This window comes from Passer montanus, unplaced genomic scaffold, assembly GCF_014805655.1.
Source record: "Passer montanus isolate IOZ18808 unplaced genomic scaffold, ASM1480565v1 scaffold29, whole genome shotgun sequence".
Taxonomy (NCBI): Eukaryota; Metazoa; Chordata; class Aves; order Passeriformes; family Passeridae; genus Passer; species Passer montanus.
The window spans coordinates 1581368-1690288 of record NW_024367596.1 but is presented as its reverse complement, the minus strand read 5'-3'; the positions used below and the strand labels follow the sequence as shown (position 1 = coordinate 1690288).

At 43.4% G+C, this 108921-nt stretch overlaps 3 protein-coding genes, 1 long non-coding RNA gene and 1 other non-coding gene across 10 annotated transcripts; 4 read left to right on the top strand and 1 right to left on the bottom strand.

Moving 5' to 3' along the window:
• The first annotated feature begins 10113 nt into the window (after positions 1-10113).
• On the top strand, positions 10114-31080 carry KPNA4 (karyopherin subunit alpha 4). Its single transcript, XM_039713885.1, has 17 exons — positions 10114-10231; positions 16977-17021; positions 17903-17992; positions 18338-18367; positions 18447-18499; positions 19216-19311; positions 19413-19498; positions 21172-21258; positions 22573-22742; positions 22828-22872; positions 23747-23878; positions 24056-24184; positions 25527-25631; positions 26200-26271; positions 27279-27441; positions 28146-28240; positions 29201-31080. Exons 1-17 carry the CDS (start codon positions 10163-10165, stop codon positions 29297-29299), a joined length of 1566 nt encoding a protein of 521 aa, XP_039569819.1. The 5' UTR covers positions 10114-10162; the 3' UTR covers positions 29300-31080.
• LOC120504447 lies at positions 24519-24800 on the top strand. Its single transcript, XR_005628022.1, has one exon.
• A 3808-nt stretch (positions 31081-34888) lies between the features above and the next one.
• On the top strand, positions 34889-37778 carry LOC120504412. The gene is made up of 3 exons (XR_005628010.1): positions 34889-35621; positions 35946-35996; positions 36105-37778. It is a non-coding gene; the product is annotated as an uncharacterized LOC120504412 (long non-coding RNA).
• Positions 37779-38204: 426 nt separating this feature from the next.
• Positions 38205-67132, bottom strand: SMC4 (structural maintenance of chromosomes 4). Of its 4 annotated transcripts, none has more exons than XM_039713883.1 (24): positions 66788-67126; positions 64407-64602; positions 63150-63325; positions 62407-62598; positions 60692-60868; positions 51826-51990; positions 50221-50348; positions 49865-50005; positions 49007-49157; positions 48551-48715; positions 47590-47823; positions 46854-47039; positions 46184-46345; positions 45810-46035; positions 45633-45712; positions 44848-45000; positions 44623-44749; positions 43599-43788; positions 42951-43095; positions 42169-42342; positions 41552-41734; positions 40794-41026; positions 40231-40414; positions 38205-39689 (listed from the first exon to the last, which is right to left on the bottom strand). In XM_039713883.1, the coding sequence occupies exons 2-24, from the start codon at positions 64561-64563 to the stop codon at positions 39501-39503; spliced, it is 3918 nt and encodes a 1305-aa protein (XP_039569817.1). In that variant the 5' UTR covers positions 64564-64602; positions 66788-67126; the 3' UTR covers positions 38205-39500. The 4 variants fall into 4 exon arrangements, with proteins under 4 accessions (XP_039569817.1, XP_039569815.1, XP_039569816.1 ...); XM_039713881.1 differs by having other exon boundaries at positions 38206-39689; positions 63150-63328; positions 66788-67125; XM_039713882.1 differs by lacking the exon at positions 66788-67126 and adding an exon at positions 65203-65592 and having other exon boundaries at positions 38206-39689; positions 63150-63328.
• Positions 67133-67397: 265 nt separating this feature from the next.
• Positions 67398-97316, top strand: IFT80 (intraflagellar transport 80). 3 transcript variants are annotated; one of them, XM_039713792.1, is made up of 21 exons: positions 67398-67598; positions 68427-68511; positions 68666-68742; positions 69286-69507; positions 72042-72152; positions 73931-73999; positions 77256-77365; positions 77664-77753; positions 79564-79701; positions 85397-85576; positions 86989-87107; positions 87777-87851; positions 88284-88447; positions 89031-89095; positions 89511-89646; positions 90022-90169; positions 90574-90745; positions 92486-92575; positions 92672-92844; positions 93872-93995; positions 96249-97316. In XM_039713792.1, the coding sequence occupies exons 3-21, from the start codon at positions 68706-68708 to the stop codon at positions 96360-96362; spliced, it is 2337 nt and encodes a 778-aa protein (XP_039569726.1). In that variant the 5' UTR covers positions 67398-67598; positions 68427-68511; positions 68666-68705; the 3' UTR covers positions 96363-97316. The 3 variants fall into 3 exon arrangements, with proteins under 3 accessions (XP_039569726.1, XP_039569724.1, XP_039569727.1); XM_039713790.1 differs by lacking the exon at positions 68427-68511; XM_039713793.1 differs by lacking the exons at positions 68427-68511; positions 93872-93995; positions 96249-97316 and having other exon boundaries at positions 90574-90735; positions 92672-92813.
• Positions 97317-108921: the final 11605 nt, after the last annotated feature.

Below are 108921 nucleotides of genomic sequence, written 5' to 3'. Positions count from 1 at the left end.
CTTCTTGGGGAGGTGTTGGGAAGGGGAACTGGGGCTCAGCTCTGAGCACAGGCTCACCCCAGCACGCTGTGTGCTCCCGAGGGAAGCCCAGGAACTGTTGGATATCTGATCCCATCACGTGTTCCGTGGTGACTCTTGCCCAGGGACTTCCAAAGGTTCCAAAGTTTCCAGCTCCATCCCTCTTGGGGAGTTTGAACTGCCTGGCTGAACACAATGAGCAATGGTGAAATCAATGCCCAGGGACTTCCAAAGGTTCCAAGTTTCCAGCTCCATCCCTCTTGGGGAGTTTGAACTGCCTGGCTGAACACAATGAGCAGAATTGTCTTGGTGTTTCAGGAATTCTGCTGGTGCTGAAATCCAACCGGCAGCACCAGGATAATTTATTCCTGCATAAGGCTTATTTTATTATTTAGAATTTTTACAGATCACTCACTACAAAAATTTTAAGATTTTTGAAGGGTTTGGGATACTTTGAGCTGGTAAGAGATCAGAATCTGTAGAGCCGTGAGGGAGTGGAGCTGAAGTCTGGGAGCTGAAAGATGGGATGAAAGTCCTTGAAGAGTTGGGGTCAGATGTTTATTGGGGTCAGCTGTTTATTTTGCTTCAAATATGGGAATTTTTTCATCCATTCACCCTGCTGTTTTGCATTTTTAATTGCTGCCTTCTGGCAGTCTCATGCAGGTGTTCTGTAACTGAGGGGCTCAATTCCTTCAGCGTCTGCTCCTATTCCTTGAAGAGTTTACTGTCCCTGTTCCTTTGTGCTGACAGAAAAGTCCATGTGACAAAATGAGTGGGACACAAAGAGAAGGATCTGAACCCCAGGGCCTGCAGGACCCTGTGCCCTCAGGGAGATGTGTTTGGATGGCACCATTTAAAGCTGACAGACCCAGAGGATGTCATTCCTTGAGAAGATCCCTGTGGTTTGAAGTCACGCTGAGATTTCTGAGTTTAGGAATAACTCATGGAGCTCATTGAGCATGGGTCCAGTGGGGTGAAATGGGGATGAAATGCCATTTTAAGGGAAGGTCTGGAGGAGCAGAATAATTTGGATATCAGCACTCCCTCCTGCTTTGGCTGGGAGACAACAGTCCAATAATTTAGAACCCAGGAGAAGTGTGGTGTCTAAGGAATGCAGGACAAGGCCTCTCCAGATAACTGCTGTTACTCAAAATGCCTCTGTGCCATCCCATTTCGGACAATAACTGAACCAAAGGAAAGACAAACAAGTGTCAAACAAGTTCTGAGTGCTGCAAAGGAGACAGCAGCACTTTGAAGTGCTGTGTGCACATTAAACAGGTTTTTTCCCCAAGCCATGCTGACTTCTGTTCTGCTCCAATTAGGCTTCCTCCACTTCAATTAGCTCAGGTATCCTGTTTGGATCCTGGACATCCATCTCCTCAGATCCCACAGCCCGGATTGGCCAGCTGGCTGGAATTTGGGATGTAAATTCTGGAGGGTGGGGGCCCTCAGCACACCCCACACTGCAGGGACCATTTGCAAATGGAAATTCGTGGACAGTAAGGAGCCCAGACACATTCTGAAGGCAGGGGATTTTAGCAAACTGAGCATTCCTTGTGCTTCAGCTTCTCCAACGTTCCGTTCCACAGCTGTGCTCGGTGTTCCTGCTCATCCCCGATGTGTTTGTGGCACTTGGACTGACACATGTCCCCTCAGCCCTGTCACCCCAGTGTCCCCTCCCTGTCTGTCCCCAGCAGAGCTTTCTCCCTGTCCTCGTCCTTCCCCAGGAGTCCCAAGGGCAGTGCAGCTCCCATGGTCTCCTTAGCAGATTTCTCCTGGGTTTTTGGGTTTGCTCTCAGCCACTCCTGGGCTTGGAGTGACCTACAGACATTTATAGACATTTACAGACATCCACAGACATTTACAGACATTTACAGCCCCATTTCTTTGTTTTCTGCCAGGTCCTTCCTCAAAGCTCTCCCTTCCCACGAGGTATGCAAACCTCCTGACAATGCTTTATGAGCCGTGGCTTTTGATGAATATTTTTTATTATTTCCTTGTTCTCCCCATACTGATTCATCTGCCCCCTTTTAGTCTTACAGGGTGCTTTCATTGGTGCAAAGATCATCTTTTTGTTCTGGGTTTTTACTTTTGTTTTAACCTTCTGTTGACTTGTTTTTACTTCGTTTTACCCTTTTTATTTGCCTGGCCAATTAGAAGTTTCTAGGCCTTGTATTACCCTGATTCTGGCAAAATACCTGGAAAAAAATAAGTAATTTTGTGAATTTAATAGCCCACCTGCCTCTGAAACCTGAGCCGTACATATTGTTTGTTTTCAGCAATTATAGCTGGGAACAGCAGCAAGGATTTTATCGATCCAGACAAAGGCCAATCTCCTCTGAAATTCTGCTTGGCTGTTAAAGGGTAACTGTGCCTTAATCAATAGTTTTCAGTTACTTTATCTAAAGTACACACATTTATCACAGAAGAATGTGAGTCTCTCAGCCCTCCCTTAAGAACTCAGAGAAATTTTATTTCTTATAGGGCCATCCCAGACTGCTGTGAAAATCTCTCGTGTCATTTGGATGTAGCACAAAACATAAAGGCATTCTGCAAACAGCTTCATTAATAGATGATAAATTAATGTCTGGCTCCTCATGGGGTGGCTCAGGGCTGGATGCCTTTCCAAGCACAAGGGAATAATTTTTGGATTGGTTTGAATTCACGTGGATTTTCCTTTGCTGAGGATTAACAATAAAGGGAATAATTTTGGGTTGAATTCACGTGGATTTTCCTTTGTTGAGGATTAATAATAAAGGTTTAATTTACCTAAAATGTCTATAGCTGGTCACGCAATTCTTACGTGCCCACTTGAATTCTCTGGAAAGGTGAAAAACAGTAAGAAAGAATTGCAGAAGAAGAATTGAAGGAGTTAATCTGGAGGGGTGGTGGGGGAAGACGAACGACAGCAATACCATGAAAAAGGGAAGCGAAAAGAAAAGTGAGAAAATTCTCAGGCCAAAGTACTGAGTGCTGTAGAAACACAAAGCAATAAAAAGCAAAAATAAAACTCCTTCCCAGCCATTAACTTTGCACTCTGGTGCAAAAGCTGAGGCTGCTCTTCTTTAAAAATCACCATTTCATGTGTGCAGTCCCTCCTGTGCTCACAGGGAACTCGCCTGTGCTCTCCCTGAACGCTCACTGCTGAAGGCAGCAGTTCCACAGATAAAACAGCAGCAGGCCATGAAGATAATGGAACTTGGAGAAAATACTCTGCAAAGAACCGTCCCCTCACAGCAGCTCCAAACAGCCTTGATCCTGAGCGTGAAGAGTTAAAAATATTTAACATATTAAAGTCAAACTTTGTGGAAATGAATTATAGTTTCAAATAACTCCTCCATTTAACCTACACAGGAAAATTTAAAATTTCTTAGCTGTCACCTACATTGAGCCTTTTCTTTTTGACGCTTAAGGTTTTCCACTGAGTCATTTGGATCATTGATTATTTAAAATACCCAATTATTGCCCACGCTAACGGGTAAATTTGTACAGGCTTGGCTTCCTCGTGTGCTGCTGAAAAGCCCCTGTCAAGCACTAAAGAAAACCCGAGGAAAACACCAGAAATTTGAGTAATATTAAAAAATACTTGTATGAAATGTGTTTCCTCGCTGAGACATCTTGTGGCGTGTGAGGCTTCCTGCAGCTCGTCAAAACGAAACTATCGGGTTGCAAATTCAAACGGAGGGAGACCAGAGGAGCCCGAGAACTCTCTGAGAGCCTTAAAACACACAGCTAAAAATCGCTTTTTTTAAAAAAAAAACTGTCTCATTGCAGCACAGATGGGCTTATTTTCAGAGATTATTTTCAATTTGTTAAACATAAATAAAGTATAAAATTTAATATAAAATTTAATAAATAAAGATATATAAATTTAAATATATATAATTAAATATTACTGTTATTAGGAATATAAGTATTAACATAAACATAAATATAAATAATGCTGCTCTTTAGGTAAAGCCCCCATTTGTTCATATAAATAAATATAAATGTAAGTATAAAATTTAATATAAAATTTAGTATAAAATTTAATATATAACTAAATATAGATACAAATTTAAATATATATAATTAAATATTACTGTTATTAGGAATATAAGTATTAACATAAACATAAATATAAATAATGCTGCTCTTTAGGTAAAGCCCCCATTTGTTTCCATCATGCATTAGGATGAAGTTTCACTTTGCGGCACCGGAAATTCCTAACAAAGAGTGATGTGCAAACTGCCCAAAGAAGCAGATTCCTAAACGGGAATTCCCATTTTTTCCAAGCTGGGTGTGATTTGGAAGAGCCCTGGTTACCAGTTCATAACTGAAGTGAGATTTGAATAGAAAGAGGAATAATGAGCATTCAAAGAAAGGGTTGATCTCGGCGATCTGAAGATTCCTGAAGCTGCTGAAGTGCTGTGTAATTCAGGAAAATTATGTGCCCATTCTTCCCCCTCAAAAGGAAAGCTGAACAGAAATATTACCATTTATCAGCCATCAGAAAATCAAGGGAACCTCAGCCCTGAGCCTTGGGAGAATGGGCCTCGTTAGTGCTCTGCTCAGAGCACTCATTTTCTCCATTACAGCGGAACAAAGAGAGATGCAAACTTGGAATATTTTCATTTCTCTGCTCAATACCAAGCTCTGAGCCTTTCAAAATTCCTTATTCAGCCTTGTATTCGAGTTTCCTTTCAAAAGGAGCCTCAGACACAGCACTGACAATAGCAATCTGCATCTGGACATTTACATTTTTGTTGCATCTTGGGTTTGGTGCTGTTTTATGAGCTAAACTCTGCTCCCTGGAAGTGTTAACAGCCAGAAATAAAGAGTTTAAACTTGAGATGCTCCCCAAAATGTCTCTGTTTTCATGATCCTGTCTGTGTTTCTGTGTACAACATGAACCACATCACCTAACACCTCCCACCATTTCATTATCTGAGCATTTGTGTAGATTGATTTTTCAAATACAGCTGCAGTGATCAGCCTTCCTTTTGGAAACCTGAGGAATTAAGGATGGAAAAGCAAATTCTCTTCCTGCAGTCAAGTGGAACAGGATCCAGAATACTGGAGCTCCCAGACCTGCCAGCAGATCAGAAGTTTTCCTTTCCTTTCAGAAATATTATTGAACTCACCCCAAACCAGACACAGAAGCATTTTTGTCCCTGTCCCACCATCAGCAGTGCTACAAGGATCTGTTTTAACACGGAAAAACCGCATCCCTGGATCTTCCAGGGCACCCTGACACGGCTCATCTCAGTAACCATTTCTTCACTTTTTATCTCAAATGAGTTTTTTCCCTTTCCTTTACTAGGGAATTGTGCTGGAAAGGCAAAGCAGCTGGACACCAGCAGGGAAGCGCAGCTCCACAATCTGCTGGTTGAGGATTGATTCCTCTTCCTCTTGCGCTATCTGCAGCTGATGGATTTTTGGGATCTACTCCAGCTCTGGTACCAAGGAACATTTTTGCCAGTGGTCACGTCATGACCTACAAATTTGTCTGCAAAAGCTCTGATCTAGCACAGGAAAAACTGAACATTTACAGGCTGAATTGTAGCAAACGCAGCGATGCAAATTAAAGGCAACCCCCCAATGGAACGTTGTAGGAAATAAAAAGTGATTTAAAGCAGAGTGGCGGAGATCAGAGCAGGCTGTGAGGTGCTCTGGAGCTCTGCTGATGCTTTTGGAGCTGCCTGGTTCCTGCTCGGTGTCGTGTGGGAGCCCCGGGCTGAGCTCTGGTGGCAGGAGCAGATTTGGGCTGATGTGGAGCCAGAGGAACTCCCTGCAGCCTGCACCCTCTGGCAGCTGGGCTCTCAACTCCTGTGGAGGACACAGTGCTGGGAGTTATCCCAGAACTCACCCCAGGGCAGCTTCCAGAAAGAAGGCAGCCTGCACCCTCTGGCAGCTGGGCTGCAGCCTCTCCTGGAGGACACAGTGCTGGGAGTTATCCCAGAACTCACCCCAGGGCAGCTTCCAGAAAGAAGAAAAATGAGAAATTTTATTTTATTTTATGAGAATAAAAATATCTAGAGGGCTTTAACTAGGAAAAAAAGTGCTTAGGGGTGTTAGACATTTGGAGAGGCCTCGTGGGAGGAGATCCCTGAGCCAGCTGTGAGCAGAGCCCAGGGCAGGTGGGGATGAGGGAGAGATCCCAAATAAATCAGTGCCATAGCAGGCCCTTGGCTGCCCTAACGCCTGAGAGGGGCCAGAGCAGCTCCAGGATTCCAGTGCTACACACAGCCAAAGGGTTAGAAAGGGAAAGGCACTGAATCCTGTCATACTGGCAACACTTGAAGCTGGTTTTCCTTTTCAAGCCTCTGCAGTCCATCACTTTAAGAAGCTGATTTTAAAACATGAGGTTTTAAGTACCACCCTGACTGAAGAGTACTTTAAGTGCAAATGCTTCATTTTTTTCTAAATAGAAAAAAATACAGTGTAACCAGTGGTTCTAAATTAACAAACCCAAGGGGAACCACGCACAGGAGCTCTGCAGCTTTGGAATAAAAATGTTCCTGCACAAGGGAGCAAGCCCTGAGTGAGTGTGAGCCCAGCCTGGAGGCAGCAGAGCTGTCCAGGTGTCCGTGGGCCAAACCTCTGATTCCTCCTCTCATCCAAGGCACTTCGGCCAACTCCCATCAAAAATCCCCTTCAAACCTTCCAAAGTCTGGGTCTGCACACCAGCTGAAAGGTTATTATTATAAAATATCCTGCCAGCAGTGGGCTGCTTCTTTGTTAATACCAGCTATTCCATTTGGATAAACCCCGGGATTAATGGGCGTTTTTCTGTGTGCAACACAAATCTTTGCAGCTTTACATAACATTTTGTTCCTTATAGCAGGGAGATAGGGCCATGAAAAGCCATTTGCAGGAGCTCCTTTCACCTAAGTGTACATTTAGTAAATAAATTTTACCTATTTTACATATTTTTTTTACTAATAGATTAGTAAAAGCATTCAGATCAATTCACATTATTGCTCAAATTAAGTGTTTAAGATAAGCTGAGAATTAAACATTTTCTAATTGCATAGTGAGGTGTAAAATTCACAAATTGTAAATTATAAACAAAATGTAAACTCTTTGTAAAACAAATCTATCTGTTGCTTGAAGGACAGGAAGGTGAACAGAGCCTAATTCCCACCTTTATATTTGCATTCTTATTTTCCAAGCTAAAAAATATGCAAAAAATATCAAAGAAGCAGAGCTGTGCTCTGTAGCATCACATGAAGTCTGAACAGCACTGTACCACAAGAATTTGTATTTTCTGCATAATTTATTATGTTGTAGGTACCTACAGTAAAAAAACTGCAAAAAAACCCCTGATTTAGTAAAAAAAACCCTAATTTAGTAAAAAAACCTGATTTAGTAAAATAAACTGATGTAGTAAAAAACCTCATTCAGAATCAGAATATCCAATTGTTTGGGTTTTTCTTTTAAAGACAGCCCAGTGGCCCAGGATTGAGGATTCAGAGGGGAACTGGTCTATCCTTCAAAATTGCCCTTCTAAGTGTTTTTGCACTGTGGACCTGAGTAAAATCAAACAAAAATAATTGTTCCCCTGAGAGCCAAGCAGCTTAATTAGATTACAGCTACACAAAATGCACTTGGTTCATCTCTGATTATGTCTACAATGAAATCACAATATAAATGATGCTTTGGGTGATACCAGCTCAAAAGACCACTGAAGGATTGTCTTCCTTCATAACTCAGCAAGATCGGATATTATTATGTGGACTTAGAAAGAAAATGGGGTGTTAATAAATAAATTTTATAATTTTTATATTTTTACTAATAAATATTAGTAAATACTAATAGAAGTAAATAAGTTTTTTATATTTTACATATTTTGTAGTAATGAATAATAGTAAATACTAATAGAAGTAAATAAATTTCCGATATTTTACATTTTTTTAGCAATATATGTATAGTAAAAGCAGCGAGGTGGTGCAGCAAGGTGATTTTTGGGCAGGGCTGGATTCGGAGGAAGATTCTCCAGGGTGATTCTGTTATTTTCAGGTGGTTACTCATGCAGGAACGGGGCTGCTGCTCAGCCCCTTGACTCGGCGAGGCTTTTTCCAGCAGCACGGAGGGAAGGGCAGCAGAGGGATGGATGATTTCCCTGCGAGGTCACTGGCACTGCTTTGGGCACTGAGTCAGGATGTGCTGCCTTTCCCCTTCCATGCTTCCCAGACCACACCAGGTGCTGGGGTGAGCATGTCTGGGGCAACAAAGACCTGGGAAAGGTGCTGCTGAAAAGGGCACTGAAAAATAAAAGGGTTTTCTTTCCTTTCATAAAATTCCAGGCTGGGTCTTACACAGAGGGTATTTTTACCATCATATTCTGACTAGTTCTGAGCACTGGGCAGGAATGGAACACGCAGTACCAGAGTCCAATTTCATTATTCATCAGAGAATTTCTGCCTAATATCTAATCTAAACCCACGCCCTTTCAGTTCAAAGCCATTCCCTGAGTCCTGGCCCTCCATCCCTCGTTCAAAGTCCCTCTCCAGCTCTCCTGGAGCCCCTTTAGGCTCTGGAAGGGGCTCTAAATTCTCCCCAGAGCCTTCTCCTCTCTAGGCTGAATAACACTCACTCAGTCTGTAAATGAAACAGACAACTAAAGAAAGATACTATTAAAAAAAAAAAAAATTATCTCTATGTAGTCTTCTACAACACTACTACATGAAGAATCTGCATTACATTTTAAAAAGTAAATAGCTGTATCAAGAAAATGTCATTTTTGTCCATCCAGACTGGGGTGTGAAAGGGCTGCTGTCCTAGACCAGGTCTGGAAAAAATGCTTTACATATTGTGAGACAAGCGTGCCTGTATGGAATACCACCAGCACTAATTAGCCCTGACTAATTTACCTTCCTCATATTGCTGTGACATCGCTGCTACGTTTATGCAACAGATGGGGCTGCGGTGACTCAGCCCCTGTCACTTTTGGGGTTTTTTTGGAGAACTATCTAGAGCCAAGCGTCATTCTCTGGGAAAGGTCCAGAGATAAAACACACATAGTCTGAAAAATCATCGTGTTTTCCCCAGGAGCTAACCCAAGTTCTCTTTCCTCAGTCTCTGAGGAACTCCGTGACTTCATATTCACGCTTCGGAAAAGCATCTCCTGTCATAACTTCAACTTTTCTCAGCAAGTATCATGGAAAATTATAACGAGCTCTATCAACATGGAAGATGTCAGAGTTCATTTCCAATCACTAAAAATTAGTACAGGCTACATGTAGGATCAGGGCAGAATTTATTTATTTATTTATTTATATACGTACCCTAGAGAATTCTTCTAGTAATGGCACAAAGGCATTATTTTCTGGGATAAAATTTCAGACGTAGGAACAAAATTACCATCCCCTCTGCTCTGCAAGTGTATCTCTCTATTGCTTTCAATACTGTTTATCTTATTTAATTAATTAAAATTAATTAAAAAGCTGTAGCAGCTTTTTTATTTTTTTTTACTAAAATTCTGGAAGACTGGGAGGAAGGGGGATTACTCTTGGCAAATGCAGAGTGTACTGAGGGGAAAGATTGAAGTGTAATTTTTGGTTCCATGATGCAAATAAATGCAAAGTGTAATGAGGGGAACGATTAAACAGAATTTTTGACTCCATGATGGGGACAAATGCGAACTTTAGCGAGGGGAAGGATTAAACTCTTAACTTTGGGTTGTATGAGGGGACTCAATGTATAGCGGGGAGAGCGATTCAGGGGTCGACTTTGGTCTCCATGAGGGGAGTGAGTGCCAAGCGTAGCAAGAGGAAGGATTAAACAGTTAACTGCCGGCTCCACGAGGGGAGCGAAGGGAAATCCAACTGGGGGAAGAATTAAAATATTAACTCTGCCGGCAGCAGCGCAGGCGCGGGCAGCGCCCGTCCCGCCGCCCCTCCCCTCAGCCCTCAGCGCCCAAGATGGCGGCGGCGCTGAGGCGGCCCCTCCCTCCCTGCCCGCGCCCGCGCTGCGTCACCGCTCCCGCCCTCTCCCTCCCCGCCGCCATTGGCCGCGGGGCGCGCGCGGCGCGGCCAATGGGCGGCGGCGCCCAGAGCGAGGCTGGCCCCGCTCCCCCCCCCGCGTCTCTCGGCCCGTCCCTTCCCCCGCTCGGCGGCACCCGGAGGCGGAGGGGCCGCGCTCCTCCCCGGCCGCCCCCGCCATGGCCGACAACGAGAAGCTGGACAACCAGCGGCTCAAGAACTTCAAGAACAAAGGCCGCGACCTGGAGGTGAGCGCGGCGGGGCCCTGAGCCGCGGGAGGCGGGAGCGGCGCGGCCGGGCGGGGAGCGAGGGAGGGAGCGAGGGAGGGAGCGAGGGAGGAAGGAGCCCCCTGCCCCGGCGGCCCCGGCCCGGCGTGGGCTCGCTGCCGGAGCGATCTCCGCGAGCAGCCCCTAAAAGCCTGAGTCAGGATTAGGGCCCGCTTGGGTGTTTCTGCTGCGTGTCTCCAGGATACCTAAGGAAATAAATAACGCCCTAACTTTCATAGCAAGATTATTTTTCTTTAAAAAAAACCCCCACATTCCCTCTCTCTCCCTCTCTCTCTCTCCCTTTTTTTTTCTTTTCTTTTTTTTTTTTTTTTTATATTTTTTTTTTCGACTCAGCTAGTTGAGAAGCAATTCCGGCTCCTAGCGCAGAGGCCCTGAACTTTTTGGTGGCTCAATTATCCGAGCTGTGAAGGTGCTTCCTAAGCACAGCAGGATACATAATTAACTCGGGGTTTCCTTAGGAAATGGTCAGATTTTAGAACTAAGTATCAATCCTCACCTTTAAGCACTCGGCCTGGAATGCAGTTGGATTTTAAAGCAGTCTGTACAGGGATCTGGATAAGGATTTTGGTGTTCTCATGGCTGCTTTTTACTGGCCTCAAATTTTCCTTTCTGTTTTCCATGATATTCCAGTCTTATATAGGAGACATTACAATGTTTCAAAAGTAAAAACTCCTTTATGTTCCCTGTATTAATTTCAACATCAGCCGAGTTTCCCAGAAGCCTGTAACACCTGGCTTTTTAACCTGTCCAATTAAATTGACAAAACAGTTTATTGCTCAGTTACGTCCAAACTTTTGGCAAAAATATTGGGAGTGGTAGTAATTAATTGCCCTGTTTGCTGGCAGGGTTGTGAGGTAACCCCTTGCCTTAGATACTAATTTATTTTTATATAAATTTGTTACCACTGAATAGGCAGTTCTAGGAGGGCATCTTTAGGACTGCACACAGAATGTGCCATTACAGTGAAAAATGGGATTCTTGAGCAGACACAGGCTGGAGTTCGGGTGCTTTGGTGCAGCATTTTAAGGGAGAAGAGCTGAAGTAGGGAAGGTTCAAGATGGACACGCAGGTACCACCACGTGGGAGTGTGTCAGAAGGCAGGCAAGCTCTTCAGTCTTTTTTTTTTTATTATTATTTGCTGCAGCATTGAAATGCCTTTTTCCCCAGCCCAAACCCACTGCTGGGCCGTGTTAAATTGTAGAGAGTGACATTTATCCAGCAAATCCTGGAGCACATGCCTGCTCCCTAAAATAACCACGGTGCAGGGCTATTTTTCATACAATAGCTCAGGCTTCTGGCTGTCCCTGCTGCTCAGTAACTGCTTACACATCACACTGGGCATCAGGCTGGGGGAATTACTGGTGCCCACCCCAGCCAAGCTCCAAAACCCAGCTTGCAGGGCTGCTTGGGCACAAAGTTGTGTATTTATGTGGCAGAGGAAGCCAACATTTGATCTTTATCTCCTTCACTCCTCCCCCTTTTTATCTGCACTGAAATTCTCGTTGGCCCTGGGTTGTTTTTACAAAACCATCTTTTTTTTAAAAATTTTCCATGACAGTTTACCCCTAGAGAAATGAGAAATCACCCTAATTTTGGTGAATTCCAAATGGAGAGATTTCTGGAGGTTGTGAAAGGTTGCCATGTTGTGAATTGCAAACTTCCTAAAAATGTTATCTCTTAATTCCATGTGCTCACATCAGTCCATTGACAGTTGCAGTTCCTGTCACATTGTCCTTGCCTTCCAGGTTTTACATATTCACAGGAAGTTCTTGTATTTCTGACCAAAATCAGGGAATTTCCTACATTTCATCCCTTAAAGTACCAAACATTTATTCACCTTTTTGGATACTCCAGTTATTTGATTCCTTTCCCTCAATATGCTTCTAAAAACACAAATTCTGGCCTGGCAAAAAGAGGAGAAAAAAGAAAACAAGCCCCAACACAAGCACCTGTTTTACATAAGATGTTTGACAAAATTCCTTCATATGCTGAAGTCTTGGGTAAACATTTCCTGCACGGGCACGTTGTAAATAATTGCTGCCATGTGTTTGGAAATGACAGATTGCTGGTGACACTGGGAATTGAGGGATTCACTGGGACCAGAAATCTCCAAGAATTCCTTGTCCTGTCCCTGGTTTCTGCTCCTGCCCAAAGGAATACACGATGTAATAAAGTTTTTGATAGTGGGGGGGCAGTAATTTGGAGCTGGGACAGCATCTCTGGGGGGAATTGAAGATTTCTGGTCAGTTTTTGCAGCATTTTTTTAGGGTCTTCAAGATTTTAGAGCTGTGGGGAATAATAGAATTGGTTCAGCACAAAGAGGAGCCTTAAAAACTGCAGAAGTGGCCCAGTTTTTAACCTCCAACCCCAAAGTCTGACTTGAAGAAGGGCTTATCTGGACTCTGATATTAAATTATGCAAATACTGATCCATTAGGGAGCGGGGTAAGGTGACTTTTTTCATCTTGTCTTCAGTGAGGAACAGGTTTGACTTGGGCTTTTTTTTCCCCTTGGATGAGAAAGGTTGAGCTGGTTTTTACTGGTTGTTGTGGGGATGGCTGTGCTGACACCCAGCCAGCCTTGGTTTTTCATGGTAATACCACAGTTTTGGAATTAAATACCAGATCTTCGCCATACAGAGGCCAGATAAGTGCAAACTGATCACAGTGGCTGTGCTAGAGTTTTTGGGCAAATTGAGTTTAAATATTGCCTTTTTAGCCCTGCATTTAGGGGTCTTGATTTGGGTGGGTTTGCGGAGTTTTGGGGTGTTTTATTTGCTTCATTTTCTTTCACCTGGTGATTGAACATTTCATTTTCTCTTGGTGATTGTTGCCTGCTGCAGCATTGCAATCTGACTGACATTTAGAGGGTTTTTTTGAAATGAAATAAAAAATATTTCCTGCATTTTATTTCTGTGGAAATCCTGGAGCAACCTGCTGAATCTTTTCTCCCTGCCTCACCTGTGTTGCTGGGCAGGAGATGAAGAATTGCTTGAAGAGTGCCAGCACAGGAGAGGTGTTAAATAGAGATTTCTGCTCTGCAATTGAGAGATGCATGAAGGGAAATGATAATAATTCCGTGATGCAGAGCACTTCAAAACTAATTTTGGAGCAGCCATTGCATCAAGATGCTTGAAGATCAGTAATGTCAGGATTTTGAGAGTTGCCAGCATCATTTACTGGACTTTTAAAATCACAGTATTTTTTGAGAACACCAAGGAAGCTCCAGAGGAGTGAGGGAAGGGTGGTGGTGTGAGATATATTGAATATTGCAGGTACTTCGAAGCTTTTCAACCCTTTCTGTATCCCACACAAAATAGTCTGCTTGGGATTAAATATGGAAGAACTGAAGGGAGAGCAGGAATTTCACTCACTGAGATAAAAATAGGATTCTTTAAGCTGACTTGGAGTTCTGTGGTGAAGCTCATCCATCTTGTCACTTTGAAATGATACTGAGATATTTGTTTAAGGCATTTTCTCTGCCATGCACAGCTTCTCCAGGAAAAATGGGCCTGGTGGCACATGTAATGTCATATTGATTTTTATTTTTTTATCTAGAACTGAGTCCCATTTTCATTCTGAAGTTGCTGAGATGTGACTTCTGGGGTATCTTGGGTTGGCTTTATGATCCCAAAGTGTTTTTGTCAGTGGTCTTGAGAGCAGATTTCATTGCTCCACTTTGGAATTGAGATAGGATTTGTATAGGAGGGGATAATGGATGGAGGAGGGCCTGAATCACTGACTCTATCTGAGGAAAAATAGTCTGTTTTCAGGTGTCTGTTCCCTATGGGGTGTGATTTGTTTTTATTTGGAATCCCAGACCACACTGGTGCTGGTAGCAACTTCCTGGGCAGGAAGGAAGGAAGGATGGCACAAGCAGCTCATTTTTTATTTACAATAACTGTTGACTTTGCAGTTCCCCAGCAGAAACAATGTGCCCTTGGAAACCATTCCCTGGGATGAGAGCAGCAGCCAAAGTTCTACAGTTACTCCTGTGCTCTCAGACCTCCCTGCTGGAGGTGTAGAAATGGAGTGGAACATTTTATAACAGCAAAAAAAACCCACCCCAGCCAGGAGTGAGCACAGGCCGAGTTCAGGGAAGGGATCCCATTCCAGGATCCCATTCCAGGATCCCATTCCGGGATCCCATTCCGGGATCCCATTCCAGGGTCCCATTCCAGGGTCCCATTCCAGGGTCCCATTCCAGGATCCCATTCCAGGTGTGTTTAGGAAGGGCTGGTGCATCCCAGCTGCTCGAAAACCCCTCAGAATGTCCCAGGATCCTGCAGGCATCACTGCCACGAGATTTTAATGATAAGCTGAAGGGCTCAGTCATGACTAATGGTCAGAAATAGCCCTTATGATAAATCTGAAGCTAAATATAATTGAAAAAAGGAGGATGGAGGGGTGGCCATCGCAGGCCGACAGAAATAGATCGGATCATTTGATTTTTGATGTGGCAAGTGATAAACAGGACCCAGTGCCTGAGAGAGCCACGTGAATTCCTGACAGAGTGGGCCATGTTTTCAACTGGAGCCCTTGCCTGGCCTCTCTGAGCTCAGCTGTGAAGCCCTTTCTGGTCAGAGTGGTTTCCTGTGGTGCTGGGAGCTGATTCACACAGCTCAGATCTCCCCCAGAGCAGCAGGATCCTTGCCCAGTGCCAGGACACCACCATCCCTCATCTCTCTTTGAGCTGCTCTCCAAAAGGCTGCACAAGTCACTCTTGCCTCTGCCTGGCATTTTACTTTCTCCAGACTCTTCCATCTCTAGCTGGGGTGGTGGCACTGGGAAATCCTGTGGCAGAGCTGACTTCAGCTCTCATTTGCTGTGCTCTTCCTCCTCGGAGGAGGATGAGCAGTGCCAGGTTGACCTGTAACTATTCTGTCAACACACTCTGTTTACACAGAGAGTGATTTTAGTGGAGCCAGGCTGTGGTAAATCGTGCTTCAGAGTGACTTCACTGGTGGCTTGTCTCTCATGTGAAGGCTTTTGTGAATTCAGGAATTCAGGCAAGGCCTGCCAGGAGGGAGAACGTTCTTCTTGTCCCAGCAGAGATCCTTTAAAGTCTGATCACCTGCAGATAGGATTTTTTTAAGTTAAGAATTTTCTAAATGACACATCTGAGGCTTTTTTGTTGTAATATTTTTTTTGGTCCCACTCGGTTCTCTGTGTCAGCAGCAGCTTTGCTGTCACCCCTGGGTCTGGGGAGAGCCACCCCTCTCCCAGGCAGCTTTTGGGTGGGAATGTTGATTTTGCTGCCTGTGCTTTGGGAAGGTGTTAAAAGTCCTGTGAGATCATCAGGGGCGTGGTACAGCTCTGCAATCTGATCATCAGAGGCTTTCCTCACATTATTTTAGCTGGGATATGCCAGATCAGTGGAGTTTGGAGAAACTCCCCTGGGAATTTGAGAGCAGCAGCCTGGAGTACCCAAAGCATCTGCAAAGCCTGGAAGTGCTGGGAGGGATCCAGCAGTGGATCACCTTCTCCTGGAGCTCAGAGAAACATCCCTGGAGTGATTCCTGCCTTCCCTCTGCTCTTCAGAGCTGCAGCCATTGTCCTGGGGGATCCCAGACTGGGATATTTGTGAGATCCCTGAGGATCTCACAAAGCACAAGGCAGCAAAATCAGCATTCCCACCCAAAAGCTGCCCTGGGAGAGGGATGGCTCTTCCCAGACCCCAGGGTGACACTGCTGCTCACAGCAAAGCTGCTGCTGACACACAGACAATTGAGTGGGACCAAAACAAATATTCCAAAAAGAAAAAAAGCCTCAGCTCCTCTGTTCTGGCTCTCCCAGGTTGCTGCAGTGCTCCTGGCACTTTGCCTTCTCCAGAGCAGGAATCTGTCCCTGGGGGAGGTTGGATTTTCCCCTCAGCCCTGCAAAGTTCTGCCCCCAGAGCAGCAGGGCACCATCCCTGCTTTGCCACTTTTTGCTGTCCTTAACCTTTTTCTCTGGGGAGCTGCAGTGTTGTGCTCCACTGAAATCTGATCTGATGAACTGCACCTTCTTTTTGATAAGAATAATGAAGAAAAATGCTTTGAAAGTGAGGTTTGAATGCTTATCTTCAGATCTCCTCACTGTTCAGGAGGTTCCTTTGCCTTCTGTCCTGTGCTCGGGGACTTCCAGCTTTCCCTGGGCTTGGCACAATAGAAATGGAATTGTTTGGAATTTTGCTGCAAAGTTCAAAGTGTTCAAATAAAATCACTCCAGACTGATTTATTTCTGTTTTCACTGCAGTAGCACAAGCAGCAATAAACCATTTTATGTATATTTACAATGGATGTTTTTCCCTGAGAACTGTCAATGGCAGCTGTAGAGAAAATGACCAAAAAAAATTGCTTTTAGAATGTCAAAGGTTCTAATTTATAAATAACGGCTCTGGAACTCAGCTTTGCTTGCAGGGTCTCTTAATTTGAGCTTCTTTATAAAGTTATTTTGCTGTTAGATTTTTCATTTTTCCCTTTGAAAAATATGGTTTTATTCCTAATTCCTTTTTCCTCAACTTGAAGACTTAGGAGAATGTTTTAGTATGAAATAACAAATATTGCAGTTATTTCCATTTCCTGTAGGATCTCTACTTTTATAATGAAAATTAAACCCTGTGTGTAAAAGTCCTGTTTAAAGTGCATGAACTGAAATAGTTGTACAAGAACTTTTTAAATTGATCTAAATTCAGGTTCTAATTTTTTTTATCTTTATTCTTTCCAGACTATGAGAAGACAAAGAAATGAAGTTGTCGTGGAGTTGAGAAAGGTGAGATGACCCAGAGTTTTTATTTTATTTTATAAAATTATTGTCACCAAGTAGGATTTGACTTTGTTAGTCTGATAAAATATGAGTTTTCATTAAAGACTCAAAAGTTCTGAAGTTATGGGAATTCCACAACTTTTGTCCTGAAAACCAGGAGTGTATTTGTAAACTAATTTAAGAGACTCCTTGCACTTCCAGAGGTTTTTAAAGATTTGGTTTTCCTTTGAAAATCAGCTCTTCCTGCTCATCTGCAGGCAGAAAATTATTTCCTTACAATTAAGTGGGGAAGAGTGTGAAGGTAAAACTGGAATTGTTGGAAAAAAGGAATCACAACTGGAATTATTTTCCTTCTGAGCTGAACAGAGAACCAGTGGGAATTGGTGTGTCCTGTTGGGAATGATAACAAATAAACTGGAATTTTGATGGATTTGTGCACATCAAGCTTCCAGCACGAGCTGGATGCAGGATTTTTTAGGAAGAATTCCCAAAGAGTGCTTCTCTGGGCAGTCCTTTCCAAGTTTTTTTTTTTTTTTTTTTAATTTAAGTGTCAGTGATGGTGTATTTATGATTGTTTGAAACAAAAGCTTCCCTTCTTAACACCCTCACCCAACTAAATCCAAGTTTTAAAGTTATTCCATCATTTTTCTCTTTAAGAACAAAGACAAACTGGAATTTTGATGGATTTGTGCACATCAAGCTTCCAGCACAAGTTGGATGCAGGATTTTTTAGGAAGAATTCCCAAAATATGCTTCTCTGGGAAGTCCTTTCCAAGTTATTTTTTGGAAAATTTAAGTGTTTGAAATGAAAGCTTCTCTTTCCTTCTTAACACCCTCACCCAACTAAATCCAAGTTTTAAAGTTATTCCATCATTTTTCTCTTTAAGAACAAAAGAGACGAGCATCTCCTAAAGAGAAGGAACGTTCCCCATGAAGATATCTGTGAGGATTCTGATATAGATGGGGACTTCAGAGTGGTAAGAATTAACTTGCATTAATTTCTTCCTTTCTTTTGCATTCTTAATTTTAATTTAAGTGTCAGTGATGGTGTATTTATGATTGTTTGAAACAAAAGCTTCCCTTCTTAACACCCTCACCCAACTAAATCCAAGTTTTAAAGTTATTCCATCATTTTTCTCTTTAAGAACAAAAGAGACGAGCATCTCCTAAAGAGAAGGAACGTTCCCCATGAAGATATCTGTGAGGATTCTGATATAGATGGGGACTTCAGAGTGGTAAGAATTAACTTGCATTAATTTCTTCCTTTCTTTTGCATTCTTAAGAGTTCAAATTTCTAACTGCTTCTTGTCTCTGTTTTCCAGCAAAACACTTCTTTGGAGGCAATAGTACAGGTAAAAACTATTACATTGTTTGAATATTCTTCATGGTATGATGACAGATGTGTGAAAAATCTAATTTCTCTTATTTTAGAATGCTTCGAGTGACAACCAGGGTATTCAGCTAAGTGCTGTGCAGGCAGCAAGGTAAGATCACACTTTGCTCAAATATCCTGATTTTATTGTTATTTTATCATGTTTTTAGTGTCAGAAAATGCGCTCTAGCTTAACTGAAATTGTAATAATGAAGAGATTTTTAAAAGGAAAATAGAACTTTAAAGAAATCAAAATACACAGACCTTTTAAGTAGTGTGGATTTCCTTTACATGTAAATACCTGGATTTATCTTGGTGCAAGCTTGATGCTCCTCACAGGGTAAAACACACACTTCAAGACAAAGATTTTACAGTCCTTTAAAGTGCAGAAAGAGCTGGTGTCTCCTTTTGCAGGAGCTGGAGCTGAATAACTCATCTTTTATTTTCCTGGCTGGTGAAAAACTTCCAGAGGGGAGAGAGCATGGAGTGAAATGGCCAGTGGATATAATGGCTTTGTTTTTCCAGTGACTCAGTAATTTCACTTTGGGGGATTATTTTTACTTAAAGAGGAGGAAGCAAATCCTGTGGGAGGAGGAGAGGAACCCTTGGGAAGGAATTCCCAGGCCAGCAGGAGCAGTTTGGTTATTGGGGCTCCATTGGAGATTCCCAAACTCAGCCAGAGGAATGAGGCCCTTTACAGACCCTTTACTGACCTGCCCAGTGGCAGCACTGACCCCTTTTTGTGGGGAAAGTTGGATTAAACAGCTCCCTGCTCCTTTCCAGGCAGGATTTGTCTGTAATTTGGTTTTTTGTCCATTTTTCCTGCAGGAAGCTGCTGTCCAGTGACCGCAATCCACCCATTGACGACCTAATAAAATCAGGAATATTACCTATCTTAGTGCACTGTCTTGAAAGAGATGACAAGTGAGTACTGCCAGAACTCCAAATATTGCACCAGTTCTTGCTGTTCAGCTGCTGTGCCACTGATGTGAGTGATAACAACTGTGGTTTTTCTTTGCCTGCAGTCCTTCCTTACAGTTTGAAGCTGCGTGGGCTCTGACAAACATTGCCTCTGGAACCTCGGAGCAAACCCAGGCTGTAGTTCAATCCAGTGAGTCCTCAGGGGCATCTGCTCCATCCCCACCTGGCATTTGGGTGGGATCAGGTTGGGATCAGCCCTGAAGGAGCTGCTGCCAGGTTTACCTCACACACCTGGTTTTGGCTTCATTTCCTCAGGGTTTAAACCCACTTGGGTTTCCTAATGGTGAGCTGGAAACTCAAAATGTCTTAGAGTTGATATCTGCTGGCTTCCAGTTTTCAAACTTGAAAAAAAAAAACACCAAAAAACTTGGAATAAAACCAAACAACCCCTCTGAAAATCTTCCTGTTGTGAAGAGGGGAGAATATTCATAGACCAGAGGGTGCCTGACACTGAACTCTTCCAAAATTAAGTTGAAGTACAAAACCTGTCCTTCCTATTTTGGGGCATCTGAAACGTGGGAAGGAATTGTTGTTGGAATCCGAGCTACCAGGCAAAGCAAACTTTGTTCTGGGCTCCAGGCATGTCCTGAAGCAGAGCTTCTGTTGCTAAATCAGAACTAAGTGGGCAGGGTTTTTAGTTGAGTGAACAAACCAGAGCTTTTTGAAGAATCAAAGATACAGTGAAATGAGTTTTTCCTAAAATTTTGAAAGGAGTTTTTCCTAAAATTTAAGGAAAAAATACACAAAAATTATGTTGGCTGCGAGATCAGTTGCTTCTGTTTTTGCAAACTTGGTGTTAAGAGCCTGTGAACTTTGATATAATTTGATTTTCACTCTCACAGGATGTACTTTGATAATACTTTTATCTTTTTCTCCATCCTCTTCCTTTCCCAGTTGCAACCTGAGTTTTCTTTGGGAAATGTAATTAATAGATAATCTATCCCACCCCTGTTCTAGAGCACTTTAAATCTAATTTATCAGTGGATGAAGCACTTTTTCAGTGATTTCTCTAGGTCTGTACTGCACTGTTAGTCAATTTAATAGCTGTGACATACAAAACTATGATTTATTTCAATTTCAATGATGCTTTTTTGTAATTTTTCCATGAGAAATTGTTAATCTGCTTGCTGGAGATGGGTTTTCTCCTTGCATACAGACACTGTAAATACCTTCATTTAGCAGGAAATAAGAATCCTGCTGATCAGTTGTTTCTCTAGCAAACACATGGTTTACATTAAGAAAAAAATCTAATTAAAAAATTCAAATTTCTCTTGAAATTTATGAAATAAATGAGTTCCTTACAAACTGGGATATTATGTAAGCAAGACCTCAGTGCTGAGGGAGAATAAAACAGGATCAATTATGTAAATGTGCATTTCTTTCCTGCCCTCTGCCTACATTCCCACTCCTTAATTCCCACTCCATTCCTGCTCATTCTCCAGTTGCTTCCTTGGGGTGCCTGAGTTTGGTCTCTGGTGTTCCTTTGCACTTGGGGCTGCTGCATAACTTAGCAGAGAATTTCTGAATTCAATAACTGGAACTAAATTTGGATCCTGACAAGCTTCAGTAAACTTGAGACTTGCAAACAAATTAAATGTCAGGGGTTTAATATTCTCTGTAAGAATATGCAGCAAAGGAAGAATCATTGCAGTGTTTTATTTTACTATCACCTGGGAAATTAGTGAAGCTTTGGCCAGTTCTTAACAGGAGAAAAATGTCTCCTGTGAGAGTTAATCCTGTGCATTATTTGCTCTTTAGAGATGCATTTTTAACCATTTCTCTGGTTCTTTTTGTACCTTTCAGATGCTGTGCCGCTTTTCCTGAGACTGCTGCATTCACCTCATCAAAATGTCTGTGAGCAAGCAGTGTGGGCTTTAGGAAATATCATAGGTGGGTCTTCGTCCTGCCACCACCACCCTCTGGGGATGGTTTTTATTATTATTATTATTATTGTTGTTATTATTATTATTATTGTTGTTGTTGTTGTTGTTGTTACCTCTGCCACCACCAGCTTCTGGGGATGTTTTATTAATTATTGTTACTCCTGCCACCACCAATCTCTGGAGATGTTTTATTATTAATATTATTATTATATTACCTCTGCCACCACCAACTTCTGGGGATGTTTTATTAATTATTATTGCTCCTGCCACCACCAATCTCTGGAGATGTTTTATTATTATTATTATTATTATTATTATTATTACTCCTGCCACCACCACCCTCTGGGGATGTTTCATTATTGTTTGGAAATTTTGTCAAGGAATCTTCAGGAATATATTGGGCTTTGTTACTCCTGCCACCACCAATCTCTGGAGATGTTTTATTATTAATATTATTATTATTACTCCTACCACCACCACCTTCTGGGGATGTTTCATTATTGTTTGGAAATTTTGTCAAGGAATCCTCAGGAATATATTGGGCTCTCACTGTTCTTGGTGGTCTGGTGTTGCCACCCATTTACCTTTCCCTTACCCAACACCATAAATCTCTAAATCATGGGATGTGTTCTGGCAAAATCTCTAAATCATGGGATGTGTTCAGGTAAAATCTCTAAATCTGGGATGTGTTCTGGCAAAATCTCTAAATCATGGGATGAATGTTTTCTGGTAAAATCTCTAAATTACGGAATCATGGGATGTGTTCAGGTAAAATCTCTAAGTCATGGGATGTGTTCTGGCAAAATCTCTAAATCTGGGATGTGTTCTGGTAAAACCTCTAAATGCTGGGATGAATGTTTTCTGGTAAAATCTCTAAATGATGGGATGGATGTTTTTTGTTAAAATTTCTAAATGATGGGATGTTTTCTATTAAAATCTCTAAATGGTGGGATGTTTTCTGGTAAAATCTGTAAATGCTGGGCTGCTTTCTGTTCAAATCTGTCACCAATGGGCTGTTTTCTGTTCAACCCCCTGCCTGTCCCACAGGTGATTACGGGATGGGTGTTTTTTGTTAAAATTTCTAAATGATAGGATGTTTTCTATTAAAATCTGTAAATGATGGGATGGATGTTTTCTGACAAAATCTGTAAATGCTGGGCTGTTTTCTGGTAAAATCTGTAAATGATGGGATGGATGTTTTCTGGTAAAATCTCTAAATGGTGGGATGTTTTCTGGTAAAATCTGTAAATGCTGGGCTGTTTTCTGTTCAAATCTGTCACCAATGGGCTGTTTTCTGTTCAACCCCCTGCCTGTCCCACAGGTGATGGACCCCAGTGTAGAGATTATGTCATTAGCCTTGGCGTGGTGAAGCCCCTGCTGTCCTTCATCAGCCCCTCCATCCCCATCACCTTCCTCAGGAACGTCACCTGGGTCATGGTCAACCTGTGCCGCCACAAGGACCCCCCTCCGCCCATGGAGACCATCCAGGAGGTGATGGTTTGGCTCTGCAGGGCTGGGCTGCAGCTGGGGTGTGCCTGCTGCCAAAATAACCCTCGGGTGTTTCTTTCCCCCCCAGATCCTGCCAGCGCTCTGCGTTTTAATTCACCACACGGATGTAAATGTGAGTGACCCCTCCTAAAGGCACTTCCAGCTTGTGCTGTCCTTTTTCCACTGAAATATAAAACAAAATGAAAATCTGTGATGTTCCCTGTGATTAGGACAGGATTCTTTGGTATCTATTAGCTGCTTAGTTTAAAATAATGATGCTATTTTTAAATAGTGATGGTTTTTTCCCTGATGTTTCTGTCTTTGCAAGTGTTTATTTGCATGTACTTTCCCTGCACTTAGAACTGAAACTGCTTTCTATTTTTATTTCTGTGAGCATTCATTCACAGAGAACTACAGGAATTTTTTGTGCCTAGCAATTTAATTTGTAATGAAAATCAGTGTGAATGAAAGAAGAATCGGTGTCTGCTGCACATGTCAAATGTCAGGGTTAGCTGTAACTTCTGAAGTGTTAAATATGAAATAGTTACTTAAAAGTGAAGTAAATGAGCAAAATTTCATTGAAATTTTGGAATGAGTCAGCTTTTTGTCTGAACATAAATCAGAATTTGAGATTGATTCTTCTTGATTGAAATTCTTTGCTTCCTAAAGAAGTTGTAGCTGGGTTGATGGCAACATTGCTCTGCAAAAAAATGTCTGTATTAACTTTGCCATTCCTGTAGTAATTATGTGATTCAATTTTTTGCCACTAAGGAGGTGAAATTAAGTTTATTTGAATTTTGGAAATCCCTGTATTGGTGAGCCAGTCAAGAGCTGTCAGCTGAAACAACATTCACTCAATATTCTTGCAGCTGTCAGTTTAAATGCTCACATTTCCTGACTTTTCTGCACGTGAATGCACAGGGACATTAATTGAAATGAGCTGTCAATGTATCCATAAATGTGCATCGTTTTGGAGCTGTGCCTCTGCTGCTGTTTTCTCCTGTCAGATATTGGTAGATACAGTCTGGGCACTCTCCTATCTCACGGATGCTGGCAATGAGCAGATCCAGATGGTGATAGACTCTGGAATTGTCCCTCACCTGGTCCCTCTCCTCAGCCACCAGGAAGTCAAAGTCCAGGTGAGTTTGGATCGCACCGAGCAAGCGACCCCAAAATCTGCTACTGCACAAAATGCTTCCTTTTTATAGCTGAAACGTAATAAATAAATAAATGTCACTTTCCTGTGTGCTGCAGCATTTGCATGACACCTTTTGCTGGCTGGGAAGGTGTTTTGAAAGGAAATGTTTTGTTTGCAGACGGCGGCGCTGAGAGCCGTGGGGAACATCGTCACCGGCACCGACGAGCAGACCCAGGTGGTTCTCAACTGTGAGGCTCTCTCACACTTCCCAGCACTTCTCACACATCCCAAAGAAAAAATTAATAAGGTGAGCAGCACCAGGGATTTTACCTGATGGGGAACTTTTATGTTTGGCCGAGCTGGGGTTCCACATTGTGCAGTGCCACAAAGATGTGAGTAATGGGCTCCTTCCACCACTTTGTGGCAAATTTCAGCAAACACTGATTTTTTTCCTGGAAATTAATATTAATGGATTAATTAATTAATCCATAGGGAAGTCTCTTAGGAGCTGCAGACTTGTGCTTGACAGGAATATCAATGTTTGTAGGAAATCAAAGCTTTCTCATATAAGTCTGCTTGTTGGTTTGTGTAGGAGTTCTCAGCACGTGAAATGTCACCTTAATGAATGAACCTGACTCTCTCAGAAGTGATGACACGGAGATAATTGGGTGTGTTTGGATGGAGTGTGTGTGAGGAGGGGAGCTGGGGCAGGGCCTGGGTGGGGGCTGTGTGTGGGGTGTGTGGGGGCTCTCGTGGGGGCACTGATGGCAGTGCTGAGCCAGGAGTGCATCTGAGGCGTGTTGGGCACCTCGGGGCCCCTCTGCAACACTGCCTGTGATTAAAGCCCCAAAAAAGCCCACCAGGAGAGCCCCAGGCAGCCCAAACGTCTCCAGGGTCACCTGTGATCCTGTGATCTGATCTCAGAGAGTCAGGCATGAACACTGCTGAAGCTTCCTTTGAAATTCTCAGCTAAAATGTTCTCACTCAGGGAGGCTGAGAAGGGAATTGAATGGTGGAGGATTTCTAGGAAGGGAGAAATCTATCAGCTGTAGGGTTTAAAAGGTTGGTACTCTGAATGTACCTAAAATTGCATTGAAAACTGTTACTTCTTGATGAAAGTTTAGATTCCCACTCTAAAAGGGAGGTGAGGGCTGAGTTTAACTCGGGGAGGGGCTGCTGGGGAAGAGATCTGCTCTTGCTTGCCTGGGAGGACAGTCCTGGGCTTGTGGACAGAATGGGCATAAAGAGCCAAACTTCAGAGTATTGTTAAAAATCAAGTGTTAATTCAAAGTGCTGCATTTTCCTGAAGCTAAGAAGAGTCCTTAGGAAGGAGGTAAAGAACTGTCCTGTCTGGAATACAGGATTCTGCCAGGCCATCAGCTGAGACCTGCCAATTGGCAGTGCTGGGAGTGATCAGAAGTGCTCATTTTTGTCTCCAAATCATTTCTCCTTTTAATTTGAAGTATTTGGTTGAAGCTGGTAACAGTGAGAGGCTGAGGAGTCTTGTGGAGTCTCCTGAGGTGAGATTGTCCCTTTGGTTTGTCTCAGCAAGAACTCAGCTCTGCTTGTGTTCCAGGTTGCCCAGTTGCAGTGGACATAAATGGTGTAGAATCCTTCTGTGAATTAATTCCTGACGTTTTATTTTGCAGGAAGCAGTGTGGTTCCTATCTAACATCACTGCAGGAAACCAGCAGCAAGTTCAGGCAGTAATAGATGCAAACCTTGTTCCAATGATAATCCATCTTCTAGATAAGGTCAGATCCCAAGGATTGGTGGTGGGCTTCAAATCCTGTTGGTGTCTTTTAAAAGTGACTTCCCAAACCACTCTGTGCAGAAAGAACAGCTGAAAGCATGTGGGAATTATTTAAGGGAAAAGACAAATAAGCCAGAGCTGGTCACAGATAGCTCTGTTAATTACCAATTTATTGATCTGGGAGGAAAGATTGGAGAGTTTTCCCTGTGATCCCAGCCCTGAGCTGCTGCAGCAGCCCAGCAGCAGTGTGTGCAGGGCTTTATCACAGCTTTATCAGCCTGGGCTCAGCTGGCCTGCAGGATGTGACAGCTGCAGATAAGGGCTGGCACCGTGCAGGGCTGCAGCTCTTGCTTGCCTTGGTGTAAACAAAGTTCCTTCCCTGGCAGATCAATTGCAGAGGTGGCTGTAGGGAAGGGATGAACACAGACTCAAACAGGATTTATTTGTTACCTCACACTAAACTGCTACAGTGGCACCTTGCACAGGGGACTGTAACAAATGCAGCTTTGTGGGAATCCTGCTGGCACTGAGCCTGGAATGACTCTTCCTGTCTCTGGTTGTGCTTCCAGGGGGATTTTGGGACTCAGAAAGAAGCTGCTTGGGCAATAAGCAACTTAACAATCAGTGGGAGAAAAGACCAGGTGAGTCCAGCTTTGGGAAAACTTCCATTTCCCTCTTGGGAGGTGCTGGGGCTCTGGGTGTCTGTGTCCCTTCTCTGTTCACTAACTTTCCCTTCTCCTCATGGGATTTAAGTGACCTGCCCTTGTTTTGGGGTGCCCTGAGGCCAGGAGCATCCCTGGGGTTTGGTGCAAGCTCTGTTGGGATGAGTGACTTCAGTCAGGCTCTGATGGGATTCTCAAGCATTCCACGTTTCTTTTTGCCTTTTTTCCCACACCATGAGGATGTGATCATTAAAAGGACAAATGAGTAGGAGACACAAGTCCCTTGTAAGCCCAGAGTAGATTTGTGGCAGGGTTGGGGTGGTGCTGTCACTCTTCAGAGGTGAGGGTGAAACTCCTTATCTGACACTGAAAAATTGACAGTATTTGCTCCTGAGGTGTTGGAAACCTCAAATCTATTTGTAGTTTATACCCAAATGTTTCCTTTGAATGTGCCAAAAGGGGTTCCTGAGGTGGCCACTGCCGAGTGCTCAGGGCTGGGGGGTGGCAGTGACTGTCTGGGCTTGCTGGGATGTGTTTGCTGTGCTGCTGCCATGTTCCTGCTGTAACTCTTACCTTTTCCCCCTCAGGTGGCTTACTTAATTCAACAAAATGTAATTCCTCCCTTTTGCAACTTGCTGACAGTAAAAGATGCACAAGTTGTGCAAGTGGTTCTGGATGGACTAAGTAATATATTAAAAATGGCTGAAGAGGAAGCAGAAACCATAGCCAATCTTATAGAAGAGTGTGGACACTCCTTATCTGGCACTGAAAAATTGACAGTATTTGCTCCTGGGGTGTTGTAAACCTCAAATCTATTTGTAGTTTATATCCAAATGTTTCCTTTGAATGTGCCAAAAGGGGTTCCTGAGGTGGCCACTGCCGAGTGCTCAGGGCTGGGGGGTGGCAGTGACTGTCTGGGCTTGCTGGGATGTGTTTGCTGTGCTGCTGCCACGTTCCTGCTGTAACTCTTGCCTTTTCCCCCTCAGGTGGCTTACTTAATTCAACAAAATGTAATTCCTCCCTTTTGCAACTTGCTGACAGTAAAAGATGCACAAGTTGTGCAAGTGGTTCTGGATGGACTAAGTAATATATTAAAAATGGCTGAAGAGGAAGCAGAAACCATAGCCAATCTTATAGAAGAGTGTGGAGGTAGGAGGAGCAAGATTTTAATAACTTTTCCAGGGATTGCTGCTTTGGCATCCTGCTTGTGTTGGGTTTATTGATATTTTATATTGATATTTTAAGTAAACTTGTTTTAAAGCAGCCTTTTCATGCCTATCAGGTGAATATCCACAGCTTTTCCTAAAATGTGGAGGAGCAGGATAATGGCAGTAAAGTTCATTAGGTTCTAATTTTGTAACAGTCTGCATATTAGACAAATTAGTCTAATTAACAGAAACTAAATTAGTCAGTGTGGGGGTGATGTGCTTACCTTAATCGTGCACAAGTCATGTCCAGGTGAACTTGGAAAAAATAATTCTACATAGAGTGGTTGTAAACATGTAATAACTTTAATTTCCTCGTGGTTTTAAGACTTTCTCCACATTCTTTGTGGTTTAAGTTGGCTGAAACTTTTCAGGGATGAAAAAAAAGTGATAGTAAATTTGGGCACAGGTAAAAAACTTTGGGATTTGTTAACATGGAGTAGAATAATCCTTAAAATACCAAATCTATGTACTGAACTTCTGTGTTTATATGTATAAAATAGATATAAATATGCCAGGTGGGTTTAACAGCATTTTATTCATAACCAGATCATTCATAACTCTCTTCCCAATGTATTTTTAATTTCTTTGTTGGAAGTGGTTTGGGCTGAATTTGGTGTTCTGAGATCTCTTGTGTGTTGGTTGCAGGCCTGGAGAAAATTGAACAGCTACAAAACCATGAAAATGAAGACATCTACAAACTGGCTTATGAGATCATTGACCAGTTCTTCTCCTCAGATGATGTGAGTGTGCACTTCCTGCAGCGGGCTCGTGGTTTTCATTTACAAACCTGCAGGAGAAAGGCAGGGCTGGGCTCAGGGAAGGGTTGGAGCCCTTGTGTGACCCTCCTCTCCTCCTGCCATTGCTGTGATGAAGCATCTAAAGAAGATCTGATGCCTAATTTAAGCCTCATCTCTAGGGATTAAATCCCAGGCTGTGAATAGTTCCCTTAACTCCCAGCTTGACATTTCCCATTTGATAAGCTCCCTGCTGGCTCCAGGGCTGAGCTGCTGCTTAAGAGACAAAGTAGTTGGAATATGTGAAGAATTCCAGGGTGGAATGTGCTGAGCAGGAGCGTTGTTCCCAGTTCAGGCATGGGTCATAAATCAAAGGCAGGGTTGGTGTGTGTGCACTTCCAGTCAGGAAGTTCACTGCAGAGAGGGCCAGGGCAGCCCTGGCAGCCTGTGCCCTGCAGGGAGGGTTTCCTGCTGCCTGGAGCACTGCAGGAATGCTGGGTGCAGCTGCAGTCATGGCCTGTTGGCACTTGGAAGGTTATTTTCTGCTGGATTTCACTTGGATGTGAGCAGTAAGATCCAAGTCTTGTTTAGCAACTCAACTTTGGCATTTACAGCTGGACTTGGAATTTAATCCAGTGTCAGTTTGGGCTCAGTCCTTCCTTGGCTTAGTGGTGCTGGTGCTCTCCTGAGGACTGGGACAGTTTCTGAGACTGCCAGAAGGTTTTCCAGGAGAGAAAGTTGTGTCACCAAGAGGGTTTGGGGTGCCATGTAGCACTCCCTGAGAAATACAAACTAAAACATTTGGCTTTAAATCACTTCATTTTAGTGCTCTCACTGAACTAGGGGAGGGGTGGGTGGCAGGACTGGCTGCAAGGAGGTGGACAGAGAGCTGCTTTTGGGATTGTCCAGCTGCTGTGGAGGGAGGTTTGGTTGTGTCCCTGCTGACATGTCCCCGTTGCATTCCAGATTGATGAAGATCCAAGCCTTGTTCCAGAAGCAATCCAAGGCGGAACATTTGGTTTCAATTCATCTGCCAACGTACCAGCAGAAGGGTTCCAGTTTTAGAGTGGTATTTTGGAAGTTTAGGTACAATGCAGCACTGAATAAAAAAAAAAAAGGTTTGATCCATCAATCTTGGCTCATGGGATCCGCTGCTGCATTAAATCGGGAAAGTAAATGTGAAGATTTCATTTGGAATCACAGAAAAGCCCAAATGAAGTCAAGATGGCGAGTGGGTGCGAGTGAGAATGAGTGGCAAAATGTAACGACAAACTTCACACTGAATGCTTCTTTAGATTGTTCAAAGAAAAAGGGCTACAGGTCACAGATCTTCAGTGCCTGAGAAGGAACACCGACCTCCCGGAGCGGCGGGGGGACGATGGCAGTACTCTCATCATCAGCCTCGTCAGCATCGAGAGCAGGATGCCCAGAGCAGGGGCAGGAGGCCAGGCCTTGCTCTGCAGCCCCGTGTGAATGGCCAGCGTGCAGTGAGTGTCTGCCCCGGGCAGCCCGGGCAGCCCCGGGGAGCGTGCCTGTGAGTGTCTGTGAGTGCGAGCCGAGCGCCTGCGGGGGCTGGCAACCCAATCACCCAATGAGTTCACAAGTGTTGACTTACACTGGACACACCAAGACCGGTTTAGCAGCAGACTCTGGTTTACTCCTGCAGCCTGTGTTTTTCTCCTTTTCTTTTTATTTTATTTTTTTTTCCCCTCTTCTTTTTTCTTTCAGTTCTTTTTCATTTCTTTTTTCCTGTTACGGCTTCTTAGTTGTTTGTAAAGTCAGAATTTCAGGAAGGCTTCCCTGTGCATTTGCACCAGATGAATGTTTGATGTTATGAAAAGCTTTTCCATATCATCAAAACTAATTTGTAGATTTTTGCATGGAAAAACAAACAAACAAGAAAAAAAAATCATCCATTTCCCTTCAAACTAGGCTGTGTTGCAGTACACAAGTTGCCATAATAGTAGAAAGCAGTAAAAATGTGGTAATAAAATCTCATCCTTTTCATTTTCAAAGATAACATGAAGACCTTTGCATGTGGTAATCTCCAGCATAGTTCATTTTTAGATTTCGTTGAGTCCTGTAACCAAAATGTTTCTGTTGTGGTAGGATACCGTGCTGTGTTTCAATGTTACTTGTTTTCAAACTTTGTTTTCTATGAAAATGATATGGAAACGTCTAAAAATGAAATTTGGTGCATATGTACTGCTGAATAAAGAGCGAAAAAAAGAGGTGTGAATAGATGTACAAATCAAGTCATGGTTTGAACACCTTTAATATGCCTAATCCAATTGTTTTAGACTCTTTTTATCTTAGATGTAGGCAGCCATGAACAATCTATTTTGAGCCACTTTAGAGAGAAAAAAAAATAAAAAACTTTGTATTTTTAAAACTTGCACAAAAAGGATGCAAGTGTTTTTATAATTGGAGGAGTGCCTCAGTTTTGAGGTCGTGCACACTAAATTCAAGGTGATGTTACAAATTTGTACAAACTGAACTCTTGATAAGGTGGCTCATTGTAGGAAATGCTGTGCCTTCCCCTTTGAGCACAAGTGTTGCATGAACAACAGTTTGCTATAATAAAACATCCCAGGTTAGCCACCATTAGCATCTATATCTACCTTGTGTTTTCAAATCAGCTGGTAATTCTGAAACACTGTAGAATGGATAAAGATTATTTTGTGATCATAACTCTTTGTTGGACTAGAGTATTTTTGCAGCATTCCTTGTCATCAGAAACATGGTTAAAAGTTTAAAACTAGAAGCAGCGGAAAACTAGCTTGTGAATTTATCCAAGTAGAGTGCAGGCTAGGCTGTCTTGGGGAAATAAACATTAAAACTTGCAACTCTGCTGCTCTGCCTGTTTCTTTATGGAATACTCACTTTTATTTTCCAGTGTGAAACAAAGATTATTTGAAGAAAGTGACTTTTAAAGGCTCTGGGCTGAGGTTTTTACTTGTTAAATGTGTGTTGCAGGCTGGAAGCGTGGAGTTATTTTGCTGTAAATGTTAAAAAATAACAATTTTATTTCAGTTTTACTGAATTACCTCTGTGTATTCACTAAATGAATCAGGGCTGTTTTCATGGGAAATGTAGGGAATCCATGGAGGAGGGAAATGAAATCCTTGTTATGGACATTGCAATGTTCTGAGGAAAATTCTAACCTGTAAATGATAATTTTCACCCTCAGACACCTTTGTGGGGGATGTTCCGTGGAAAATTGCTGTTTTACAAACCTTTCTTGTTGGGTAAGAGGAGAACAGGTATTTGTGACAACTTCTGTTTTCCTAAAAACAAAATATCCCAAAACCTCTCTATTTAATGCCAAAAAATGCTTTTTTGGGGGCCCTTCCTGGGTGTAACACAACTGCAGAAAATTCCCTCGAGCTGCTGCTGTTCCAGCTTTTTCCCTTTTTTGGTGGATTTGGGGTGAGTTTTTACCAGGGAAATTCTCTTCCCCTGTTCCACAGCAGATCCTGTCAGTATTTCCCCAAAATCCGGGAATGTGAAATATTCCAGGATCTCCACAGGGTGGCACCCGCCGAACCTGGAGCCGCTTTGTGCCATGACTTTTCTCCCAAAATTTGCATTTTGAGGTGGTGCCGTTGATTGCATTGTGGGGGAAAAGGGGGATTTGTTGGGGAATCTCGGGCTACAAACAAGAAATAATTTGGGAATTGCCTCTGGGAATACTGATCAATGAGTTTGGGTGTTGTATCTATATTTATATGTTATATGTATTTTAAATTATCCTATATTTTGAAGTAGAAAATTGCCTTTTAATCTGATTTTAGGATAGCAAATAGAAAAATATTTACAATATTAAAAGCACAAAAATGAATCCACAAATCAGCTGTGCCGGGTGGGAATTTTTATTTTAATGGGGAAAAAAAAATCAATTAGCTGCTCTGGAATTTTAGGATCTGGGAAGAAGAATAAGCTGGGAGGAAAGGGGTTTCTTAGAGGAGTTGATCCTTTCTCTGCTGGAAGTGGAATTATCCCTGGTTCTTTTCAGCTTTCCCTGGACAGAGCTCATCCCATCTTCCTGCCCTGTAAGTTGTGAATTTCTGCTTTGGGACAGGCTGGTCAAAATCCTCATTTCTGCACAGAGAATGAACAAATTAAAAGGATTTTGATGCAAATGAATCCCTGGCAGAGTCACTCCATAACTTTGGGATGGCTGCAGATTAAAAGTCAGACTTTTTGCCACTTTTAACTATAAATGTTTCCTCAGCTCTGCGTGTCACCAGAGCCTGGCAGGAGAGCAGCTCCTGAGGCTGGAAGCAATTAGAGGAATTCTGCATCTGGATCAAATATTGGCAGAGGAAACTTAGTAGCTGCAAACGTGTCAAGTTTACAAACTCGCTGGGGTAAGTTGTAGCTACTGCTCCAGTGAAACACAGGGCACAGAAATCCTTGGGGAATTCATGTTGCTGCATTATCCACAGAAAGTGCTGGCAGCTTCATTTCCAGCAAATAATTCCATTTTTGCCAGTGGATCCATTATAAATCCTGCATTTACCCTGCTGGTCTGGTGTGCCCCAAAGCTGAGCAAGACTTTTCTTAAGTTGTGATTAAAATGTCAATACTTTGAATTTTAAATTTCTATAAAGCACTAAAAGCTGCTCTTACTAGAAAAGGACCAGTTTTGGGAAACTTTAAATGCCAGCTGTTGGTAAATGTGTGCCAGGAGTTTTGTAATTTGATGGAAAGGCAGGTGAGGGTCAGATTTCCTATCAGCAGTGCAGACCATGGGTTTAATCACTGATTTAATTCCTGGAGTGGCAGTTTGCACTTGAAATGCTGCTTCTTAGTGAATTCTGAATTTAAGTACATCAAATAGATGAAAACCACCAGATGTTCTTACTCTCAGTATTGTGAATTATTGTCAAAAGCTCCCTTATTTCCTGTTCCTGTAGTTTTCCCTTTAAGGTTTCCTGATGTGTTGGGTAATTTGTGATTAGAGCTTGAGGGTTTGAAATTTAATTCTTGCTGTTTCTCTGATATTTGTAAAATATTCTCTGCACAGTAGCTTTAAGACACGTTTAGGTAAGTTTGGAATGATGTGCATTATTATTTACATCACAGCATTAAATGAGATTAATTTCTCTTTCAAATGCACTTTGTAACAGCTGAGAGTAACTTCAGTGAACTGTAAATTAATGGAGAATAATGCAGAATATAAGGAAAGCCTTCACTGGGTGTTTCTCTGGGCCTGCCCACCCTCCCTGGGCGGAATTCCTTCCCAAAATCCCACCCAGCCCTGCCCCTGTCCTGGCACGACCTCAAAACCTCTGGGCTGGCTTGGGCAGCCAAGGCTTCAAAGGAAGGACGAAATCATTTCAATTTCCGTGCTCAGCAGCTGCCACAAGCTCCGTGCGTCCCGTTTTCCACCTTCGGGGTGAATTTTTCCGCGGGTTGTGGGGCGGGATGAGGTTGGGGCAGAGCGGGATGAACGCGCGGCTCCCGCTCCGTGTGCCCGTGCCCGGATCGGGATCGGGTCTGCTCTCCCATCCCCTCCGTGTCCGGATCGGGATCGGTTCTGCTCTCCCATCCCCTCCGTGTCCCCCTGAGCCCGGACCGGGATCGGTTCTGCTCTCCCATCCCCTCCGTGTCCCCGTGCCCGGATCGGGATCCCCTCCGTGTCCCATCCCCCGAGCCCGCAGCGATTCCCGCCGCTGGCACCGCGGCCGTTCCCGGTGCGCTCCGCCATCGCAGCGCCACAAAGCGCGGCCTGCGGCCGAGGGAGGGACCCGAGGGCCCGGCCCGGCCCTGCCCTCCCTCCCTGCCTTCCCTCGGTTCCGTCGCTGCTCTCCCTCCCTTCCCTCCCTCAGCTCCGCCCGCTCCGCCCCCGCTCCGCCATTGCCGTTCGAGGGCTGCGGCCGTTACCGAGCGGGGCGGAGAGAGCAGCTCCATGGCCCGGCGGAGCTCCGCGCGAGCGGCTCCATGGCCCGGCGGAGCTCCGCGGGAGCGGCTCCGTCGCCGAGCAGCGGAGCTCGGAGCGGCTCCATCGCGAAGCGGAGCTCCCCAAGAGGAGCCCGGGGCGGCTCCATCACTCAGCGGAGCTCCCTGGATTGGCTCCATCGCCGAGCAGAGGAGCCCGGAGCGGCTCCATCGCAGAGCGGAGCTCCCCGGGAGGGCCCAGGCGGGTGCTGAGGGTCCCCGCAGCCTGAGGGGCAGCGCGGGGGTCGGCGCCGCTTTTCTCGCGTTCCAGCTCGTTGCTGTCGCTGTGACCCGCAGGTCTCAGGTGTGGAGCCTTTCCCAGCCCTTTCCCAGCCCTCGTGCAGGGACGGCCCCACGATCCCGTGTCCGGAGCCGCCGGCACAGGCCGAGGTGCGCTCCGCGCTGTCGCGGCGCTGCCCGGGCTGTGCAGTAAAGGACAGGTAACTGCTCGTGGGCAGAAGCCCTGGCAGAGTTACGGGGATGGGGAGTCAGTCTTGGCAGGGGAATCGAATGATAGAGGGGAATATAGAATCATGAAATACCCTGAGGGTGTTGGAAGGAACCCACAAGGATCCAAACTCCTGGCCTTGGCTTCTACTGCTGTCTTGAAGTTTGGTCTTAAAATTCCCAGCACAGGTTCCTGTTATAAACGTCTTGATTGAAGTGATACCTGTACTGAAACATCTCTGGATGGAAGCAGAGTGTGACCCACAAGGATTCAAACTCCTCGCTGCTGACTTGAAGTTTGGTGTAAAAACTCCCAGCACAGGTTCCTGTTGTAAACGTCTTGATTGAAGTGATACCTGTACTGAAACATCTCTGGATGGAAGCAGAGTGTGAAGGTTGAGTGCAAATTGCTGTGGATTTCTTACAAGCCAAGGCTGGCACTGAATTCTTTCTGGTTAAAGAGCAGAGAACGGCCCTGGCTGTGCCTTGGTTTGAGCTCGGTGTCACAGTCCTGCAGGAGAGCAGATGTTTCCTGTGCTGATGGGAGCAGCAGGAGCCTGGCAGCTCTCCTTCCTAGGGGGCTTTGCCCTTGGAATGGGCTGGCACAGCCCTTTCCCAGTGCCAAATTCACCTTTTAGATCCCTCACAGTAGAACGGGGTGGGATTGTGCTGTAAAGCAGTTATTTACCTGCCTACACACTGATGGCTGCTGTATTCCACAGCCACGTATGCTTTATCTGCACAGCTGTGGCAGGTAAAGCCAGCATTTCCCAGCTTCCTGCTGCTTTTTTTTTCCCCTGGAAAACTCTTTTGTTCTCTGCTGAACTCTGTGGTGTCTCCTCTGTCCTTTCCGTTGTGTTCCCAGTCTGTTTCCAACCTGTTCAATCCAGCCTGCAGGTGGAAATCAATCAGTAAATGAACATTTCCTCCGTGCTGCTGCCAGTGTTGGATGAAACTGAATTTCAGGATTTCCACCTTTTACTTTATCTGGAGCAAAGTAAGACAACACTGGGGGCCCACAGACACCTGAGCATTCCAGATGTTGTTTGGGCACGAAGGAATAACAAATAAAGAGCCCCTGGAGCAGGGCTGAGCCACAGCTGCTGCTCCCGCTGCTGACTCCTGCCCAACTTCGGGCTGGAGCTGCCTGGGGCACAGGAGTGTTCTGGGGAGGGAATGGGAGGGTCGTCTCCCCGGGCTGGCTTATGAACCCTGGGCAGGGCAGCTCCTGCGCTGGGGGACATTCCTCCTGCAGCCCTGAGGACATTCCTGACACAGCCAAGAGACATCTTGGAAAGGTTTTCCTTTGCTGTTCTGCTAGCAAACTCCTTGGCAGGCAGATTTGTTTTCTCTCACCCTTTCCACAGCTCAGGTAAGTTGGATTTGTGTTCTTCAGGAAGGAAATTTCCCTCCTGTACCAGTGTGGGAGCCCTGGGTGCTGATCCTGAGCTTTTCCTCTCTTTTTTCCTCTCCTTCAAAGCTGGAGCTCCTGCTGCCATAAATAAAGCATCACAGTTGATCCTTTGGCCTCATTTCACCTCAGTTTCAGCCCAGGGCTGAGTCAGCAGCCCGGGCTGCCCTCGCTGACCAAGCCCAGCCTGGCTAAGCCAGTGAGGTAAGCCAGGCTTATTTCTGTGCCAGCAGCAGAGGCTGCTGAGCTCAGGGCTGACTGAACTCCCAGGAATGGGGTCTGGCTGTTCAGCTCAGCCTGAGCCCAGGTCCTTGTCTGCAGATCAGCTCAGACCCTGAATCTTTGATCCTAAATGCTCTGACAATTAATTTCTGCATTGTAGCAAAGTCCGCAGAGCTGACTGGAACTGATGAGGGGTAAGGAAGGAAAGTGTGGCACAAAGAGGAGGAAATTTGGTACCAATTTCTCCATTTTTAGCAGAAGGAAAACCAGGATTATGATTTATTATGAAAACAGACTTTAGTGTTTCTGTTACTTGTGACTTTGCAGTGTGATTTCAGTCAGCTGGGAAATAGAACAAAGCAACCTTGCAGAGAGTGGAAGGTAAAAGTTGATTTTCCAGTTTGGTGCTTAGAGTAACCAGGAGTAATTCCTGATGTGGTGTTGCCTGTGAGGGCTGAGTTGGACTTTCTGTGCCAGAGCCTTGAGGGAGCTTTCCATTGTGACTGTTTAATGCACTTATGACTATTTTGTGTTACAGAAGTAACCCTTTAAATGAATGGAGAGAAAAAATTCTATGTTTCTGTTCACATTGAAAATGTTACTCCTGGTGGGAGGAAATTTCCATAGCTCTGAGGTTATTTAGAAATTCTAGTTCTGGCTTTTACCACACTGCTACTGTTTCCCACTGTAACCAGTATCTAGTGGCAGATTGCTGCTTTTCCTGGTTTTTTAAGGGTTGGCCATGGATGGGATGGATAGGGTTGGGTGAATGCTCTGGCTGCAGCCTGGGATTTGCTGAGTTCCACTGATTTCCCCCCAGGTGCCGAGGCAGGGAATTCTGCTGCTGGGGTCGCTGCAGAGGCTGCGAGCAGAGCTCAGTCCCCTCTGCTCTGTGTGTTTTGTGCCCATTGTTGTGGTGTGTTGTCATGGTGTGCCTCAGTTTCCCCGGTCCCTCAGGTGGGTGTCAATCACCACCTCTCCTTTCCCCACCCTTGACCCCTGCTGGGCACTGTCCATCGACCCAGAAATTCCAAGAGGAGCATCGAGGGATTGGCAGGTTCAAAGGATGCTCTCCCCCCACACCCAGGTGTCCCTCTCACCTGAGACCCCCTCCCCTCACGCCTGGTTGGTGCTCCCTGGGTTCTCTCCCCACGTAAAAGGGCAAGCAGACCACAGGGTCGGTGTTCTGTTGGAGCTGTTGCAGGATTCAGAGGCCATGCTGCCCAGAATAAAAAATCTGGATTAAAAACTCCATCAGGACCTGCTCCTTTCTTCACCTCGCCTCAAAGGTTCCTCCAGCTCAGGGAGGCCTGAGGAGTGCCCCCCTCAGCAGCAAGCTCCAGCCACAAGCTCTGGAGCTCGGGGCATGCCCAGCTGTGACCTCAGGTACTGAACAGCGTCTCTGGGGAGGAACCTCCTCAGGTGCCGCTGTTTGGGCAGCAGCCGAGGCCAGACAGAGCAAGGCAGTCCCATCAGTAACACTGATAAAATCCAACACCCGTGGTGCCAGCAGGAGGAGCGGGCTGGAGCTGGGGCTGGATGTGCAGGGCACAGCCCCAGCAGGCGCTGGGCACTCGCTGCCTGCAGCAGGCTGGGGCTGGGGCTGGACGTGCAGGGCACAGCCCCAGCAGGCGCTGGGCACTCGCTGCCTGCAGCACGGTGCCTCAGCCTGGGCAGGCACTGCGGGCACGGTGCCCACCCACCACCACCCACTGCCACCCCCAGAGCACCCACGGCAAAGCCAGGGAGGCTCTGGAGCAGCTGATGGATCCGTCCTGCTCCAAGGTGTTCTCAGGGAGGCTCAGGGCAGCTCCTGGAGCAGCTGACGGATTCGTCCTGCTCCAAGGTGTTCTCAGGGAGGCTCCAGGGCAGCTCCTGGAGCAGCTGATGGATCCGTCCTGCTTCAAGGTGTTCTCAGGGAGGCTCCGGGGCAGCTCCTGGAGCAGCTGATGGATCCGTCCTGCTCCAAGGTGTTCTCAGGGAGGCTCCAGGGCAGCTCCTGGAGCAGCTGACGGATCCGTCCCGCTCCAAGGTGATCTCGTGCTCCGAGAGGCTCTGGCAGGGAAGCTGTGCTGCAGTATTTTAACGAACTTGGTGATACCTCGGAGCATAAAAAAGCTCTGCTGAGTGCACTGGATGAATTTGACAGCCGCATCTTGGAGAAATGCCATCCCCTCATGGAGGAGGTGGAAAAACTGGAGGTAGAAGAGTGAGCTGAAGGAGCTGCTCTTGGCTCCTCAGGAGGAGTCCTGGAGATGAACAAGCTGCTGCTGTGGCTCCACACCCTCAAACTGAGGCAGCTCCCAGAGCCTGAACCTGGGGAGATCCATCCTGGGATGGAGAAGGTGCTGCAGGACACGTGGTCTGCAACTGAAAGCGGGCAGGAGCACGAGATCCACACCCCAAAGTGACACCTGGCTCACAAAAGCCAATGCTCTGGAAGGCAAGCAGCAGCATCTGCACTCTGGGCTGCTCTTACCGAACCACAGGCTCTCTGCTGCTTCCTGATGGCCCAAAATCTCATCTGGCACCATCCCAGCTCTGGCATGCCTCTGGGAATTCCTGCTGTGGATTTATCAGGATTCCTGCACCTACCTGCAGGCCAGAGTGCAGAGCTGTGCAGGAGAATCCTTCCTGACTGCTTCCATTAGATTGAAAACCTCGTGCAGCAATCCAGCATTATTTTTAATTCCTACTTAAAAGCTGGATTGTTAAAGCTCTACACTTGTTCTGTTTCTGTATCATTCCTTTTCTGTATTGCATGGATTTCCTCTGAGCTGAAGTCCTGATCCACTTCAGGTGAAGAGGTGAGCTTTGCCTTCATCCACAACTGTGGGATTTGGTCCTTAACATCCTCCTGGAATTCTCTGCCAAAGATCAGGGGCACTGCTGAGCTTCCCCTGCTGGAATTCTCTGCCAAAGATCAAAGATCAGGTGCATTGCTGAGCTTCTCCCCTAACTCCTGGCAGTTTTGCATCATAGTAAATTACATTGATTCCTTAAATTGCTGTCTCTGGTGCTGCCCCTGCCCAACCTGATGCAGTCTCTCTTTTCATCAATTTATATCTCCCTTTCCTCAATTTTTACATGACATTCAAAAATTTATCAATGCTGGGTTAATATTAACAAGATCAAATTTTTACGACATTTATTTAGAATTTACAAAACCAAACAAAGTCTATGATACAAAATGAGATCAGATAAAAATAAACAGCAGCCATGGGGCTGGGAGTTGCTTCTTCCCTAACTCTGGGATACACCGCAGGCAGGGAGGCCAAGTTCCTCCAGTCCTTTCACAGACAGGATTTTGGGGCTGGTGGCCACACTTTTGGTGGTGTTCTGGGTTTTATAAATCCCGATTAATCTCTCTGCAATCTCAAACATGTTGTTCCTCAGGCTGATGATGATGAACTGGGCGTTTTTGGTTTGTTCCTGAAACAGAAGGGATTTCTGTTAGTGCCTAGCATCCCCAAAGCCCCCCAGTCCTGGTGTGGCACACAAAGCCAAGTTCCAAACTGCAGCTGGTCAGGGAACTTCCAAGTGCTTTCCTAATCTGAAGTAGCTGCCCCTAATCTTTGTCAGTTAATAATAACTCTGAATACTCAATGTTTAATTAAGTGGAGCCATGTAAGGGGTTTGTTCTGATTAAGTATGCTGAGGACAGAAGTTTTAAAGGCATGAAAAAATTAATTACTGCTAATTAAGATATAGATCAAAGACACTGATGGGGATGACATGGAAGTGTAAATCCAAGGAACCTTGGGAAATCACGAGCTTGGATCCACGGAGACATCAGTGACAGCTAAAGTTGTGTATTCTGCCAGTAGCTGATGCTTTTGGGGGAGTCTGTGTGTTCAGAGGGAGCAGTGAAACTGCAGCAGCCCCGACCTTAAACCTGCCTGCAGCTGTGGGGCCACTTTGTCCCTTCTGGAGGAGAAGGGCAGCCCTGAGGAGCTGAGGCACAGGAACTCACATAGATGTAAAACGCCACGATGGAGACGTTCTTGAAGTCGAGGGCGGCGTCGATCTCGTCCATGAAGTACAGAGGGGTGGGTTTGTAGTGGTGCAGGGCAAACACCAGTGCCAGGGAGCTCAGGGTCTTCTCTCCTCCTGACAGGTTGAAGATTTTCTTCCAGCTTTTCTTGGGAGGCCGGACACTGGAACAGAGCAAGAGTTGGGGCTGTCAGGAATTCTGATCTCTGCCTGGGTAACACGGGGCTGTGCCTCGCTGCCTTTCCCAGCTGAACTCCCAGCTCATGGATTTACCCTGGGAGAATTCCTGCCATCATTCCCTAGGCAGAATGAAGTGACCTGGGCACTGAAATGAGTTCAAAGCTTTCCAACTGCTTTTAGTGCCTGATTTCTCCAGGAGACAGAAATGAATCCGAGAGCTAAACACTTGTGGTTTCTGCCACTATTTGCCCACATTGAGCCTGTCTTGGTTCACTGAAGATCAATGAGTATTTACTTTAAAAACAGGCTGAAAAAAGGACTATAATGATTAAAAATTAATAGAATATAAAGTATTTTGAAAACCTGAACATGATTCCCTCTGAGAAGGGATCCAGACTGTCCACAAGCTCCAGCTCAGCATCCCCTCCCAGCGTGAGCATCTGGTAGTTCTCCTTCAGCTTGTTGGTGATGACATTAAATCCTGCCATGAATTCATTCAGCCTCTGTTTCCTCAGCTCCTCAAAGGCCTCTCTGAATTTGTCCCTCTCGCTGGTGATGTTGTCCAGTTCTTCCACGTGCTTCAGGTACAGCTCCTCCTGCAGGGCAAAACAACCAAACCCAAGGGCACTTGGAGCAGCTGCCTCCTCAGCTTAGTGTTTAAATCACTTTTCCTACCATGTGAACATTCCTTTTCCCCAGCCTGGCTAACAGCCCTGAAACAAAACCCCCAAAATGTCTCTCTTTTCCCATCTCTGCTGCTGAGGGACAACAAAAAACCAAACCTGAGTCAAAATAAAAAATACTTCATCTGTTAAACGGTTCACTGTTACTGATGTGAGGAGGGGAAAATCTGGGTATTGTGTGCCTGTCTTGGCTGTGAAGACTTGACTCAGTTAAATAAACATTCCCAGGAGAATCACAGAATTATTTAGGTTGGAAAAGACTTCGAGATCACCCAGAAAGTTGTCACCTGACACTGACGGTGTGGAAAACAAAAGGCAGACAAAGCTCCTAGAAACAACTTTCACCTTGGCTAAGGACCTGCTAACAAGAGGAAGAGGCAAATTCCAAAAGGCAGGAAAGGAGGGGGGTCAGGCCCGGAGGGCTGCCCGGGGCTGTACCTTGCTCCTGTACTCGGCGATGGCGCCCAGGTTGGGGCGGAGCTGGTGGCGCTGTGCCTCCAGCAGCGCGATTTTCTTGCTGAGCGCGTCGGGCTCCTGCAGCGCCTCCAGCTCCTCGTGGCTCAGCAGCCGCAGCTCCTCGGGGGCCTCGCCCTCGATGGCGTGCAGGGACAGCTTGGAGATCTGCAGTGCAAACGTGGCGTGGGGAGGTCAACACACACCTGCTGCTGCTTCTAAAAGGAGTTTTTTTCTGGGAAGTTTCTAATCTCCAAGATCCTTCCCACAGGTCTTTAAAATAGCAAGTGAAAAAGAGAATAAATTCCCTTTGTCCTATTATCCTGCTCCTGCATATACAGCAATAAGATGGGATCTGAAGAGGAATTTTCTCCCAAGTCCTCTGTTTCCTGAGGGGATGTTGATGGTTCATCCTGTGAGATCCACAGAGCAGCTGTGGCTGCCCCAGGATCCCTGGCAGTGCCCAGGGCCAGGGCTTGGAGCAACCTGGGATGGTGGAAGGTGTCCCTGAGGGTGGATCTGCATGAGCTTTAAGGTCCCTCCCAACCCAAACCATTCCACAATTCCCTGATTTAAGTTTTAGGAGCTAAACCATTTCCTACCTCTTTCTGCCAGTATTTAACCTTCCCCTGGTGGGTGGAAATGTGGTTGTCAATTTGTTCAATTTTCAGCTTGATGCTCAGAGCTTCATTTTGAAGGGCATGTTCAGCATCTCGAATAGTTTTCATCTCCTCGAGTAAATTCTTCTGCTCCTCCTGCACTGCTGGCAAAGCTTCCTGAGTAGAAAAATGGCAAATGCCCCCAAAAAGATCATTGATCAATCACCTACAAAAATGCCACCCCTTTTTTGGGTGAAAAGTCTGTTTTCACTTAATTCACTCACAGCTATGGATGGAAACAAATAAATATTCTTAGGTTTATAACTGATCCTTGAATTCTGGAATGACTGAGAAAATGCTGCAGTTTGTATTTTCATTCCAGATCTGCATCAAACAGGTCCTACACTAATTTTTAGCTAATTAGAGAAAGACATCAAATCTTATACTTGAAAGCATTTCAGCCATCCTGGTTTTCCCTCTCTCAAAGAAATCTAGATGAGAAACCAAAATCCCACATAACTGGAAAAATTTTATGTTTAAGAAAGCTTTTATGTGTAATAAAACTTTTATGCTTAAGAAACGCAGCAATTTGTTTGGGCAGACCTGGTATAAGTTTTTTTCCTTAACTGAGTCAGGATAAATTTCCAGATGAGTATAAAAAATGAAGATACACCACTGCCACGGCCTGGCTGCTCTGCAGAGAGAATGGGAAATCAGTGGGACACAGGGAGGGTCTAACTCCTCTCCTTGATTTCCCTGGAGCCCAGCGTGGTCCCAGGACTCACCTCAGCCTGCCTGCACTCGTTCATCACCTCGGTGGCTTTCTCCTCCAGCGTTGTCAGCTCTTCTGTCAGTTTCTTCATTTCCTTCTCGTTCTCTTCCATCTCCTTCTCCGTGCGCTGCAGAGCCTCCTCGGATTTCTTCAGGTTCCTGCCCAGGGACAGGGAGCTTTGTGCACCTCACAGAAATAATCCAGGAGCACAATCTCACTGGCAACAAGGAGGAAGTGCTGGTTTAGGCACCAACTCCCACACTCCAAGGGATCCAAGGAAAATAAAGTTGTCTTCCTCAGCAGCCAGACCTCACTAAATGACTTTATTTCTTCTTTCAGAGTTTGGAATCTCTATGGAGTGGTAAGCTCCCATAAAAAATAGATCCCATTTTATTTCCTGACAGAGCTCCTAATAAAATCAGCCCCTTCAGATTTGAACTGCTCCAGCACATCCAATCTAGTGCTATTTTGGACTTTCTCCTGAATATTGCAGTGTAGGCAATATTAAAGAAATAATCCAGGCAAATTAGAGAAATGCTGATTAAATGTGACTTTTAAACTATTAGAAACTGCAAGATTTGACTTCCCTCTCCCTCGCTGAGCCCCATGTGCACAGACACTGAGTGAGTGCAGCTCCAGCCCGAGGCTCCCCGTGCTGTACCTGTCTGCAGTCTTGGCTGCCACCTGGGCCTTGGTGATGGCAGAGGAACATTCATCCATCTCCTTGTCAATCTTATCAATCTTGTCCTGCTGAGCCCTCAGTTTCTGGTTGTTGGTGTCCATGATGAGCTGGTGCAGCCGTTTCACCTCCTGCTCCATCCTGCCGGCCCGCTCAGCCACGCGCTCGTACTCTGTGTGTGCAAAGGAGGCTCAGGGCCCTGTGCAGCCTGGCCCTGCTCCTGCCCACACTCACGGGGTAAAGGCATGGAAGGGATCCCATGGGAGCTCTGCTCTGCTCCTCGACTGAGAAGTGCACATATTCTCTATGCTGTGATAAATGAGCACTTTTACAAACTTCAAAACCCACTCACTTCTTTCTGCCACTGCTCTAGCAAAGCTCTCCTGCCACAAAACCCACTCAGCATGGATTACTTATGTACACAGAGTACTGAAATACAGGAGGTGCTGCATTAGAACTTACTCCAAACTCATTCTTTGCATTTAATTAATGGGAAGATGCTCAAAAGGTAAATTTTTAAGAACTGGCCACCAGCATTTCCCAGGAGCTGGTGTCAATGTGTAGTTCCTGCCCCTGCTGGACAGCATCACAGCACAAAAGGGATGTGTTCCCACAAACAATACAGGGATTTATTTTATAGACTCATTTGTAACCCTGGTTAGAGCCTGGAAAAAACCTTCACTTGACTTTTATATCATTACCTCTCATTAATAATTCTTAGCCCTAATCAAACTAAGTTTCCCTATGAATGTGTGATATAGCCACAAAAATCTAAGCAAAGAAACAAAATAGTGAAATCTGTGTTTACTTTAGCTTGACTAAAACATGAACTTGAGCAATTACAAAGAAAAGGGGTTTTACTTTCTGATCTCTAGAAATACCTTAGAAAAACGAGGTCCCAAACCAAGACAGGGAACTGAAGCACAAACCCAAACCCACTCCTTCCTCTATTGCTAAAAGAGATTACTACAACTTTTATCTCAGATCCCCTCTCCAAAAAATGTACCTTTTTTATAACCATCAAGGACTTTTTCCAGCTCCTTCTGTTTGGTTTTGTCTGGAGCAGCAGCAGCGACGTTGGCTTCGAGTTCCTTGATTTGATTTTTGAGAGCAATTTCTTGCTCAGAAAATCCCTGCAAAGAACACAAAACTGGGCTGGAATCTTGTCCTTGAAAACTCCTTGAGAGCAGCCAGGCCTGTGTGGGGCTGGGAAGTGCTCAGGGGTTCTCACCTGGATACTGGCTGTGTATTTCTGCGAGGTGTTCCTCATCTCCTGGATCTCCTGCTGCAGTTTCTTTATGGCTTCCTCAAGCTGGGATTTCTCCTCCTCACACTGCACAGCTCTTTTGGAATCCCTGTGCAGCTGGGATTCCATTTTGCTGATCTACACAGAATGAGAGGATTATTTACTGATGTCACCATGACAAAACCAAGCCAGGGCTCATCCCTGTGCTCTTAAAACACAGGAGAAAGTGGAGTAAAAACTTCAGCTTGGGGAGTCTGAGTGCTGGGAACACCAGCTGTGCCAGTGAGAAACAAGAGGAGCAGCTCCAGATTAAAACCTAAATGGAGTTCAGAAGGAAAAGCAAACTGTATCCTGCTCTGCCCAAATGGTGTTCAAGCAGTCAAAGGAAGCACTGGGAGACTGAATTCAATAATGGGCTGGGCTGTGAATAAACACAGAATCCCTGAGGCTGGAAAAGCCCTCCAGGACCACTGAGTCCAGCCTGTGCCTGGTCACCACCTTGTCCCCAGCCCAGAGCACTGAGTGCCACCTCCAGGGATGGGGACTCCAAACCTCCCTGGGCAGCCCCTGCCAGTTACAACCCTTTTATCCCTGATGCACTTCAAAGTATTCTAAACTCTGCAAACATTGGGAGTTTTGGCTTTGTAACCCTTTCTAATTATCCTCCATCCCAGACTGCTCCTGCTCATGGTGCTTTGAAAGGCACATGTGTGTCAGAACTGCCCAAACAAAGGAATTCTGCTGGAATTGCATTTCCATGATGTACTCACCTCTTCTTCTGAGATATCCATCACGACTGAGGAGCCCATTCTGCCCTTCATGACTTTTCCTCCCCCACCAGTCATGGTTCCTACAGAAAAAGGGATGAAAAGAGCTCAGAGAACTCCTTGGGCTGCGATACCACCCCCGAAGTGCTTCCAGTGGAGCTCCAGCTGGGCCTGCAGTACCTGACACCTCGATGATTTCTCCTTGCAGGGTTACCACCCTCCACCTTTTCTGCTTTTGGAATGCTATTCTGGTGGCTTCTTCCAGGTTTTTGGCCACCAGAGTGTCCTTGAGAGCGAAGTAGAAGGCCAGGCGAACCTTTGGGTCCTCCACCTTCACCAGGTCAAAGAGCCGCGGCACGTTCTCAGGAGTTGGGATTTTCTGCATTTTCTTTTCCCACACAGCCATCTACATCCACAGAGGAAATCAAGGAATCAATCTTTGGGATAAATGTTGGGTCATCTTGTTATTCTATGGGATGTTAAGGCTTTAAAATAAACGTAATTAGACTGCAATTAACAGCAAAATGATTTGTTTTCCCAAGGGTGGGACTCACCTTGTCCAGGGCTATGAAGGTGGCAACCCCAATCCCTCCAGCCTTCAGGAAGTTCACACAGGCCTGGGCAGTGTCAATGGTGTCCACAACAATGTGATCCAAGGCTCCACACGAGGAGGAAATGGCCACGTCGTACTTGTCATCGATGGCCCCCAGGTCTCCCTGATGAGGGACAAACACTGATTAGTTGGCACCTGAGCTGCTCTTTCAGTTGTGTCCCAGTAAATCCATTCTCAAAATCTGAATAAACTGATTTTTCTGAAGCAGAGATAATTCTCCTTGGACAAAAAACTGCAGAATACAAACCCAGCACTTTTACAATTACACTGACATGCAACAGGAATCAAAAACTCAGCTTTTAATTTTCAGAACTTTAAACCAACATTGCTTGGAAAGAACTGAAAAATGTTTGATTTTACAGCAAGTCCACGGGATTTACAGCTCTGCTCTCCAAATTCCTAATGCCAGGGAAGTGAGGCATCCCTCTCCAAACTCCTAATGCCAGGGAAGTGAGGCATCCCTCTCCAAACTCCTAATGCCAGGGAAGTGAGGCATCCCTCTCCAAACTCCTAATGCCAGGGAAGTGAGGCATCCCACACTTCATCACAGGAACACCACTCATCTCCTCAGAAGTTCAACACTAGAATTGTAACAGCCTTCTAACACTTACCAGCCTTCCATAGAGGCCAGGAATATTCCCACATCTCTTCTGCTGGAGCAGAGCCTCGAGCACTTTTCCTCGGCTGCGACTCTGTGCTAAAGAACTTTTGGCTTCCTCTACTTTTCGGCGCAGGTTTCGCACGAGATCCTTGGTCCCGGATTCTTCCCTTCCCAGCTTCTCCAGAGCATTCTCTTTCTGGGGGTTCAAAGACATTGGCTCAGCCTCCCAAAATCTACTGGATTCATGGAGCCTTCAATGCATGCCTTTGTTCTTTGGGGAATGATTGAGGAGCAGGAAATGAAATTCAAAGAATGGTTTGGGAGGGACATTAAAGCCCACCCAGTGCCACCCCTGCCATGGCAGGGACACCTTCCACTGTCCCAGGCTGCTCCAAGCCCTGTCCAGCCTGGCCTTGGGCACTGCCAGGGATCCAGGGGCAGCCCCAGCTGCTCTGGGCACCTGTGCCAGGGCTTTAGCACCCTGAAGAAGGCTCAGGAATGCAGCCACAGCTCAGTGTCAAATCTGTTCCCTTGCAGGGATATGTAGGATTTAAGTCAATACTGGCTTAACTGAGTAAGTCTGAAATCCAGTATTTGCTCCATCAGCAAAGTATTAGAAAACAGCTTTTCAGTGATGTTTTAGAGGAGATGGGTCATGGTTTATGTCACCACAATTATTGCCAAAGACAAGAGTGGGTCTTTGGTTTGTGTGTGACTCAAAATGAAATGGGGAAGCCAAGTCTCACCTCCCTGAGCTGCTGCTCAGCCTGGGGTAGTTTCCCAGCGATGTCTTTGATGGCAGCCTTCCTCTCCTTCAGGGTGTTGGAGGTGCTGCCCAGGGCCTCCTGGGCCTGGCTGAGCTGGGCCAGGGCAGAGTTGTACTTGCTCAGGTAGAGCTCCAGCTCTGACTGCGCTATCTCCATGTTGGAGCGCGTCTCGGTCACCTCCTTGCTGAACTCCATCAGCTCCTGCTCCTTGCCCTGCAGGAACACCAGGGACACTCAGCTGGGCACAGGGAACAGGACATGGGAGCTGCTTTCCCAGCCCTGGCAGCAGGAAACACTTCTGCTCTCTGGGAGAAGCAGCCTTTCTTCATTAATCAACATGAACGGCTGGGAATGTAACCAGGCTTTTCCTAATTACAGAGAATGCCAGGGAGTTATCACAGAGCATTTCCATACAAGCTTTGATGGTTTTCTCAAAGGTGGGAGGAGCCCTACACAGTGAGCTAAATTACAGCTCAAATCCATGGAGAATCTATGTTTTCAAGGACAGAAAATAACCCTGTAAATTTACAGGATAAATTTCCAGCCTCCAGGTACTGAACACCACCACCAACAACCAAATGTTAAAGTAGTTGTTCATTAATTCACAGACAGTGTGGGAAAGGCTGGGAACAGATCATTCCAGAGTATCTTTATTTATTTAAGCAACACCACTGGCTTAAATGTTTTGATGGCAGGAAATCAGAGTGTATTATTTATATTATATATATGAATGAGATACTTGATGATGTTTGAGCACTCAAAAAGCAGCCAAGGGTTTAGCTGTGATTATTAATTTAAGATTAATTTCCCACCGAGGCTCCTCTGAACTACCACGAGGAGCAGTGGATTTGTCAATAAATGGCATTTTACAAGTGTCTGGTGCTGGATTCCTACAGAAGAGGGAAATTACAGCAGGTGGGTAATTCCTGCCTGTCCAAACCTCTTTTTCCTTCTGGATTCCCTTGGTCTCCTCCTGCAGGCTGGCCAGGACCTGCTTGAGCTTGGCCTCCTCCTTGTCCTTGGCCTTTGCCAGCAGCTCCTTCTTGGCCGTGGCGTCCTCGATGGCCTTGGAGCTTGTGGAGGGGACGTTCTTCAGCTCCTCCACCTGCACAGGGAAGGACTTTGAGCCTCCTCAGGAATTCCTGAATCCCTCCTGCACCCAAAGGCAGCCCAGGAGCTCCCAGTGACCAAGTGGATGACACAGCTCCGTGAATTAACTCCACTCATGGAGTGATCACTGCAGTGAGTGATTAGCAAACAAAACCTTGGGCTGATTTAATGCCTTCAAAATCTAATTGAAACAATTCCAAGCTGATTTCCCACCTTTGTGCCCTTCCCATTTTCTCCACAATTTACTGCACGTTTCCAAGCCAATCCAGCTGCTCCAAGCCCCTACCTTTTCCTTGTCCTTTTGAAGCTGCTTCTCCAGTTTTTTAGCCTTGCTCTTGGCATGTTTGAGTTTCTCCCTCACTTTCACATCCTGCAAATCCAACTGACTGAATTTTTCTTTATTTTCCTCTATTATCTTTGTAATTTTATTGGATTTCCTGGAGGGAAAAAAAAAAATTATTTCATATAGTATAAAACTAAGGCTTATTAAGGCTGCTTTAATAAGTAAACATGGAGAATTTAAGCCAATATTTCCCAGGTTTTGTGATTAACAACATCCAATATCCACTATATTCCCAGTATTTTCCCAGGGAAAATGATGTTCCATCAGATAAAGATCAACTACCCAAGCAATATTAAACATCTTTTCAGAAAATTTCTCTTTTTTCTTGACAGAATGAATAATTCCCATCTCTCCCCAGTACTCCCTGAGGATGAGCAGGTCAATATTGCAGCTGGATGGGGGATCAGCAGCCAGCCAAAGCAATTTTAAGAAACACAATTTATGCATAAATGACTCATGAAGAAATCAGGAAAAATTTCCTAAATCCCTGTCCCTAAGCATTAAGGTTGTAAATCTAAAAAGCATTTACTAATTCTTTTTTTGTTCAGTCAATACAAAGAAATACTTTAAATCTATTAAAAAGATCAGATATTTCCTTATTGTAATTCTGAATCTTACCCAGAACCAAATCAAACTTATGTGAATTTGCTTTATTTCTGTGCATTTAATTTATTTTATGCATTAATTTAAATGCTTCTTTGTGTATTTAGATGTACCAGAAGTGTCTCTGGTCATCAGATAATTTAATTTCTTGGTGGGAAACATGTAAAACACAGTACTACACATCCCTGAAGTACTCACTTTTCAAGTTCTTTCAAAGTTTTATTCTTGGTTTTTGTTTCCTCTGCAAGTTTACTGCTTTTCTCATTAATACCTTTAGTTTCTTCATTAATTTTCTCCTTCTGCATTTCCAGGTCATTTATACGTTTCTTTAGGTCGTGGCTAGGAAAATAAAACAATACATCCTCATTTTTCTCCATCTTCACAATGAAACTCTCTTTCCAATTCCCAGTGTAAAAACAGAGTTATGTAAAATATCAAAAAACAACAATAATTCGGAGTTAGAAATGGAAAATATTTCTAACTAGAGATACTGAACAAAGTTTAACAGCAGCCCCACCACATTAAAGCCAACCCAAACCCTGAGAATTACTTACATGTAATATTGACACATCTTATTCTTTTCCTTAAATATTTGATTTTCCAAGCAAAGGAACTCAATGGCTTTATTCTTGTCCTCTTCCAAGGCATCTTTTTCTTTTTCCACCAGTTTAACTCGATTTAACTGGAGAAAACAGAGGGACAGAGCTGAGGCAGGGCCAGCACTACAGGAGGAAACCATGAGGAGAAAATTTCAAGCCCTTTGAAGGACATGAATCCTCTGGAAAAATGGTATCAGGAATTACCTCTGCAAGGCAATTTTATGGTGATTTGCTTTACCTCAGCCTTCTGACTGGCTATTTTCAATTTAATTCCTGCAACTACAGGTGATGCTTATTTTTAAAACAAGTCTGCCTCGGGATTTATCACAGATACATCAAGGAAAACAAACTGATTTTATTTAAGCTTAGTCCTTTTAGCACTCAATACACCAATAAAATGCTACAAAAGCAGGACTTTTAGGGGCAGCAGTGATGCCTTGTGCAGGCTGCCCTAGAGCAGAGGCTGGCCAGAGTTCCAGAATAAAGAAGGGATGGATTCAAGGATCTCCTCCATGGATCCACCTTGGGCAGCACCAGAGCCCAGCCAGGGCTGCACCCAGGATGAACCCAAATGGCCCCAAAATGCACGAGCGCTGCCGGGGTCTCTCCCTGGGCTCAGCTCTGCTCCATGTGCACATTGCAGTGCAGTGTCCAATCCCACTGCAGCCCCTGCAGTCCCACCCTGCTTGTTTTTCTCTCTGCAGCCCACGGGCTTTGTGCTCCTGGGCTGAGATTGGGATCATTTGTCCTTGGTGCCCAGCTGGAGCAGGAATTGTTTTGTGTCCCTGCGCTGTGCACAGAGCTCACCATGCCCTGATGTGAAGCTCAGAACTGCACACTAAAGCAGCACAGAATCTGAAAAACCTAAAATCTAAACCTGAGGCATCAGCAGTAATTTTGTGTATTTTGAACTCTCCACACGGCTGTGTGTAGAAATGCTGGGATTTGTTTGGGATGCCCCAGGAGTTCACAGAATTCCCAGAATCACTGGGTTGGAAGCAACCTTCAAGATCATCAGTCTAACCCACCCTAACACCTCAACTAAACCAGTGCCACATGCAGGCTTTGTTAAACACACCCAGGGATGGTGACTCCACCCCCTCCCTGGGCAGCCATTCCAGAACTTTATCACTCTTTCTGTAAAAACTGGTCCTGATATCCAACCTGTATTTCCCTTGGTGCAGCTGCAGGCTGTGTGCTCTGGTTGTGTCAGTTCCTGGAGAAAGAGCCCAGCCCCAGCTGAGCACAGGCACCTTTCAGGAGCTGTGCAGAGTGGTGAGGGCACCCCTGAGCCTCCTTTCCGGCAGGCTCCTCGGTGCTTGCCCCCAGGCTGTGTGCTGCAGCCCCGGCAGCCCTGAGCCTCCTCTCCTGCAGCCTCCCTCGGTGCTTGCCCCCGGGTGTGTGCTGCAGCCCCGGCAGCGAGGGCACCCCTGAGCCTCCTTTCCCGCAGGCTCCTCGGTGCTTGCCCCCCAGGCTGTGTGCTGCAGCCCCGGCAGCCCCGAGCCTCCCTCGGTGTTTGCCCCCCGGGCTTGCTGCAGCCCCGGCAGCCCCCTCCCTCACCTTCTCCCCGCGGCGCTCGTTGAGCAGCTCCACCCGGCGGCACAGGGTGTGGATGGGCTCCTTGAGGCGCGCCGAGCCGATCAGATCCTCCAGGTACTCCAGCATCCCCTCGTCGTGCTCCGTTTGCCCCTTGGGCTTCATCATGGCAATCTGCTCCACCTCCCCCTTGGGAAACAAAAGTTGGGTGCGTCTTTTCTTAGGGTTTTGTTTTTTTTTTTTTCTGGGATAGGGAAAGTATTCTGAAAAAAAATCTATGGAATGAAACGTATATGGATGGAAAAAAAATCCATGGGATGACAGTATCCTGAAAAAAAAATCTATGGAATGAGGATGAGATGTTATAAAAAAAGAATAAAATAAGGCAGCAATCAAAATTATTCAAACTGGAATATCACAGAATCATTAAGGTTGGAAAAGACCTCCAAGCAAGTCCAATCTTCACATTTATTTGGGAAAATGAAGATCACAATGAAGAGAAATTTCCTCTCCAAAGTGAAGCGGAGCCACCCTTCAGGTCTGACTGTTCCGTCATTCTCCGAAGATTCTAAATGTGTTTCCCCAACCTAAAAAAAGAGGAAGAGAATAAAGCAGGCCCTTGGCAAAAGAGTTTAATCAGGACTGAAGTCCCTGAAGGGTCTCTTTAGAAACAGAAGATCCACAAATTCCTGGCTGCTGGATGAACTGCAATTGGAGTTAATTTAATTGAGGCTTCCTTGGTGGAGAAAGAAAAGGATTCTTTAGGTATGAGGGTTCCTTTGTGAAATTTCCCTTTATGTACTGCATTAATTTTAAGTGATTTAGGTGGCATTAAAAATAATTTTAATTTTCAGAAATAAGATTTAGAAAGGATTAAACAGAGCCAGGGAAAAGGGCAGTTTGTGTTACTGACAAGACAAAAAACCCCGGCCTAACTCTTATTTTTATTTCTTGCACATCTCAAAAAGCAAAACAATCAATTTGTGAATACCTGTTGTTGGATGGTATAAAACTCCAATTACCCATTTGCTGCCTTGCCACAGAAGCGTGGGTTCTCACCCCAAAACTGCCTGTCAGCTCTTGGGGAGGAAACTGTGCAACCTCCCAGTGAATCTGGGACTGTCAGAAGAATTTCTCCTTCTTGCATTGAAGCATTTCCTCTGTTTACATCCACAAGGAAACAATCACAGCACAGACTGAACTCAGTGCTGAGCAGGACTGGGGGGGTTCTACACTGCCTGCACAGCCCTCGTGTTCAGTGGTGGAAATCACAAACCCACCTTGCATTTAACAGGGAAAAATGGCAATTAGGGAAAAGCAAGGAGTGAATAAAATTGTTATTATTTGGCTAAATAGAATTAACCACCTCTAAGAAAGATGATGGTGCAGTTGTGGGGTTTCTCTGTAGCTCACTAATGTGAATTCTTGAATTATTGTCTTATTGAGGGAAAAAATAAGTATATTTATAAATTATTAATTAAATAATAACATTAAGTATTAATATTTAAACTATTAATGTATTAAGAAATCTGTTTAGTTCAACCCAGATTTAAGAAACAAAAAGGTTTCCAGAAAAAAATTTAAATCTATTTTTCCAGAAAAGAAATTAAAGGTTCCCTTTAATTGATAAAGGAGAGTGAAAAGGTTGTACCTGCTCTTCTTGACAATGATTACCAGAGCAAACAGATTTTACAACTGCTAAAACGCCATTGCAGTGTTTCCTAATTAATCAGCAGTGCTCATTACTTGATGCCTCATTTGAATAGTGAATTTAAAAGCCCCAAGCCTCCTTGCTCTGTGGCCGAGGTTGTGAAAGTGAAAGCAAGGCGGGGCAGGCAGACATTTGTTGAGCAGAGGGAAGGAGCTCGGAGTGCTCAGAGCTGGCACCCCAGCTTTGCCACGGCTCCAGCAGAACCCCTGCAATTGTGCAATTCCTCCCCTCAGTTGTCCTCCCGAGGCTCAGGGATTCAGGACAGGGAGCAGTGTGGAAAACAGAAAGGAAAAGCAGGCACTGCTCAGGCAGTCAAAATGGGTGTCAACAGCCAGCCATGGGCAATGCCAACAGGGAACCAAAGGTGCACACGAGGGAAGGAGCTCCTGGGAAGAAAAGCAGCCTTGGATCTGTGCTGGAGAACTCCAGGGGCCTGAACTGAGACCTTCCAGGGCCTGAAGGAGCTGCAGGGAAGATGGAGAGACTGTTTACAGGGGCTGGAGGGACACAGGGAATGGCTCCACTGCCAGAGGGCAGGGATGGATGGGATATTGGGAATTGTTCCTGGCACAGGGTGGAATTGCCAGAGCAGCTGTGGCTGCCCCTGGATCCCTGGCAGTGCCCAAGGCCAGGCTGGACACTGGGGCTGGAGCACCTGGGGCAGTGGGAGGTGTCCCTGCCATGGCAGGGCTGGGGCTGGATGGGATTTCAGGTCCCTTCCCACCCAAACCATGCCAGGATTCCACACTTCCATACCCACCAAGCCCTTTGGGAAGGGAATTACAAACCCAATTGCAGCTTCTGCAGTGTTTGGAGCCTTGGACAACTCCAGGGATGCAGGGGCAGCCCCAGCTGCTCTGGGAATCCCATCCCAGCTCCTCCCCACCCTCCCAGGCAGGAATTCCATCCCCCGGGCAGGATGAGCTGCTTCTGGAGAACCTAGGAAGATGCTTGTTTTTCTTGATTCTTGCTTCCCCTTTTCATCCCTGAGTATTTGGGATAAAGCTTTGGGCAGGAACACCTTGAACAGCCTCAGTTGTGACTGAATGTCACTGCAGCACTCCCAGAGCTCTCTGCCAATGTCCCACAGAATAATTATGGCACCAGGGAGTCAAAAACAGCTTTCCAGGGTTTTGGATTCTCAATTTCTGCTGTCTTAAGCTCAGCTTTCAAAAGCTGAGATCCTTGGGATAGCTTGGAATTCAGTAGCTGGGAATGCACCGTGCCCTGGGCAGTTTGGGTGCTTTCTGAGGGGAATTTTGTGGTGCACTTGTGCTGGTTTAGGTTTAGGTTTTTTGGGGTTTTTTTGTTGTTTGGTTTTTGTTTTTTTTTTAGGGGACCTCTCTACCACTAATCAGAGGTGGAGAAATGTGACATCTGACTGAAGTGAGAATCACAGTTGTGCTCAGAAAAAAACAGCTTTAGAGAAAATATTTCCTGGAAAATGCAACACTATGGATCAGGAAAACCTTCCCTGGTTGGGGACAGGTCAAAATATATAAATTTGTTTCAAAATGCCATTAAACCACCAGAAAATTTCATATGTGAACCTTGTGACTATGATACTTGGTATTTTTAGGAATATTTAGTAATTTTAAGACAATTTTTCCAAATTCAGAACAATATTTTAGTAGTTTCACTGTAGCAGCAGCATATTTTTATAATAGCAAAGCTTTTAAGGCTTTTTAAATGGCCCATAAAAGGAAGTTTTCTTATTGAGACCAAAATCTTTGAGTCTCAGCAAACTTTACTGGAATCCAACCATAACACCTGTTCCAGCAGAATTCCCATTGTCCTGTAAATTAAATGTAACAATACTTTAGTATTGTAATTCCTCAATATGTACAATTTGCTTTCTAAATCAAGTATTAAATATTTTGCAATTTGATGGTATGACATAAATGAAATGGAATTATATCTGAATGCAGTGTTTGGGACATAACTGAATTTATCAAGCATCCCAAGATTAAGGGATATTTGGGATGAAATAGTACAATAATGCATGGGTAATTAAAATTTAATGTAAGCAGGGTAAAAACCACCTTGACTTGCACTTTTGTGGAGGATTAGAGCAGCCAGAGCTAAAATCTGCTGTTTGTTTGTCTAAATGTAAAAACTCATCTTAATTCAAATGACACCCCAATTTCAATCATTTTCTGAACTTCTTACCATGGAATTGGAGACAAAAGTGACCCAGCACAGGGCAAGCCTCTCTTAATGAAAGTCAAGTTCTGTTTGACTCTGTTTTCCAGAGCACAGCAATGTTTCACTTCTCTCAAACACTGAAGCAAGAGGAGATGAAGAGATTTTACAGGAACTTCTCCAGGAGCTGAAAACTCCTCAGCATCACAAGGAGCAAAGCCAGAGTGACACTGGATTTGCTCAAAGGAAAGAAATCCCATTAAAACATCTGCAATGTTTGTTAGAAAGCTGTTTTTAGAGATTTAAAAGAGAAAATCCAAGCTGAATTCCTGTTTTTCCTTTAGCTCTTTACCCCAGTGTTCCTGCTCCTGAGTTCAGCTTTTGGCTCTTTCAGCTCCAGTTCCACCTGCCTGACACAACCTGGAACTGCAGCAAAAGCCAAGTGAGGAACATTTCGAGGAAAAGAAGCCTGGAATTTTATTTTCTCACTACATTTTTATTTCCTAGATGGTTTGTGCCATCAATTTCTTGATAACAAGACACCAAAGTACATTTTTCTTTTCAAAAAGCCTTTAGGCAGGGAGACAAGTGTCTCCCTTTCTCTGTCTGCAGCTTCCACTGATTTCACCCTCTCTCCCAAATTTCAATTTTTAATTTTTCTTTTATGTGCTCACACTCAGCTTTGGGTTTTTTCCCCCCATTTTACCACAGTGGCAGCTCTCATTTTTAAGCAGGAGTACAATAAAGAATGGCAAAAATCTGTCCTAAATTTGTCTTTATTTTTTTTAATCTCCTCTCACAAAGCTTTGCCCATGAATTGCAATTCTGCATCCATGGATTTTGGAATATGTATGGACAGCAAATATTCCCACAACCTCATTATTCTCCTGCTCTAACAGAGCTCTGGGAAGTTACAACAGATTGTTTGGAGATTTTTTCCTGTGATTCCATGTTATTGTTGCTATTATTTAATGCTTGCAGTCCTATCTCATTTTTACACTTCAATTTTATCACATGGTGAATATACAGGAGGGGAAAAAGAACCAAAACCTTTTCCTTTCCAGGAAAACTCAGTGGGAAATAAAGTCAAATACAAAATAAAAATCTGCAATGTCACCACTGGCCAGAGATGAAGAAAATCTCAGATTTATACAACATTCAGTTGTGTGCACAAAACTTCAATTGTGCATTCTGGAAATAAGTTTCCAGGTTTTAAGGACATTGCTGTGTTTAGTATCAGAGCACAAAGTGAGTGCAAATCCAGAGTCACTTTGGAATTTAAATCAGGAATTGGGAAACCCAGCCTGCAGTGTTTGATTTGCTATTGGGGTGTTCTAAGGAAAATATTCAATTATCACTTATTTTCTCCTCCCATTTTCCATGTTTTTCTGCAGAATTTCCTACAGGAACAACCCTCTCTTCACCCCCCATGCTGGCAGCACAGATTTTTTATAATGCCATTTATAACCCCATTTATAGCCTCAGCTCCAGTGTCCCATCAGGAATTTCTGGTTTGTCTCAAAGGAGAAGAAAATCTCTCCCTCATTTCCTCCCCAGTCCCCTGGAAGTGACTCCCACATTGTTTCCACACAGGAGCAGGTGAAAAACCTGACAGAATTTCCTTCCTGGCCACCTCATCTTGCCACAAGATAAAACTGAGCTCCAAAATATAAAATACACCAAATAAAACCAGTTACTAAATACACCAAATAAAATCCCTGCAGTTGTTTAGACATCAGATGACAGGAGAATATTTTAATTAAGTCTATCAAATATATTCAAGTGAAAATCACTGTAATTAGGCCAAAATTGACTTGAAACAGTTCTAATTTGTTTGTAAGATTCTGAAATAAATTAAAATTAATTTAGAAGTTTGTTGCCACGAATGCAGAATGAATTCTGCAATATTGAAGTGCAGAGGGGTGCTGGGGTTACTGGGCAGCTCCACTTGGCTTTTCCACCCTTTTTGGTGACCCTGCTTGTCCCCTCACCCATCAGAGCAGGCACAGATCCCAAATATCCCCCAGGGCTCCCATTTCTCTCATCACTCCTTAGAGAAAAGCACTAAAGGCTGAAACCTCGGAATCTCCCAGAGGAGTCACTGCAGAGAGCAGCACAACCACTCTGGGTTCTCAGCCTGGCCAGAGCAGGCTTCCAGGGCTCTCAGTCAAAGCTAAATTATTTTATTTGTTGTTCTTTACACCTCTCCAAGCTCCTGCAAGGTGTGGAAGACAGAAAAGCAGCAGCAAGGTGCCAGATTTCCCCCCAAACTCTTTTTTTTCTAAGTGACAAGATGCACTTTTTCCTGCTGCAGTTTCAGGCTGTGGCAAGGTCATTAAAAATGCAACACATTTGTGATGATTTTAAATAATAATTGTTATAATAATGTAAAATAGTTGTCTATTCCTGAGGTACTAAAAGCTCAGGGAAATTTATTAAAAGCATGCACTATGGAGTGTTGGAGTTCAGGATCCCACAAGTGACAAACTCCTCCTGTTCTGTGCTGGCAACATCCCATTGGAGCCAGAAGAATTCTGAAACCAGATTTATTTCAATTTGCAAGTTCAGGCACAGAATTTGTAATTTTTCTACAACTACTCAATTACTCTCACATTTTCTGTTTTCCCACAGGTGGGGTTTTTTTTTTTTGGTGATGTTATTCACACGATTCAGCAGCAGTTTGATTTGAATATTTTCAGTCTGGCATCAGCAGAAACATCTCTATCAAAACTCAGCTTTCAAATTTTACCCTAAAAAGCACCAAAATCAGCAGAAAAACACTGCAAAATAGGGGGTGAACGGGGGAAAAGGAAGCAAAAAAACCCTGAAGCAGTCTTCTAAAAAGCAAATATTTTCCATTGAGTAATGGCAATTATGTGAGCAAGATAAAAATCAAAGCTCTGAAGGTGTTGGTACTGCATGTAGGACAAGTCCTCCTACAAGATTTGCTTTACTCCTGACAGCAGATGTTCTGTCACACCCCCAGAACAGCATTTGATAATCCTTCATTAATATTTTTCCCCAAAACCCAGAGTACAAATGAAATATTTTAATTACACCCTACTGATATAGTCAAAAATCAGAGATTTATAACTTATTTTAAATGAGAAATACTTGGTTCAACTTAGTTTAATTAAACTCTTAGTTTTGCTGCTTAAAAATAAAAAAAGAGTAAAAACCAAATAAACCTGTTACTTATCCCTTCAATTTTAAACAATTTGCAAAACATTAGGGGGGAAATGCAATCCTTGTGATAACAATCCACAGCCTTAGATGGTTTTAGTTCCTCCTAACTATAAATTTTAGGATTTGGGGGTTGGAGTTCTGCTGTCATTCTGTGGAAAATATTGCTACATTTCTCAAGTGGAAATACTGAATTTTGGACAGTCAGATCAGTGGATTTCACTTTAAAAAGGCAAAGAGAAAGGCCCTGCCCTGTCAGAAAAGCTAAAAAAGGCAGAAAATCTCAGAGCAGTTTCTGAGACAAAGCCTGGTGTGATGAAATATGAAAATTATGGTGGGAAAGCTCTGGTTTATGCTTAATATTTGCTCTACTTCCCCTGATTTCCCTTTGTAGGGTGGAAAGCCTGAAATGCCAGCTTTCAGGGAAAAAAACAGATGCTCCCCTCATTAAAACAATTTGTGGGAAAAGAAAACACATCCCATTTGGGGGGAAAAATATAAAATAAATTAATTTATCAATATTCCCTTCCAAATGTTCCCCTCCCCTGCTCCCAGTGTTCTCTGAGCTTTGGGATCTCTGGCCCAGCATTCCCACCCTGCTTCATCTTTCACTTTACATTTCTCCCTTCTGGACATTTTGGCAAAATGAGATTGCAGAACAACTGTATTTAAAAAAAAAAAGATGTATTTACTCCAAGTTGTTTTCTTGGAGGTGCTTCTTGCTCCATCCTGAGGCAGAAAATACAGGAATAAAGTGTTGGAGGAAATAATTAATTGGCATGGAGACTTGCAAACAGAGATATCCTCTTTTTGTGGGTGTAGCTGTACAAAAGGACTGCACAGAAAGCCTGGAGGAAGTGAAGCAAGCACAGCCACCCAGCTACAAGTTCTTTAAATATTTTGGTTTTTAGAGGGGAACTGGAAGGTCCTTTGACAGAACCAGGCCTAAAATAAACTCTATTAAACATTTCAGACCTTGGGAAGCTCCCACTGATCACTGATTTCTAGGCCAGAGTAGATTTGGGACTTATTAGTAATTACAGGTAATGGCAGAAATAGTTATTTAATGGAATTAATATTTAAATATTTGTAGCTTAATTTACACTTTAATTGGCTGGCATATAGCAAAATTCTCATTATTTAAAAACTAGGGGGAAAAAAATTAATGTTGTTCCTTTCAGCCTGACTCTAAAACAGCAAACAGATGCAAGCAAGCCTCAGAACCTGAAGGTCAAACATGAATATAAATGTTATTGTATTGAAAAATTGTGATTAATTTTACAGTATGAGCTGTGTAATTGGTTATAAAAGTTGGTTAAAACTCTTTCTGCAGCTGGTAAACAACAAACACAATTCAGGGATTTTTCTTGCACTTATTTTATGCACAATTCATTTTCCCACTCATTTCCCAGTAAAACCGTATCTCTGTGAGAGCAGCAGACAACAGTAATGAAACAATTAAACAATTCAGATTTCAATTAACACTGATGGAGCTCAGAGATAAAAGCACCCCCAGCTGCTGAGTCTCTGCCACGCTGAAGCAGCACAATAATATTGGGGTTGAAGGTTTCTTTGACACTCCAATATTTACGTGCTGCTAGGGCGGAACGAGCACGAGTCCTGCAGGCAGGAACACCAAATTCCCTCCTGGAAAAGGGGACAGAGCATCCCCCAGTGCTGCTGAGCCTTCAATTCCTCCAGCAGCAAACAATGATTTGCACTCTGAGCAGAGCATGCAAACCATGATGTGCTGCTACAGCACTTCAAGGCCTCCAAGGAAACTTTTCAAACCTGCATTTTTTAGAGTTTTAACTGGAAATAAAACTTTCAAATGGGTGTTATTCACACACCAACCTGTAAAATTAAGAACCTGTTATGATCCAGGTCAATCCCATGGCTTCGGAGAAGCAGCCCAACATCTTTGAATGTCTTTTTCTTGCCATTGATGTAGTAGGTGGAAGAATTGTCTCTAAAGGCAGTTCTAGAGACACAGAATTTGCTGTCAGGAATGACTTCGTAATCATCTCCTTCCTGCTTTGGGGAAACACAAAGCCAGAGAAACAATTACTGTAGATGGGAATTTACCTCCTATTTCACAATTAACCAGATAAGTTTCATCATGAGATGTTTTTATCATGGGCTCTGAGTTGTAGAAGTGGGAGCTGTCTTAAAATTGCATCTCTCAAAAAAAAGAGAGAAAAAGAACAAACAAAAAATAATCCTTTGAGAAGTGGACAAAAACATTCCCCTGCGTTGTGTTGCTGTGGTGCCTTTCCCTGCGAGGACAGAATTCCCTGCGGGGCGCAGGCTGCAGTGGCTGTGCTGGCCCAGCCCTGGGGACTGCAGAGCTCCTGCACTCCCAGCTCCTCAGGGCTGCCTCAGCTCCACACAAACTGCACAAGATAAAAAAGCCAAACGTTAAAGATGTGACAAATGTGACATCAGCAGCTTCAAAAGAGCTCCCATTTACCTCCAGAGCAGCAGCCAAAATAAAGCTGGTGCCAGGCTTCAAGAAGTTAAAACTCACCCAGATTAACCCCCAAAAGCTCTCAAATTGCTCTCTGGTTTTAAATCAAACTCAGCTTCTGGACGTTCACACAAAGTCAAAAAAAATTTTTTAAAAATTTAAATAGATGAATTTTTTAATCTGGTTATTCTGAACACAAAAAGAAAAAAAGTAAGTGTCTTTTCAGACAGTTCCTAAAAAAGGCTGTAAATGCTGCTACTTTATTAACACCATTTTTGGAATTTCAATGTACACTTCCCACTTTTTTGGTTGACCCTAAATTTAAAAGTTTGGATGTGTGCACAAAAAAGAAATTTAAATTAGGAGAAATAAATTCTTTGTACCACAATTGCAATAAATCAACAAAAAAGTGCTAAAGTTTTTATCAATACACAAAGCAGCAAGCAAAATAAATATTTTTTAAATTTGCCAACACTTTCTATTTCATTCAAACAAAATATCAGCTTCAAAAAATTTCAGTGGTAAAATGTGGGGTCCAGAATTTTTGCTGAAAAATCTGTTATAAAATTACAGGCATGTTTACAGTACATAAGGTGTAAATAAGTTTCAGATTAATTAGGTATTTTTCCAAATTTAGATAACCTAAAATAATTTCTAATTGGTTTCAAAAGTTTTTCTTAAATAGGTTTCATTTCTTAATACATATATTTGTGTTACACATTTAAGAATATCTAATATGTCCAAATATAGACTTGTACATTTCCATTAATTCTTTTAATTGCAGAAATAAATTTATTTACTTGAGGTAAACAAGATTACAAATTACAACGAGTTCTTCTTAAAATGATGATTAAAAATTTCTAAATTGTTTTCAAAAAGAAATCCACCACATATTAGTCCTGCAGCAAATTCAAGAATCCTTACTGAGATTTTAAGAGCTGCACTACTCAACAGAGGATTTTTAAAGTTAATTAACACTGATGGTTTATATCCCAAAGGTAAACTAATCATGCTATGAAGTTTCCCCCAGCTCCAACGAAAATAAGCAAATATTAAAAGTTTTTCAGCTCCTTAAGGGAAAAAAACCTGGGATCACACATACCTTGTCAATGATCTTTTGGAAGTGAACTTCCACAGAGCAGCTCGGGATGTCCTTGTGCTCATCAGAGTTATGGATCAGCACCGAGAGCTTTTTGGATCGGATTTTTTGGGCTCGATAGCCAAACACAAAAAGCAGGGAGTCAATGATATTGGATTTGCCACTGCCATTTGGCCCGATAATACACGAGAAACGCTGCAGGGAGAAGGGAAAAAGTGATCTTCAAAGGGAAAGAAACCCTGCCCAGCGTCCATCACCCATTTCAAGCACAATTATTCCTCGTGCGTGCAAGTGTCTGAGAGCTGAGCTTTGCTGCCAAGGTAAAAGTGAATAAAAGCCCCACAGCTCAGCTCAGCTTTCCCAGCTGCACTGCCTAACCCAAGCCCTGCACTTCGCAGGCTGCACAAGCAAAGCTTCATGCTCAGCCACGTAAGTCTCTTGTGGGCACAAAAAAATATTCTCTTGCTTCAAACACGGCCCTTAAAGTTCTCCAGCAAACGAAATCAAGAGAAAAGAGAGTTTTTCTAAGCTGTGCTGACAAATTAAAATTGCACAGCATTGGAAAGTTGCACTTAACTGTTTTCTCTACTTAATTTAGAATATTACTATCAAAATATTTCTAAACCTTAAATATTTTTGCAGTTATTTTGAGGTCAGCTCAGATGAAGAAAATGCAGGAAGGAATAATACCACCCAGTGAAGTCTTACCTTCAGTTCAAATCTACTTGAAGGAAAAAGAAAGATACCTTGTGAAAAGGTCCCAGAGTTTTCTCCCCCGCATAGGATTTGAAGTTCTGGTTTACAATGTGAGAGATCATGAGGCGAGGAGCACCAGGTTCACTGGTCATTGCTGGAGGTGGGGGAGGAGGGATGCTACCCAAAATCTCTTCTAAACTGCGATTATCCACCACCTCATCTGAGGCTGCTAAAACCCATCCAAACAAACAAAGAGAAAAAAAAAAAACAAAACAAAAAAAAAAAGCCAATTGTAAGCTCTCAAAGATTGAACACCTTTTAAAATGTTGAACCGAAAAAGCAAACAACATTTCTGTCTGAACCAAACTGTATTTTGGCCTGCAGTTATTAATATGAGCTGAGTGGAATTAAAATTCTTCTTTCCACAAAAAAAAAATGTTTTTAAGAGCTACTTAAGATGTCCCATCGCTGGGTTTGTTCTTTCATTATGTAATTCTTATTCCAACACACTTTAACAGGCCCCCTGCAATTCCAACAGCTCCAACCATCACAATAAATCTGCAAATCTGAAGCAGGCAAAGCCTTTCTAATGAATAAGTGCAAAGCCACATTTCAGAGTCACTGTGCAAGATTTGGGGATCTCTCATGAGGCTCTGAAAGCTGCAATGACAGCACGGCTGCTCTGCAAAGACAGGAAGTTTGTTACGAAAACAAACTGGCCCCCTGGATATCAGCAGAGCAGCTTTTCCCCAGGCACAGCAGCTCCTCCTTCCAACAAGCAGCAGTTTTTGCCACCAATTTCAGGGTATTTGTCAAATACCTGCCTTCAACAACTGCACATCTGGCTCCCTAAAAAGTTACACAGCTGCTGGTTTTGCAGATTTTTTCTGTGAAAGTTCAGCTCAAGGAACTCAAGAAAATACACTGCTTCATGAAAAAGAAAGTCAAATCATTTTAAGAGTTAAGTAAATAAACTTGACATTTATTCCATTCCAAGAAATCCCATACCATTGGCTGCCTATAAATTTGAAAAATCCTGCTGTTGTACCACAATCTTAAGTACAATGTTCCAGATCAGAGCTCCGAAATGGGGTTTATTAGGAGAGAGTCTACAAATTGCTTTTGCACTTGTACTGGGCCAAACCCTTTAACTCTTTGCAAGCTCTTTTGACCGCTTTAAAAACAGCTTTAAATTGCCAGGGGTTTCAGCGTTGCTTTGTAGAAGGGAAAAGAGCAAATCCCATCTGGAAATTCAAGATGCTGCTGAGGAGGCTCAAGGAGCACCACGACAGCCAGCCCAGACCTACCTTGGGGAGGTTCTTTGTCAGGGTCCCTGGTGCCTTCGTTTTCCACTTCCATGTCCATGGAGGACTCCTCCAAGGGCTCCCTGCCCTTCCCACGGGCTGCATTGGAGGTTTTGGTGCTCTTGCCTGGCACGGTCCCTGTTGGCTGCTCCCCTTCCATTCCAAGCAGTCAAACAACTGAAGGGCTCTATCTCCTTTGCTAACACAAACAAGAGAACCCCGTGATCTCAGCACCGAGCTACAGCCCGAAGGAATTCACCTACACCTCTGCCCAGATGCTCGACTCATTTAGAAACTTATGACTGGAGGCAGTTAGAAGACAAAAATCCAAATTTGAAACAAAATATCGAGGTTAGCTTCACGATGATATATTTTAAGATACATCACCCCCCAAACGAGGGGCTGAGCCTAATCTGTTTTAACAGCATGGATGTACCTGCTGCCAGCCCGTGGGGACATGTTAGGGCAGTGACTTTGCTCCCTGAAAGCCACCCTGGTGCTGGGGGCAAAGGAGTTAAAGACAAATTGAATAACAAGCCCAGGAGCCACATGTCTATACTCTCCTGGAAGAGGTCGTTATATTTCGGACCTGACACTCGTTTTACTTTCAATAACCCGTGCTAAATATTCGCATGGATATAGAGAGATCGATACACAGACAGAGAAACAAAAGCCCTGCATGATTATAGCAAAGATTTGACTCTTAAATCATTTAAATCGACACACGCTGCTCACAAAATACAACGCAACCCCTCCTGCCAGCTTTCAGCATTTCAGAGAGAAAGCAAACGCGAAATACCTTCATCTAGCCGGGATGTTAAAGTGATCTGAGCAAGGACGAGCATTACAAAAGCCATCAGCTGGCACTCGAGCACAGCTCCCCAAACGGGTGACGAGAAAACACCCGATGAGAAGAAAAGGAGCAAAACTCTCCCCAAAGAGTTGAAATCGCAGCAAGTGGCGAAGTGAGCTCGCAGAAAAACAGACATGAGAAAGTTTACTTCTCACAAGATAAAAAACTGACGTGGTTAGAAAGTCATCTTACAATTGGTGCCAATCATTTGACGTTTTCAGACCTACCCCCAACCCACACTCTCATGAGAGTCCTTCATTTGGGACAATGGGGGAGGGGGGAAATCAGAGACAGAACTCATTTTTAGGCAATTTCAGTCTGTGCCCCCGTTCACAACTGTTCCGCAATGGCTGTCGCAGACAATTACAGCCTCTCAGAGCACATTAATTTATTTTTTTTCCCCCGAACTGCTCCACTCCAGCAGAATTGTGCAACATAGACCTATTTACCTTCCCAACCCTCCCCCCCTCGGACACTTCACCAGAATGAACAAGCCGAACTACTTGACCTCAGCTTTTAAATCGCGATAAATCAGCTGCCACATAGTCTCTCACAAATTTAACAAATTCGTGCCCAGCCCCTCCCCCGAGGCAGCCCGAAGGTGTTCGGCGAAAGCATCTCTCCTGCCAAGCGCCGCTTTCCTCACGGGGATGGCGAAAAAAAGAGCCGGAGACGGACAGAAAAGCTTCCTTATTAACAGCCGATTAAATGTGATAGAGACAAGCCCTGTCAGTGACAAATCTGGGGCTTTTTTAAAGCCTAAGGAGCCAGACTGCACCCTTGTCACGCTCTTTCCAAGTCACAGACTCCCAGAATATTCCGAGTTGGAAAGGACCCACGGGGATCGTCGAGTCCAGCTCTTTTAAGCGAATGGCCAATCATTAAGAGCTTTCTTGGGGTTTTTCTCTCACCCTTCAAGCGTCAAAGCAGCAGGCAGAGCCGGGGCTAGATTAAAATCGGATCTCTCCGCTCCCCAAACGCGTCCCTGAAGTTCCCCGTCCTCCGAGCCGCGGGGGTCCCTCAGGGCACGGCGGGAGCCCTTGGGCTGCACAGCCCCGCGGGGACCCGCTCCTCAAGCCCCGGGCCGACAGCAGCCGGGACGGAGCCGCGGGGCCGGAGCCCTCACGGGGACCCTCAGCGGGGCAGCCCGGCCCGGGGAGAGGCGCAGCCGCCGCTTCTGCTCCCTCCGGGCGAGGGGGGGAAGAGGGGAAATGAGGCGCGGGGCAGAACCCGCCGGGCCCCCAGCACCTCCTGCCATCCCCTCAGCACCCCCGGCCTTTCCCCTCGGCACCTTCCCTTCAACATCACCCGTCTCCGCATTAGCGCCTTCCCCTCAAAACTCCTAATCTCCACCTCAGCATCCCTCGTCTCCCCTCAACTCTCCCAGCATCTCTTCTTTCGCCGTCAGCACCGTCCCCTCAGCACCCCCTGCCCGGGGCAGCCCCCCTGAGGGCACCTCCTCCGCCGCGAAGCCCCCCCACCCCAGCGCCCTGAGGCGAACCGCCATCGCTTCCTCCCGCCGAGCTCGTACCTGCTCGTCCCGGCGGCTCCGTGCCCCGGCGAGGCGGCGGCAGCGCGGGCGGCTCCGGCTGCTGTAGAAGCTCGGCCGCTTCCACACTCGAAAATGGCGCCGAAACGGCGAACTCGAACCGAAATTCGTTAGAAAAGCGCGGGGCAGGCTGGGACGGGAGGGGCCGGGCCCGCGGGTTTGAACGGCACCGCCGCCCCCGCCCGCCATCTTGTGTTCGTTACAGCAGGGAGGGGAAGGCGCCCAGAAATCCGCCGGGAGCGGCTTTTTCTGGGCACAGACGGAGGGCTGGGAGACGTTAGGGGGTGAGGGCGGCGCGGTAACACAGCCTCGCGGCCGTGCCGGCGGAGAAAAGGGTTAATTTTAATTTTAGAAGTAGGTCAGTGGGCGGCGCTTGGTTGCTGGGCGACGCGCGCTGGTTTAAAATTAATAAAAAAAAAATATTAAAAAAATTTTACAAGTGAAAAAAAAAAATTTTAAAAATTGTGAGAGCGCGGCAGTTTTGAAGCGGGTTTAATTAATTAACGGGCGGCGCCGTGGCACCTTGGGGGGGCCGGGGGGGACCCGTGAGGTGGCGGAGGAGGAGGATGAAGGGGATGCGGTCTCGCGAGAAGTCGCCATAGCGACGGCGGCGCTTGGCGGCGGGGGGGAGCGGGAGCCGCCGCTCCTGAGGCGACGGGAGCGGGGCCGGGAGGCGGGATCGGATCATCCCGGGAGCGAGATCCAGCCGGGAGCTGGCGGCGGGATCGTCCCGGGCTCCGCCGGGAGCGGGCTCCGGCCGCCGCTCTGCGCGCTGCCTCCGCTGCCCGCGCAGGTAAAGGCGCGCTGGGGAGGCGCGGCCGCCGGCCCCCTCCCCTCGGCTGAGTCACCGCCGCGGTGGGCGACAGCGCCGGCAGCCGTGACCCCCGGCCGGGCGTGGGACGGGCGGATGGAGGGGAGGGAAGGCTCCGGGGGACAGCCCCGAGCCTCAGCAGGGGGTGGGTAATGGCTTCTTGGAAAGCTGGGAGCGGAGGGAGCGGCGGGTGCTGGCGAGGCTGCCCCGAGGGCTCCGTGTCTCCGTGCCCCGCGTTGCGCCGGCTGCTTTTCCTTCTCGGCATTCCGCCCGTCCTGCTGTGGCATTCCTTCCCTTTCCTGCTCTGCCCCCGTCCCTTCCCGCTGCTTTCCCTATCCCGCCCGCTAGTTTTCCCTCCCGGCGCTGCTCCATCCTTCCCTGCGGCATTCCCTGCTCCCCCATCCCGCTCTCCTCCGCCGTCCCCGATCCTCGTCTCCGGATGGGAAAGGGAGGAGGCGTCAGGCCCTTGGGCTTCTCCGAGTCCCGATAATTCCTGCTTATAATTCCTGTTTATAATTCCTGCTTATTGCCACATCTCTCCTAAAAGTCCAGCGGAGCCCTGCTGGGTTCCTTGGGACGGAGGGAATACGTGGGCTGGCAGTGATGGATGTACCTGTGGATGGCCCAGGGTGGGCGTTCAGCCTTTTAGTAGCACATTCAGAGCGATTAAAAATGATAAATAAAGTTCTGGGCTTGGAAAGGAAAAGATCCCGTTTTCCCTTCCTGGCTGTGTGTCAGCACAAGGGATCTCCAGTGCTCCCAACCTCTGATGTCTCAGGCTTGATCTTAAAGGTCTTTTCCAACCTTAAGGATTCACTGTTCACAGCATCATTTCCTCTTCAAGTTGTCCATATTCACTTGGATAATGTGAAAACAGAATTCTCTTTAAACTCAGGTATTTCTTGGTGCTTATTTTCCCCCAGTAGTCATGTAGTATTACTTCAGAACTTTTAATTAGTGTCTTCCTTTTTAATTTGGCTGCTTGTGTATGCATATAGATTCTGTTAATTATGCATACTTATATATGTATTTGTTTTCTTTTATTGCAGTTATAACACATGGTTTTAATGCTCCATCTGAACAACTGAGATGAGACTGAAGACTTCCCTTTTAAAGGAGCCAAAACATATCCTTTGTCACAGTAAAAACCATGGAACATCATGTTCATTCTGAATAGACTTCCAGAAAATATTTTTTTGTTGTTGAAGTTTCAGTAAAATATTAGTAAATTGCAGATGGCTTTTTTCCCTGTTTTTCTTTTGTTCCCCTTGTCACTGAGTGCAGCCTTTAAGGACAATGTTTTAAGAGATACTGAATGCTTGTATATGATGTGGTGTTAATAAACCAACACTTTTGAATGAAAGTTGGATGTTTTGCACTTCTATTTTGCACTAAGACCCTTCACTAACACAACAGTTTAGCCATGTTTCCATAACTTTATATCATGATAAGAATTTTATTTTTATGAAATATTTTCATAAAATTCTTTTTTGACTGAATTTTTACCAACTCTTCTTGGCACATAAGAGCAAAAAAATTAAGTTTTTTTTTTAAGTATTAGGTGTTCCACGCAATCTTATCAAAATAATCTTCTGTATTGTCCCTTCAGGATGGGGTATTTGATTATTTTTAGTGGTTAAACTTTTCAGATTCCTTAACTGAATGGCACATAAGGACTTGGTGAGCTGTGTGGGCTGGACAACAGCTGACGAGCTGTACTCGTGCAGCGATGACCACCAGGTCATGAGGTGGAACCCTGTGAGCAGCGAGACCTCTCGGGTGCTGAAGCTGCCAGAAGATGTTTATCCCATAGATCTGCACTGGTTTCCCAGAGCCACTGGTGCCAAGAAGCAACCCCAGGCTGAGAGCTTTGTTCTGACCAGCTCTGATGGTAAGGCAGCTTAAAATATTTATAATAATTTAAAAATAATCAATTTAAAATAGATTTTAAAAATATTTATTGTTTCGTACCCTTGAGTGCTCTTGTCAGTCAAATACAAGGCATTATTTGAGGAGCAAGAAACTTTGAATGTTGCTTAGGATTTTTTCCCCTTCTCCCCAAAAAGATTTTTCCCTTGGGATTTTTTTTCCCCCTTCACCCCAAAAAGATTTTGCACCCAGCCAGATTTTTTTACCTGCATGAATTTTCCTGCACCAGCCAACTCTCCTCTGTGCTGAGGATTGCTGCAAACTTGCTGAATCCAATGGAAAAGCAGCATGGTGTCTTTACAGGGTTGCATTAATTCCTAGTTGAACTGCAGATGTTTGAAATCAGAGCAAATGTAAGTGTAGTCCCCTTGGGTTTTCTTCTGAAATGCATCTCTTGGGGGATATTGTTCTTTTATTTCCTACTGACATTGGTCTTGTTGCTATTTTTTAACAAAAATTAAGAATATTTTTGGCTTTGACCTCCAAATTAAGGACAAATCCTAAGTGATTTGACATTTTTTTCATTTTTTTTATTGACAATTTTGTATTAGGTCAGCATTTAAGAGTCCATGGAAGTTAATGAACAAAACATACATGTTTTATATTCTGTGTTTGGATAGGCTGGGAGTCTCCCACTGGACATTCCTTCAAAGCTGGGGAGCCATTTCCAGCTTGAGGACAGTTCAATTTGTTAATAAAAACAAAGGACCAGAGATTAAGTTGAATCCCTTCTACCTACACCAAGCATTTTGACTGAAATTTTCTCTTTTTTTGTGTAGTAAGTTGTGATTTGAAAGTCTCTGTTGCCTCAGTTGAACAGAAATCCATGGGAATGGAGACACCTCCCTGTGGGAATGCCATGGAAAAAGCATTTGACTGGCAGCAGTTGTGAATTCCCCTGTTGGAAAAGCAAAGAAGTTGCAGAAGGAAAGCTGCTGTCCCTGCAAACTTGATCTGCCCTGTTCTGCAGCAGGATTAGGATACAGTTTTAAGTGATGATCACATTTTTTCCAGAGGAATTCTGGAAAGCTGATCCTGCTTTTACATGTAACCATGTTCTTCCCCGCTCAGCTACAATTTCCTCTGTTTCCCTCTTTGGAAGGGGCCTTGTGAGAGCAGTAGGAGCTTGTGGAGTGGGAGAGGATGCAAAAGATGGGAAAAACAGTGGAGTTTTCCCTGGATAACAGGATTTTATCTGATACTTTGACATTGCCCATTTTCCTGATATTTGGATTTCACCAAATCCTTCAGTTCCTTCCCAGCTGCTTGAGCTTCCACTGGAATTTCATTTATCTGTTAGGAGCTGAGGAATTGCTCACAGAAATATTCAGGGGTTCTGCTTAGATCAGTGGGAGCTGTTCCAAGATATAAAATCCCGTGGAATTCTGTATATCCTGAAAAAAGTGATGGCTCTGAAGAGCTCAGCCACTTCATGCTGAGTCCTGTAGCTGATGGCATGGGAATATTCCTGCTCCTGGGAGATTGGTTTAAGGACTCTCCAATGAAAAAGGTCTTGGATACAGGTGGAACAAAGACACTGCATGAGAAAAGGTGCAGAAAAGATGTATTTATCAGAAAATAAAAGTTGTTTTTAATGTAAATGCAGAGAAGGCCATTTTGGCAATTGAACTGGAGAAATTAACATTGAATTCCTCTAAATCCATCTTTGGCTTATACATGAAACATGAAAATCTCAGACCTGAGAGATGTTCTGTACAATAAGTGATACATTCATGAGATAAATTCTATTTTATAATTACACAACAATGGAATGCATTAAATGAACACCTTGGAAGAGTTGGAGGGGGCTTGGAGCAGCTGGGTCTGTGAAAGGTGTTCCTGCCCATGGGGATTTAAGGTCCCTCCCAGCCCAAACCAGTCTGGGATTCCATGGAATTTTAAGTGATCTGTTCAAATAAACTGATTTATCCAAACCATAGGTTTTTATCAGTGTTAGAAGTCTTTTCCTTGGAAATTTTGCACTGGCAGAGATTTGGTTGGATAATTGTGCCAAAAGTTCTGCTCACTCAGGAGCTCCCTTGCTTCAGTCTGGCAGCTTAGATCAAATAATACTAAAAATAATTTGATTTTAAAGTAGTTCATTTCAGTTACTGGACTGCTCATTTTTCCAAGCTCTCCATTGTCTGCTCTTTGCTCCAGTTTAAATTTGATCTTCCTGGATTTCAGCAGCATCCCTTATTTGGGAAGAAAAACTTCCTGATCCTTCTGTTGAAGTCATTACAAGCTTTGGGGTTGGCTGCTGTGGGATTCCATCCCAGCTCCAGCATGGGAGCAGGAATAGTTCTGATCTGAGCTGTGAAAAACAACTGGATCTTCTCTTTGGATTGTTGCTTTCTTGGTTTGTCTGTTTTCCACAGAAAGTACCAGCATTGCTGTAATAATAGATAATGCAATTAATAATATAATAATAATTTATTATATAGTTAATTGTCTATAATTATGTCAATTATATACACTGTATCTTTTTTTTTAAAGGGAAATTCCACTTGATTTCCAAGCTAGGAAGAGTGGAGAAAAGTGTAGAAGCACATTGTGGAGCTGTCCTTGCAGGAAGGTGGAATTATGAGGGAACAGCCCTGGTTACAGGTGAGCGTTCCTAAATTAATAAAGTGCTTTCAAAACTTAAAATAATAATCTGCTTTTTTTGGTCTTATTTATCACAGAGGTTGTTATCACCCTGTTTACTAGGAGTTCATTTTGCACTATTTAATTAATGCTATTTTAGCTTAGTGTTGTCCATTTTAATTAACAGAGCTAGTAAAAATATTTCTCTTTTTCATGTAAGTCATCCAATCCAATTGAAAGTAAGTGTTTTAATATCAGAGAGCTTAGATGGTTTTGTGGCTGTTCTGAACTTCAGAAAGGAGAATATTTGATTTCTTTCTTTTCTATCTGTTAAAAGAAAAAGTTGCTAAGTTGGTACATTTATATCCCTGCACATTTGGGGGGTTTTTAGCCAAAAAGGCTCATGGATCTTGAATATTCCTGTGCTTTATTCCTTAATTATCAGTAATTATCACCTACAGCCTGATTATATTAATGCTAGGGGAGCGAGCCCAGAATTTCTTCATTCCTACACCATTTTTTGTCCCAAATCTTTTGTAAATGAGTTGCTTTTGGCAGTTTTTGTCCCAAATTCTATCTGGGTTTCAGAGGAACTGCTGAAATTGCTCCTTGCTGGGGTTTCTGGTGGTGTCAGCCTCCTGCTGATGGAGCACAGCTGATTCCTCTGGACACCTTCCAGCTCAGGCCACAAGAACTGAAGATAATTTTGGATCTGCTCATTTCCAGACTCTGAAATGCTGCTTCAAGGAACTCTGTCTGGCCTGTTCCTCTGAAATCCCAGAGGGATGGAAATATTGTTCTTTTTAAAGACAGCTTTGCCTCAGGAACTTCTCCAAAGACAAAGTCAAAATTGTCTTTTGAATCCCTTTTTTTTTTTTATGAGACTGCATGACACTGACACTTTTTGGGGAGTGTGGGAATTCATCACCACTTCCAGTTTATTCTGAGGAGATCAGCTCCTCTTCTGCCACAGCTGTACTTGGAGGAAGGGGAAATAAATCATTGCTACTGCACCACTTCAAATATTTTTATGGTTATATTTCAACAGCATCAAATGTGCACAAATAAGATTTTTTATTTTGAGTGGGTTTGTTTAACATTTTTAAAACGTTTAAAACAACATTGGCCAGATATAAAAACCTGAAATGTGGTAAATAAATATATTTGAATGGAAGAATCCATTAATTTCGTTTTCTCATTAATTGCATCTGGGAGGCCTAAACTGAAGGACCAGAGCATTTTAAAAATGAGACACCACACCAGGAATTGTGGTGTACAATTCCCTAGCTGTGCTGTGTAGTTTAGCAATGAATTCTTCAGTAAATAAACTGAGTTATTTGGTGACACACAGTTATGGTAGAAAATTGAAGCCATCCAAACAGTTATCTTCATTTCCCCCATTTATCAGCTGTGAAATCTCCAGCTGAATGCTTCAAATCTGCCCCTGCTCCCTTGGGCCTTCTCAGACTCCTCCAGGCAGCTTCTGGGCCATTGAAGGAATCAAAAATACAGAATTTGGGATGCTTAAATAATGATGGATTTTCCCTTCCTAGGACCAGCTTCAGGGAAGAGTTCAGGGGTTTTCAGGGAAGGAGGATTTCTTGATAATAACAAAAGAACCGTCTTAAATATTTTTCCTTCCTGTACTCCCTATTGCATGTTTGGAAGACTGAACAAAAGGAATTCACCTGTAAGAAAAGCTGGGTTTATTTTAACTCCAGTGTTTCCTGAGCAAATACAAGTACATTTGTTAGACTGAACACTGCATGGCGTTTGCTGATTTCTGTGCTCATTTGCAGCTGGGGAAGATGGCCAAGTGAAAATCTGGTCTAAAAGTGGAATGCTGAGATCCACCTTGGCTCAGCAAGGTGAGTTCTTTGCTCAAAGCTCCATCACAACTTGTTCATTTGGGTTAGTCTGAAATATATTTCAATAACAGCCCCTAAATATGGCAGTGGTGGTTTGTTCAAGGGTGTTAAAGCCCTAATTAAATATAAATCAGAGTTGCATTTTAGTAAGATTTTTAAACAGTATTTCGTTTTTCAGATTCAAAGTGTTGCAATATTTTTAGGCAGCAGTCTCATCCCACGCTGAGGATTTGGTGCCATTTCAGTGAAGATCCTCAGCTAAAGTTTGTTTTTCAGACTTCATAGATGGAGCCCGTGTGACCTTGTGACATTTTTGAAGAAACCACATGCACCTGGGCTTGGGTTAAATGTCAGGCCCTTATCTCTGTCTGAAACAAATGATCTGAATGCTTTCAACCTGGGGAAGGCATTTTAACCACAGCACTGAGTCTAAAATGCATTTCAGTTCTTTTAAGGAAGCTCACGTGCTCGTGCAATGTTTGTCAGGTAAAAAGATAAACCAACTGAACTAGAATTTAAAAAAATATATATTCAAACTGAAGCACATATTCTTTGACATTTCTCAGTTCATGTTGTCAGGTTTCTTATGCATTATTTTGCTTATTTGAGGTTTGAAAAAGCATATCAAGTAAATTCCATGCTGTCCTTTGAAATATGAATTTTCATTGGTTTCTGCAAGTTTCTGGTGCAGTACAAAAGCACAGTTGAGTCCCCATGGAGTAACTGTCACCCTGTGTTTGTGTTTTCAACTTAAAATCTTGTGAGGCCCTGAAATCCTTTAAAGTCAGAGGCAGAACCCCACAGTCCCTGTGCTAAGCATGGCCACACCTGGGATCAGGACAGGACTGTTCAACCAATTTTCCTTCCTTTATTATGACAAGAACTGAAAAAATTCCCACTGCCAACATTCCTTTGCCTCATTCCACTCCTTGTGTTAGAAATAAATTTTCAGACTGGTATTTTGGGGTGATGATCCAGGTGCCTGTTCTGTCTTTGGCCTTTTTTCCTCCTTAGATCCCCTTAAAATTCTTCCTTTTGTTCCTCCTTCTCCTTACACTGAAATGTTGGATTTGGGCTTCCACTGATCCATTTTGATGAGGAAACCTGTTTTCCATGGATTTCTGAGATGATGTGTTGAGAACCCACAGGATTAGCGTGGAATCCTGGAATGCTTTGGGTTGGAAGGACCTTGAAGCCCATCCCCTGCATGGCAGGGACACCTCCCTCTATCCCAGACCTGCCTTGGACACTTCCAGAGATCCTGGAATTCCATCCCAGCCCTCCCCAGGGAGGAATTCATTCCTGATACCTATATTCGTTTGGAAACACCCTCCCAAGATCTAAAAAAATGATTTAAATTGAAGTTTCTCCTCCTGTGACAATCCAAAATCCCAGAAAACTCTTACAATTACCAAGTGTGCTGTGGGATAAGCCAGACCTTCCTTCCTCAAATGCCAATTTTCTGCCTTTTTGCCTCTTTTTCCCCAGAATGTTGCAGTTTCTCCCTGCATTGGGCTGTTGCTCTGGGTTCTCCAGGGTGTTGGCAGCGTTTTCCCCAGGCAGCCCTTGTTAAGTGCAGGAGGAAATGAGTTAACTCAGCTCCTGCTGTTAAGCCCTGGAAATTGTGGTTAAGTCCTCAGCCATCATAAAAAAGGCAAACATTTGGTTTAAATAGAAAACTCCTCTGATTGTTAGATCAGCATTAGGAAAGGACAAAAAAAAAGGAGTTTATTTAGAATTTCTGCTCCAGCTGGGGACAGAATTTATGGCATTTTCACCAGGAATTGCCAGGAGGAAAACAGCCAGAGCCACATTTATTTAATATATGTTGTGTCTCTGGGACTTGTCTGCTCTGATGCTTGACAAGTTTAAAAAATCTGCCATAATTCTGGATTTTTAAGGAACAAAATTCCCTGAAAGAAAATCTGTGAAATACAGAAATCTTCAGGAGCAACGACACCAGGTCTGGATTTTGAGGGTGAATATTTGGGAGCTCAAATGGAGTTTACCCACAATAAAATCAGCTTTTTGCACAGGGAGAAATGGGAAAATATTGGTTGATTTTAGGGCAGCTCAGTCACTTAATTATCTAATATTCCTATACAAAAATATTCCTGAGTCTTATTGGGAAATAGAATTTAATGTGCCAAAATTGTCACTGTGAATTTTACCCTGTAAGGGCATTTTTAAGCCTTTTGGGGTTTTTTATTGCCATAAAGTTACATTAAAAATTGTTTATTTGAACAGTTTTAAATCAGTTGCTGAGTTTAATACTTGGAGAAGCTTCTTACTTAACTTTCTTATTTTTATTTCAAGGAATCAAGTAGCAAAATCCTTTGATTTTTCTTCAGAGGAGACAAATCTTGTCAAATAATATGGAAAATATTTGCATGGTTGGCAAGTCTGACTTTTTTAAATTCTTTTTTTTTCCCCTTGGATGTTTTTCCATGTAATTTTTGCTTTATTCTGTTTTCAAAAAATCTCATTTGAAAACTGGAACATGATTTTAAAATGGAACAGTCAGCTTTATTCCAGATACAAAATTCTGAGAGTTTCAGTCTAAGAAAGTTTCAGTTAATTGGGAAAAATCTGTCCAGCCTGTGGCCAGTTGGATTTATTGTCATTTATTTTGGAAGTTACTTGTGAATGGGATGTTTGTGCAGCAAAACAAAAATCTGTCTTAATTATAGTACCCAAAAATCTACAAAAGAATAATTTAGGTGCAACACAAAACTTTTTCCACCCATTTTTGTCTTCAGCCTCATCATTTGGGCTGAAAAGGTTTATTTTCTGAAGTCTCTTGGTGAGTATTCTTTTGATTTTCTGTGTTTCTGGAGTGACAGTTGGGACTAAATTGTATCAGTGGATAAAATCTGAATGTATCAGTGAATAAAATCTGTATTTATCTGAATATAAATACAAAATGCAGTTATTTCCTGTTGGTGTTCTGGACTTAAAACCTTTCATTTGTAAAAGTTTTAGGAATTGTTAATGTGGTAAATGGCAATAGATAAAGAGGCTTGAGAAATGTGTAATGCACATTGATATAATACAGTGTTATCTACATAACTGTTTATGTAATAGAAATTTAATCTATTTTATGCAATAGTGATGTATTTTATGTACTTAAATCTGTAATATATTTATATATATTCCATATCATTATGTATGTTATTTCTTATGCACTATTGTATCTTACCATCAATATTATTTTTATTATATCTATTAAAAATGGGGTATTTTTTCCATGCCACAGGAACTCCAGTGTACTCAGTGTCCTGGGCCCCTGACTCTGACAAAGTCCTCTACACCTCAGGGCAGCAGCTGATCATTAAACCCCTCCAGCCAAATGCTAAAGTTCTGCAGGTACCATTAATTATCTGAAATCTTATCATTAATAAGATTTATTTACAGAAATAAAGATACAGAAGCCTTTTCCTTTGTTAAGAAGCAGTTGTTGAATTTTAATTTTTTTAATTAAAAATTTTAAAGGATTTTAATGCCCATTTTTGTGCTTTGATTCTGCCTCATTCAGGCTTTATTTAATTTATTTTTCTGCTAAATCAGAAAATTATTAAGGCTGGAACAAACCTCCAGTCCAGTGAGTGATGAATATTAAAAACAGGAGTTGTCACAAGTGTTGAACTGATTTTTTCCCTTTCAGTGGAAGGCCCACGATGGCCTGATTCTGAAAACTGACTGGAACTCAGTGAATGAGCTGATCCTCTCTGCAGGGGAAGATTGCAGATACAAGGTGACTTCTGGTTCCATTTTAACTACCCGATCCAAAAATGGATTACATATCCTGAAATGCTGGAATTTTACCCTGGAAGCGCAAAGTGAAATGAGAAATCTTGCACTTTTCAAGAAAATCTTAGATTATTTATAAATACACCTCGCTCTGTGTAGTATGATAAAATTACAAATCTTTTTAAATACAGCAGGATAAAAATTGTCAAAATGGGAGAGAAACAAAAAGAAAAATATGTACAAATATAGAAGTGTTTATTTGAACACTTTAATTACACTCAGTAATTTCAGCTGATATATCAAATTAGAGGAGATAAAACTGCTGTTTTCTACTACAGGGACATTAGTGAATCCCTCAGTAAATTTTTGAAATATATTAATATCTGTTTGGGTGCAGGAAATACATTCATATAATCTGCATCCAAAATAAAAAGCACCTTTTGAGTATGTTCCCTTAACTAAAAACTGATTTTTAGATGGATCATATGTTGGTTCTGTCATTTAATTGTGTAATGGCTGTGATTGAAAATATGCAATTAAGAAATTTTAAAAATCCAATAAATTATTAAATTGTTTTGTGGATTGATTTCCATTTTAATTTTTTTTTGCAGGTTCTTTTATAGATTTGGGGCAATTTACAATAAATAAAACTCAGGGGTGCAAAATATTTTATACAGAATATTTTATCTAGAATTGTGTGATATTTGCCATGGCAAAAAGAAAGTGTGTTGCATTAAATAAACCAATACTAATTAAAAAATTATATATACCTGTGTGTGTGTGTATATATATATATGTGTATATATATATACATGTATATGTGTGTATATATATTTACATATCTATATTTATTTATATTTATATATATAGTTACACTTAGTTAACTTGGGCAATTATTTCTACAATTTCTATGTCATGAGGGAAAATTATACTTCTGGAATAATAATAATGAAAGTATAACAAGTGTATTTATAAAATATAAATTATATAGCTGATTTTTCCAGTTACACTTCATCATGAGGGAAAATGATAGTTCTGAAATGATAAAAATACAAAATATATATATATATAGCAAAAGTGAGCTGTAATACAAGTGATTTTTCAAATTGCACTGAAAACATGAGGGAAAATTCCACTTCTGGAATAGTAAAAATATGAAATATATAGATAAGACAAAAGTGAGATATATATTAATATATATATTATATATATTAATATATATCATTATTTGTATATATATTACAGGTGATTTTTTAATTTACACTGGAAACATGAGGGGAAATTACATTTGTGGAGTAACAAAAAAAAAATCTATATGAAACAAAAGCAAGACATATTAAATACCTATATATTTATATATATATAAAATACAGGTGATTTTTCAAGTTACCCTGAAAACATGAGGGGAAATTGGACTTCTGCAGTAACAAAAATACAGAATATATATGTATATATATATATATGAACCATACTGAACTGTAATATAGTGATTTTTCAAATTGCACTAAAACATGAGGGGAAATTGGACTTCTGCAGTAACAAAAATACAGAATATATATGTATATATATATATATGAACCATACTGAACTGTAATATAGTGATTTTTCAAATTGCACTAAAACATGAGGGGAAATTGGACTTCTGCAGTAACAAAAATACAATATATACATCTATATGAACCAAAACTGAACTGTAATATAGTGATTTTTCAAATTGCACTAAAACATGAGGGGAAATTATTTTCCTGCAATAATCCAAGTGCACCCAAAGCGTGGTGCCATGGCTGGAAATGTGAAATGTGAATTTTCTGCAGGTGTGGGACAGCTTTGGCCGTGCCCTGTACAATTCCCAGCCCCACGAGTGTCCCATCACTGCCATTGCCTGGGCTCTGGATGGAGAATTGTTTGCTGTGGGGTCTTTCAACACTTTACGGCTCTGTGATAAAACTGGGGTGAGTAAAACTCTGCACATTTATTTCATATAGGTGAAAAAAATATATGAAATATAATAAAAATATTTTAATTTTTAAATTTTTAAAAAATATTTTATTTTGAATTATTTTAAAATATTTTCCGTTGTAAAACTCTGCAAATTTATTTCATATAGGTGAAAAAAATATATGAAATATAATAAAAATATTTTAATTTTTAAATTTTTAAAAAATATTTTATTTTGAATTATTTTAAAATATTTTCCGTTGTAAAACTCTGCAAATTTATTTCATATAGGTGAAAAAAATATATGAAATACAATAAAAATATTTTAATTTTTAATTTTTTAAAATATTTTATTTTAAATTATTTATATTATATTATATTATATTCACTTTTATTTTTTTTTTCCTTTGAAGGTTTACTCCTAATCATTATTTTTATAGAGTTTTTTGCAGCTTTGTCTCAAATTAAAATCAATTTAATTCAGCTTCACCCCCCTTCATTGGGAGCACAGATTGGCCTCATTGTCTCTGGGGCTTTCCTCTGATTCTGCACATTTTTCCTCAGATTTTTTGCAGCAAACTTTGATTATTTGAGACTTTTATTGTCCTGGTTTCTTGTTGTGTTTATTGCTCTTTTTGTGAAAAAAATTGCTGTGGTGTTTTGGGTGTGTTCAGTCAATTGTGGTTCACCTCACCAGGAATTTGCAGTGTGTGTTTCAAATATTTTAATTTCATGAAGAAGAACCTTTAAAGATTATTTGAGAAAAGGTAATTTTAATTTTTAAATTTTTAAAAAATATTTTATTTTGAATTATTTTAAAATATTTTCCGTTGTAAAACTCTGCAAATTTATTTCATATAGGTGAAAAAATATATGAAATACAATAAAAATATTTTAATTTTTAATTTTTTAAAATGTTTTATTTTAAATTATTTTAAAATATTTTCCAGTGTAAAACTCTGCAAATTTATTTTCTATATATGAAAAAAATATTAAATGTAATAAAAATTGAAAATTCCAGAGTAAAACTCTGGAAATTGTCCAAATTTATTGATAATACAGCAAATATTTCTCAGGATATCAGTGTGCAGGTGAGTGTTTTATTAGCAAAAACTGCTTGTGGTTGCAGCACCTTTTGCTGACCAGAATATTTTATTTTTAATAATATTTTGCCTTTTGGGACATAAAATTCTTTACCTGAAAACCACGGATGTCACAAGCATCTCTTGTGATCAGAACTAATAATAAATTGCTATTTTAACCATAAAAAGGAGTGTGTAACAATAACCTGATAGAAAAGGAAGTGGAAGAACCATTTACTATTATATATTATATTATATTATATTATATTATATTATATTATATTATATTTTATTTTTTTTTTCCTTTGAAGGTTTACTCCTAATCATTATTTTTATAGAGTTTTTTGCAGCTTTGTCTCAAATTAAAATCAATTTAATTCAGCTTCACCCCCCTTCATTGGGAGCACAGATTGGCCTCATTGTCTCTGGGGCTTTCCTCTGATTCTGCACATTTTTCCTCAGATTTTTTGCAGCAAACTTTGATTATTTGAGACTTTTATTGTCCTGGTTTCTTGTTGTGTTTATTGCTCTTTTTGTGAAAAAAATTGCTGTGGTGTTTTGGGTGTGTTCAGTCAATTGTGGTTCACCTCACCAGGAATTTGCAGTGTGTGTTTCAAATATTTTAATTTCATGAAGAAGAACCTTTAAAGATTATTTGAGAAAAGGTATAAGGTTAAAGGTATAAGGTTATAATAATTGGTTGTAAGGTTGTAATAAGGTTATAAAGGGTATAAGGTTAAAATTAAAGATTATTTGAAAAGGGCATAAGGATAAAATCTGACTTTTTCCTGTTTCACCTTCTGTAATGATTCTGATTTCACTGATTTTCACTGACTGTATAAATAGAATTTAATTACAAATTTGTAAGTAAAATTTAATTAGAATTACCTAGAAGGAAAGGTACTCAGATGCAGTTTTCTTTTGCAGAGTGTCAATTTGCTGATTTAAAAATGATATATTTTGATATCTTCAGCTCTGTAATTTAATTTACTGTTAAGTCTGGCTCAGAGTCCTGCAAGCTAAAAAACAATGTTTTAATCCTTTAATACTGAACAGCTCATTGGGAATGTTAATGCAGACAGGTTTATTCCTTGTAGAAAATTAAGATTCTTTTACCTGAGCTTATTAAGAGTTGTTTTTGGGGTTTCTTTATACCCGAGTTTATTATTTATTTAGAGTTCATTACTCACCTCTCAAGCACAAACAAGCAGTAGCTGCTCTGTGTGTTGAGCAGGTTTATTCTCTTTCAGTTCAGGTTTTGGATGTAAATAATTCAGGAAATATTGCCTGCAGAAGGGGCTGGGCTGGGGGGAGATCAGGGAGGGACCCCCGAGCCCGAGGAGAGGCAGAGCTGCCTTGCCCTGCTCAGCACAGACATTTATTGTGGCTGCTGGGACGGAGCTGCCCTGGCAGATCGCTCCCCAGGGCGCCATCAGGACAAGCAATATTTATCATTAACTCCTCTCCAGCATGTGTCTTCACTTTGGGGCATCATTCAATTAAATTCTTGCACTCAGTGCTCTTTTTTCTCTTTTTTCCCACCTCCCTGGGATGTTCAAGCAGCTTCATGGTAAAGACCAAACTTACAAATTTAATATTAACGTTTTAAATTGTATTTCTTAGATTAAAATTCATGAAAAGAAATGATGTATTTATATATAAAATAAATTATTGCAGCTGTCCTACAGGCAAGTTGTGCTCCCAGAGACTTGGGAGTGTAGAGGGATCAGTGATAAAAAATAGTAAAAATGAAACACTGGTCAAATTAATAATTTCAGTTAGTAAATAGGGGCATCCAATTTATATTTGAATATATTTCTGCATCTTCTCTTAATGACTTACCCTGAATGGGATTGATCAGTTTAATTTAATGTTTTTGTTTCTTTTCCAAATTGTTGGTGCTCTTCTTGTTGAACATTTACCTTCTGGTGGTGTTTATCTATAAATTGATATTTCCCTGCCCTTTGCTTTACTCCTGCCTTCAACATTCTGCTGAGAAAATTCTATCTAATAAAAGTAATTATTTATATTAATTCATACATTTCTAATTATTTTGTACATTCTTCAAACTTTTCTTGTATTACAGAGGGAATTTTGGTCATTTTACTGCACTGACAGTTTGCTCCTCTTATATTTTTCTATTCTATCAAATTTTGCTAGAAATTCGGTTAAAAATATGGAATATTGCCTGATATCTTTGGAAAATAGAGAAAAACATCCTGCAAACTTTTACTGCATTGTGTAATCACAAAAGGGAAGCACAGGTTGCTGCTTTTATGGATTTATTTAATAAAACAAAACTTTTAGAACTCCTGGGTTTGTTCTTGAGAGAATTCAGTGAAAAATTATTGCACAAGAAAAGCAGAACCCAAAATATTGAATTAATGTTGGACCAGTATTAATTCCTGGAGTCACAGTCAGACCTTTCCTAAATTAGAAATAAAAATCTGTCTTATGTAGGAATTCCACAGCAACTCTTCCAGTTCTTAAATTGTTTCTATTTAAAAATGAAGAGCTAAAATGATTTTTCTGATAAGATTTTATGGCCATGATAAATGCCCCAGCCATCTGCAGGGAGCATGAATCACTGGAGTGATCACAGAGCCTTCAAAGCAGCTGGAAAATAAAGCTTGGAAATGGCTTTTCCTGGGATTTTTGAAAAATGTAGCCTATGATCTGGAAATATTTGAATGATTTTCAATGGCCTGAAGAAGAAAAAATTATTAAAAAAAGGAGTTTTGGGAATGGATCCCATCAGAGCTGCAGTGCCTCTGCTTTCCATGGAAAAGGAGCTCCAAAAAAACATTCCTGGAGCTCCTTCAAGTGGTTTTGAATTCTGGTTTGTGGCCTTTGGTTCTCCTGGTGGATCCTGGATCCTGGGAGCGACCTCGGTCTGGCTGGGAGGAGCCAGGGCTCAGCCTGGAACAGCTCCTGACAGGGATCCCAGGCAGATCCCAGCTGGGAACTCATCTGCATGGAGCTCAGCCTTTAATTACTGGGGTTCGTTAATGGGGGGGCTGGGGCTCAGCCTGGCCGGGCACCGGATCTTCTTTGGAATTCGAAAATGGGAATTTCTGTCCTTGGAATTCAAAAATGGGGATTTCCTTCCAAAAATGGGAATTTCCGTCCTTGGAATTCAAAAATTGAAGTTGCCCTCCTTGGAATTCCAAAATGGGAATTTCTTTCCTTGGAACACAAAAATGGGAATTTCATTCCCTGGAATCTAAAAATTGGAATTTCCTTCTTTGGAACTCAAAAATGGGAATTTCCTTCCTTGGAATTCCAAAGTGGGAATTTCCTTCCCAAGTGCAGCTCGCACAGACAGGGGATGATGGGGCAGGTGAAGCCTTAAAACCAAGGCTTGAAAATGGAAATTCAGGCAGTGCCAGCATCACCTTTTAGTCCCCCTGGTGTGGAAAAAAGAGCTTTAATTCCACCCGGAATTCCCAAAGCAGGAGCACCATTGGGGTTGGATTTCACCCCATGGAATTCCCTTCCCACTGAACCTTTTGAGTCCAACACCTTTATTTTACTGGATTTTTTGGGATTTCCTTCCACCTAAACCATACAAAGACTTGGATTTTGGGGATTTTCTTCCACCTAAATCAAGGACTTGGATTTTTAGGATTTCTGTCTGCCTAAATCCTACAAAGACACTGATTTTTAGGATTTCTGTCCACCTAAATCATATGAAGGCTTTATATGAAGGATTTAATTTTTAGGGTTTTATGCCCTGACAGAGAAATCAGAATATGAAATGTGTTGGAGGCATCAGATAGATTTTCTTCCAGCTGTGCCCCTTTTGGGATAATTTCATGTACCCAAAAGTCAACCCAATGTTTCCATTTAACTTCAGTCACATGATTTTTATTCTTGATTTACTCTCTAAGACTTCAAATAAATTTGGATATTCAGGTAGTTCTTCAATTTCTACAGAATTGCTACTCTTTATACTCCTACATTATTACTACTCCTTTAAAATATTCTATTGCATAAAGAGGAAATAAGTGAGATTTGCTTCTTGTTTTAAAATCTGCTTGAGTATCTTCCTCAAATTCCCTAAAAAGCTTTTTTAATTCTTATTTGTCATCCATTTTCATGGAAACATCTGTTTGGAGATTCAGGATGATTTGTGTTTCTGATATGCAGGAAATTTTGAAGTGTCTTGGTCTGAAAATTCTAATTTTTGACAGGAATTTATTAATAAGGATCTAAACTTTAGAGGAGTCTCATGGCTGAGGCTGAGGAAATTAAGAATTAAGGTCTTTGCTGGAGGAAATTTTTAATTAATCCTTCACTTGGACGGTAACAAAGTGGAGAAAATGTAATTATTTCTTAAGCACCTTAATTTTATGTCCTGATTGCCTGGATTTATGAATGAGATCCCACTTGGAATAAATAATGAGTAGGAAACTGATACCTGATGTGACTTTTTAATTTCTGCTTTACTTCCTGCTTTTCCTTTTATTTTTTTCCAGACTCTGACTTAAACACCCAATCCCAACTCAACAAAAACTTCATTTGTTGTCGCTGCTTGAAAAATCCCAACCCTGCAAACGTATTTCTGCCAAGAAATGATTTCTAAATGTATAGAGTGACTGAAATGATGATTTTTCCTTGTTTCCAGTGGTCCTATGCCCTGGAGAAGCCCAGCACTGGCAGCATTTTTGCCATTTCCTGGTCCATCGATGGCACCCAGCTGGCCGGAGCCTGTGCCAATGGCCAGGTCATCTTTGCCCACGTGGTGGAGCAGCACTGGGAGTGGCAAAACTTCCAAATTACCTTAATTAAGAGAAGAACCATGAAGGTAAAATCCCCTCCGAGCTGGGCAGCCCCATCACAAAGTGTGTTCTAATGCAGAATGGGAATTTTGGATTTCATTTGTGTTCCCAGACATTGACTCACAAGGTTTGTTCTCTGGGATAATCAAGATTTCCATCCTTCCACATTTTCCAGATTACACATTTGGGGCTTTTCAGCATCAAGTTCCTAAATTCCTAACGGGACCCTTTTTCATTTGCATGTTGGGTTTGGAATTGGGAAGAGTTGGAGCAGCAGCAGGGCTGGATTTGGGGTTGGGGCCGTGGGTGGGATGCTGTGAGTCAGTGTCTGGGAGCACACAGCACAAATCAGCTCAAAATTCCCAATTTTTCCCCTCATTCCCAGACATTGACTCGTTCCAGATGCACTTGGGAATGATCTCCATGGGGTTTGAATTCTCTTTTTGAATATGCAAAGAGTGAGGAAGTGTAGCTAACCCTGACTCACTTTTAACTTTCATTCTTTTACAGTGATTTTATTCCTATATATTATGTAGGAAAATCCTACAAAAAACTTGTAGATGGATTTTTTGCCCTGAGTATTACAATGGCAAAGTTAATTAGTGATGCTGTGGTGGGCATAGCAATTAACATATCCTTGGAAATGGTTTCCAGGCTCTTGGAATAATTGAGGTCAGTCCATGTTTTGCAATTGGTGCATAATGGAGAACATCAGAAGGAAGTTACCACCCTCAGAATGGTGACATCTTCAAAAAAAAACCCAAAACCCACCAAAAACCAGGACACTTTTTTGTTTAAGGTCCCCCCCTTGGATTTTTAGCTCCCTAAAATCTCTGAGCTGAAAAATCTGAGGCAAATTCTGATTTTCTGGAGCAAATTTTAAGCAGAATAACAAAACCACAACCTGCTCACCCAGCCCGTCTCCTGCATTTCCTGTGCTTCCAGCTGTGGAATCATAAAAATTCCAGAGCTCTGCAGCATCTTCATCCCAGTGCTGGAGATTGCTGGATTGTTTGGATGAAGTGTTTATTTAAATAACACACATTTAAATTTATTTAAATAACAGTGAAATAAACATTGATGTGTTCATTTCAACTATTCAAATTATCAATAGCTGAACAATCTTAAAATGGGAATTTTTGAGTTTGGTTAAAAATATAACCAAACTCAAAAAAAAAATTATAAATAATCTATTTAATTAACTAAACCTTACACCATTATAAAAAAGCCTTTTAAAAATAAACACATATATATTAATTATCATAATATTTATACCTTATCTGCTTTAGTATATCCAACAAATTTAACAAAACAGTCAAAGCAATATTCAGAGTTCAAACACTCCTCCACCTCAGATGATTTCTCAGCAGGAATATTTCATGTGTTCATTTGAATTTCAGCTCTTTTGTGTCACTCCCTGTCATTTCCCTGTGCTCAGGTGCACAATGTCATCAACGACGCCGTGGATTTGTTGGAATTCCGGGACAGGGTCATCAAAGCCTCCCTGAACTATGGGTACCTGGTGGTCTCCACTTCCCTGCAGTGCTATGTGTTCTCGTGAGTAAAGCAAATTCCTCCTCCTCACACTGTTTGGAAAAGTGGCAGAAACTTGATTGGAAGCACAGGAATTAATGTATTTTTAAATTTTTAAAAATTTTATTTTAAATTAATTGGAATATCTGCTCTGTGAACACCAGTGCAGATCACTGTAAAAGAGTCAGAAATATTTAAAATATTTCAGAAATAAAATAATCCATATAAATACAATTTTTCTAATTTTTCCCTGCAGTGTTACGTGTTTTCATGAGTAAAACAAATTCCTCACATTGTTTGGAAAAGTGGCAGAAGCTTCACTGGAAGCACAAGAATTAATTAATTGAAATAAGCAGTGGAATATCTGCTCAGTCAACACCAGTGCAGATCACTGTAAAGGAGTCAGAAATATTTAAATATTTTAGAAATAAAACAATCCGTATAAATATAATTTTTGCTAGTTTTTAAACTCCTGGGGCAGCTGCTGCTGGTGTGAAGGGATGAAACAATGAAGGCAGGAGTGTTACTCCATCACATTGTGTGCTCATCAGTGTTCCTTGGCTTCCTCAGTGCTGTTTGAAGTTGGAAAACATCCCTTTCATTAATATTTGATGATTAAAAATGTGTGGTTTGCTTGCTGAATCCAACTCTGTGGAAATTAGTGATTGTAATGCTGATTTTTTATATTTGCAGGACAAGGAACTGGAACACTCCATTGATTTTTGACCTGAAGGAAGGAACTGTGAGTTTGATTCTCCAAGCAGAAAGGTACCTGACTTCTTAAAATGCTCATTATGAACAGAATGTAATTATTAAATAAATACATTTATTTATTATCTACATTATAAATACCTATATTTATTATATTGTCTCTATTATAAGTTTATTTATAATAAATTTATTTTTTATATATATAATGAACAAAATAAGCTCAAATTGAAATATCAGAAATAAACAAAAAAAACCCCAGGTAAAGTCATAAATATTTGACATAATAAATATTTCTCTTGTAAATAGATAATAAATTTAAAAAACCAAACTTTTCCATACAGAACTTCCAGGATATCTTGAAAATGTAAAGCTTAGGAATGATGGGAGCTGGAAGTAGAGTTGCAGGATATTGACAATGACTTTCCCATTGTGGAAAATACATTTTTTAATATTATTTACTGATTTATTTCTTTTTTGTTCTTTTTTTAGGCATTTTCTTCTCGTGGATGGTGGAGGACTTTATTTATATTCCTATGAAGGCAGATTGATTTCCTCTCCAAAATACCCAGGCATGAGGACAGACATTTTAAATGCCCTGACAGTGTCCCTGAGCAATGACACGCTGGCAGTGAAGGACAAGGCTGATGAGAAGGGTAAATCCTGCTTTATTTAGCATAAAAAATATATATATTTAGTATAAAAATGAATTCAGGTTATGGGTCTTGCTTAAAATTAATTTTAAAACTTCAAGATAAGGGTTTGGCTCTGAATTTCCATGAAATTCGTGGAAATATTTACAGAAATATTACAGATATTACAGAAATAATACAGATCCATGGAATATTTGCAGAAAATAATTGAATAAGTTTTACTCCCTGATAGGATTTTTTAATTTTCTCTTTCTAAACATTCCCACTGATGAAATTGTGGGTTAAGATTGAGTCAATCTGATGTTGGAAATGTGGGTTTATTTAGATTATTGATGCAGGCTTTTATCACAATTTGGTGTCATTTCTGGAAAGCCCCATTTGAGACAGGAATTGAAAAACAGGGATAGGAAGTGAAAATTCAGTTTTTTGTAAGATATTTTTCACCACCATGTGAAAATCTCTGGTGAAATTCATGGAATATTTTATCCACTTGCATTAAATTACACCCAAAAAGAGTGGAATCCCTGGAAAAATCCATTAAGAACTTCTGCTTTTATTAATAAAGTATATAATTATTTTTCTTCAGTTATCTACATCTTTGAAGCTTTATCTGGGAAGCCACTGGGTGATGGAAAACCTCTGACCCACAAGGTAAAGTGCAAGCTTTAATGTCTTTATTTCGCTCAGAAATTAAGAATCACTAATGGTTTTCCTCAGTAATGGGACTAAAAACCCATTAAAGGTTTTAAAATCTTAATAGAAAGGAGCTTTTCAGCTGACATTTAATGCTTTGTGTTGTCTTCAGAATTGTTTTAATCTTCATGAAATTCAGTTTATAAAATCACAGAATTGTGGAATGGATTGGGTTGGAAAGGACTTTAAAATAATCTTTAATTTTAACCCCATGGAATGATTTATTCCACAGAGAAATCACACTCAAAATGTTTTTCCAACCCAGTTCATCCAAGAATTTTGGTGCCTTGTTTTTAGGAAAAAAAAATCAATTTGAATGTCCAAATACAAAATCTCCAAAATGAGAATCAGGGATTCTCTTTTATCTTTTCAGACAGAGATTGTGGAGATTGCATTGGACCAGAAAGGACTGACAAGTGAGAGGAAAATAGCTTTTATTGATAAGAACAGAGATCTTTTCATCACCTCAGTGAAGAGGTTTGGGAAAGAGCAGAAGATTGTCAAAATAGGTGAGAAAAATTCAAGTTGGTGTTGGGGAAGATGCTGGCAGGGAAATAAATTTGTACTTGATACAAGGGACAACATTTTGCTTAATTAATAGTGAAATTGATTTTGGAAAAAAAGCCTTTGCTTTTATTTGATAGAGGTAGAAACAATTTCAGTAAAATTTTATCTAAATTCTCTTGATTTTTCTATTATTTCCATCCAAAGCAGCTTTCAAAGTGCTACAAATTTGGGCTTAAAACCTTAGAGAAGCGACCAAAAATGCTGAATAACCACCCTGGTATAATTCCCTTTATTTTGAAGTTTCTCCTGGAAATGTTTTATTTATTCCTTTATCCATTTATTCATTGATTATCATTATTTGTTGTCTGTAAATGAAGGGACAATGGTGCAGAGTCTGGCCTGGAACGACAGCTGCAACATCCTCTGTGGGATCCAGGATTCCAGGTTCACGGTCTGGTATTATCCCAACACAGTCTACGTGGATAAAGACCTTCTCCCAAAAACCCTGTATGAAAAAGATGCCAGGTAAGAAATCCTTTTTAATCCAAATATGATTTATTTTAATTATTCCCCTCTTTTCTTAAGAAATTGTGCTTGGGAGAAGTAAAAGCTGGCCTTGCAACTTGTAAAATTCTCCTGTTTCTTGCTTGGGAAATGAGGAAAAAGGGGCTTATAAAGAAAATTATAAAGTTCAGGGTTGAAATGATGATGCAGGGTTGGAAAGCAGAGCAACATCCTGAGGTAAAAGCAAAATCTGACTTCTTTCTCTTAAAATTTTACCTCAGGTTTTGTAAAAAAAACCCAGAAAATATTTGTTCCGATGACATCAGCAATTCAAAGTAGCAAAATACCAGGTCACAAATAATCGATCCTAAATTGTTTTCCTGTAAAAACATCAAAAAATGCTTTTTTATTCTTCCTGTGTGCAGTGAGTTCAGCAAGAGCCCGCAGATAGTGAGTTTTGTGGGCAGCCAGGTGACCATCAGGAGGGCCGACGGGGCCCTGGTGCACCTGCACATCTCCCCGTACCCCGCCATCCTCCACGGCCACGTCAGCTCCTCCCGCTGGGAGGACGGGCTCCGGCTCTGCAGGTTTGTCAAGGTACTCTCATTTTTGGGGACATTCACAACCATTTCTGTGGGTTTAAGTGTTCTTCCATAGGGATCTCTCCGTATCCAATGGTGCAGCTCATTCCCGGCCTGCTTTGTCGCTCGTGGAAAATGAGGTGGTTTTCTTAATTCCATAAGTTCCGTGATAAATAATAGTTCTTATTTTTAGCCACACCAGAATCCAGCTGGATTGAACACATGTGCACACAGAATTCAGTTCTAAACTTAATTTTTTTTAAAAGTTTTGAATCTTAAGGTCTGGACCTTAATATAACCAATATTTAATGTCTGGGCCTTAATATAACCAACCTTTAACTGTAAGGTTTGAGCCTTAATATAACCTATGAAAAGTGACATTTCCACAATTTCCTGTTAATTTCCATATTTTATTTCATTTCTTTTTATTTTTTTCCTTTTCCATTGCTTTCTTTTGCACTTATTTAGACAACAGCAACAGATGAGGTGAGTGTGGTAGTTCATAAAACAACAAAAGCCCTTCAAACCTTGCTTCCCATTTATTCCTAGAAAATTTAGTACCTTAAATGTGTATTTCAGATACTTGTGTAACCAATTATTAAATTAATGCACATCCAGATAATTTGGGTTGCATTAGTAGAATTAATTGTAACAGAGTCTTTATTTGCAGTGTCCACATCACCTGATTTAAGCATCCAAGTCAGGATATTTTGATTTTGGCAGCCCGGGTAGAGAGTAAAAAGTATTTCCAATCAGGAGCAATAAAATAGGTCATTTTTTGAGGGGGAAAAAAGCAGCAAGAAACAACTTGGAAGCATCAAAATAATATTTTCATCTCCTGGATACTTTCAGGCTGAGATTTTAGCATTTTATCACCTGATTTTGTAAATAAAAGGGAAGTGGGGAGAGAATGTGATGAAGATTTTAGGAGCATTTGATTCTCTGAACAATCTTAATTTTCCCACATTCTGGGCTTCCTGCAGGAGGGTTTTTCCTGAGTGATGGAAAAGTCACTTGGGAAATCTGGGAATGTGTTTAGAATTCCCTCAGTGCAGCTGCTCATTCTGATTTCAGTCAAGAGTGATCCTTCTGGAACCTTCACAGTGCAACGTCTTTATTTCCAAATTTGTTACCAAACACACTCAATAAAATTCTCCTTAATTCCTGGACTGGCAAGTCCGAAATTACTGAAAAGAGTTTTAGATATTGTAGCTTAAACTAGATTAAAATATGGTTTATTAGTGTGTCTTTGTCAAAATGTTGTCACTTGAAAGTCCATCAAAATTTAGGATCTTCCTGGATTCTGTGTTCATGAGGTTTCCTCAAGGTTATATAAAATACCCCAAAAAAACCCTCTCAGAAACAATAAAAGTAATATATAAAATAATAATAAAATGGTAAGAAAACTAATATATAAAAATGTAAGTATAGAAAAATAAATAAATAAATAAATAATATATGAATTTATATATTTAGGAATAATTAAATATATAACATATAATAAAAAGTCATATTTAAAACAATAATAAAAAGATGTAATATTATCATTACCATGAAGTTTTTCTAATTCCTAGTTCTGAGAAATAATTAATAATTTCCTATTAAGAGACTTCAGAGCACAGTGCCATAAATGACACACAGAGAAATGTAATATTGCACAGAATTTTTAAGCCTTGTGTAGCTGCTTTGAGGAGTCATTTGCAGCACGATGATGAACATTTGAAGGTTTCCAAGGTGTTTTTATTTTGACTTTCAGGACCAGACCCTGTGGGCCTGTTTGGCTGCCATGGCAGTGGCCAACAAGGACATGAGCACAGCCGAGATCGCCTACGCAGCCATCGGCGAGGTAAGGAAGCACAATTAAAATGCAATTAAATCCCAGAGAAATCCTTGCAAAGCCGAGTTGCTGAGTGCTTGTCCCTGCTGTCCCCCTCCTGAGCAGATTGACAAAGTGCAGTACATCAACTCCATCAAGGAGCTGCCCTCCAAGGAGTCCAGGCTGGCTCACATGCTGCTCTTCAGTGGCAACAGCCAGGAGGCTGAAACGCTGCTGCTGCAGGCAGGCCTGGTCTACCAGGCCATCCAAATCAACATCAACCTTTACAACTGGGAGAGGTAGGAGTTGTTTCCCATGAAAATACGTTTTTCCTGATTATTTCCATCAGTTGTTTTAGTGCTGACTCATTTCTTATCTTTCAATCACCCACGACTTCAAAAAAAAGCTAATTAAATCGTAGCCAAAAAACCCAGCATTTCTGTGTTTAGAAAATACAAATATTTGGTGATAAAAGCCCAAAATATGCCTGGAAACATTTTGAAATAACATTTTGCTTTCTCATCAGTGCTAGCACAGAGGAGCCCCCAGTGATGTCCCAGACTGGCTGTGGAATTTGGGCTGCTTGGAAATGTCTTGCTGCTAAAAATAAAATTGTGGCTACCCAGACTCCCAGCATTGTGTAGGTGGAGAAAATATGAATTAAGGCTGAGAAAACAAAGGAGGAATTTCTCATTTAAACAAAACCCCCACATTCTGTTTTCTGACAGAATCCTCTGAGTTGTTTACTCTAGTTTCTCTGCTGTTTTATTGATATATTCAGGCAAAAGGTTGATTTGTCCCCCACAAATCTGTAATTTGTTTTGTTACGAAGCTGTGTCAGGGGAGGTCTAAGTTGGATATTAGGAAAATAATATTCTTTTATTCCAACATCAAAAACTCTCTGTAGATCAAATATCAGTGTTCTTAAGCCACTGAGAAGAAACCAAGTGTGAGTAATGAATTAAATTAATCCAGTGTCTGACCTTTTCCGCCTATACAATATTTATTAATATTATACAGAATATGTGTATTATGAGTGTTCAGAACCTACTTCTGACTAGAAAAAAGTTACTAAACATTATTATTTTTGTGCTAAACTCTGAAATATTCTGCATTTTCTTGAAATAAAAAGCTTCCTGGGCTCAAATTAACGATGATGAGGTTGTCAGTGGGAATAATTGTTGGGTATTTTTCATCACTGGCTACTTTGAACCTCCTGGTCCTATTGTGGGGTTGGATTTGGGATCTCTGCCCTCAGCCTCAGAGTTTCTGGGTGATTGTGGTGGTGCCAGAGCATTTCCCCAGCCCATTCCTGCTCTTTTGCAGAGCCCTGGATCTGGCAGTGAAGCACAGGACACACGTGGACACGGTCCTGGCTTACAGACAGAAATTCTTGGAGGATTTTGGGAAAAAAGAAACCAACCAAAGGTTTTTGCAATATGCAGAAGGTGTAAGTATCCCTCAGGGATGTTCCTGCTGGAGGGTGGGGTGGGTTTGCACCTCTGGTTTCCTTCTAGGGTTCAAATGTGAACAGAATTTGGAATTTTTACAGGTTTGGGCCTCGTATTGGCCAGGAAATAGCTGGGCATGGGTTTTATTTCAAGATTCTCTCTATATATATATTTAATATCTGGTAAAGATCACACAAGTGAAGGCACAGTTGTTTTCTATAAACAGGGAGTTAAACTTCACCATGGCTCAATGAGTCTCTCAAATATTTCCAGCATTTTTTGTGGCATTTTATGGACAGAAACAGTAACAAACTTTGAAGGAATCTGGATATTTATGAACTGCAAACCATTCTGATTTTAAATACAATCAACAATTCCACATACCTTTATTGGAAACCTTCTGCATCACCAGGAAATCAGTTTGTTAGTGTTTTAACAGATCCTGAGGGCTGAGGGCACATCCTGAAATTCAGCAGCTGGACCTTGGATTCCACTGGAATATTTCCCCACAATTCCCTCCTGTCCTTCCTGCTTCTCCCCTCCTTGTTCCTCAGCATTGTGAGGGAGAAATGATCCCAAAAAAACCTCTCCTTTGTGTGGAATCTTTTTATTTCTGCACTGGGGCTGGGAATTCACATCCTTCCACGGGCACTGCCCAGGACACTTGGAATAAAGCTGGATTTCTAATGGAAGGCATTAGCTTTTAGCACTTTAAAGAGTCTCATTTCCTGAACAAAATCAGCCCCTAATGAACCATTCCACAGTAATTTACCTGGAAAATACAGAGAAATCAAGCACAGACTCCAGGCGTTTTTATCCTGGAGCTTTTCCAGCTCTGTGTGTTCTCTAAAACCCATCACAGAGCAAAAATTACAGAAATTCACTGATGCTGCTGATGGACACTGGAGATAATCCTGATTTTCTTAAAATCCTGGAGGAAGCTATAGATTCCATCAGGATCACTAAGGAATTCCACCTTGGCAGTGACAATGTGTAAACAGGGTGATATTTCAGCTTACTCAGTCTTGAGACTTAGAGATTTTGAAGCTTTCTAAAATTTGATTTGGAAATTTGGAGATTTTCTTGGAATTGGGGTCTCACTCAGGAGATTTCTGGAGGGAAAAAGTCCTTTTCCACATCCAGCTGCTGGAGGGCTTTGCTAGGTCTGTGAATAGAAGAGATCCACATAATGTGAATTTAAAGCTGTGATTAAATTCTTCATGCAACCTGTCAGACTCATAAAGCAAAATCAGAAAGAAACTGAAAAGAAAAGCAAGATTTTGTGCTGCTGTTCCTTCTCAGGGATAAAAAAGGGTCTCAGTTTCCCCCTCACAACCTAAAACCTCTTCAGGCTTAAATAAGGAGTTTTCCCCTCTCTTTTCTGCAAGCAGGCAGGACCTAAAATTGTGCTTATTTTATACATCAGGTTCTCAGTACCTTACACATATCCTGAGAATCCTGGGGCCAGTCACTGCCTCTAGAACTGAGGTGTTATTATTACATTTTCACTTGAGAATGTGGGTGTTTAATTTCACTTCTCCCCGTTATTCCATTGCTTAATTACAGAGGAAAATTCCCTGTGCAGCCCTTGAAATTCTTCTCCCATCCCACCTTTGCAGTGTTAATTCTCCAGCAATAAACTGAACTGCACAATGACATTTTGGACATGTTTTTATGGTCATCAAATGCACCGTGATCCATTTTTCACTTCCTTGTCAAGCATTTTTGGGGCAAGAAACAACTTTTCTGCCCACATTTGTGCTGGGGTGCTGTGCTGTGTGCGTTGCCTGGGGTTTCACTGACACAAAGCACAGCCAGAAAATGCCAATTCTCTGCAGCTGGAGGAAGGCCAAGGTTAAAATAAAGCATTTATTGATGCAGAAGGGCAGTTTCAAGCAGGAATCTGATTGCTGTTGGAGCAGATAACTGGTTTCATATCCTATCAGTTCCTTGGAGGAGACATCACTCCTAAATTAATGATGCAGGGCTAAATTTTCAGTAACAGGACACTGATGTCATGCTATTGAATTAGAGGCAGGTTATTTTTGTGTTTTATTGCCAGACAAAATGTGGTTTATTAAAATAGCTCAGGCTTGGTTTGTTTTAAAGGTGAAGCTCAGAACTCAGCTGTGCCTTCATACCTTCCATGAGTTTGGGTACCCAACACTTGATAATTGTATTTTTAAATGGAATAACTGACCTGGCCCTCTCTGATGTTGAGCTCTGTGTGTTTCATTTTTCTCTTCTTACAGCTGGAAGTGGATTGGAATAAAATCAAAGCCAAAATAGAGATGGAAATTGCAAAAGAAAGAGAACGAGCAGCAGCCAGTGCTGCAGGGAGGAGCAGTGTGACTGTGCAGCAGTAATTCACATTTTGGGCACCTTCAAAGTGCTCCTTCAATATTTGGTACTGCTTTGTTGTAAAAAAAACCTTCAGCAAACATTTTGTGGGTCACAGGAGTGAGAATTCCTGTGGATTTGAACCCTTGGGTGACACACAGGATTATTTCCTTTCATTTTGAGCTGGGTTTATATTCTGGTGCCAGTGCTGACTACATACACGAGAAAAAAGAGAATTAACAGCTCCTCTCTCAGTGATTTTAAATTTTCATTGCCATTAATAGTCTTTAACCTGGGTTGCCTCTCCTGCAATCAGAATTTAAGCCCCAAGTTAAGCAGTGTGGTTATTTCTGCAGCCCCAGGGACCTCTCCAGACTTGTTTCAATTGCCCTAAAACAAATTCAGCAAACTGGAAGTGCTGAAAATGCAAAAAAAAGGAGCTTTAGCCTCTAAAGTACAATTATTTCCCTCACAGTAGAGGGAATACATATTTGTTAGTGAGTTCTTTAATAGATGATTTCAGATAATTTCAGCAGCTCAGGTTTGTCACTGAGCAAAACATTCAGCAGTAAAAAGGATTTTTTTTTGTTTAAAATGCTTTAGAATGTGCTTTCAGGGTTGTTGGAAGTAACAAACAGCATTTGTAGCATCTGACGTGTAAAATTGACAAGAATATTTAAAATAAGAGAATATTTCATGTCTTTTTTCTGCCCACAACACTTGATTTGTAAATAATCTTTCTTAATTTATGTTATTTCATCAAGATACACTTTTCTTTGTTCCACACCCCAAGCTGGCTGCATTCTCTTCATGTTATAAACACATTACCAGTTTATTCATCACTGACAAGGTTTATTATGTATCTCTCAAATGTTACCAGCAAAATGTTAAATATCTGTACATACAGCAAATCTGTAAATCAATGTGTGACCCTCTCTGGACAGTTCAGCAATTTCTTAATAAAACCAAACCAAAGTGAAGTTTTTAATGTACCTGAGAGCTGCTGCATGTGGGGATCAACACTGGGTGCTAAAAAGAGAATATTTGGGCTGTTTTAATTACATTTGGAGGGGATGGGAGAGGTGTTTAATTCCATTTTTATCACACACATCCAGTCCTGAGCATCCTGGTGTTAAATAGAAAGCAAAGCAAAATATCCCAGGTTCTAAATGCAGTAATGACCCTGGGTATGAAATCTGAATTTCAGGAATTTCTCAGGAGGAAATGTCCCTACATGGCTTTTCTGGCATTGTGGCAGGGATTTTAGGGATTGTGATTCCAAGGGGAGTGCCATCCATGCCAGGGGAATTCTGAGCTGTTTTTTCTGGAGTTTCCAAAGTTTTGCATTGTATTTTTACCTATTTTCAGTTCTTTTCAGTATTAAGTAAAAATAAACAGAAAGATACAGATATTTCAGGTACATCTTGGTTACATTATTGCCCAGAACAAGAAATTATTTAAAAATAAATACCTCTAATTTAATTCCTGACTACTTGATGTAAACTGTCATAAACCAATCTAAAAAACAGAGATTAATTAACATAATTAAAATTCAGTTGTTTAGGTGCTGCTGTGATGGATCAATAATCAAAAATAACCCAAATTTTGCCATTGCAGGGTGGGAGTTGAGTTCATTCACTTCATTTAACCTTGGCCACAGTAAATCCTGTCTGACTATAAAAAGGAAGGTTGAAAAATACATCTTTAGGTGAAAAATAAAGTCCTCAAGTGAGGCAAAAGTAAAAGCTCAGGTGGGTGTTTAAAAACCTACTGCATATTTGTAATAGTTCAGAGGGAAAATTAAAAATAGCTTTTGTTTTCTGGTTTTTAAGGCATCAAAACTTTGAGATCTGGATTTGTCTGTGGGATTTCACCCTTTGGGACTGGAGCAGGAGGAAGGTTTGAATCATCTGACATGAAAATTTGATTTTACAGATTATGTGGAACTATTTCCTACAAAAAAACTGGTGATTGTTGCCTGATTCACCTCAGAATAGTCACAATTATAAATGGGCAACTATGGAAAAGCTTGAAGCTTTCTAAAATTTAATTCTGAAATTTTAAAGATATTTATATTAATATAAAGTTTGTATCACCCACAGCTAGGGGGAGGTTGGAGAGAAGCAATTTGCTATTTTTGTATTATGGGTACGGTTTTTATATTGGTTTTTACATGTTTTTATGAAACATTTTAAGACCTCCATTTCTTTATTTCCATGATAACAGAAATGAGATTTTACTCTGCAGGAGGTGGGGAAGAGCCAGGGGGAGAAAAGGTTTTTATGAATTGATCACATGTGTGAATCCCTATTTCCAAAGTTTATTTGCATTGATCCAGACCAGTCAGGGCTTGCCTTGTGCTATGAAATTTCCAATACTGGATTTTAACCTTTTTCATTTTAGTTCAGGTGCCTTTGTCCTGTAAAAGTTTGGGAAAATAGGATGGGCTGGCACCTTCATGGAAAGAGAGGGACGAGTCTGCACAGAGCTTGGTTGTACAAAGCAATAAAATATTTCATTGTTTCTCTGCTTTTCATGAAGGGTCTGCAAGAATTATTTTACTCCATGAAAAGAAATGACTGTGCTAGTTGGAGTACTGCAGTTTTGAAAATCTAATCTGTATTTTAAATAAATAGGTTCATTTATGCAGGTTTGCTTTGCCATTAGAGACACCTTCAAAAGAGGGAAGGGAAGGGAAGGGAAGGGAAGGGAAGGGAAGGGAAGGGAAGGGAAGGGAAGGGAAGGGAAGGAAAAAGAGGAAAGGGAGAGGAAAAGGAGAGGGAAAAGGAAAACGTGCTCGTGGCTGCTGCTCCTGCACTGAGCACACCCTCAGCTCCGAGTGCTCAAGTCGAGCTAGCAAAGGACAATCAAAGGTAATTAACGCAAGCTTGGGGCGCCGGGCAGCTGCGCTGTCAGGGCGCTGAGCCGGGCTGAGCTGCAGGAAGCGTTCGGGAGGGAAGGAGGCACCCCCGGCTCCTCCAGGGGCCGTGGCACCGGGGCTGGAGGAGGTTCCTGCCCGCCCTTGGGGTCTGCTGTTCGTGAGGTTGATGGAGGAGTTGCCAGCTGTGACAGGAGCTGTGACAGGGGCTGTGACAGGAGCTGTGACATCCATTTCCCTTGGAGCAGGAGGGGTCCCAGCTCCCCGCAGGGAACAGGAGCAGGGGGTGCTGATGTTTCTTTTGGAGGGGTTCCCTCCTTCCCTGGTCCTGCTGTCCCAAAAGCTCCTCTGGCACCTGTGGGGGTCAGCATCACCCAGTCGTGTCCACACAGCAAAATCCCACAGCCGAGCCACCCGAAATTCCCGGGGAACGCCCAGGTGAGAGCAGCGGGAATGCTGAACTGAACCGCAGCCAGGGCTTCCCATCGCTCCGTGTCCCCAAGCCACCTTCCTCCTGGAACTCCTTCCAGGCGCCCTGCTGTCCTGGGCTGTGCCAGCGGCTCCGGGCAGTGTCCCGCTGCTCCACGGTCCTCGGGATCCCGCAGGTCCCTTCGCAGAGCCCAGCAGGTCACCGTGCGGGGTGCAGCATTCCCGGGAATCCCAGTGTCCCTTTGCAGATCCAGGTGTCCAGGAGGTGTGGAGCATTCCCTGGAATCCCCTATGTCCCCGGCAGTCCCTTTGCAGAGCCAGGTGTCCAGGAGGTGTGGAGCATTCCCTGGAATCCCCGATGTCCCTGGCATCCCCTTGCAGATCCAGGTGTCCAGCAGGTCACCCTGCGCTGTGGAGCATTCCCGGGGCTCCTCACTGTCCCACCGGAGAACCCTGCGGGGTCCTGCCCTCACATCCCTCCTGCGGCACGTGGGGCTGTCCCGGGCGTCCGGAGGAGGATGGGGATGGGGATGGGGATGGAGATGAGGATGAGGATGATCCATCCCGCAGTTCCATGGGCGCGGGGCCGGCCGGGGCGCTCAGCCCCGCATCCCCGCGGCCGCGCCCCGCTGCGCCTCCTCGTAGCTGGGCAGGTGCTTCACCTCCTCGTAGCTGGGCAGGTGCGGCAGCTGCAGGGCCGTGCCCGGCGCCGGGGGCGCGGCGGTGCCCGGGGCGGTCGCAGCCGTCCCGGCCGCAGCGGCCGCCAGCCATCCCCGCTGCGCGCCCCGCCGCGCCTTATCCGCGCTTTATATCCGCGCTTTAGATCCGCGCTTTATATCCGCACTTTATATTCGTGCTTGATCCGCGCTTTTTCCGCGCCTTATTCGCGCCTTGTCTGTGCTTTATCCGCGCCTTCTCCGCGCTTTATATCCGCGCTTTATTCGCGCCTGATCCGCGCCTTCTCCGCGCTTGATCCGCGCTTTATATCCGCGCCTTATGGATCCGCGCCTGATGCGCGCTTTAGATCCGCGCTTTATATCCGCGCCTTGTCTGTGCTTTATCCGCGCCTTCTCCGCGCTTTATATCCGCGCTTTATTCGCGCCTGATCCGCGCCTTCTCCGCGCTTGATCCGCGCTTTATATCCGCGCCTTATCCGCGCCTTATCCGCGCCTTATCCGCGCCGCGCCTTCTCCGCGCGTTATATCCGCGCCTTATCCGCGCCTTATCCGCGCTTGATCCGCGCCTTCTCCGCTCCTTCTCCACGCTTTATCCGCGCCTTCTCCGCGCTTGATCCACGCTTTGTATCCGCGCCTGATCCGCGCCTTATCCGCTCTTTATCGGCGCTTGATCCGCGCTTTATCCGCGCCTCCTCCGGCGGGGCTCGGGCCCATGAAATATTGATGGGGCCATTTGGCGGCCGTGCTCAGCCTAATGGGGCCGGGCGCGCCGCCAGGAGCGGCTCGGGCCCGGGGCAGCGCGGGGATGGCCCCGCCAGAGGCACGGCTGAGCGCTGAGCCCTGCACAGGGACAGGGACAGGGACAGGGACACGGGGACACGGCCGGGGAGGAACCGAGGGTGAGGGGATGAGCGGTACCCAGGGATGGGAGGGTGAAGCTGAGCATGCAGGGATGAGCAGGACACAAGGACACACAGGGAAGTGTGGCACCTCGGGATGAGGGGATGAGTGGTACCCAAGGACGGGAGTATGCAGGGATCAGCAGGACACAAGGACACACAGGGATGTGTGGCACCTCAGGGCGTGGGGATGAGCAGCACACAAGGATGGGAGCATGCAGGGATGAGCAGGAGACAAAGACACAGGGAAGTGTGGCACCTCTGGATGAGGGGATGAGCAGTGCCTGAGCTTGTGGGATAAACCCAAGGGTGCAGCGTTGAGCAGAACCCAAGGACATCGGGGTAAGTGACACCTGAGCCATGAGCAACTCAGGGTGCAGAGCCCAGCACGGATTTTGTAGCTTAAAAAGGGAGACAAGAGCAGTGTCAGAGCAGGCACTGACAGACTGGGGCCCTGGTGCCTGGGCAGGCACAGTGAGACCTTCTGTCTTCATTGTTGTTGGGTTCTATTCCTGCCACGAAGGTTTCACAGGTCCCTGTGTCACCCAGTGGTGTCCCAAGCCACCCCCATGAGCACAGCCCCTGCTGATTGCGTTCAGCTTAATTGCAAAACTCCAGCAAAAGGGAGAGCACAGGGAGCTCTCATCACGGAAAAACTGACTAACATCAAAGTGAGTAACGTGGCAAAAGCTGACCAGACCTTTTCTGCTTGGTTTCCTCTTGGGTGACCCTGCCAAATCTGATAGGCAGCTGCTGACCCACCTACGTGAGCCTCACTGAGTGCTAAAAAAAGAATATTTGGGTGGCGTGGGGTAAATTTGTTTCCTTTGTCCTGTTTACCCACCTGGTGATGATTTCACTGCTGATAGCTGCAAGCCATGCCCCCGCTGTCAGCCCCGCTTTTGGGTAATTGTATTTTATGACACATTTTGGAGCTCTCAGGGACAAAAATGAGGGGGAAATTCTCAGCTGTGATACAGAGTTTGAGGAAGGAACTGTTGGTGGTGCTGGGCTCCTGGCAAAGCAGGAGAAATTGCTGTTTCTTCCCGAATTTCAGGGTTTATTCTGCATCTGTGTCCTCATTTGGGGACATTTCTCCCTGCAGAAGGGGTGGGGAGGGGAGGGCAGGAGGTGCCAGCAGTGGGTGCAGCCCCGCAGCTTCAGGAGCTGCTGCCTCCCACAGGGGTGGCTTTGCCTTGGGGGCTCAGCCTGCCCGTGGCCAGCAGGATTTGGGATGCTGCCCAGCAGCTCCAGGAGCCCCGTTCCCTGCAGAGCTGCCAAAACCTGCTGTGGTGTTCTGGAGGCAAACTGGGAGCTCGCAGCAGGCGCCTGGTGCGACCTGCCCGGCTGTCAGCAGAGCTGGGCTTTCAACAGCAGTTCTGGTCTGCTGGGGCTCCCTCCCAGCCCCATCAAATATTAAAGGCTGTTGATAGCTCCTTAAAGCCAGATTTGGGCTGGCCCTGAGTGCCCTGGGCTGGGCTGAGCTGCTCAGCTGCAGCAGAGGCTCAGGGGCAGCTCCATGGGCCACCTCACACGGGGAATTGTGGCTGGAGCGAGCCGGGCTCAGGAAGAGTAAAAATCCCAATCCTGGCGTGCAGCGCGCTCTGCAGCAGCCCCAGCCCAGAGCCTGGCTGGGGAAATGCAGGAATGCAGGCTCAGGAGGAGCCAGGGCCACGGGATCCATGCTGTGGGTGTAGGGGCTGCACCCTCGCTGGGTTTGGGGAGCTGCAGCTGCCTCAGCTGCTACATTTTGGGAATCTGTGGAGAGTGGGAGTGTGGTGGCAGGCAGGGATCTTTGATTCCATCAGGATCCCATGGGCAGGGACACCTTCCTCTAGAGCAGGTTGCTCCCAGCTCCATCCCAGCTGGAATTTCTCTGTCCCCAGGCCCAGCAGAGCACTGGGGCAGGAGTTGTGGGCAGGAATAAACCCATCATGAGTGGCCACATCCTGGCTCCCCCATCCCAAAATCTGTAGGAAACCCACTCTGAGGCTCCCTGGAGTCAGGTAAAACCCGGAGCTGTTTCTGGGAAGGAGCTTTCAAGCTGATTTTCTCCAGTTTTGCAGGGAATGGACAACTATTGATCCTGCAAATGACCCCTGCAGAAATCCATCGATCCCTTTGGAGCAGCAGATCATTAAGGCTCGACTTGCAGACCTCTCAGGGGGTGCCAAAGTGCTGACACAGCAAAATAACCAATGGATGGTGTCATTGTCCCTGGGACCTTTGGCATTTGGGGAGCTCCAGACTCTTCCCCACGGGAAGCTGCTCCATAAAATGCTCTTTGCTCAGCGGTGCTTCACATCTGAATTCCCCTTGATGTGTTTTTGCCTCAAATATGGGAAAACTCCTCAGGAAAAAATGGTGTGATGACCTGAGGTTTATTTTTTTGGGAAGACTCTGAAAACCTTACGTGTTTGGTAGCTGGAAAAAGCCCACGGATTGATGGAGGGAAGCACAGCTTTGGGTGTTGATAGGAACAAGTGCAGCACTCTCAGCCTCAATGATATTTTAGTGTCTGAGAGATCCAAACCTTGTGATCCTTGAGGCTTTTACAGGAATTCTGGAGCAAATGGCTGCTGCACTGGAGGATGGACAGGAAATCCATGGCTGCCACATCCCTGGAAGTGTCCAAGGCCAGCTTGGAGCACCCTGGGGTGGTGGGAGGTGTCCCTGCCCATGGCAGGGTGGAATGGGATGAGTTTGAAGGTCCCTTCCCAGCCAGACCATTCCAGGATTCCATGAGAATCAAACGCAGCCTGGTGGGCACCTCCTCCAAGGCCAAAATAATCCTCAAATCCTTCTTAATAGAACAAAATTGTTCTTTAAATTCCTGTGGAGGCTCCCAGGGCACTCCCAAGGAAGCCAAATCCTGCGGCAGGGAGTGGGAGCAGGGCTCGGGGACAGCTCTGACCTGCTGGAATCAAAGCCCAGAGCTGAGCCCGGGCCTCCCCTCCTCAGGCACATCTGTGGCTGCAATAGGGCCCAAACCCGAGGAGATGACTCTGCAAATGTAAAAAACTCCACCAGCCATTACCTCACGGCTCAGAAATCTCCTCTGCCAGCAAATATTTGCTGTTGGACTGTTGAAAACCCAGGGAAAGTGAGAAAGAGAGGCTGAAACCCTCCTGGACAGCTCTGATTCCTTCCCAGGCTGTTAACAAGCTTGGGTGTCCTCCAGAAATGAAATGCGTTTTCTGTAATCAATCAGCCAGATCGAATAAATAAATAAAGTTCATTCCCTGCTATCTATTCTGTATTTATTTCTGTATTTTATGTATAAAATATTTATTTATTTAACACAATTTCCTCCAATAAATAAAAGATGGAAATATCAGGGCAATGATATTGATATCAATGGGTTTCAGGCTTCCAGCTCGCATGTGACACTTCAAATATTCTTTCCTCCTTCTGCTGCACAGAAGCATTAGAAAAGTTGGCTTAGACTGGTTTTTCCTTTGCAATAATTCCTCATTATTAGGTTTTAATCCCTTGACTCCACGGGAAGGCTCCCACTCATGGGATGACTTTGGGTGAGGCTTTTAGCGTCATGAATAACGAGCATCTCTTCCTCGAAGGGATGATTTGCTGCTTTCCCTTGGAATCAAATGACCTTAACCCCTACAAGTGATTCCAGGACGGAGCCTCGACCCCACCCCATCCATGTGGAATCCCTGGGTGCCCACAGGGCTGGACACAGAACCGCTGGAATATCCAAAAGGCACAGCATGCACGGAGGGATCCCCGTGTCGGGCTGGAATCACCGGAGCTATTTTCCGTTCTGAAATCCTCTGTGTTTTCCAGGGAGCACTTTCCATTCGGAAATCCTCTGTGTTTTCCAGGGAGCATTTTCCATTCTGAACTCCTCTGTGTTTTCCAGGGAGCATTTTCCATTCAGAAATCCTCTGTGTTTTTCCCTGCCAGCCGGGCCGGCTGTCCCGGGGCTGCCCCGTGCAGGGCTGGGTTCGAGCCGTGATTCCAGCGCTGTTATCACAGCTCAGCCCCTGTTATTCCCCGTGGTTAAATATCGCAGCGGATTCTTCCCCATCCCCGCGCTCTCTGAGCCAGGAGCGGCAATTCCCGGCGGGACCATCCCGGGGCAGCGGGAGGAGCAGCCCTGGTGGGACACGGCCCGGGATGCGCTGCCAGGGCAGAATTCCAGCGGGATCCTCCGCCGACAGCCCGGGCACGGCACCGGGACTGCCGCGGACACCGGGAATGGCAGGGGACACCGGGAGTGCCGGGGGACACCGGGAATGCCAGGAGATACTGGGAGTGCCAGGAGATACCTGGAATACCGGGGGACACCGGGAGTGCCGGGGGATACCGGGAATGCCAGGAGATACTGGGAGTGCCAGGAGATACCTGGAATACCGGGGGACACCGGGAGTGCAAGGGGACACCTGGAATGCCAGGAGATACCAGCAATTCCGGGTGATCCTGGGAATGCCAGGAGATCCCGGGGCTGCCAGGTGATCCCGGGAATTCCAGGTGATCCCAGCTGCTTCCCGGCCCTTCTTCAGGCAATTCCAGGTGATCCCAGTTTACCTGGCTGCATCCCGGCTCCTTCCCAGCCCTTCCACCGGCAATTCCAGGTGATCCAGATTTTCCTGGAGGTCACCCTGGCTGCATCCCGGCTGCTTCCCTGCCATTCCTCCAGGAATTCCAGGCGATCCCAGTTTTTGTGGGCTCAGTAGAGCCGGGCAGCGCCCCGGGCAGGCAGCGAGCACCAAACCCTTCCCCATTTCCTTCTCGTGTTCCCCTTCCTGCTGAGAGATTTCACTTTTACCAGACTCAAAGCTTCCCACCCCAGTTTGCCTGAATTCCCTGCATTCCCTGTGCAGCCAGAGGCTTTTCCTGGGGGAAAATCCAACACCCCCCGCTCAGGGCATCACCCAGGCAGGAGGCTGTTAAAAAATGGGGAAAAAGGGAGAAATGGAGGGGAAAAAAAAGGGAGGGAACCCTTCCAGCTGTTTATCCTGGAGCGAGGCAGGCACAGGGCTGCGCAGGGAAGATCCTCAGGGAGCGATGCCGATGCGAGGAGGGATGGGGAGGATGCTGAGGGGGCAGGAGAGGTCTGACCCTGCTATTTTTACTCTCCTCAAACAACCGCGTCAGCCCTGGGGGCGGCGTGGAAAACAGGGAGAAGCTCTGGAATGGCCCCCCCGGCTCCACCCAGGCCCTGGGGGTGCTGCTGTGCCCCTTTGGGCAGCACGGATGGTGGGGTGGCCGCAGGAGGGCAAACATTCCCTGCTGGAAAAGGGGGTGGGTGCCTCCTGTGAGGCCAGGAGCGGATTTGCTGTGTCCAGCCCCGGATTCCTGCCCGGGATGGGTTTGTGACATTCAAACCCTGGAATTGGGGTGGAAACGGGGCAGTGCTGGCTGGGGGCACTGAGGGGTGCAGGGTGGGCTGGGGGCGGGTGATGCCTCAGAGCCTCCTGCTCTCAAATCCACCAAATCTCCTCTCTCAAATCCACCAAAAACCAGCGAACAATAAACGCTCTGCAGTGGGAGAGTGAGCTCTGGCCCAGCAGAGCATCCTCCTCCCTCCCCGGGACGCTCCGGGAGCTCCCACAGAACATTTGGGGGATTCTGAAATTCCTGTCACCGTCTGGGGCTCCGGGGTGGCACAGCCCGGAGCAGAACGGGGTAAAATCAGTGAATATCCAGCAAAAATACCCGGCATGGTCACCAGAGCCAGGCTGTGCCCCCGTTTCCGTGCAGCAGGAGCTGCAGGGACACAACTGTGGCTCCTTCAGCCCAAAGGAAGTGTTGGATTTTTGGAATGATAATTTTGATATTATTGTTTCTCGCCAGTATTGTTTATTAACAATAATAAATTTATTCTTACGAATGTGATCAATTTATTTAAATTCTATTTCAAATAAAATTGGTAATCCCATTATTAATTCAATTTATTCTCATTGTTTTGGTTTCTGAGGACGACGCAGCACTATTACGAATAAAATGATCGGTGACTCCAAGCCAGGAGGCGGAATGAGGCGGGAGGGATCCGGGGCTGGGCAGCTGTTGCCATCTGCAGGCGGCCCTGGGATAGATCCCGCTGGATACTGGGGAGAGCATCTCCGCGTACTGGTGGGACTGGGAAAGAGCGGCCGCTGCAGGGTTTGGCATCCAGGAGCACCCGGGAGAAAAAAATCCCGTTGTTTAATCTCGTTATCCCAAACGCAGCAGCATCCTGGTTGTCCCAGCAGCTGTATTGTTCATTATATGTATATAAAAAAAAAAAAAAGTATATATACACACACATATATATATAAATATTTTTATATGTATGTATATATATGTGTATATATATAAATTAAATATTTTTCTATATTTATATATTTTTCTATGTATAAAAATATATTATATATATTATTTATTTATTTATTTTAAGTTTTCTTTACTTTAAAGTTTTTTATTTATTTATTTTATTTTATTTGTTTTATTTATTCTATGTTGTTATTGCATGTTGTTTATCTATTTGCTGTTTATTCATTTATTCATTTTTCTTTTTGTTAATTTATTTATTTTTCCTTTATTTTATTTATTATATACATATTGCTGTAATGATATCTATACATCGATTAAAATATTTCTATTAGATACGCATATTAAATAATTTTAGCATTATTTAATGTGTGTATGTAATACAAATATTCTAACAGATAACAGCTAATGCCACAGGCCCGGGCAGTGATTGTCCCTGTGCTGAGGCTCCCCCAGCCCTGGGGCACTTCTGGGTCCCTCACAAGGACATGGAGGGGCTGGAGCGTGTCCAGGGAAGGGAATGGGGTTGGGAAAGGGGCTGGAGAATCCTGAGGGAGCTGGGAAGGGGCTCAGCCTGGAGAAAAGGGGGGTCAGGGGGCACCTTGTGGCTCTGCACAGCTCCTGCCAGGAGGGGACAGCCGGGGGGATTTGGGATCTTATCCCAGGGAACAGGGACAGGAGAGGAGGGGCGTTGCACCAGAGAGAGTTCAGGTTGGATATTGGGAAAATTCCTTCCTGGAAAGGGGTGTCCAGGCCTGGCAGGGGTGGAACCCCATCCCTGGGGGGTTTAACAGCCCTGGGGAGGTGGCACTTGGGGACAGGGTCAGGGTGGCCTTGGCAGAGCTGGGAATGCTTGGGCTGGATGCTCTGAAAAACCAAGGAGTGATTTCCTGATGCTGTGATTAATGACTGATACAAATACTGATTTCCTGATGCTGTGATTAATGACTGTCTGATGCTGTGATTAACAATTTCACGATTCTCTCTCAGGCAAGCAGGAGCAGAAATTCCTCCCTGGAGCTGAGTACAAAGGGCTCTGTGTGAACCCCGGGGTTCAGCTGGGGCTGGAACCAGCGATCTCCATTTCCTGACAAAAGGGCCTCAGTGCCCAGCTGGGCAGACAATGCCAGCCCTCACTGCCAGCCTGGCACCGGGAATTCCTCAGGGAATTGCCACAGGGAGCCCTCGGGGCTTCCTGCAGCACCCGGGCAATAGCTGCTCTTTCAGAGCATTCACATTGAAATTCCTTTAAAAATGGGAATCCCTGGAAGAGCTGAGCAATCCATCTGAGCCAGAAGGGAGAAAGAGAAGGGGACAGAAAAGGGGAGTTTGCAACAAATTTTTTGTGTTTCTTTCTTATTTTGTGTTTAGTGCTCTGGTAAACGCATTAATTGCTCAAATAGCATCCAAAAAGTGAATGGATAGCCTG

What these genes read in the sequence shown, in the direction of transcription:
- KPNA4 (XM_039713885.1), top strand. Translation starts at nt 10,163, where the DNA reads ATGGCCGACAACGAGAAGCTGGACAACCAGCGGCTCAAGAACTTCAAG. An exon ending in GGCTTTAGGAAATATCATAG is followed by an intron (nt 21,259 to 22,572) that starts GTGGGTCTTCGT and finishes CCTGTCCCACAG; the next exon opens with GTGATGGACCCCAGTGTAGA. An exon ending in TCAGTGGGAGAAAAGACCAG is followed by an intron (nt 26,272 to 27,278) that starts GTGAGTCCAGCT and finishes TTTCCCCCTCAG; the next exon opens with GTGGCTTACTTAATTCAACA.
- SMC4 (XM_039713881.1), bottom strand. Translation starts at nt 64,563, where the DNA reads ATGGAAGGGGAGCAGCCAACAGGGACCGTGCCAGGCAAGAGCACCAAA. An exon ending in CTCTGGGACCTTTTCACAAG is followed by an intron (nt 62,599 to 63,149) that starts GTATCTTTCTTT and finishes TTCTCCCTGCAG; the next exon opens with CGTTTCTCGTGTATTATCGG. An exon ending in AAGATGTGTCAATATTACAT is followed by an intron (nt 50,006 to 50,220) that starts GTAAGTAATTCT and finishes TTATTTTCCTAG; the next exon opens with CCACGACCTAAAGAAACGTA.
- IFT80 (XM_039713790.1), top strand. Translation starts at nt 68,706, where the DNA reads ATGAGACTGAAGACTTCCCTTTTAAAGGAGCCAAAAC. An exon ending in ATCCACCTTGGCTCAGCAAG is followed by an intron (nt 74,000 to 77,255) that starts GTGAGTTCTTTG and finishes TCCATGCCACAG; the next exon opens with GAACTCCAGTGTACTCAGTG. An exon ending in GGCTCTGTGATAAAACTGGG is followed by an intron (nt 79,702 to 85,396) that starts GTGAGTAAAACT and finishes CCTTGTTTCCAG; the next exon opens with TGGTCCTATGCCCTGGAGAA.